The sequence below is a fragment of the Dasypus novemcinctus genome, chromosome 5 (genome assembly GCF_030445035.2).
Source record: "Dasypus novemcinctus isolate mDasNov1 chromosome 5, mDasNov1.1.hap2, whole genome shotgun sequence".
Taxonomy (NCBI): domain Eukaryota; kingdom Metazoa; phylum Chordata; class Mammalia; order Cingulata; family Dasypodidae; genus Dasypus; species Dasypus novemcinctus.
This window is the reverse complement of record NC_080677.1, coordinates 28,231,029-28,372,272: the sequence shown is the minus strand read 5'-3', so window position 1 is coordinate 28,372,272 and position 141,244 is coordinate 28,231,029. Positions and strand designations below refer to the sequence as shown.

The 141,244-nt window shown below is 52.0% G+C and overlaps 1 protein-coding gene across 6 annotated transcripts; it reads left to right on the top strand.

Annotated features, from left to right (window-relative positions):
- Positions 1–55,795: 55,795 nt before the first annotated feature.
- ADCYAP1R1 (ADCYAP receptor type I) lies at positions 55,796–116,694 on the top strand. 6 transcript variants are annotated; one of them, XM_058296818.2, is made up of 18 exons: positions 55,902–56,221; positions 65,070–65,168; positions 70,364–70,586; positions 71,987–72,092; positions 86,245–86,352; positions 88,720–88,740; positions 89,767–89,808; positions 92,036–92,145; positions 92,760–92,857; positions 93,266–93,398; positions 93,885–94,038; positions 94,399–94,459; positions 95,003–95,072; positions 98,666–98,757; positions 105,326–105,406; positions 108,460–108,589; positions 110,617–110,658; positions 112,225–116,694. In XM_058296818.2, the coding sequence occupies exons 3-18, from the start codon at positions 70,536–70,538 to the stop codon at positions 112,411–112,413; spliced, it is 1,488 nt and encodes a 495-aa protein (XP_058152801.1). In that variant the 5' UTR covers positions 55,902–56,221; positions 65,070–65,168; positions 70,364–70,535; the 3' UTR covers positions 112,414–116,694. The 6 variants fall into 6 exon arrangements, with proteins under 6 accessions (XP_004463363.1, XP_004463364.1, XP_058152800.1 ...); XM_058296816.2 differs by having other exon boundaries at positions 105,323–105,406; XM_004463306.5 differs by lacking the exon at positions 65,070–65,168 and having other exon boundaries at positions 55,796–56,221; positions 105,323–105,406.
- The last annotated feature ends 24,550 nt before the right edge of the window (positions 116,695–141,244 follow it).

The window sequence follows — 141,244 nt, the reverse complement described above, 5'->3', positions numbered from 1 at the left end:
GACGCCCATCCCAGTCCTTTGGTCCTTTGGAACCCACCTGGCTCCCACTGTCCCCGACTCTCTCCGCCCCCCCTCCACCAGTAGTGTCACCAGGACTGTGTCCAAGTCCTCATTTCCCTTGCAGCTCGGCGCTAATCCAATTGCTGGCTCTAACCTAATTCTCCATTGTTGCTAGAGTCCTTTGCCTGCTGATATTAAAACTCTTTTCATTTAATTGCACAGAAGATAGATCCTTCTCAGCCATCAGGTGGTAAATATAGAATAACTGATGTGCAGCTCTAATTTCTTCCCTGGCAGGCCTCCCGCAGCCCTGAGTAATTGGGGACCAAGAGACTCTGGAAGGAGGGAGTCAGGAAGGGAGGGAGAGGGTGGGGAGCGGTATACCGTCAAGATGTGTATGTAGGGAGCGGTATACGGGGCTGGGACCTTGCTGTTGTCAGAGGTTACAGGTGGGAGGGAGTCGGCCTGCGTGCCTGGCCTGGCCAGTGTGTCCATCTCCCCAGGGCCAGGCTTTTCTCTCCTGAAGCTCTCATGTCACCTAGTGCCTGGGGTCCCAAGGTGTTGTATGAGAATCAGGTGCTTCTGAACCAAGGGTGACCAAGGGGTCCCACTGTAAAAAGCATGAGGGGTCATGGGATCCCCAGAATTGGAGGCAGGGAGAGGTGTCTGGACAAGACCCTGACCTTGTCACAGAGGGTGGCTCGGGCCTCTGCACAGCCACAGAGGGGCCTCATAGAATCACAGCTTTCTGATACATGAAGAAGCTTTGGGCTGATTGACTCTACCTGCCTTGTTTTAGGGAAGAGAAAGCTGATCCTGGTCATACTGGGTCACCCAGGAGGACAATGAAAGAGTTGGTGACAGAGGGCAGTCTTACAGATGTCCCATCCGGGGTGGAAAATATGTGGAACATGATGGTCGCCATGTGTCCCCTTAAGAGGGGATGGGCAGGGTGTCACAGTGACACCCCAGCAGCCGCACACAGGCTTGGGGATCCTCTTCCATTCACCCAGGAAAGGCCACCTGAAGTTGCTCCTCCCTGTCCTGCCCCATGGACACACACAGGGGATGCCAAGACCGCACAGCCCAGGCTGTGATTGACCTCATGCCTGGCCACAAAGGAAGAAGGACACATCCCCGTTGGAGCCACTGGTCACTCAACACTGACCTCCTCCAATGGCTCACACCAGCTGTCACTTCCCAGGACCTCATGGTTTCTGGGGACTCCCTCGGATCCTGGAGAACCTAGGAGACTACTTGTTCTCATGGGGGTGGGATGTAGCCTGCTCTTGCTGCCCTACTCAGCTCCAGGACCCTCTGAGCTCCTAGGCCAGGCCAGTGGTGGCCCTGAGCTTTCTAGGATGGGCCTCGCTTGCCCTGGAAGAGGCTACGCTGCACTTTGGCTCCCTGAACCTCCTCCCTCCGCCCCCCACCACAGGCCGCGCTCCCCGAGGAAGCCGCTCCACCTCTCGGAACATGGGTGTCGGGCAGCCCTTGCCTGCATGCTTTCCCCTCCTCCCTCAGGGCAAGGCATGGAACTGGCGTTTCTGGGAGCTCCTGTCTCCTGAACACTTGGGGGCTCTGGGGGCTCCATGCCCCCCAGGCCTCACCACCCTGAAGCCCTTTGGTTGCGCCTACTCTTTCCCTGACCAGGTCCCAGCTCAGGTCTCCAATGACCTGCAACTCCCCCAAGCCTGGCTTCTGTCCCTGCCGCCTGCCCCTTCTCCAGCTGCAGTCAGGAGGCCCTGGGCAAGGGGAAGGGCTGGTGTAGCTGTGAACCCCTCACCAGGATTACCTTCCCACCCAGGGGTCCTCAGGGAGGAGGTGAAGTTGGGGTCCAGTCCCAGGCCCAGGACGCTGCCACTGTCCTTTCCTTCAGAATTTTGGGCCAAGCCTGCTGCCCTGCTGCCTGGGCACTCTCCCCCATGGCCCCGTGCATTTTCTGAACAATGGCAGGGTGGGCCTGCTGGGAAGGCTGTCCCACATGCTCCCAGGCATGGGAAGTTTTGGATCACAGAGTGGTTCAACAATGGCAGCGGAGGAATACTGATATGGGATGTTATTGACAGGATATATATGGTTGACAGGGAGTTATACAGGGCATATGCCCAGGGTATATGGTAATGTCTATATATACTCATAGTGGAAACAATTAAAAACAACAGCTGGGGGGGGTACTGGGCTCCTGGCCGGGGGGTCACTGTTGTGGGCCCTGGGAGAGCAGCGGCAATCCTCCAGGTGCAACGGCAAGAAACAGGAAGGAAGGAGGGCCCAACAGTGGGCTCTTGATACTAATGGCTACACTTTTGAGCCTATACACCTGCAATAAGAACAAGGCCTAAAGTAGCATTGTGCCTGGGGGTTTCCTCCTGACAGCCTTCATGTTACTCAAATGTGGCCACTCTCACAGCCAAACTCAGCGTGTAGATGCGATGCATTCCCCCCAGCATGGGACACGACACCCGGGGATGAGCCTCCCTGGCACCGAGGGATCACTACCACATACCAGCTGAAGAAGCAACTAGAAAATGACCTTGAATTAAAGATTCAATGCGGAACAGCAGAATATACCTGTCTACATATAATAACATGACTTCGGGAAGCGGTTTGACCTAATGTAAGGGGGAAATGGAAAGGAGAAATGAGATTATAAGGCTGTGAGTCTCTAAAAAAGAGTCTGGAGGTTGTCAGAAGGAATACCCCTATGTACAACTGAACAGAGTCTAAGAGACAGATAAGGTAGCTACAACCCCAGGTATTGGTTCTTTTGAGGGATAAAGAGACCCACGGGTTCTATGGTCATGGCAGAAGGGGTTCACTGCCATGACAGATGGCCCTTCTTTGGAGCTGGTGTTTCTGCGTGATGGAATTGGACTCAGAGGGGATCTCTTTTCACAAGACTTGCATGCTACTTTATTGGAATTGTAGTTGGTGCTGGGTTTAAGATATATGTAGGGGATTTGAATCTCTGGACTGATAATATGACACCCAGGCCCAGAGCCTCAACAGACTTCAGCTCCTACACTTTGATTTATTGGACTTACTCCACTCAGCTAACATGGAGTTGAAGAAGGTCAACCACCACAACATGCAGCCTAGAGTGTCTACAACTAGAAGCAGGAGGAGTGCATCCAGTACCCATGTGGAATCTTTTTTTTTTTTTTTTTAATATTTATTTATTATTATTATTTTTTAATTACATTAAAAAATATATATGAGGTCCCATTCAACCCCACCGCCCCCGCCCCCCACTCCCCCCACAGCAACACTCTCTCCCATCATCGTGATACATCCATTGCACCTGGTAAGTTCATCTCTGAGCATCACTGCACCCCATAGTCAATGGTCCACATCATAGCCCAGATTCTCTCATGTTCCATCCAGTGGGCCCTGGGGGGATCTACAGTGTCCCGTAATTGTCCGTGAAGCACTATCCAGGACAACTCCACGTCCCGAAAACGCCTCCACATCTCATCTCTTCCTCCCGTTCCCCACACCCAGCAGCCCCCAAGGCTACCGTTCCCACACCCATTTCACATTTTCTCTGTGGACGTTGGATTGGTTGTGTCCATTGCACACCTATGTCAAGTGAGGGCTTGGATTCCACATGGGTACTGGATGCACTCTTCCCGCTTCTAGTTGTAGACACTCTAGGCTCCATGTTGTGGTGGTTGACCTTCTTCAACTCCATGTTAGCTGAGTGGAGTAAGTCCAATAAGTCAAAGTGTAGGAGCTGAAGTCTGTTGAGGCTCTGGGCCTGGGTGTCATATTATCAGTCCAGAGATTCAAATCCCCTACATATATCTTAAACTCAGCACCAACTACAATTCCAATAAAGTAGCATGGAAGTCTTGTGAAAAGAGATCCCCTCTGAGTCCATTTCCATCATGCAGAAACACCAGCTCCAAAGAAGGGCCATCTGTCATGGCAGTGAACCCCTTCTGCCATGACCATAGAACCCGTGGGTCTCTTTATCCCTCAAAAGAACCAATACCTGGGGTTGTATCTACCTTATCTGTCTCTTAGACTCTGTTCAGTTGTACATAGGGGTATTCCTTCTGACAACCTCCAGACTCTTTTTTAGAGACTCACAGCCTTATAATCTCATTTCTCCTTTCCATTTCCCCCTTACATTAGGTCAAACCGCTTCCCGAAGTCATGTTATTATATGTAGACAGGTATATTCTGCTGTTCCGCATTGAATCTTTAATTCAAGGTCATTTTCTAGTTGCTTCTTCAGCTGGTATGTGGTAGTGATCCCTCGGTGCCAGGGAGGCTCATCCCCGGGAGTCGTGTCCCACGCTGGGGGGAATGCATCACATCTACACGCTGAATTTGGCTGTGAGAGTGGCCACATTTGAGTAACATGAAGGCTGTCAGGAGGAAACCCCCAGGCACAATGCTACTCTAGGCCTTGTTCTTATTGCAGGTGCATAGGCTCAAAAGTGTAGCCATTAGTATCAAGAGCCCACTGTTGGGCCCTCCTTCCTTCCTGGTTCTTGCCGTTGCACCTGAAGGATTGCCGCTGCTCTCCCAGGGCCCACAACAGTGACCCCCCAGCCAGGAGCCCAGTACCCCCCAGCTGTTGTTTTTAATTGTTTCCACTATGAGTATATATAGACATTACCATATATCCTGGGCATATGCCCTGTATAACTCCCTGTCAACCATATATATCCTGTCAATAACATCCCATATCAGTATTCCTCCGCTGCCATTGTTGAACCACTCTGTGATCCAAAACTTCCTGTAAAGTGAATCCCAACATAATGTCAGCTTCAGAAGAGTCTTCGATCACCGAAATTCATATATACAATATACAGTATTTCCCCAGATCCACCATAAAACCTTTTCCCTTCCACAGCAATAATCTTTTAACTTATTCATATCATATTTCCTGAAACTGATGTACAGATTCCGAAACTATAGTTTTCAAACAAGGTAACATTTGTGCTTACTATGTGGTCCATACTTTAGGTTGTACAGTTTTCTAAATTTTTTAGTTATCCTATGTTTTGTCTTATGGTTTTCATTATTAGTCTGTCGTCCCCTATATGTTTTTGGTGTAATATTAGCTGTTTTATATTCATCCTCGTGTACTCTCACATAACTCCTCTTTTGCCCCCTTATTTACCTTTGTTCTATCCATTGCACGTCCATTTTCCCCTCCCCTTAGGGCCCACAACGCCTGCCAATCTAATGCCCTGGGAGCCGTCCTTTCTCACGAGAGATACAGTTCTCTCTATTCGACGGCATTAGTCTTCCCCAGGATATGGGTCCACCCCGCCCAATGGTAGAACCCACCTTGGCAAAATGAGCCTTCAGCTATTCCCTCCAGAGTCCGTCCCACATCAGACCATACCCCCTGAGCGTCCTAACCAGGTGACCCTCCTACTTATACTTTGATACGTTTTACTCAACATTTAGTTCTCAACTAACTTCTGGCACTCTCCCATGTTTGTATGTTTCCCCTCCCTCCCACCTATTTCTTGGACCATATTACCCCTCTTCCCATCCCCAGCCCCCCTCAAACCCAGAAAACCCCACCCGAAGGTAACCCCTTGCCCCCATTTTGTCCCTTCTTTGTGCTCATACTTACCCCCAGCTCATCACAGATTCCACCCCTACAGACATTAACTCACATCCTTCCTCCACCCCCCGATTTCCAGTAAGCCACTTTTCCAGACTCTAGCTCTCTGAGGCAGTTAACTTATTTCATATCATTGAGGTCATGTAGTATTTGTCCTTCAATGCCTGGGTTGCTTCACTTAACATAAGATTCTCAAGGTTCATCCATGTTATCACGTGCGATTGTAGTGTATTGGTTCTTACAGCTGAGTAGTATTCCATTGTGTGTATATACCACATTTTATTGATCCACTCATCTGTTGATGGACTTTTGGATTGATTCCAACTTTTGGCGATGGTGAACAATGCTGCTATGAACATTGGTGTACATATATCGGTTTGTGTCCTTATTTTCAGATCTGATGGGTATATACCCAGCAGTGGTATTGCTGGGTCATATGGCAAATCTATGGATAATTTTTTGAGAAACTGCCAAACTGTCCTCCAGAATGGTTGGATCCTTCTGCATTCCCACCAGCAATGGATGAGTGTTCCCCTTTCTTCACATCCTCTCCAGCATTTGTATTCTACTGTTTTTTTCATGGCTGCCAATCTTATGGGAGTAAGATGGTATCTCATTGTAGTTTTGATTTGCATTTCCCTGATAGCTAGGGATTTGGAGCACTTTTTCATGTGCTTTTTAGCCATTTGTATTTCTTCTTTGGAGAAGTGTCTGTTTAAATCTTTTTCCCATTTTTTAAATGGGTTGTTTATCTTTTTGTTTTCGAGATATATGAGTTCTTTATATATGCAAGTTATAAGTCTCTTATCAGATATATGGTTGCCAAATATTTTCTCCCATTGTGTGGGTTCCCTTTTTACTTTCTTGACAAACTCCTTTGAGGTGCAGAAGGCTTTAATTCTGAGGTAGTCCCATTTATCTATTTGTTCTTTTGCTGCTCGTGCTTTTGGTGTGATATTCATGAAGCCATTTCCTATTACAAGGTCCTGTAGATGTTTCCCTACACTGCTTTCTAAGGTCTTTATGGTCTTGGCTCTTATATTTAGGTCTTTGATCCATCTTGAGTTGATCTTTGTATAAGGTGTGAGATGGTAATCCTCTTTCGTTCTTTTACATATGGCTATCCAGTTCTCCAGGCACCATTTGTTGAATAGGCCATTCTCTCCCAGTTGAGAGGGTTTGGTGGCTTTATCGAATATTATATGGCTATATACATGAGGTTCTATATCTGAACTTTCAATTCGATTCCATTGGTCTGTGTGTCTGTCCTTATGCCAGTACCATGCTGTTTTCACTACTGTAGCTTTGTAGTATGTTTTGAAGTCAGGAAGTGTGATTCCTCCTATTTCGTTTTTCTTTTTCAATATGTCTTTGGCTATTCGGGGCCTCTTTTTATTCCAAATAAATTTCATAGTTAGTTTTTCTAGTTCCTTAAAGAAGGCTGTGTTGATTTTTATTGGGATTGCATTGAATGTGTAGATCAGTTTTGGTAGGATAGACATCTTAATAATATTCAGTCTTCCTATCCATGAACAGGGAATATTCTTCCATTTATTTAGGTCTTCTTTGATTTCCTTGAACAATCTTGTATAGTTCTCGATGTATAAGTTTTTTACCTCTTTAGTTAAATTTATTCCTAAGTATTTGATTTTTTTATTTACTATTGTGAATGGTATTTGTTTCTTGATTTCCCCCTGATCTTGCTCATTATTGGTGTATAGAAATGCTACTGATTTTTGCGCATTGATCTTATAACCTGCGACTTTGCTAAACTCATTTATGAGTTCTAGGAGCTTTGTTGAAGATCTCTCAGGGTTTTCTATATATAGGATCATGTCATCTGCAAATAATGAAATTTTGACTTCTTCCCTTCCAATTTGAATGCCTTTTATATCTGGTTCTTGTCTCAGTGCTCGAGCCAGTACTTCCAAGACAATGTTAAATAGGAGCGGAGACAATGGGCATCCTTGTCTTGTTCCTGATTTTAGAGGGAAGGATTTCAGGACTTCGCCATTGTAAACAATGTTGGCTTTAGGTTTTTCATATATACTCTTTATCATGTTCAAAAAGTTTCCTTGTATTCTGATCTTTTGGAGTGTTTTTATCAGGAAGGGGTGCTGTATTTTGTCAAATGCCTTTTCTGCATCTATAGATATAATCATGTGGTTTTTTTCTCTCAATCTGTTTATATGGTGTATTACATTGATTGATTTTCTTATGTTGAACCATCCTTGCATACCTGGGATAAATCCCACTTGGTCATGGTGTATAATTCGTTTAATGTGTTGTTGAATACGATTAGCAAGTATTTTGTTAAGTATTTTTGCGTCTAGGTTCATTAGAGAAATTGGTCTGTAATTTTCCTTTCTTGTGGTGTCTTTGTTTGGCTTTGGTACTAGGGTAATGTTGGCATCATAGAAGGAATTAGGCAGTGTTCCTTCTGTTTCGATTTTTTGGAATAGTTTCAACAGGATTGGTGTTAGTTCTTTCCGGAATGTTTTGTAGAATTCACCTGTGAAGCCGTCTGGCCCTGGGCTCTTCTTAGTTGGGAGATTTTTAATGACTGATTCTATCTCTCTGCTTGTGATTGGTTTGTTAAGATCATCAATTTCTTCTTTCGTCAGTATGGGCTGCTTATGTATTTCTAGGAATTTGTCCATTTCCTCTAAATTGTCATTTTTGTTGGAATATAGTTTTTCAAAGTATCCTCTTATGATAGTCTTTATTTCTGTGGGGTCAGTGGTGATATCACCTTTCTCATTTCTTATTTTGTGTATTTGCATCTTTTCTCTTTTTTTCTTTGTTAGTCTCGCTAAAGGTTTGTCAATTTTGTTGATCTTCTCAAAAAACCAGCTCTTGGTCTTGTTTATTTTTTCAAGTGCTTTCTTATTTTCTATTTCATTTAGTTCTGCTCTTATCTTTGTTATTTCCTTCCTTCTTCTTCCTGTTGGGTTACTTTGTTGTTGTTTTTCTAATTCCTTCAAATGTGCAGTTAATTCTTCAATTTCTGCTCTTTCTTCTTTTTTGATATATGAATTTATGGCTATAAATTTCCCTCTCAGTACCGCTTTTGCTGCATCCCATAAATTTTGGTATGTTGTGTTATCATTATCATTTGTTTCAAGGTAGTCATTGATTTCTTTTGAGATTTCCTCTTTGACCCACTGTTTTTCTAAGAGTGTGCTGTTTAATTTCCAAATTGTCGTGTGAAGTCTGGGTCTCTGTCCCTTGCAAATTTCCAGCTTGACTCCACTGTGGTCAGAGATATTGTTTTGTATGATTTCGATCTTTCTGAATTTATTAAGCCTTACTTTGTGGCCTAGCATATGGTCAATCTTGGAGAATGTTCCATGTGCGCTTGAGAAAAATGTATATCCTGCTGTGTTTGGGTGTAATGATCTATATATGTCTATTAGATCCAGCTCTTCTAATATACTGTTCAAATGTTTTGTTTCTTTAGTGATTCTCTTTTGAGATGTTCTGTCCAGAGTTGATAGTGGTGTATTAAAATCCCCCACTATAATTGTAGATGCATCTATTCTTTCACTTAGTTTTTCCAGCGTTTGCCTCACATATTTAGAGGCGCCCTTGTTAGGAGCATAAATATTTATGATTGTTCTATCTTCTTGACAGATTGTCCCTTTCACTAAAATATAGTATCCTTCTTTGTCTCTCACAATTGTTTCGCATTTAAAGTCTATTTTGTCTGATAGTAATATAGCTACTCCTGCCTTTTTTTGGTTGTTGTTTGCTTGTATGATTGTTTTCCAGCCATTCACTTTCAACCTCCATGAGTCTCTGGGTCTAAGATGTGTCTCTTGTAGGCAGCATATAGATGGGTCATATTTCCTTATCCAGTGTCCCAGTCTGAATCTTTTGATAGGTGAGTTTAATCCGTTGACATTCAGTGTTATTACGTTTAGAGAGTTATTTATGGTAGCCATATTTTGGTTGGATTTGTGTTTGTTATATTTTGTTTGCATTATTTTATTTTCCCCTTCTATTTTTGTCTTTCTTGTTGCTTTTACACTCTCCTCCATCTCTGACTGTCCTGTTTTTTCCTTTCTTCCTGCAGAATTCCCTTAAGAATTTCTTGAAGGGGAGGTTTCTTGTTGATATACTCTTTCAGTTTCTGTTTATCTGTGAATATTTTGAACTCTCCATCATTTTTGAATGCTAGTTTAGCTGGATAGAGTATTCTTGGTTGGAGATTTTTTTCCTTTAGTACCTTGACTATATCATACCACTGCCTTCTTGCCTCCATCGTTTCAGATGAGAAATCAGCACTTAATCTTATGGAGTTTCCCTTGTATGTGATGGTTTTCTTTTCTCTTGCTGCTTTTAGAATTTTTTCTTTGTCTTGAGCATTGGATAATTTGACAAGTATATGTCTTGGGGTGGGCCTGTTGGGGTTTATGACCAGTGGAGTGCGCTGTGCTTCTTGGATATGTACATCTGTCTCTTTCAGTAGATTTGGGAAGTTTTCAGTCATTATTTCCTGCAACACTCCTTCTGACCCCTTTCCCTTCTCTTCTCCTTCTGGAATGCCTATGATACGTATGTTTGAGCATTTTGCGTTATCATTCAGGTCCCTAAGTCCTATCTGGATTTTTTCTACCTTTTTATTGACCACTTCTACTATCTGTTTGATTTCCAGTGCACTGTCTTCCACATCACTAATTCTCTGCTCTGCCTCTTCTAGTCTGCTGATATTTGCTGCAAGTGTATTTTTGATTTCTTGAATTGTGGTGTTCATTTCCATCATATCTGTTATTTTTTTGCGCATGTCTGCAATTTCCCCTCCAAGTGTTGTCTTCACGCTGTTAACCTCTTTCATTACTTCATCAAATTTGTCGGTGATAAATGTTCTGAGATCTTTCATTGCTTGTGCGAAGTCCTGCCCCCCTTCCTGATTTTCAGTTTGTTGATTGGATTCAGCCATGTTTTCCTGATTACTGGTTTGGTTTGTAGATTTTTGTTGCTGTCTTGTCAACATTTTTTCTTGACGGGTTTAATCAGTTCCTTAGCTTCTTTGTCTAGTCTTGGAGATTAATTAGCTGTTGTTTTTGCGTAAGTGTTATATCTTCTCTTTGTCACTTTGTTCTTCTTATTCCAATTTCTTATTGCTAGTTAAGCTCACTTTAAAGGAAAGTATTAGTGCTGGGGAAAGTCAATTGTGTAAGGAAGGAAAAAGTGTGAAGTAGTATTGGTGATATATGTTTACAAAGCAACAATATGAGTTCTGGGAGGATGGAGGTTAGATCATGTAAATTGTGTAGAGTTATAGTAGTAGGAAAGTACCTATAATGAGGTAGACGACTGAATATGGGAGGAATGTGGTACGTACTAAGAGGCTATTGTTTTCGTGAGAGAGGGAAAGAGAAAAGAAAGGTAATAGTTTCAGGGACGAATACCAGATGGAAAACTAAACAAAGGTATTAGAAATTAAGAGTTAGACACTTTGTGGATCAAAGAAAGGGAGATGGAATATAGGAGAGATAGCAGATGGTGGAGGATATCAAGTTGTAGGGGAAAGGGGATAGTGTAGATAGGCTAAATCTATTCACAGAGAAATGAGGCAGTGGAGGGTGAGGAAACCCAGCAAATGTGAGGTATTTCTTGTAGGACCTATTGTATTGTTAAGGTAAAATAGTATAAGAAGAATATTGGGGACAAGAAAGAGAGGATTGAAAAAAAAAAAAAAGAACAACAAGAACAACAACAACAACAAAAAAGAAAAAAAAAAAGAAAAAAAAAAACACCAAAGAACAGAAACCCCACCGCCAGGCTCGGCTGGGCTCAGCTGGGCTCCGGTCCCCCGCCCGCTGCCTGCCGCGGCTCGGCTGGGCTCGGCTAGGCTCGGCTGGGCTCGGGTCCCCCGCCTGCCACCCGCCGCGGCTCGGCTGGGCTCGGCTTCCCCTCCTGTCGCGGCTCGGCTGGGCTCGGCTGGGCTCGGCTTTCCCGCCCGCCGCCCGACGCGGCGCAGCGCGGCTCGGGTCTCCCGCTCGCCGCCCGGCGCGGAGCGGCTGGGCTTGGCCGAGCTCAGCTGGGCTCGGCCGGACTCGGCTTCCCCGCCCACCGCCCGCTGCCGCCGCGGCGCAGCGCAGCTCGGCTCTCCCCCCCCCGCCGCCCGCCGCGGTGCTAGCTGCCTCGGCTCCGCCTACCCAAGGAGGGAGTCCTCCACACGTAACTGGGATCTCTGTGTATATTTCACAGATGGATCCTCTCTGTTACCTTCCCTCCAAATCGAAGTCCAGACACCTCCGGACCAGGAAAAATCCCGAAACAGTCGGTCCCAAAGAGTCTCCGACGCCTCCCAGCCGATTCCCCCCAGGAGCTAGTAACCGGGAAGTTCACTCAGCCGCCATCTTGCCTCCCCCTCCTGAAAAGTCCCAAATTATATCTTATAGACCAGTCCTTTCCATTACCTTCCCACCAAATCGATGTCCAGACACTTCCTGCCCTGAAAAAATTCTGAAAAAGCCTGGTCCCGGAGAACCTCCAGCGGTGCCCAGCTGCCTCTTCCCAGGAGAGACGGCAAGGTAAGCTCACTCAGCCACCATCTTGCCGGAAGTCCCCCCATGTGGAATCTAAGCCCTCACTTGACATAGGTGTGCAATGGACACAACCAATCCAATGTCCACAGAGAATATGTGGAATGGGTGTGGGAACGGTAGCCATGGGGGCTGCTGTGTGTGGGGAACGGGAGGAAGAGATGAGATGTGGAGGCGTTTTCGGGACGTGGAGTTGTCCTGGATAGTGCTTCACGGACAATTACGGGACACTGTAGATCCCCCCAGGGCCCACTGGATGGAACGTGAGAGAGTCTGGGCTATGATGTGGACCATTGACTATGGGGTGCAGTGATGCTCAGAGATGAACTTACCAGGTGCAATGGATGTGTCATGATGATGGGAGAGAGTGTTGCTGTGGGGGGAGTGGGGGGCGGGGGCGGTGGGGTTGAATGGGACCTCATTTTTTTTTTAATGTAATAATGTAATAAATAATTTTTTAAAAAATGTGAAAAAAAAATCCATGATGAACAAAATATCAAACTTTTAAATAAAGACAGGATCTGACCCTGCATTTGCATGACCCTGAGAGCGAGTGCCTCACTCACCTCACCCAAGTCCAAGTCCTAATGCTTGGATCCCATTCCCAGACCATGGAATCAGAGTCTCTGGGAATGGGGCCCAGACAGAAGTAATATATGGAAAAAGCTCTGCAGGTAATTCTGTTATGCAAAGGATCGAGTACTCCTTATCTTAATGAAGTAAGGAATGGGTGTGGATTTGTCTGAGGGTTGAAGAAAGGGAGGGAATGGAAAATACTCTGTGATCCCTTAAGGAAGAACTGCAACTGTTTAAGAGTTATGTGCAAATAGGGAGCCCTCATCTGCCAAGAGAGCTGGAATTCTGTTCCTCTAACTCCATCTCTGTGGGGCTTTTTTGGAAGGTTGTCTTTAAAATTCAGAAGCTCCTAGAATGATTAACCGATTCAATAAATTAACCTGTTCAGTCTCGAAGGACCCTCTACCCCACTATTTCCCACTCTAGATAACCAACATCCTTCTCTGCTTACTTCTAGGTGCAGTTTATATCTTCCCCTCTTCTCAACCTTTCTAGCCCTGGGGATCTCTTCCTCCAGTCACACTACAAGCACACTATGTGTCAGGCTGTTGGCTAGACTCTGGAGATAGAGACTGAATTTTGAAAAATGGGCATGGGGAACTCTTATATCAGCACATAATTAAACTTAAATTATACTAGAAGGATTCTAACAAAAAACAGCTCTGTCTGGTCCACCCATCCCCAAATTCAACTCCACTTCTAGGTTCTAATCACCCTTAATTCTTCTGGGCCTCTCCTCCAGTATTTAGTCCCATTTTTCTGAATACATGTGTACACAGTGTTTTTCATCTTATCAACTTCCTCTCATGGTAAATAAAGATTTAAATTTTCCATTATCCTCCTGCTTCCTCTTTCTCCATCTTTTTAACATGATTTTTTCCCCAGTTTTTCACTGAACAAAAGTATTCTATCTGTTCTTTTTTTGTTTGTTTGTTCTTTTTGGAGGCAGGCCCCTTTAGAGCCCCCTTTCTACCTGGGTGGGCTTCTCTCCAGTGTCACTTCAGGACCACCCTTCCCCATTATCCTGAGGATTTCTTTCTCCTCTCTCATTTGTTGACTCTACTGTGCCTTCCTATTTTTTGGATAACTCCCTTGTTTTGACACAGCACATTTTTCATGAACTTCCTGGGGAAAGAACCTGGGAGATGGTATTAGTGAATCCTTGCACGTCTGAAAATACATTCACTTTACCCTTAATTTTACCCACTTGACTGGTAGGTTGGCTAGGTATAGAATTCTAAATTGCGAATCAATCTTTCTCAAAGATTTTGAAGGCATTTTCATTTCCAGTGTTTTTGTTGAGAAGGTTGATGCAATTCTGAATCTTGATCCATTATATGAGAATTACTGTCCCCCCACCCCACCCTATCCCCTTGAATTTATCAGTTCTTTGTTCCCCATGTTCTTAATTTTGTGACAGTGTGCCTTGGTATGGCTCTTCTATGTTTACTTGTTGCTGGACACACATGGGTTCTTTCACCTTAGGAACTCAAGTCCTCTTGTTCTAGAAAACCTTCTTGAATCATTTCTTTGAAAGATTTCTCTCTCCCATCTTCTCTGTTCTCATTTGCTGGGCCTCCTGTTAGCAAGATATTAGCCTTTATGATTTGAACCTCCAATTTCTTATCTTTTCGCTCTTATTTTCTAACTTGTCATTTTGACTTATTTTCCAAAAGATTTTTTCAATTTAATCATTCAACCTTTCAAATGAACTTTTAATCTCAGCCATAATAATTTTCTTTTTACTTGCTAAGAGTTTCTTCATATTCTGAGTGTTCCTTTAAAAACTGCCTCCTGTTCTTTATTTTTCCTGTATACAACTTCTCTTAATTCTCTGAGAATATTATCTATATTTTTAGTTTTTTCCTCCCTACTTGTGTCTGGTTTTTTTCTACATGTCTTTCTCTGTTTATATTGCCTGATATTCTATCTAATCCCTTCCTGTCTTGTGTTTTTCATTGAGGAGGTATTTCTAAACTGACTGATGACCCTTGGCAGGAATTCATATTTAAGACAGAGGCACTGGCAATCTGACGGGAAACCCTGTGAAAAGAGACAGGGCTCCTCCTCAGATGGACTTTCCTGTAGACGATCAGGTGGCAATCCCAAAGGGCACCAACTCCAAGGCTCTCCTTCTGGCCTGGCAGGAGGCGTGCTCTCATTTCCCCACGGTCTCCTTCACTACAGTCAGGTTCAGAGAGCTCTCTTCACTTCTGCCCAGGGAGAAGCAGCCAGGGGCCAGAGCCCCACTAGCAGGTACACAACCCTCTTGTTTTCAGTGTAATGTCTCACCCTCTACACCCCTCCCCATAGCCTGATTCTTTGGTTTAATTTTTCCAGAGAGAAAACTTTCCATCTCAGCTAGTGGGAAGGGATTTGGGGGGTGAGAAGTCGCATCTAACTCCTTTTCTTAAGATACTTTCACTACTCTTCCTACTTTCAGCCTCATTCTCACTTTCAAAGATATCTGACAGCAAAGGTATCCTGAGCCTTTCCTGGCAATGAGGAAGAAACCAGTTTGTTTCTTGCTGTCTTCCCCTCCACGGGCATTTAGGTTTCAGTTTTCTCAATCCTACCAACGCAGTTATGGCTCCTCCACTCACTATTCCTTATCCAACATTTCCTACTGTCTCCTCTCTGGTTGTCTGTCTTTTCCTGTCATTTTAATGGGGCTTTGCCAGGATAGGTGAAAGAAATGTAAATGAGATTGATAGATACTGAGCAAAACGTAGGTTCTTCTGCCTGATGCACTTTATTAACCAATTCCTGAGACACCAGGGTTTCAAAGAGAGGAAGAGTGTTTTTGCTTGCACTTGGCAAAGGAGGTCAGTGGCCCACAGGTCCCAAAATCAAACTCTCAGAACTGCAGTAATCCCCATAGTTTTATATCCAGGTTTAGCAGTTTATGCTAATGAGTAACGAGGATGGGGCTGGCTCAGGTTCCTTTATTTTTTTTATTTTTATTTTAAAAGATTTATTTATTTATCCCCCCCACCTCCCACTCCCCATTGTCTGCTCTCTGTATCCATTTGCTGTTTGTTCTTCTGTGTCTGCTTATATTCTCATTAGGCAGCTCCAGGAATGAATCCTGGGACTTTCTGAAGTGGGAGAGAGGTGATCATTTTCTTGTACCACCTCAGCTCCCTGATCTGCTGTGTCTCTTATTGTCTCTTCTCTGTATCTCTTCTTGTGGTGTCATCTTGCTGTGCCAGCTCTCTGCATGGGCCAGCACTCCTGTAAGGGGCAGCACTCTGCATGGGCCAGCTTACCACATGGGCCAGCTTGCCACACGGGCCAGCTTGCCTTCACCAGCAGGCCCTGGGCACTGAACCCTGGACTTCCTATATGGTAGACAAGAGCCCAATTGCTTGAGCCACATCTGCTTCCCTCAGATTCCTTTATTAATAAACATTAAGGAGCTGAACAGGATGGGATAAGGGTACAAAACAGGAGTGAGTCACAAGGTCATTACAATCACAAGACAATCATTATCAGAGATCAAGGCATCTGGGGTTAGTGGGGTACAGAATGGGAGTCAGTTACAAGGTTTTTCTTGTGGGTTTCAAACAGGAGAGGGTGGAGTGGTTACCATTTCAATAGAAATGTTCATATATAAGGGTAAATCAACCTGGAAAAATCATCATAATAGCAGGGCTTAATTAGAAATGACCATACACAAAGGTAAGATTCATCTGGAATAACCATCTCAATGGTAAACTTTTAGTTGAAAATGCCCATATACAAAGGGTGAGGTCCGTCTAGCCAGTTTCAGTAATTTCAGATATTAACCTTTGGTCATTTTATAATGCACTGGAAGTGAAAAGGCATGTACATAATGATTCCATAATCATAATAACTTGTTGACTCTTTAACCCTTGGTGACAGGTTTGGTCAGCCCACAGTGTTTACCCAGAAGCCTTCCAAAGGCCATCTTGACAGGGCTGCATATGATCTCCACTCACATCTCCAAGCTGAGGATGCCCAATTCTACTTTCTAGCCCGACTCTTTTCCTGGAGCCTGGACTCAGATGTTAAGCTTGAGTTCTGGATTCATCCCTGCAGTCACCCCTCGGGCTGAAGTGTGGTTTGCTGGCCTGGCGGGGGGCGGCGGCCGCGGTAGGCCTATTCCAAACTGCTGCCCCCATAATAGGGTGGTTGGTCGGGCCCACCGCCACCCCTGAAGGAAGCTCGGCATGGGCGCAGAGTGCCCTCGGGTCTCCCCTTCTCGGCAGCCATGCTTCCGTGGCCGCCCCTCCTCCCGGATAGCGCCACATTATGCCTTATGAGGCAACACCCTTCTTCTTCTTTCTCCCTGTGCAGGCGCAGGGCGGGAAATTCCAGGCTGCCTTTTCCCCTCCCCCCCCCCCCCCCCACAGCAGCAACAGCCAGGCGTGGGCGGGAAACTCAAGTCTGCCCTCCACCCCAGCAACAGCAGCCACTAATCCCTAAACCCTGCCCCTTCCCCCAGCAACAGCGACAGCCAATCCCTAACCACCACCCCTCCCCCGTCCAGTACCGCCCACTGACCTTTCTCCGGCAACCAATCAGAACAGGGCGTGGCTTCGACCAATCAGCCTTCCCCAGCCCCTATAAAACTGTTGCCTCTCCCTCAATAAAGTTGGACTTGCGTGTTTACCTTGTCTCCGCGGTAGTTCTTCTGCCGTGCGCCTTCCAGTCCTGAGATCCCCCGACAAGGGCCTGGCCTCCCTTGTCCCCAGTTCGTCGCCTGCTTCTCCGGGCGACCCCTTCGTCGCCGGCTTCGCCGGGCGACCCCGTCAGCCGAACCGCGCAACCCCTGTGAGACCGACCCCTCATCCCAAGCGGGACCGACCCCTCGTCCGCAGCCAGACCCCACCTCTACCGACCGAGCAAGCCGCCGCACATCCCCTTGGGTGGGCCACAGCACCTCAAACTCAACACACCTCAGGCTGAAGTCATCACAGCCCTCTCCAAACCTGCTCCTCCTCCCACATCCCTACACCAGCAAATACCCCTACCATTCACCCTGTGGTCCAGGAAACACATTCTTCACTTGCATCATGCCAAGACAATCAACCATCATGCACGATGGATTCCAATTCCCAGTCACCTCTTGAATCCACCCACTTCTCCCCATCACCACATGGACGTATCTGGTTCTTGCATCTTTTCTCATCTGGACTGCAACAGTCTCCTAACTGGCCACCTTCCTCTAGCCTGGCTCAGAGTGTCCTCTCTTACTCTAATCACGTTGCTCTCCCTAATACACTCTCAAACTCCTCGGTGCTTTTCCATTGTCCTTAAGATAAAGCCTGAACTCTGTCAATTGGCCCATCAGGTCTTACCATCTGGTCCCTGCCAGAGCCTTCTGCCTCACCCCTTGCTCTTACCCTGGTCCTCTATACTCCAGACACTGCATGCTATGCTCCTCCCCCGCTCTGGCCTTGGAATTAGTTGTCCTCTTCCCTTGCCCCTCCACTTTCTTCCCCTTTGCCTGAGGATTCTTACTTGTCAGATTTCAGCTTAAATGTCACTCCCTTCAAGAAACTTTCCATGACTCTGCACCCCACTCCACCTCACCAAGATTCATTAGGAACCCCTACTCCATGCTCCTTTCTTGCTGCAAAGTCTTGGCCTGTTAAATTGTCCTATCTTCCCAGTAGGCTGGGAGCTCCGTGAAGGCAGGACTCATGGCTGAGGCTCCAGGTCTGTGCTGTTCACCTTTCTTCAGAGTCTAGCCTGGTGCCTGGCATAAAATCAATGCTAAATGCATACTTGATAAATTAATAATGTAAGAACCAATAAATGAATGAATGACAGCTATCACATCCTGGACAGGAATTAGTCTTTTGTCTGAGAAAGGGTTTCAGGAGCCTGAGATTAGTGAGAGCCCCCTGGAGAAATCACCCTAAGGCACTCTGCCTCAGTGGAACCCAGGTCTGTCAATCACCCTGGATCCCAAGAAGGGGGCGTTTGGTGAAGAGAAAAGAGAATTGCTCAGTACCTCACCCCCTCTCCCAGCGAGAAGGGCTGGCATTTCCTCTTCTCCGGTTTAATTTGACGGCACCCTCCCTTCCGCTGCTCCTCTCTGCCTTAGCAAGTCCTCCCACCGCAGTGCTAATTGATACCCAGGAGAGCCTGGGAAGCAGATCCAGGCCTGGGGGGGGGGGGGGGACCTGTCACCGTGTGTGCCAACTGTGCCGCCTCCAGCTCCAGGAGAAGCTCAGAGAGGAGAAGCTGGGGAGAGGCGGAGCCGCTGTGCCGGGGGCCCGGGGGCCCAGAGTCCCTTGCACTACCCCGGCCCTTCCCTGTCCTCACCGCGGGTCACCCGCGCCCCTCCTGCCTCTTCCCACGCCCAGGTCTGCCTCAGGCCAAGCTCATCTCGGCCTTCGGAGCCCTGTTTTCTGTGACCCCAGTACCGGTGCTGGGCGGAAGTGAGGCAGGGAGAGGACGCCTGAGAGCAAAGACAAAGGAGCTGGCTGCCTGGGGGTAGAAGCCACCAGCCTTTCCCTCGCCCTGCCTCCGCGCTCTCATCGATAAAATGTGGATGAAAACGCCATGGCCTGGCAGGATTGTTCTAAGGGTTACATCAGCGAGGAGGAGGTGGTGGAACGTCCTCAGAGTGGTGCGGGGCGCACACGGCCTCGCGGAAGGGCCAAGGAGCGCCCCGGGGAGGTTTGCTGAGCCGAGTTGAGTCGGGATGCAGGAGGGTGAGCCGGCCTCTCATTTCCGGACAGCCCCAGCTCCTTGCTGGCCTCCCAGCCTCCGGGCTGAGCCCACCCACGGGCTCTCCCCGCTGCCCTGTCCGGATCCCTCCCGGCCAAGGTTCTAACGAGGCTTAGGAGCGCTTCCTGCTCCTGCCGCTTGCCCACCGCGCATGTGCGCTCATGCCCACGTGCGTACACCTCGCCCGTGCGCACACGCAGGCGTACGCATGCGCATGCACAGAAGCACACGTGCCCGGGTGCACACACCTCCTTTTCTGCCTCACACGGGACCCCTCTGCACCAGGCTGCCTCCGTCCTCTAGAATTTGCTCACGGGGCTCTCTCTGCCTGGAAGAGGCTGCCCCTGCCTTTCCCCGTGAAGCTCTCGTCCCGGCCTTGGCACTGTCATCACCTTCTCTGGGAAGCCTTCCTTGCTCATCTATCCCAAATTCTGAGCTAGGTGCCCCCCTTCACACTCACCTCCTCGTTACACCTCCTGGGAGCTTCCCAAGGAGACCTCCCATAAAGGACATCCCCCTGGAAGCCCTGCTGTTGACCTGTGTGTCTCTCCCTTTAGTTAGTGAGCAACGGGAGCCCGGCTCCGGCTTTGGGGATGGTGTGAACCCCTCAGGCGACAGTCGTTTCCTTCCCTCTGCTCTCTTGCCTGCGCAGGTGACTGGGGGATGCCATCTGCTGGGCTCAGGAAGGAGTGTGCCTCGCGCATCGCCTCCATCCCACCCTCCTCTCCGACTCCCCCCTTGGCCTCCTTCCTTCATTGCACACCCCTGCGTCGAGGGCCAGGGGTGAGGGGGAGATGCCCTGACCTCCTCCAGGCCCCCAACGGGTGGAGCATCCCATAGACCGTGCTTTCCACATCTCCACGACCATCAGGCCCAATCTTCCCATTTTACAGAATGAAGAGGCCGAGGCCAAGGGAGGGAAGGAATTTGCTAACAGGTGCTCTGCAGGCTGGGGGTGGACAGAGGCCTCAGCCCTGCTTCTCTTGTGCTCACAGGTACCGATGTGAGGTCTCCGAGGCTCACCTTCTGCCCTTCTCCCATCTCCCTGAATTCCCCCAACACTTCTCCCCTCCACCGTCATCCAGGGTCTTTTCTGCTGCCCAACGGCTACTTCACACAACCGAGTTCACCCCCAAAGGATGGGGATCCAAGGCAAGAAGATGGGGTGTGAGTGTCCTTCAATCCAAACGGGGACCATTCAGCAGCTGCGTGCAGGGGGAGAGCCCTGCGGGGTTAGCGTGGAGACCCCGTGGTGTTCCCCTGGAGGGCGTGGTGTGGGCGGTCTCCAGATTAGTCAGGGAGAGATCGGTGCCCCCTCCCTCATCTTGGGGGACCCCCCTAATGCCCAGCCTGGCTCTGAGGCCTGAAACGCCGCTCTCCAAGGCCTGCTCCATGGGGCAAGGCCACGTTCAAGGGCTAGTTCCACAGGAAGGCCCCTACTTGAAGCCTCGTCATCACTCACGCCTCAGTGTGGACAAGATTTCCTCCCATGAGTGCAACTTTGAATGATTGGGCATGCAGGGAATGGAGCGCGAGGGTTCTGGGCAAAGGCCTCTCTGAGGCCGCATGGCAGGGACAGGCAGAGACGCTGGCCTGGGCTCATTCTGAACCTGCTGGGGTTTGAGTCACGTCCCCCACAAAGTTCAATCTGTGTTCCTGTGGGCATGAGCCCGCTGGTAAATCAGACCTTTGAGGATGCTCTTATTAGTTCGTTTGTGGTTTGGATCTCTTGAGGTTCTATGTAGATAAGACCAAATATAACCAGGCAGGGTCTTCACAGCACACCAAGTGGTGTCCTTATAAGCAAAGCCAGAAGTCAGAAGCCAGTGGAAATCAAAGGAGCACACGCAAAGAGAGAAGAGATCGCCACGTGATGGAGGATGACTGGAATGCTACATGCTCTGGGAGAAATCAAGCCCTGCTAGGACCTTGATGTAGGACGTGGCCACCAAAGTCAGGAGACAATCAACTCCAGTTGCTTAAGCCAACCCATTGTGTGCCATTTGTCATAGCAGCGCTAGCAAACGGAGACAACCCACATCCCAGGGCTGCAGTGGGTCCTCTGGGCCCTGGCACCCCATCCCCACCCCCCTACCCCCCATCTGTCTTCTGCCGCAGCTCAGATTGGAGACAGACTTAAAAGCTATGGTGGAGAAACTGCTGGGAAAGATGTAAGCTGTGAGTGAGCATGTAAGGAAACAGGAGTGCAGCCTCAGGGAAGGAAAGGAAAAGGCCCTTTCCAATGTTGCCACTCTGCCCCCCTCTGCTTCTGTCTCACTGCGGATTCCCAAATCCCTAGCTCTGCTCTTCTTTGGGGGAGAGGTGGGAGGAAGGGGGTAGAACCTGAGGCCCACGTGCCTTCCTTGCCGTTGTGTGACGCCTGGCCATTGCCTGCCTTTCCCTCTAGCTGAGAATGGAGTTTTTGTTGTTTTGCAGTGTTTTTGGCATCAAGGGTGAACTCTGGTTGTCATGGCAACTCCAGCAGAGGGGAGGAGGGAGAGGGAGAGGGCCTGAGGGGCTGTCAGCTGGTTCGCCCTCCAAGTCGGGATCTACGGAGGAGGCAGGGAAAGGCCCTGGCCCAGGAAGGCCCCTTAGAGCCAGGGCCCCTCCGCCCAGCCTTGGCACGAGCTGGACTAGGTACTGTTCTTCCTTTTGGGGCAAGGAATGGGCCTCCCTTGCCGACACGTGTGGTTCTGGGCCTGGAGAAGGATGGCCTAGTGTGGGGTAAAGAGAGGGGTGGGAGGGCCCTCTGAGGGCAGGGAGTTGTGCTGCCCCCATTGTCCTTTTGGGACGGCTGGAGCATCAAGTGGCCTGAGGACACAGACTCACCCACTGCAGCCCTCAGGCTGGGCACCCAGGTAAGCACAGAGGACCAGGTGCTCGGGGCTTAAACAAGCTGCAACCCTTTACTTTCCAAAGACATAGTCTGCCTTTGCTATTTTTCTTAAAACGCCCACCCCTCCCATCCTCCAGTTCATCTATCCAGTCTCAATAGTGACATAGTGAGAGAAATCGTCTTCTGCTAAAACAACCTCACATGCCCAGGGATAAACGGCAACTGGCAGTAGGGCTGGGAGCAATGGGGAGCGGTGGGGACTGAGGCCAAGTGGAGAGTGTTTATCTGGCTGACCCTGCCCACTCCAGCTGACTGTCGCCATGTGGCAATGCTGGCTCAGGGCTGCCAAGTGGTCCACCTGCTCAAGAGAAGCCAGCAATCCAGATTATGTGAGTTCTCCATTCCCTGTGCCTACCTAAATCCAGGTCTCCTCCAGATCACAGACACAGGGCCCCTGTTATCACTCTGAACGGTGAGCATGGGCCCAGCCCTTAGAAATGGTCTCATTTACCTCACCCTGCTACAGATGGGAAAGCGAGGCTCAGATGGGGCATGGAGACCTGCCTGGCCAAAGGCACCGAAAGGGTTCACAGCAGGGCTGCCACTGGAGGTACCCAGGGCAGATAAACAGAAGGACTATTCAGGAATGCATATTCTTTTGAGAGCACATGACAAGCATCTTGCCCTTCCAAGGACTTGAGGATGATAATTTTAGCTCATATTTGTTGGGGGAGGCAACAGTCTTCATGTGTTACATGCACACGTTGAGCTTGGGTTTATTGAAAATATGACTATTTTTGTATCCCATGGCCCCTTTAAAATGGATTATTGAAGAATCTTTCTCCTGCCTTCTTTGATGAAAACTCACTCAGGTCTTATGTCTTTTCTGCTCACTACTTAGTCAAAGGTGTTAATTAAAACTCTGAAATGGATTTACTGGCCCAGCCCGGGCCTGGAGCCTGCAGTGGGAAAGGAGGACGTGGCTGGCCTCTTTATGTTTTGTCTTGTGCTTCTCCTCTCCTTCAGCTGTCCTGCAGCTTGCCAGCCAGATTCTGACCCCTCTGGGTGGGTGGAGGGGGCCTGAGGGGCGGCGGAGGAGGGCCGGCAGGGGACAGCCCCGCTGGACCTGGCACCGTCCTGAGCTGGCCTTGCCCTGTCTGGGCCTGGTCGACGGGGAGAGCTGGCTTCTGAGCTCAGAGTCCCTGTTGGACCTCTCCTGCTACAGTCCCCGGTTGCCCAGCCCACAGCCCACGCCACCCAGCCACTGGGACCCTGCACCCTCTGGGCCAACCTGAGACATCTGATCTGGGCCAGACACGCTGTGTCCCGACCCCTTCCCTCTTGTGTGACCTTGTGTAGGTACTTCAACTTCTCCTGGCCTTCGTTCCTTCGTCCGTGAAATAAAAAGGTTGCATACCTTCCAGAAGGTGCCTTCCTGCTGCTCAGGGCCAGCTTGATCCTCTGAGGGTAGGAAGGGAGGGAGGAGCCCTCCTTTCCCCTGGTGGCTGCCGGCCTCCCTGCCCAGCTCTTCCTGGGCCTCGAGCAGGAGGGCAAGGCCCCTTCCCAGCGGCTCCTGTCCCCCCGCCGAGCTGCAGGCCACCAGGGCCTTTGGAGCTCCTGTGCCCGCCAGAGGCCACCTCCCAGATCCTGTGCTCCCTGCCTCCAGCCCCTCTGCGCGCCAGGTCAGCGCACCCAGCTCTGCCCTTGCCCACCAACCAGGTGGGGCAAGAGGAACAGCTGGGTGCCGAGAGGGCTGGGGAAGACCTGGGGAGTGGCGAGGAAGGGGGAGGCGGGGGCCAGGTGGGTCTGGGGACTGCCTATCCTCCTCGGCCTCCATCTCTCGACCCCGACCCAGTCCCAGCAGGAGGCCTGCTGATGCGCAACTGCCCATGGGTAAGGGTGAGGACCCCGGGGGCTGAGGCAGGGCTGGGATGCGGAGTGCGGCCGAAGAGCTCAGCTGGAGCCTAGTGCGGCTCTGGGGTGGAGGAGGATTCGCTATGGTGGAGGGAGGAGAATGGCGAAGGTCTCCCCCTGGGGATAGAGAGGACCAGACTCCGGGGGCCCTCTGCCTTCCGTCCGCCCCATCAGACAACTGGGAGGTGGCCTCTGCCTGTGACCCTGAGCTCCCTTCCAGTCAGCCTGGCTGGCTGGGGACAGAAGCGTGGTGGGGGTGGCCTGTTCCAGGAATCCCTGCCGCTCCTGCAAGCCTCAGCATGCCACTGGCACCAAGGTTGGGAAGTCACAGTGGTCATGTTCAAATGAGGGGAGCCAGGTCAGGCCAACCACCAAAAGTGCAAGAAAGCCTCCCCCGACACCCCCCGGTCCCTCAGCTCCCAAGGACCCTGGGCTCAGGGCTCTGGGACAGCCTTTTTTTTTTTTTTTTTTTTAAGATTTCTTCCTTTCTTCCTTTCTTTCTTTCCTGTCTTTCTTTTCCTTTCTTTCTTTCTTTCTCTCTCTCCCCTCCCCCCGCCCCTGTTGTCTGTTCTCTGTGTCTATTTGTTGTGTCTTCTTCTTTGTCTGCTTCTGTTGCTGTCAGTGGCACGGGAATCTGTGTCTCTTTTTGTTTGCGTCATCTTCTTGTGTCATTTCTCCGTGTGTGCGGCACCATTCCTGGGCAGACTGCACTTTCTTTCTTGCTGGGCAGCTCTCCTTACGGGGCGCACTCCTGGCGTGTGGGGCTCCCCTACATGGGGGACACCCCTGCATGGTAGGGCACTCCTTGTGCACATCAGCACTGCACATGGGCCAGCTGCACACGGGTCAAGGAGGCCTGGGGTTTTAACTGCAGACCTCCCATGTGGTAGATGGACGCCCTAACCACTGGGCCAAGTCCGCTTCCCTGGGATAGCCTTTTGTAGACTGTGGGGAAGTGGTCCATGTGTCCATCCTCCTCCCTTGCAGCCCAGGTCATGGGCTGGGCATGTCCTTTTTACCTCTGGGTCCCCAGCACCCCACATCGTACCTGGCCCAGAGTTGGCATTGATGTGATGACTGATGGATGGATGAATGAATGAATGCATCGGGAAGAAGGGGAGATGGAAAGAGGGGAGGAGAGAGCTGGAAGGGATGGGGTGCTGGAGGAAAAGTCTGTGGGGGTGTCAGTTCTGGCTGCCTGAGCCCCAGGCCTGAGCTGCTCTCCACCTCTGCAGGTGACTCTGGGCAGGAGATGTCCCGTGGGCGGAGGGAGAGGGTGCCACAGAGAAAGGTCTTTTGCCCACTGGCATTGGGGGCGGGAGGTGGGGGATGCACCCCAATGGCCGGCAAACCCAGCAGTGAGGTTCAGCCGTGGGGCACTCCCACTCCTCATGCCTTGTCCTGGCCCAGGAGGAAGGGCTCTGGGGAACGGTAGGGGCAGGTGGACACACAGAGGCTTGGAGGAAACCAGGGGAGAAAGGTGGAGAGATGGAGACAGGGAGGAGGAAGAGGATGGGAGGGGGAGAGAGAGCTGAGGATGGCGAGCTGCGGTAAACAAAGAGACGGCGAGGCAGGGTGGCGCAAACCAGGAGGGGAACCCAGGAGAGCCTTCCTTTCCCCATCCCTTATCCCCCGGTCCCACAAAACAGAATCACCCCCATTGGTACAGAGTGCTGAAGCAAACCTCCTTTGGGAACTATCTCCTGCTGTACCTGAGTCGACCCACCTTGCCTAGAAATGGGGTGAGGATGACCTCTGTGAGTTCCCAGCCTTGGCCTGTGGGCTCCCGGGGGTCTCCAGCCCAAATCCCAGGACCGGGCTGACCACAGCCGTCCACTCCCTCACTCTGTCCCTGTGTCTCCAGTCCTTCGAATCAAGTGTCTGGGGGTGGACTTGGTGGTCCTGGAGGGGGCATGCGTAGTGCATTTTAGCTGGGCTCAAATCCCCACCTGCTACTCACTCAATGTCTCTATGGACAAGCTGCTTAAGTGCTTTCTGCCTCAGTTTCACCATCGGTAAATTAGGGATGATAAAATAACCTTCTCATGGGGTGGTCAGTGAGGTCTGAATGAGATAATCCACATAGAGCCCCGAGCCTGGGATATTATAAAACCTCCATAAATATGTGCTATTATCACTTGGGTCTCTCTCAGTGGATACAATCGGCAAATGTTTAACTAAAGCACACCTGTTCCCTCATCCACAGAAAGGGGAGAGTGATCCTGGCTCAGCCAACCTGCCAAGGACAGTGAGAGGACCCAAGCTGACAATGGACACTAGCAGCAGTTTCCCGTGATTGGCCTCCACTTTGACTTTTTAATCCTCTGAGGAATGTACTAATGTTCATTGTACAGGAAACTGAGGCCTGGGGAAGGTAAGTGGCTAGCCCAGAACGCAAGGAAGCTGGGACAGCTGGAACTCCCTGTGCCCTGGGGAGGGGGTGGGGGAAGGAACAGGGAGGAAGCGGCCCTGCTCAGCCCTCAGTATTTGTACCACTTACTGCTCCTTCCTGATTCTGAACAGCAGGTACCAGGTCTTAATGCCACAATCACCTGACTATTTGAGGAGAAAAATGGACTAAAATGGCCTGGAGCTCTCCGCCTCCAGTTCAGGGAAAGGGGGTAGCGGTGAGCAGAGCAAAGAGAAGGGAGGAAGAGAACAGCTTCTGAACCAAAGCATGTCAGCCCTGCGAGGGCTTCGGGTGCAGCTGTCTCAGGCCCGGATGGGTGCTGGGAAGGGGTGAGTGACTGGGGGTCGGGGGCTGCGAGCCAGGCCTCCAGCCTCCATGGCCTGGCTCTGGAATCTCTCCCCTAACAGGAAACGGTACAGACTCATCCAGGAATACTCAGGGCCACCGGGGCGCCAGAGTGTTTCCCAAAGAAAAACCCAAGTGTGTGTGCTTAGGCCAGGTAGGAGCCTAAAGGCATGAAATGGTCTTTCCAGATATTGAAGCAGGGCCCGGCCTGAACTCCCTCCCCGGCATCCTGGTCTTAACTTGCTCGACCTACTGGAGTCCAGAGTCCTGGGCCCAGCACCCTTGGCCACTCTGGAGGGCCAAGGAGAAGACCAGAGCCCTGTCTCCTGGAAGCCCCTGGGTGGTGGGAGACCAATCTCACCTCCAGATCAGTCAGGGAAGAGCCCAGGCTGGGGTGAGATGCAGGGCTTGAGAGTGGCCTCAGCTGGCCGGGGCAGGGGCATCAACAAATGGAGGTGGGTAGGGGCCGGGGCAAGCAGGGGGGCTCCTGTGGAGAGGAGGATGGGTAGAGCTGGTTCTTCAGGGCTTGGACTTTGGGACTGAGGAAGAAGAGGCCTCAGGTAGGGGTGTGGTCTTGCTGTGGCTTGGACAGAGTTAGCTATGAACCAAGACAGGATGGGAATGGGAACCCTCCGTGGTTGGATTAGGAGAAGTTTGGAGTGGAAATTAAGTCAGGAAAGAGAGAGCACAGACCTGGAAGCCAACTGCAGAGAGAGTCAGGCGGAGGGAAATGGGAAATAGGGAGCCATTAAGAATTTTAGAGCAAGAGGATGGCTTGATCAGATTAGCAGGTTGCAAAACTCCCTATCGCAGAATGAAGAAATGTACAGGAATGGGTGACAGTAGAGGACTGGCAACCAGTTGGGAAGCTACTGCAACTGCCAAAAGGTAATGGTGCCTGGCCTAGGGCAGCTTCACTGTGTCTGGAAAGGCAAGTCCAAGTACCTTTCTAAATGTAGATGAGGGACTGGCCAGGGTGGATTGGACTGGGATGGGAGATGGTCTATACAGACAAGGTTGATTCCTACCTAGTATTTTGGTTTTGGCAAGTGGGGAGATGGCAGTGCCACTTACAAAGACAGAGAACCCTGCGATGAGTTTGATTTGGGGTTGGCAAAGAATCTGTGAGGCCTCCAGGTGGAGAGGTCCTGGAGATGATTGGATAGACAGGTGTGGGGCTCAAAGGAGGAAGGTGGGCCCATCAGCTTGAAGTCACTGGAGAGAGGATACAGAATGGTACTCAGTTAGGTGGTGACGGGGGAAGGTGGGAGTGCCTGTGTCCCCTGGAGGCCACCTCTAACTCCATGGGACCCTCTCCCACAGGGACTGTTATGGCTCCAGTTGAGCGATGGCCAAGATTTACCAGTGAGAGTGAGAAGGGTCCAAGGTCAAAGCTTTGGGTGTCTCCACCATCATTTAAGGGAAGGAAGAGGAAGAGTCAGCAGGGCAGCTACAAGAGGAGTGGCCAGGGAGCCAGAGAAAGAGTGGCAGTGGGCAAGGGCGAAGGGGTCAAGGGGGAGTGGTCCCGGGTGTCCAGTAATACAGGCAGGGAGGGAGGGAGGGGAGGCGTGGGGGGTTGGGGCTGGTCCTGGGGTCTCCGAACGACCTCACTGGAGTTAGCTGATGGAAGACCCTGGTTCCAGGAGCCACTGCTGACACCTGTGGGGTCTGCTGGGGTCTCCACGCTGCTCTGGATGGAATGTAGGGTTGAGCTCGTCTGGGCCCTCAAAGCCTGGTGCTCGGGGGCTGGGGAAGCTGACCACAGAGCATATCTCAGCCCATTTGTCCTGCATCCTGGCCACCTGCCCGCTCGCCCCCTTTCCTTTCTTCCTCCCACTTTCAGAGCCAGTGGGCTAGACTACCGCCAGTCTGAGGGTGTCAACAGGTCCCTGCCCCGCTCCCGGAAGCCAGCCTTCCCTCTCCAGGCTGCAGGAGGACCACACAGACCAAACTTGAATTTTATGCTGCATTTCGGGCCCCCTGTTGCCAGAATAACCCACAGCTGGGCTTGGGGGTTAGGCTTTCGGGCGGGGGCTCAGGCTGGGACCAGACTCCGAGGTTTTAGGGTCTACCAGCTCTCTCCCATGCAAGCTGGTCATAGGGCACTGGACGGGGGAGTGCGGCTGGTTCTGAGCAGCCCGCCTTATCGCCCTGGTCAAAGATCAGAGCCCGCCACCAGCCGATGGTGGGGGAGGCCGCCAGCACCCTCTGCAGCAGGGAGCTGATAGCGCACCTCCTGAGGTCCGCAGAGGAGGCACCTGGCGGGCTGGGCAGTGGCTGAGTCATCCTCACAGCCGCAGGGGCTGGAACATCCAGTCCCTGCTGCTGGAGAGCAGAAGCTTATCTGGGCCATCCGCCTGCCTGTCTGTGCCTGATGTGATCTCCCGGAGGAGACTGTGTCCTCCGCACTTTCTTGCAGCACCAAGGCCCTGCTGGGCTGACCCGAGCAAGGGTGAAGGAGGGCCCCTGAGATCCACAGCTGCTTGGACCAACGCAGAAGGCTCCTGTCAGGGGAGGAGAGGGACCCCGAGTTCCATTTCAGCAACCCCCGCCAGGTGCGAGCCCTAGGTCTGTAGCCGCTGCGGTCAAACCCCCTTCTGGGATCAGGAACGCCAGGCTGTGCCCAGGGCCATGTCCAGGTGAGGACAGGGAGACCACCCGTCCAGAGAGAGGAAACGCCTTTCGAGAACGCCTTGTACTGTGCGGGTTTTCTAAACCTTTTTAGCAGCAGGGCTAAAATCTTGCTCAGGAGGTCAATGGATAAAACCCACCAATCGGTCTGTTCGCAGTGGGGGTGGTAGGCCCGGGGCCCTCTACTGACCCGCATCCACTCTGCCCAGCCCCGTCAGCCACCCGAGCTGGGCTCCAAGCAGCACTGGTGAAAGACGACTGATAGGCGTCAGTCTCTGCATTATATGTTTGTTGGGCCTGCTTGTATTACAGCTATGTAAACTGAGACTCAAGAAGGAGCTGATACAAGGCAGTTTGCAGCAAAGCCAGGCACATGTCCCCAGTTCCCGTGCCTCGGCTTGGAGCCTCCCAGCTGCCTGAACAGAACCCTTCGTCCCGCCTGCTGACTAAATTCCAATGATTCTGCCTGAAAGAATAATTTTGTTGTCCTAATTATACATTTCAATCTTCTAAGCCATCTTCAATCTGCTTTGGAAGCAGACTGGATAGACATCAGCAAGGCACAGATAAAGTGGTCATGCTCCCCTTTTGTCCAGCTCTGGTTTCTGCTCCTCTGTGGGGGTAAATAAACTAGGAGGAAGCTGGCCTGTTGCCCTTGAAGGTGGGGGGGTGGGGGCAGAGAGCTGCACAGATTGTGTCACTCATTGGGGGTCTGAGGGGAAAGTCTGCACCCCAGAATGGCATCAGTCTTGTTAGCTGTGGGGTTGAGGTATGACCTCCACTTCCTGTGTCTCCAGCCCTGGCTGCTATTAAAAACATGGACTTTGCCATAGGAGCTGTGAGGCAAGTTTCCTAACCTCTCTGTGCCTCAGTTTCCTCATCTGCAATCTGGAGATCACAAAGCACTAACTTCAAAGACATTTTGTGAAATTCACGCAAAACCCTTAGAAGTGCAAATGGCATGTGGCCAGTGCTCCACCACCTTTTGCTGATGGTAACAATTGGACTGCTCAGGCACCATGTCACCCTGCAGAGAGGAGCAGTGTTGTGAGGGCTTTCCTAGGTGCAGCTCTCTTTGCCTGAGGCTTGGCCCTTGGGACCCTGTTCCTCATTAACAGGGTGACTTATTGCCGAGAAAGCCCTGGTCCAGAATGCAAGAGACTTGGAATGCAGATCCTGGTTCTGCCACTGACAACCTTGGGCAAGAAACTGCCTCCTCTGATCCTCGGTTTTTGCATCCGTAAGGTGAGAGCATTGCACCAAACGCTCAGTTTTGCTGGGAGTGGTAAGTACTGTGCAAAACGTTATTGCTTTCCCTGGCCCATTGGAGGCATTCTGAGAATGTTCGTTCCTCTCCTTAAGAAGCTGGGGAATCCTGACAAGGATTGTCCTCAAAATTTGGCAAGACACCGGAAGCAGCAGCACCAGGAGCTGATGGAGATGGAGCTGTTGGAGGGGACAGAGGCAACTCTCGATTTCATTTGCTCAGCACTTTTCCTGGGCATCAACCATGTCTGGTCCCTGGGCTGGGTCCTGGGGGCAGATAGACAGCCTGGAATGGTCTCTGCTCTCCAGAGCTCCCAGGCTGGGGAGAGCAGGTGAAGACAAACTCAAATAAACCCCCTGCCAGGGGGGCGGTCCGAAGGTTCACCTGGGGGTGGGGGCCTCTTTAGCTGGGAAGGGAGGGGCTGGGATTTTGCCTGGAGTTTGCAGGACAACTGAGAAAGAACCCATTTAGGCCTGCTGACTAGGCTGAGGGGCAACCGCAGCGGAGGGAGCCCTGGGGGCAACAGTCCAGGGGCAGGAAAGCATGGGGCGGGTATTGTAGACTGAGTGAAGGGCGAGGGCTGTGATGTTTTTCTTCCCTAACTCTGCCAGGCAGTATCTGTAACCTCCTGCCCGCCCTAATACTTCTGTGGATTGATCTGGAGGAGTGAGAGCTTCAAGCCTAAATCCCTTTCCAAAATTCCTGCAAAGCGACTATTGTCCCATATTGAGACACAGGGGAATATTGACTAAACCTTCATTCCAGGCCCCGGGAGGGTTCAGCATGAAGCCTTGCAAGTGAACCTGGACAGGCCAGCCTAATCCCAGAGGGCTTCCGGGAGGAGGCGATGCTGGCGGCGGCTGTCCCTGGGGCGGGGAGAAAGCCAGGCTGAGACACTTTAGCTCACTCTCTTCCTACTGCAGATCAGAGCAGGGAGCTTCCTCAGATTACTTCTCACTAAGAAGACAGGCCTTTTCTCAGGCGCGGCTGCTGACATGTTTTGTTTTCCACAGATGGGGATAATCAGCCCGTTGGGGAGCGGGGCTGACAGTTCAGGCGGCAGGCGGGGGCCGGGGCGGGAGGCCCCCGGGCTGCAGGCAGCTCCGAGCTCTGGGAGCCTGTGCCGCCTGGTGACAGCTTCCAGCAGGTGGGGATTTCCATTCGTGCACCAGAGGAGCGGCATGTGGAGCGATTGCTGTGAACTCTGAAAGCCCGCCCGGCTCCTCTCCTCGTTGAGTCTACTCCCAGTGTCAGCGCCGAAGTGCGTCAAGCCGTCTTCTGGCTCTGCAGGAAGAGACCCCTCAAACCACAGGCTCCGAGCAGCACTGGGTGTTTCCTGACCTCCCCTGCACGTGTGCGAGTGCGTGCGTGCGCTGGCCACCCCCTCTCCGCCTCCTCTTCTGGGAAGGCTTCCAGAGCTTCTCCATCCCTTTCATCAGCTCCCACGGCCCTCGCAGTCCGAGCCTAGTCCTCCAGCTCTGACCCAGGAGTTGGGGGCAAGCAGGGGCCCCCACCAGTCTTAGGGCTCACCCGTGGGTGTCCTCGTCTTCTGTCCCGAGAGCCAGGAGCCAGGCCTGTCCTGGGCAGCATTTCCGAAGTCCTGGCGGGAAGACTTGCATTCTGAGCATGGTGGGACTGAGAGTGGCTACTTCGGAGTCCCCTCGGCAGAACCATCTCCACCTGGAGGGTAAGGGGGTCCTCCCCGCTGGTCTCTGGAGCTCTGCAGGCAGGCTGCAGGGGCTTCTTTTCTGCTCTCCTCCCCCCCTTGGAGGAGGGGAACTCAGCCAGAGACCCGGGCACCCCTTGATCCCCTAAAACACACACGGGAATGGAAGGGGTGCATTTCCCCATCTGCAAGGGCCCAGCCCCCTCAAGGCTCAGCACCCCATTTCTGGCTCCCCGGAACTTCATCTGGACTGACGGTGATGGGGCCCAAGGTGGGGCTCGTCCGCCACCCCGCAGTGTTTGCTCGTCGCTTCCCCTGCGGCCAAAGCTGGGAGTCTCCTGCAGACTCTCTACACGCTCCAGCTACTCCCGAGAGCGCAGGTTTAGCCGAGGCCTTTAAGAGAATCTGAGGTTTCTCCAGAGGGAATTTCAGTTGCCTGGAGGGGCCCAGTGGGGGCCTGAGAGACCTGGCCGCAGACACCTGTCTGTCCCCAGCAGGGAGTTCCCTGGAGTCAGCTGTGGGCAGTGACCAGAGCCAGGGCCGAGCGCCGGAGCCACGCCCTCCACCCCGCTGCACCTCAGTCTCCTGCTCTGCCTGGTGGGTGTCCGTGGGGTCCAAGCAGGGTGTGGACGAGGCTGTGGCTCCTGGGAGCGGAGCTCTGGGACCACCAGCCATCTGGCCCTCAGTGGCCGGGGGGAGCGGCCTTCCTCCTCCACGGTCTCCCAGGCAACGCCGAGCTGCCTGCCAAGCTCGCTGCTGAGACCTGGCTCCTGCACAGATCTTTAGTGCCACACAGAGATGGCTGATGGCAGGAGCCGGGGCAGGCCCGGCCCCCCCAGCTGTCACCCAGAGTAAGTCAGACAAAGGCCGAGTGGGAGCGGGAAGGCCGCTGGAGCCAGGGGGGCCTGGGAAAGTTGCTCAGAGGCCCTGGCTGCCCCCTCCCACCTCGTTCTCCTAACACTGCCCTCTCAGCGACCCCTGCATTGGAGCTTCATAGCCTTGGGCCTCAGTTTCCCCTTCTTTCAAAGGGGTGTGGGCTAGATCTCTAATCCTGAGACTCACGGTCTGACACTGGAGCCTAGCCAGGGCATCAGAGGCCTGTGGAACGGGCCTCTCTGGACGGCTGCCCAACGTGCCCCTACAAGACTTTGGTGGATGCATCTCCCAAGGGCATTTGGTTGGTAAAGGTCTCTAGATCCAGAAACCAGCCTCTGCCCCTCACTCCATGAGGATTCTTCTGTGGAAGGCTGGATTTGCTCCCAGGAGTCACAGCTTTGGTGGCCTTCTCAGTGAGGCCACGGTCACTCCTGCACAAGATCTCCTCGTTCCACCCCTGTCCTGAGGAACGCAGAAGCCGGAGCTGGCGCTGGGAGGTGGGGTGGGCCGAGAAGAGAGAGAGTCTGGGGCACTGAGGCGTCTGCATGGGAATAGCTCCCAGCACCCATAGGACGAGGACAGGGGAAGCAGGTGTCCTCCACCTCCAGAGCAAAGATTCCGGCCTCCCACAGCACCACCACGGCAGTGGGCGCTCCATGGGGCTGGGCAGCTGGCACCCTCAGGCAGCTGACAGGTGAGGATGCTCTTAGACCCCACGGCCCCTTTGTGTGAATTAGAGAAACCCGCCCTCCCTTGGCAGACACGGACCTGCAGTGCAGACCCAGTGTCATTGCACAGAGCAGAACCTGGCTGGCCATACATGGTAGTCCTGCCAAGCTGAAACATGACCAACCCACTGGCCCAGCGGCGCGGGGAAGCTCTGGTGACCTTGAGCCTGAGGTCTGCAGGCCAGAGCAGGAGGGGCGTCGTTCCCGTCAACAAATCCCAACCGACAGCTCTGACTCTGGGCCCGGCTCTTTCAGATGCTAGGAAGGCAGCAATACACTGCAGAGACCAGGTCCCTGTGGTCTAGGAGCTTATATTTTAGAGGGAAAAGTATAATTGAAAAATAACCTAGAAAAACATCAGGCGCTCTGCAGAGACTCCAGCTCTGCTGATGGAAGGCGAGGGAAGGGCGATGTGAGATTGGGGTGGGGGTGTCTGGCAAGACCTGCTGAGACCTCAGTGCAAAGGAGAATCAGCTGAGGGACTATCAAGGGGAAAAGGCTGGCACAGAGAGAGAACAGCTGGGCCACGGCCCCGCAGAGGGGATGAGCTTGGCATGTTCAGGAGGCGCAAGGAGATTGGAGGGCGGGAGCGTGGCGGGCGAGGGAGAGAGGAAGAGATGTGGCCTGGCCGGCGGGGGCTGGAAGGATGGACCCGCCAACCACAGTGAGGCGCTTGGAGCCGACCCTCAGCACAGCAAGACATCCTGGAGGGATCAGACAGAAGAGGCTGGACAGCAGTGGTTCTTGACCGGGCGATTTTGCCCTTTGGCGACACTTAGTAATAACGTCCGGAGACATTCCGGGTTATCACGAGTGGGGGGTCAGCGGGGCTACTGGCTTCCAGTGGGGAGAGGCCAGGGGTGCACACATCCTCCAAAGCACAGCTCAGTCCCCACAGCAAAGAATTCTCTGGTCCAAAATGTCACGAGAGCAGAAAGTGAGAAACTCTGCTCTAAATGTTGGTCTTCCCAGAGCTCCCTCTAGGCCCATTCTTTTTTAATAACCCAGGGTAACTGGACTCCCATCTCTAGCTCACCCCATATATACTTTGGGTTCAAATTCTACCTCCACTCATTGCCCAGAATGTCAACAGTACTGAGGTTGAGATATTCTGCCGTAGAAGAAAGCAAGCAGCGAGACTGGTGAGAACTGCATCGGCCAATTCGGTGGCCATTAGCCATGTGTGGCTTTTGAGCACTTCAAGTGTGGCTAGTCCTGATGGGGATGTGCTAAAACACACACTGGGTTTCAGACATGATACAGAAAAAAAATAAAGAACGTAAAGTAGCTCATTAATATTTTTTATGTTGATTACACATGGAAATGAAAATATTTTGGATACAGAGAATCGAAACATAATATTAATTTCCCTAGTTCCTGCTTACTTCTTTAACAGAGTTACTAGAACACATAAAATTGCCTATATGGCTCCCGTTTGCGGCTCGCATGATGTTTCTATTGATCAGGGCCACGCTAGACAGTTCAGAATACCAATTACACAGCTTCTCATGTGCTGGGCACCGTTCTGCTTTATACATATATCACTTTACTTAATTTTCACAAAGCTTCGTGAGGGAGAAATTACTGTTGTCCTCATCTTACAGATGCGGAAACTGTGGCCCAAAGAGGTGAAGCTATCTGCCAAGGCCACACAGGGAGAAAGTGTAGAGCTGACTCTAGCATCGAGGGGCTGAGCCAGCTCCTATGGGGACAGTGGCCTGGGCTGTGGCGCAAATGGTGGACGTGGAGACAAGTGATGACTTGGGATCTACTTGGGGGCCCAACGGGATCACGAATGGAATGGACCTGGGGTCGGAGCGAGGGAAGGAGAGGAATCAAGAATGCTCAGGAGGGTTTTGGTTTGAAGAGCTCAGTGGGGGATGAGGCCACACGTTGAGACGGGGAGGCTGCGCAGGAGCAGGCATGGAAGAGGAGTTCAGGAGGGCTGTGTCCATCCTGCTAAGTTTGGGATGACTGTCGACATCCATCTGGAACTGTCAGGAAGATAACTGAACTTCCAGGGAGACGTCAGGGGTGGAGAGAGACATTTGGGGGTCAGCGGCATGCGGGTGGGATTGAAAGCCGAGACGCAAGGCCATCCTCTACAGGGTGCGGGTGTTGAAGAGAAGGTGGTGAGGCTGGAGCCCTGGGGCATACCACCTAGAGGGCGAAGCCACGGAGAAGGAATGGTGCAGGGGCCCGAGAAGAAGAACCAGGGGAAAACCGTCCAGGAGAAGACGGTGTCTTAAGAGGGTGGGCGCGGTTCATTCTCTTCCCTGGATGATGTGAGCCTCTGGCGGGCTGGAGCAAGAGAGTAGGACGCCCCTCCAGGCCCATGGCAGAGGCACCTCAGGGCGGGCCCACAGCCGGGCATCCCTGGCTGCTGCCAAATGTGAGATTTGGTCCAGGGCTCAGCAGAGAAGAGAAACTTCAGCAGGGGCAGGGGCTGTGCCTAGTGGCCCCAGCTGGAGGGAGAGGCGTGGGAAGGGCAACCCAGGCAGCTCTCGTCTCTTGGCAGTGAGGAAGGCCTTCCTTACGTCTGACTGTAATCCTACCTGCTTCAAAGTGAGTCTACAGTTCTTCCTCACAGCTAAGTTAAGCAGACCCCGTCACCTAAACCCTTTCACAGTTGAAGACAGAAAGTGTTTCATCCTTTTTCTTCTTTTTCGTCACCCTCTTCTCAATCCTTGAGCCCATCATGAGGCTCGTCCTAGTTCTTCAGCCTAGGGTAGACGTTTCACCTCCACCTGTCAGCGCAGGGCTCTGATGGAGGTCAGGGTTGGACTTCATGGGGGTGGAGGGGGTGAGACTCTGATCTGAGCTTCTAGTGTCCCGCCTCTGGCTCTGGACACTCCGGCTGGCCTCCCACCCTATCTTCTGTCCCCTCGCAGCTCATCTGAAAGGCTCTGGGCTTCAGGAATCTGCTTTCAGGAGTGCTTGTCCCTGGTTCGGCTGCTTGGCCTGGCTCCTGACCACAGCCCGGGGTGGCTTCTGTTCTCAGTCTGCCCGCTCTGGCCCTCCCCTCTGGCCCCGGCCCCAGCCCCGCCCAGGCCTGTGTCGGTTCTCCCACCCTCTGACTAGAGCCCACATCCCAGCTGCCCAGCTCTGCACGTCCCGCCTGCTAATCCTCTATCAGCAGCTTCCCTTCAACCGCACTGCCCGCAGAACCAAGTGCTTTGTCGATGAAGAGGCCCTTTGGGGGCAAACACAGGAAATTAAAGACTCTGGGCACAGTGAGAAAATCCATTACTTTTCATGGATTTCTGCAGTCTGACTGCTTCGGCTTCTACAGCAGGCCTAGGATCTTCTGGTCACTGCTCACACCCGCGGGGTGGCCGGCGAAGGGCGATGCTAATCACCGAGATGCCCCTGCCCGCTCTCCGAGTTTCCTACCTCCAGGGCAGGGAGGCTGGCTGCCGGGCCCCCGGGGGGTCCCTGGCAGGAGTGAGCCTCCAGGTCCTCGTCAGAGGTTGATGCCAGGAGGGGGTCTGTGACGGCCAGGCCAGAGCGGGCACGTCCTCGTTGCTGCAGAGGAAGAGGGCAAGTCTGGCCAGGCTTTGAGGTTCTGCATGACATGTGCGAAGGGCACAGCCTCTGCAGGGACAAGAGAGAGCCAGCCATGGTGTGTTCTAGTCCCCGCAGGTCAGTATTGATGGATGGTGCTGCAAGGGCCTTACAAGGCATCATTTATTCCGTTAGCGTTAGTAGGCTCCATCTGTGTGCCAGAGCTTTTAGGAGCCTTGCGCATAGTGCCCTGAGCCCCACATCAAACAGGCAGCAGCTGCCCCCCTCCGACCTGCTCAGGCCAGCCCCACTCAGAGAGCAGGCTCAGGCTGCCGCTCGGCGACGAGCGCACTGGCCTGGCTATGTGGGAGTCCTTGCATCACCAAGGCTGCTCTGGGGAATTCGGCTCAGGTGGGTGTCTTTTCTGTTTGAGAGCCGCAAGACCCTGCCAAGGGTACTGTCAATATCAAGGCCAGGCTCCCTCTCTGGGGTGGAGACGGGGTCACCACGAAGGGGGGCAGCAGAGTGCAGAGACATGGCCTCAGGGTGGGACCCCCAGCTTAACATCTGGGGGAGCAGGAAGAGGAGGAGTAGAGAGAGGAGCCGGCAAAGAGCAGGGGCTTTGAAGCAGGGTGCTGGGCAGATTCCTTCAAGGTGCTTGGGCCTGTGGGCATGCTCCACAGGGGGCTGGGGGCTGAGATCCTGGGAAAAACCTTCCACATCAGGGTGTGGGTGGTGCTCACAGCCCAAAGATCAGGGTAGCAGCTCCCCCAGGGCAGGGCAGGCCATCCAGGGGGGCAGCGACAGGCGAGAGTGCTGCAGACACGGTAAGCAGCAGGGTGGGGGCTTGGTGTCCAATTATCCAAGCTGCCAAGCCTTCTGGTCCTAGCCAGGGACATGGCCTCCAGGATTCCATCTGTCCGACCACTCATCTACCCATCCACCCAAGAAACACGTATTCTAGTAGACTTTCCTGGGCCTTCTCACTCCTTGCCCAGTGGGCTCCATGCTCCACCATGTGCTGTGGGTGTTATTCCCCCTAGACTTTCCCTCATGCCAGGCAATTCTTCCTGGGCCGTCTCATGCGGCTGTCCCAGGCGGAGTAACGCCTGACTCCACACCCGTGTGGGATGGTCACCATGAGTTCTGGTTCCCAAAGCCCTCTCCCCGGCTGGCCTTACCATGTCAGAATCCTCAGGCACAGGGAGTCAGCTGTCCCCACCCTCTCCACCTGTACTGTACTGAAGGCTGGCAGGATTACAGTGGAAGGAAGAAAGGGAACTCATCCACCTGCTAATACACGTCCTCTAGGTCAGGTCTTGTCACGGGCCAGCTCCCCACCCTCTGGATTTGGTATAATAATAATATTTACAATCATAGAAAAGCAATTATTTCTTATTAATTACTAGTACCTTCTGGGCATTCCACTACATAATTTTTGGATGAAGAGAACAGACTCAGAAAAGACAAGCTGGTAGTAACTGGTCCAGCAGCACCTAAACAACAAGTGGCCAAATGGAAAACCAAATTCAGGCCTACCCACCTCAGACTTTCAGAACAGACTTTGGCTGCGTGCTGTGGGAACCCAGGCGAGGGAGGAAAATATTTATTTTCCAGGCAATGCTGGGATTGGGGCAGGCTTCTGGTAGGGCTTCCTGCACTCTCCTGTTCCCTCTGACTTCTTGCCCTGAAAGCTGTGGACTTCCCCTGACTCAAATGCTTATGGGCTTCTTTCCCTTCCAGGCTTCCGTTTGTGTCAGCTAAGTTCTTCGGTAAGATCCCCAAGAAAAGAAGGGACTTCAAAGATCCCCCTCACCTCCCTGCCTCCCTCCCTCTCTCTTCCTTTCACCTCAAACTGGAGGTGCTTGATAACTTCTACTGCTTCATTAATGACCATTTTGATACTCACCAAAAAGCGACCATCTCGGTTGGGTTTTTATAGTTATTCCACTTTCAACTGGAAGTCCAGGAAAGCAACGTGACTGGTAACAAAGAAAGTAAGTGGCCACTTACAGCGCAGGCTGGCCTGGCCTTTGACCGCAGTGGCAGGGACCCGTGGAGTTGCCCTGGGCTGAGGCTCCTTCCTGAAGGACCAGTGGAGCTCACTCCATCGCAGCCTCAGGCCGGGTCGGATGGGGAGGCCGGTGCACCCTCATGAGTGGCCGGCAGGCACCTGGAGGGAGGGAGGAAAACCAGCTGGTCACGCAAAGCCCTGTCTCAACTAAGTGGACCATCATGCCTCCTGTTTGGCTTTGCTTTCCATGTGATGGGGATGTCTGGGCAGTTGCCAAGCATCCTCTTTTCTTTGTCACCTCCCGGCAGGTCCCAGGAGGTGTGAGAGGAGCTGCGCTTGATGGGAACTAAAGATGGATTCTTTTCTCATTCCAGACCCTTTCCCTGGGCCATCTCATCCCACTCCCATGGTTTCAGTTACCATCCAGACCAGTGGCTCTCATCCCTGGCTACAAGTTAGAATCACTGGAGCAACTTTTAAAAAATGCCAGTGCCAGCCCCATCCCAGATCCAGCCAATCAGAATCTCTGGGGTGGGGCCCAGGAATCAGAAATTTAAAATACTCTTGTGTGGTCAGGGTTGAGAACCACTGATTCATCCTCTGATCACACTTTCTCTCCAACTCCAATCTCCCTTCTATGCTCCCCGCTTGCTCTCTTGACATTTTTTCTTGCATTCCTTAGAGGATGACTCCAACCCAACCTGCCCATGTCCAGGTCATCATCTGTACACCCTCTACCACACTTTACCTCAAAGCCTGTTTCTCCCTCCTGGGCTCCCTGCTTCTGTGAATGTTACCACCATGCACTCAGGAGCACCCAGAAACCTCAGGCTGCCCAGCCTGGCCTCTCCTTTCCATACTCTCAGTGTCTCATCCATCACTTTTGAAGACCTGATTCAGCAGCTGTTAACAAAGAGACCCAAAATAACTGAGCCTAAGCACAATGAAAGTTTCTATCTCATATAAAAGTTCAGGAAAGCAATTCAGGGCTGGGATGAGAACACCATAATCTTCAGGGACCCAGTCCCCCTGGTTGCTTTGCTCTCCTAAATAAGTGCCTTCCTTCTCTTGTCCAATATGGTTGCTCTAGTTCCCACCATCAAGGCTTTAATCCAGCCAGTGGGAAGGGGGAAGTGGAAGATACAGATTGAATGTGTTTCCCAGTTTGGACATGTTTTTGGTCTTGGCCAGCATTCTGGTGGGTGTGGACTCACTGTAAATAAGATCTCTTCAAGATGCTACTTCAGTTAAGATGCGGCTCAACCGAATTGGATTGGTTTTTAATCTGGATTACTAGAGTCCTTTATAAGTGAGTGAAAGTCAGACATACAGAGAGGCTATAGGGAGCAGCCAGAAGCTGGAATTCAGCAGAAGCTGGGGAAGAAAGAAGATGGAAGCCACGTACATTGCCATTTGATGGAAAAGCCAAGGAACGCCAAAATTGCCGGCCAGCTAGAAGATACTGACCTCGAAAGGAAGCAAGCCTTCTATTCTCTGAAACTGTGAGCCAATAAATTCCTAATGTTAAGTCAATCCTTTTTATGGTATTTGTTCTAGCAACTAGGAAACTAAAACAGTCCCCTCCCTTTGTGGATGCAGGCAGGATGATCATATACTTCTGCTCACATGCAGGTTAGCCACATGCTCCAACTGGCTGCAAGGGAAACTAAGGTGCCCCCAGTTGCTCCATTTCTCTCTGCCTCTTCCTCTTTCTACTTCTCAATACCTTCCCATCTCTCCCTCAGTCCAAATCATCACCAAACTAGCACCTAGTGCAACAGCCTCCTAACTGTTTTCCCCACATCCTCCAACCTGCTTTTAATTTTGCATCCAGAGTGATATTTTATATTTATTTATATTTTTATTTTTAAAATTACATTCTTTTTTTAAAAAAAGATTATTATTCTTTTTTATTATTTCTCTCCCCTTCCCTCCCCCCTCCCCCAGTTGTCCGTTTTCAGTGTCCATTCACTGTGTGTTCTTCTGTGTCCCCTGGTATTCTTGTCAGCAGCACTGGGAATCTGTGTTTCTTTTTGTTGTGTCATCTTGCTGCATCAGCTCTCCGTGTGTGCAGCATCACTCCTGGGCAGGCTGCACTTTCTTTCACACTGGGCAGCTCTCCTTACAGGGTGCATTCCTTTTTTTTTTTTTTATTTTTTTAAAGATTTATTTATTTAATTCCCCCCCCCCCCCTCCCCTGGTTGTCTGTTCTTGGTGTCTATTTGCTGCGTCTTGTTTCTTTGGCCGCTTCTGTTGTCCTCAGTGGCACGGGAAGTGTGGGCGGCGCCATTCCTGGGCAGGCTGCACTTTCTTTTCACGCTGGGCGGCTTTCCTCACGGGCGTACTCCTTGCGCGTGGGGCTCCCCTATGCAGGGGACACCCCTGCGTGGCACGGCACTCCTTGCACACATCAGCACTGTGCGTGGGCCAGCTCACCACATGGGCCCGGAGGCCCTGGATTTGAACCCTGGACCTCCCATGTGGTAGGCCGATGCTCTATCAGTTGAGCCAAATCAGTGTGCCCCTTGGTGATATTTTTTAAATGCAAATGTGACCCTGTAATCTGTTCATCAGCTTCCACTGTTCTTAGGAGAAAGCTCCGGAGCCTTGATCAGCCCCAAGGCCCCATGATCTGACCCATCTCTCTGGTCTCACATCACACCTTCCTCCCTCACTGTTTGCCCTCCAGGCACCCTGGTCTGATTCCAGGGGGCTGAGCTCAGGACTGCTCCCTCATGGCCTCTGCTGTTGCTGCTTACTCTGCTGCATTATCCTCCATTATGCCCCTGGATGAAACCAGGTCACTCTTTTACATAGGTATACAGCACCCTAACCTTTGATTTCAATATCACTGATTATATTGTATATTCACATGGTCATTACTTAAGTTCTGGACACCCCATCTGACCGTAACTTCCTGGAGGGCAGGGGATCGCCACCCCAGTGCCTGGCACAAGGCCTGGCCCACCATAGGTCCTCACTCCATGCTGGCTGCCCAGGTAACTTGTGAGGGGTTGAGGAGTGTGAAGAATGGCTCCCAGGTTTCTGGGAATGGCTAGGGAATGGATGGTACCATTTGCAGAGATGGGGTACTGGAAGAGGCCCAGGTTGGGGTAGGATTGTGAGTTCAGCATTGGAAATGTTGGTTTGGAGGAGTAGGTGAAGAAGCCACTGGGGAAGGGGTCAGGTAGGCTGCTGGACATATGGAGCTGGACCTCAGGGGAGACATCCTATCTGACCAACTGACACTGGATAATCAATCTGTCCCAAGGCACTTGAGGGTCAAGGCTGCCAGAAAGGCGACTGTTTGGGAGTTCCTGGCATTATGTCCAACTTTGGAGGGGAGGAAATTGGGAAGGAAGACCCAGAAAGACTTTCTATGCAGTTCTCTTTACTGAGCTCTGTCTTGAAAGAGCCAGTAGAGAGCCCTTTAGACTGTGGGAGAAGCTGGGATTCTGAGTAGCAAACAGTAAGTCTGCCTGGGAGATCGGGAACTTGGGCTCTTTCATCTGCACGACATGACGACTCCTCACCAAGCTTCAGCACCCACGACCAGCTCAGTTCAGCAGACACTCATGGAATGACTACTGAATGCCAGGCCTGGTGGGGATCAAGGACGATGGTGGTGATAGTAACAGAGTAGTAGTAGTAATAGTAACAGCTAATGCTTGTTGAGTACTCACTCATATGAGGCACTGTCCTAAGCACTATATATTTAAACACATTTAGTCTTCAAAGCAATCCTAGGTGCCATTATTCTTCACATTTTACCACTGAGGAAACAGAGGCAACAAAAAATTAAAAACACGATTACAGCTGGTGAGTAGCAAACAAAAGAAAGAATCTAGCCTCTTTGCTTAAAAAAGCTTGGCAATGTGGATCATCTCCTTGGATCTTCTGTCAATAGCGGGGATGGCTGTTGTCACTCCCATTGCCCCACTGGAAAACCTGAGGTCCAGAAGGGGTTTCTGGTGAATATAACACTTTTGAGCTGCACTAATTCTCCCTGCCTTTATCTTGCTCTTTCCTTCTAGTACCCATTATGTCTAATCACAGTTTCCTTATGAGAATGAACTAATTTTAAGACTATAGGCAGGTGAAGGGCTAGCACCATTTCAGCAAACGGTGAAGAGTAAGCCATTTCTAGGCTTTACTGGGCTCGGCAGTTTCAAAGGTCCTTTCCAGAACTTCACCTTCTCAGATAGACAGTATCATCTCTGAGTTACAAATGTGGAAATGGAGACTCTGGGAAATGAAGTGACTGGCTTAGGATGCTAGGGCTGGTAGGTTGCAGAACAGAGACTTAAATTCATATCTTCAGATTTCTAATCCAGAGAAATCTGTTTAACATCTCTTCTTTTTAATTTTTTTTTCTAAAGTAGTTGGACATAAGTTTTTTTAAAAAAAGATTTATTTATTTAGTTAGTTCTCTCCCCTTCTCCCCCACCCCAGTTGGCTATTTGCTGCGTCATCTTCTTTGTCTGCTTCTGTTGTTGTCAGCGGCACAGGAATCTGTGTTTCTTTTTTTGTTGTTGCGTCATCTTGTTGTGTCAGCTCTCTGTGTGGGCAGCACCATTCTTAGGTAGGCTGCTCTTTCTTTCATGCTGGGCGCCTCTCCTTACAGGGCGCACTCCTTGTGCGCGGGGCTCATGCGCAGGGTTCCCTTACGCGGGGACACCCCTGTGTGGCAGGGCCCTCCTTGTGCATCAGCACTGTTCATGGGCCAGCTCCTCATGGGTCAAGGAGGCCCGGGGTTTGAACCGCGAACCTCCCATGTGGTAGACAGAGGTCCTAACCACTGGGCCAAGTCTGCTTCCCAACATCTCTTCTTTTCTCTGCTGTCTGCATCTCTTCCTCCCTGTAGGTATCCACATTAGTTCCCACCTAGGCCTTTCATTTTCCTTTCCTTTTCCTTTTCCTTTTCCTCTTCCCACTCAGTTCAATTATTTTGAGACCTGCTTCTGCTTAGTCTCAAATGCTTCGTGGTTGCTTCAGTTAATTCACACAAAAGTGCAGATGACTAATAATGGCTCAGTAACGGCTCAGTGTGTTCCCCCTTCAGAGAGTTTTACATTTTTAAGAATTGAAGAATAATAACAAAAATCTGGAGCTTTCAGGAACAGTTCTCTTTCACTATCTTAATTTCTTCTCAGATCCAACCCCGTTCTTCTGCATCTATCGTCACTACTTTTGTTGTGTTCAGCCCTTCATCGTCTGTCCTCTGGATGGTTGCAGCTGTCCCCAACTGGTCTCCCTGACTCTAATACATCCTCCATTCTGCAGCCCAAATGATCCTGTTTAACATTCCCTGCTTCTAAACTCTCCTCTGAGTCTGCATTCTTCACAAATACATCCAATTGCCTTGGCCTGACATCTGTGATAGTTAAATTTATGTGTCGGTTTGGCTAGGTATGGGGTCCAGTTGTTTGGTCAAACACTGGCCTTGATGTTGCCATGGAGGTATTTTGTAGATATGACTAGCATCTATAGTCATTCATCGGCTTAAGTAAGGTGATCGCCCTCCGCAGTGTCGGTGGGCCTCATCAACCAGCTGAAGGCCTTAAGAACAAGAACTGTGGTTTCTAGAAGGAGAAGAAACTCTGCCCCAAGACTACACCCTCTAGTCTTCTCTGAGTTTCCAAACTGTTGAAATTCACATAGTCAAGGGAGCAATGCCTTAAAACACCGACAAATATCCATTTGGCTCTGTTTTTCTGAAGAACCTGATGGACACAGCATCCATGCCTTCTATAACCTGGCACTGCCATCTGTTCAGCTCTGCTTCACACCACTCTTCTTGCACACGGCCCATCAAACTGTGAGTAGTTCTGCCTACTCTTCATGCTGTGTCATGTCCCCATGCAGTCAACTACCCAGCTCTGTGACACTGGTTTCAGGGGACCCTTGCCAAACGGTCCAAGTGTGCCTTCAAGCCCCTCTCACTTGGTGGAGGTGAGAGGAAGCAGCCCTTCGTCTCTATCACCCCCACACCTTTGGTTCTCCCAACAAATGTATACTCCTGTTTTCACTTTCTAAAGACCTCACCTTCCCTTATATGGAAGTAGGTGGTAGGATAATGTTTTCAAAACAGATTTGAGGCCACCCACTTTCAAGTCCTACCTAGACAGTCTCTAAAATAGTTCTCAGTGGGGAAGAGGGTGAGCAACGTTGGAAACACACAGGAGTGCTTTCAGTGTCACAACAACAGGGCAATGCCACCAGCATCTAGAACTGAGGACTGGACTAAGGATACCAAGTAGTTGGCATTGCAAAGGAAATCTGGCAATAAAGAAGAATTGTCCTAGCCAAAGTGCCTGGGCTTCTCTCCTTGAGAAATAAATGTGGGATTGTATGGCTGAAGTATCAGTCAGAACCTAGATTAAAATGCAGGACTCCTCACCACCAGACAAGAGCTCTCTTCACTGCATATTCCCATTTCTCGCCAAAAGGAAATTAGCCACAGTAGAGAGATTTGGGGGAGGCACTGAACAAGGAAGATTGCTGTAGGGGGAGAGACCTGAGGCCCTTGCATCCTATCGATGTATTGGTCAAGTGGAATGTGGTCTAGTTTCTCACTTCTCCAATCATCTGAGAGTTCTTTGGATGGCCCTTTCCATAAGGGTGTCTCTTGAACTTATTGAGAGTGAGCAGTCATTTTAAGTGCCAAAGGAGGGAAATCTCCACTTCTGCTGTGAAGCCATATTAAGCTGTCCCTCCACCTTGAAGATGTTAAAAGGAGAAGGAGCAGGGAATGCACAAAGATGCAGGTTTATTTGCTAGTTCAAAAAGCTCCAGGCTCATGAAGAAAAAAGTAGACAGTAAAACCAGCCAAACCGAAGACAAAATAGCAGATGGCAGAATGTAGGAAAGGAGTTCAGTTGTAGAACGGGAAGAAAAGTTGAGAGGCCCACAGGGGGTAAGTGGCTACTGTTAGGTTTAGGGCTATGCATCTTTATCACCAAAATTACCAAGATGTGCTCTACCCCCTTTCTAGCTCCTGCTCCAACAGGGACACCTCCATAAACACTCACCTAACACTGTCACCAAAGTCAGCATCTCACCCTTCGACATTGTCAATTGCTACCCCTATCATTGGTGTCTTTTTCTCTATCTCTATTGTCACCAAGGCCACCATCACCATCAGGTGCAGGTAATGTCTGGAGCAAGGGTGGGAGGCCTGCTAGGGACTCAGGGTCAGCTCAACCTCCTGGTCCCCTGACCTCTCCAGAGTTTCTTTACAATGTTGGAAAGAACTCAGCAGAGACCTCTGGAGCAGAGCTACTTCTGGGACAGGCCACCAGCGAGAGTAGAGTCAGCTTACACTGGACTTCGAGAGAGAGGCCAGCCCAGTTCCTTGTAGCTGTGGGAAAAGTCTCAGGGGACTCTATTTTACAATTTCTAGACTCCTCCTAGTCTTTTGGATTCTTTGAGATGAGTCTTGTTTGCAGAGATTTATGGGTTCATTTCAGGATCATTCGAAGGAAATTGTAGCTGGGATCAGGGTTCGGTCTTGGGTTAGGCTTAGAGGGTGGTGTATGGTCAAGTGAGAGGCTTGTTCTGAGGCCAGGATTAGAGGTCAGTTTGTGCTGGCTCAGGCTTCATCATCCACCCTGGGTCAAAGCTCTGGCTGTTGTTGAGGCTAGTCTGTTCTGGGGGTGGAACTCAGGTCGGCGCCCCATTAGTTGTATCTCTGTTACATCCAAAATCTCTCACAGAGTCCCACCATTTTACTCAAAGCTCCACAATGCCCATTCCTTGAGGAACTCCCCCACCCTTAAAAACCTTGCCACCACCCTCCATTTTAGTGCCTTGGGACTCAAGACATAGCTGTCCTGTGCTCCACGGTAGGGACTTTGGAACAAGCCCTCTGCAGCCTGAGCTTGCAATTGGAGGAGGTGAGGGCACAGCCAGGGCCTGGTGCCCAGCCAGCCCTGGCAGCTGGACAACCAGCTGTAATGGGATTAGGGCCGGCCAGGCCCGCCTCCTGCATGCCGCCCCAGCCCCCTCCCTCCCTTCTACCCGGCTTCCTGATTAGGATGCAGCCCTCGGAGCGCTGCACCCCGGGGCCAGCCCCATTGTCCTCTCCTCCCCTGTCTTGCCAGCACCAGTGCCTAGCAACCCTCACTGGGGAGCCTTTTCCCACCAGTGTGTTGGCCCCTCAACCTGCCCTGCAGTTCTGCACTCATACAGCGACACTGAGCCAGCTGGTATCACCAGATTCTGCTGATGATCCTATTCTGAGATGCTCTTCTGAAACCCTGGGTTTCCCTGCCAAGATTCCAAGGTTCTATCAGTCATTCTCAGATGACATTCTAAGATTCCAGAGTCTCAGTCTGTGGAATTCTCCAGATCTTGGAGGCCGTTCTAAGAAGTCATGAATTCTAGAATTCCAGGATTTTATGCCATGGGTCCAAAATCACTTTATTGTATTCTAGGACTTGGTTGTTTTCTTCCAAAAGAATCTGTGATTCCAGGAAAGGAGTCTGGGGCCATGAATGAAGTAGATGGCAGTTAAGAAATTATGGGGGCCATAGGAACTGCATTTTTATTCTCTTTAAAATTGTAACTTTGGAAGAGAACAAAAAGGAATAAAACTTTTGTCTGGGGAGAGGGAAGGTGCGATTCATTCAATGATTCCACAGAAATTATTGGACTCTTCTAGGTGCTGGAAATTGGGCAATGAGCAAATGAAAGAGCCTGCTCCCTACATACTCTTAGCGGAGACCGAAATTAAACAAACAGTATGTACTATGCTGGATGGTGAGAGTGCTATAAAGAAAAAGAGCAATCAAGGAGATAATTATTACTCACGTCATACTTACGACATACTTGGCACTGTTCTTAGTTCTGTACATAAATTAACTTTTTAGAATTTGATACTAACGCTAAAAAGCAGATGTACTTGATCGGCTGGGGCCCAGAAGATTAAAGAGCTTACCCAAGCGGCAGAGCCAGGACTTGAAGGACCCAAGCAGGCTGGCTCTGGTTCTTTGCCTCAGCTGTGTTACAGCTCAGGGTACAGGGTGCAGGGTGCAGGGTGACGGGGTGGGGGCGCCTTCTCCCATAGGGAGAGCAGGACATTGTAACAGAGACTCCACGCCAGTGAGCGGATGGTGGGTGTGGACATCTTGAGGAGTATGGGTTAGTGAGCCACCTGCTTCCTCTAACAATGAGGACAAGTCTCTGTGTTCTGGGGCTGGAAGAAGATTTTCCGTGGGGATCGGGTGGGCTCCGAGAGACGCTTGGCTCTGCGTCATAAACAGGCCTCTGCCTGCCTTGCTCACATCCCCATCTCCTCTCCTCCCTGGCCACTGCGGATGGGCCCCTTCTGTTCAGAAGAAGTGTCCTCAGAGCATAAAGGAACTTGCTAAAAGACACAATCCCTGGTGACAGGACTAATCAGGCTGCCTAATTATGAATAATTAGAAACATCTCTTCCCCCTTGTCAGTCGCTGGGGAGACCAGTGTGAAGCAAGAGTGATGACTTAATTCCCCCGGGAAGGAAGGTGGGGTGGTGAGCCAAGCACCCCGATCGTCCCTGCATGCCCGGCCGCCTGACGCTGCCCCCAGCCTGCCTTCTCTGCCAACACAGGCAATGGAGCGTGGAACAGGGAGTACCCCAGACTTTGGGAGCAAGCAGACTGAGCCTGAGCCCTAATTTTGATATTTTCCTAGCAGCACCTCTGGACAGGTTCCTTAACCTTTCTGAGGCTTCATCTGTAAACCCTAGACAACTGAATCACACAGCTGTACGACGATTCAAAGACAGAGAAAAGAACTGAATCTGGTGCCTGGCATATAGTAAGCATTCAATAATGGTAGCTCTTAGCAATGTTTCGACTTTGTCATCTGTTGCCTTGGTAACTTGAAAACAGTCTTTTTTCCAGGCCTTAGTTTTCCCACCTGTACAATGGAAGTAGGGGTTTGTGGCTCATTTATTTGATCAACAAATAATTCCTGGGCACTGACTTTATGCCAAGCAATGGCTGTCGAACAAGCCTAACTCAGGCTACGGCCTCAGGAAGCTTCAGTCGGTGGGTTGCCTCCAGCATAGCCCTCACATGCCAGACTCCAGAAGACGCAGATGGTGTTAAGCAGGAAGCTAAGATGGTCCCCAGCATCCCCGCCCCTGGGGTACAAGCCCCTTCCCTTGAATGTAGCCGGAACCTGTGCCTATGATGGCAAAGAGAAGGGGCGTCTGCAGATGTCATCAAGTTTCCTAATGATCTGCTGTCAAGTTGATCAAAAGGTAGATTATCCTGAGAGGGCCCAAGCTAATCAGACGAACCCTTTAAAAGGGGGTCTAGAGGTCACAGCTGGAAGAGGTGGCCGAGGCTCTCTCCTGTTGGCCTTGAAGAAGCAAAGTGCCATATTGTAGAGACAGATAGGTGGCAGGGAGCAGTGGACTCTGTCTAGGAGCCGGTGACCTCAGTCCTACAACCACAAGGAACTAAATCCTGACAACAAGCTAGGAAGAGGATCTCGAGCCTCAGATGAGTTCTCACGAGACCGTGCTGGGAGGACACTGCCTGGTCTCCTGGCCCACGGGAATAGTGGGGTAATCAAGGTTTGTTGTTTTAAACTGCTAAGTCTGTGTCTATTTGCTACACAGAAATAAAAAGATAACTTATAGGATCTGTCCTCTGAGCACGTGTCAGGCTCAAATCATCTTCTCAGCCCCAGCTCAGGGCCTAAGGCCTGGGTGCCCCAGAGACTTCCTTGTGGACAGTTCTCTCATCAGTCATGGCAAGCGACGCCTTCATCAGCTGCCAGCTTGATCCCAAGTTGGTCGTTAAAGAATATTCTTTTTGTCCAACTTTTAATATAACTCTCCGCACTCCACTCGGTCAGGGCTCAGCCTGCCGTGGGCCCCCCTCTTATCCTAAGCTGGTTTTCTGGGAATGGCTGCATCCAGCTTCAAGCAGCCTGCCTCCTCCCACACGGATTATCTGTCAGGCCCACACCCCCATGCTTGCCGAGGCTGCGTGTTAAAGCCAGGGCTTGGGTTGGGTTAGGGCTTTCTGTTGTTTTCAAAACAGCCAAGCCAGGCTGTGAGGAAGCCGGAGGAACAGCAAGTGGGACCTGGCCTCGGAGGGGGGCAGTGCAGATGTCCAGCACCCACCCCAACAAGCACTGCCACCAGACCCCCCCATGTGCAATGGGAGGGCACAAGCCCCCTGGCCCATTTGCAGGACACCTGGGAAGGGATCTTTCTGCAGCAAAAAAATACCCTGCAGAAACTGCAGGCAGGCATGGAGATAGGGGTAAGAAAAGAAAGTCCTGTGGATACAGAAGAGTTGGGGGTGAGAACAGACATATTTCCTTCCTCAACCAGGGGCCCCTGCATGTTCGGAGCCCGGGGGTAAATGGCTGCATCCCCAGCGAGGGGCCTGTGGAAGGTGAACGGGAAACGTCAGTGCCTGAGAGGGACTGCCGGGCAGTGGTGAGGCTATGCCTCTGCAGAGAAGCCTGCCACCTGCCAGGAGAGAAACCATCTCTATCTTGGTTGAGAAGGTGGATCTTCCTGCCACAGTTCTCTGGGTGGTGCACAAGTGTGCGTGTGTGTGTGGGCAGGTGTGTACCTGTGTGTGCATGCAGGGACACTCTGAAATGTGCCGATGGGCATGTGTATTGGATGGAATGTTCAAGTGCACGTGTGCAGGGATGCTCACGAGCGCCAGTGAGTGTGTATATGTGGTGTGTGCTTCTCTGGGCATGAGGGTGCACTGAGACGGGAGTCATGGGTGTTTAGTGCCTGGAGGAGGGCGATGTTGGGTCTCTCCCTTTTACTCTACCCCACTCTCAACATGCCCACACTTTCCAACTTCCAAGAGGTAGGTCTCCTTTCTAGGAGGTATCATGGTTTAGGAAAGAGGGCTCAGAATTAAAAACCCAGAGACCTGGTATGTGGCCTCTGCTCTGCCACGATTTAGTCTTGTAATGTTGGGCAGATCATGTCCATTCTCTGAAGTCTCAGTGTCTTCACTGTGAAATGGGAGGCTAAATGCACAAAGAATGCCCTTAAAATTGAGGGTTCAAGTCCCTCTGCCCCTGGCCCCACTGCCTCGTGCTCCCGGCAGTCCTCCTCTCTTTGCTCTTCCTCCTCCACTGCCACACTTTGTGTGGGGACAGAGGGGACCCAGGCCTAGGCTTTGAGGAGCTCGCAGGCAGCTCTGAAGATGGGGCTTCCTTCCTCCTCTCCTCCAGGCCTCCTGTGAGGCAGTTTTAAAGATTTCTTGGGTTCTAGGACACACAGTTTGAAAACCACGCTCTCGGCAACCTAACTTTCACTCCCTTGGTTTCTCCGAGGATCCCAAGGGCCCTGAGGATGGCGTCGGTTTAACTAAGAGGATGTTGCCTCCTGGTTCCTGACCGGGAGGGAAGGGGATTGAGAGGGTCTGTCTGACCTGCAGGGGCCTAGTTCAGGGGTAGGTGGTCTCCCAGGGAAGCCAGGCCCTGCCACCGGGACTGCCCCCGTGGCCTGTGTGTCTGGTAAGAGGGGGAGCCTTTCCAGGCAGTGGGTGTGGCTACATCTCTTTGGGGACCTGGACACTCCAAGCCTCCCTGCTGCCTGCCCTGCCTGGGTTTTGGTTGCCTCCAGACCTTTCAGGAGTACTGTGAATGCACTAATTGGCATTTTGCTCCTCCACAGAAAGAAACCCATACTTCACAGCCTGGCATGCAAGGCCCACAACATCCCCCAAATAGGAATTAAATGAGCTAATACATGTAAAGCAGTTACTTCTTACCCTTTTCACACCTTAGACCATGTAGAAAAGGAAAACATTTCTACAGCTCCTGGGAAAAATGGAAAAGGCTGCTTATGGCTGCCTGGTGGGGGGCTGAGGGACCTCCAACCCTTCTGGACCCAAGAGTGTGGCACATAGGGAAGCTCACAGAGGAGCGTTACTCAGCAGAGGTCCCACAACGGAGTCTCAACCCCTGTGGATTCTCAACATTTGACTCTTGGAGGAGTTTTAAAAAACACTTTTGTCCAGGCCTCAGCACAGGCCAATTGTCTAATTATCCCTGGTGGTGAGGCCTGGGTATGGGCATTCTTAAAGAGCTCTCCAGGGGATTCTGTGGCCTCAGGTGGGTTGAGGACCACTGGCCTGAGACGTGGTGGCTCAGTAAGTGTCAGCTCTCTGTGGTCAGCATGCCTCTTGGCCTTGCGTGCAGCACTGTCCGTCTTGCCTGAGCAGCGCATAGAGGGTGGGGGGCTGGACATCCACGGAGAGAACTGTTGCTCAGGAGAGATGAATGCCGGGTAGGGAGGCCTGGCATCCATCTCCCTCAGCCACGTCTCAGAAAATTGAATTAAAGCCCATTTTTTTCAGCTGCTGCCTGGCTGGCTGGCTGGCTTGTGGAGGGAGTTGAGGAGGTGAGCACTGCAGGGAAAGCAGGTGGGCGGACCCCCAGCCTCCCTCCCTCGGGGAGAGAAGCCAGTTCAAGGGGGTCTCTGGGGGTCTCCCTGCAGCGGTCTCTAGGCCTCCAGTTTTCTGGGAGTCAGGCAGGTAGGGTGGGCATGGGTGGACTGGCTAGCTTGGAAGGTCAAGGGTCCCTCGCCAGGGACCTTGAGAGGCAGTGGGCTCTTAGGCATCATTACTTCATTAGGTGGGGAGGGCTGAGAAGAGAGCGACCCTAGCCCTGACCCCAGGGAAGCCCAGTCTGGGGGGTCAGAGTCGGTGCGGCTCCTGCTCCAGGAGAACTGAGGTTGTTTGGACAGACCAGAGTCACACTCTTGGGACAGGCAGAGAACAGTCCAAGGCACCGGAGCCCAGAGTAGGTCTCTAGAATTATGGGACCAGCCCACGAGGAAGAGCAACCCCAAGCTGCACACTAACCAAGGACAGCGAGTCCTGTCCCTGGGCTGATAGAAAAGCTACCTGCGTGTCCTTGGGCTGTTCTTGTTGCGCCTCGGCTCAGGCACCCCATCCAGAAGACAAGGGGGCTGGACGAGTGCCCTCAAGCCCAGCTCTGAGGACTGTTTCTGTGTCTTTCCCCGGCCCACACTAGCAGGTAGGGCTGGGATTAGAATCCAAGTCTCCAAGGGCTGTGTCCATAGCACCTGGAAGAATTATAAAGAGACCCCCCTCCGGATGCACCTGGGGCCCGAATGACCCCTAGGTGTGGTCAGCTAGGACTCGCCCTCTGGCCATGGGCTCTGAGCCAGTGGGAGAAGAGGTGAAGGGAACGAGCATGAGTTGAGGACGGCTGGGGTCCTCCCCTGCCTGACTGGCCCCCCAGGCAGAGAGGAAGGGTGCCCAAGGGCACGAGCCCCACCCTCCGGCACCATGCCAGCTTTCCCCCAGCTCACACCAAGGCAGGCATCTGGGGGCACAGAATAGAGAACAGGGAGCCGGAGAGCAGCCTGGAGCCCGCAGAACCGACAGTGTGGGAAAGAGCTCACTTGAACGCAGAGCCGCAGCACCAAAGGGACCTTGACTGGGGACTCGGCCGTCGACATCTCCAGGGTGAACTGGCCTGCAGTGGGTGGCCTGATCTCCACCCTTCCCCGCACTCTGACCCCCCACGTCCTGAATGCCACATTTCCCTCCAAACTCGGTTCCGGGCAGCCTTTCTTTCCCTCTCACCCTGTCTCACGGTTTACAGAGCACTTTCACACCCAGCATCTTACATGAGCTGCACAACACCCAGGTTGGAGGCAGATGAAGGCAGTGAGCTCCCATGAGCGAGGGGACCAAGCTGAGAAGGGGTGTAGCCAGCTTCAGAGGGAAACTCCCGAACAGCCCCAGCCTCTCCTCTCCATCAGCCTGCAACGCGCCTCTCATGGGAGCTCCTTCTTCATTGATACAGAGAAGGATGGAAACTCTCCTCCTCCAGGAAGCTTTCCTGAAGAGGAAGGAAGGTAAGCCGTGCCCATGACAGTGCCAGTGAGGGCCAGTGTGCACTGTGCAGAGAGGAGAAACCACCGACGTGCTGGGTGGACCTAGGAGACTCCTGCAGCTCTCTTCCAAGGAAGCCTCCCGTGCTCCACCTGCAGGCATTCCCTTATCCTCCAGGGGCCTGCCCAGGTCTCCTTCTCGGTCTTCCCACTCCTCCTTGAGGCTGCCTCAACAAGGTGGCCACACCAGGACTTGGGCCCCCGGGGAGGCTGGCCAAGAACTTACTAGAATGGGGAGGGCACAGCCTGTTTGTAGAAGTCAGGGGTGGGGTATGGTGTGAGCTCTGGAGAGGCTGAGACCTCGGGTAGTGACAGCTGATCAAAGGCAGGTGGGGGCGGCTGTGGGAAGTGGAGGGGGGAGGACTTCATCTGGGAGTGGGTGCTGCCCTGCCAGCAACAGCCTACACAGCCTTAGCGGGTTTAGCTACCCTCTTAAGCCTCAGTGTCCCCATCTGAACTATGAAGGAATGGAGTGGGACACTAATAACAGTAGTAATAGTAATTAGCAACAGTAATTAATTCAGCATCAGTGCTGGCCAACCCCTACTGTGGAATGAAGGACCAAAGTGTGGGAGGCAAGGACCATTCTGCTGTCACGGAGCCCGGGAGGAAGGTTCTGAGGCCACGCAGGTGAAGAAGTGCAGCTTCGGAACTCCCGCCCCTCGCCCAAGCTCACAGGGTTAGCCCTGGCACAGGGCTGGAGCCCCGGCGATCTGACCCCCGGAGCTGTTTTATTTAAGCTGTCTCTGTCCTGTCAGCACCCCTCATCCCTCTTTCTGGCCAGAAGATCCCAGAAGATCCAGGGATCCCAGGCATCTCAAAGCTAGCGGACCCTCCCAGGGCCGGGTTGTGGGGCAAGGTAGAGCGTGAGGAGGGTCTGGGACTTGCCCAGTAAGAAAGGGTTCCCGGAGCAGGAGGAGAAACTGGTTCCGACAGAAACGTGACGACGAGGCAGGGAGAACGAAGCCAGCTTTCTTGCCACGGTATATTGGGGAGGGTGGGAAGGAGGGCGACGAGCCCCGGAAGTCCGGCGACAAAGGGGGGATGACTGTCGCCTCCGCCTCCTCGCCCCCAGGGTCTCCGCACCGCAGCTCCCGCTTGCGTCTGCCGCGAGGCCGGGACAAGCGCGGCGGGCGGGGTGCCTGCCGCCAGCCCCCCGCTCTCCATCCCGGTCCCCTCGGCCTAAGCCCGCCCCCCGGCGCTCATTGGCCCGCACCGCCGCCCCCAGTCTGAGAAGTGCGCGGGGGGAGACGGCGGTGGGTCGCCTCCCTTCTGCCCCAGGCCTGGCTTCGCGGCGGAGGCGGGGCCTTCTCCCGCAGGACAGACCCGGGCTGGGGGGCCGCGCGGCGCGGGGCGGGCGAGCGCAGGCTGGGGCGCCGCACTCGGGCCCCGGGCGGTGACTGACGGCGGCGGCTGCTCCCGGCGACTGCGGTCTCCGCGTGCGCACACGCACACGCCACCGCTCCCGGGCACACGGACCCCGGCCGCCACCCGACACGCCGACGCGGAAAGTCGGTCTCGGCGCGCGCGCTCCGGGGCGCACAGGCTCCCCATCCCCGGGCGGCGAAGGGCGCGGACTCGCCCGCCGCGCGCACTCCCCGCGGAATCTGCCGGCGCGCTGGACCGGCGGGCGACGGCGACCGGGGCTCCAGGCCGCCCCGCAGCCCCGCAGCGCGGTGCCGAGGCCCCGCTGTGACCAGGTAAGGGCCGCCCCCGCCGTCCCTTCCCCTTCACGGGCCGCCTTTCCACGCCCCGTCCGCCCTCTCCCAGCTCCAGAACCTTCGCCCCTCGGGGGCTTCTGCCCCCCTCCTCCCGCTGGGCTCTCTTCGGAAGTCGCGTCCTCGACCGACCGACGGAGAACAGGGGCGAGGGCCGGTGCGGGGCAAACCTCTCGAATCCGAAATGAAGCCCTCTCCCGCCGCGGCTTCCTTCCTGCGCTTCAGCCCGATTCGCGCCCCCTACCTCTTTCCCCAAATGTCTAGGGCCCGTGTTTGCCAGGGCGACCGACCCTTGCAGCCCCCGGGGGTGGGGTCGGCCTAGCTGCCTCACGCCTCTCCTGGGGCCAAGAAGAGAAAACTATGGGCACGGGGGCCACTGTGGCCGCAGGGACCTGTCTCCTTCCCCCAGGGTGAACGGACGCGCTGACGCGGATCGGGCAGGCGACGCTGGAGGGTCCCGGGGGGCTGGATACCGCAGTCCTCTCAGGGTTTGGTAGGTGGGCAGGAGATGAGATGGGGAGGCGGTGGAGTAGCAGCGCGCGTAAGATGCCCCCTATGGCGCTACGTTCGGGGTGGTTCAAAGGAATGGCATCGCTCGGTTTCCCATGGCTCGGAGGTGCTAGGGTCGGCGACGCCCGGGCTTTGGCAGTCCCTAGAGGAAACGCCCTACGGGGGCCTGCGGGGAAAACGCCCGGCCTTCCCGGGCTGAAGTGGGTCCGCCTGAGACCCCTGCCGGCCACCTTAAAGGCACAGACTCCTGCAGCAGCTGCGAGGGGCGGGGGCCAGATCCTCGGCGCAACTTGGCAGGTTGGGGGTTCAAAAGGGACAAGGGCGCCACTGGATGGAGCTCCGCTCTCAGGAGAGAGCCCATCCCGGAAGCTGGTTTCATTTCAGGCGGAGCTGGGGAGTGGTAGCGCACCCTGGAAGGGGCTCAGCCCTCCTTGGGAAGATCCTGGGGTGGGCCGTGGACTGAGAATTCTCAGGAGCATTCCTGTGCCTTTAGTGGCTGCGTGCCTGGCTCCCCTCCTTTGCTTGCCTGCATCCTTCAGTGTTCCACAAGGCCATCTCCCCCAAATCAAGCGCACAGGCGTTTGGCTTTTTCTTAGAGCAGTCCTGTGTATTGGGGGGGGGGGCGGGCAGACAGGAGGGGGATGGGAGGGGGCTACATCCAGTCTGTGGAGGACACGTTGCCCTTGGACTGCTGTTTGGGCAGAGGCAGGTAAGCATCCTGAAGGTCAGGCTAGAGGCCTTTGGGTGGCTGTGGGCTTCTGGAAAGGGCTTGGTGCTATTTTTCTGCCTTTGTCAGGGGTAGCAGGCAGCACCCAGGATTTCTCAGGAGGCCCCAGCCTGAGTTTGCTATTGCAAACACCTGGTGCAGGTGGGGCTGCTCCAGGCCCACCAAAAAACCGCTTCTGGGCTTCCCGCTTCCCTTTGACCTTGGGGCAGGCGGGCAGAAGTGCTAGTTTGGCCACAGGCTGAAATGTGAACTTACAAATTGGAGACAGATCACCCTGGGATGGATCTTGAGGCAGATCATGCAACCAATCTGTCAACAAGTGTCGGGGAGGGTGGGGAGTTGGAGGACCGGGATCTGGAGAGCTGGAAGGAGCCTTGGTCCCTTCTCTCCTTCCCCGTGGATGATTTTGTGTCTGGGGCAACACCTTGCCTAAGCCTGCTGGCCCATGGGCTCAGTGGGAGAGCTGTCTGCCGAGAGCCTCTTGTAGGACCTTCTGTACTCTAAGGGATCCAGTCTAAAGGGATGCAGTAAGTCTTGTTCTGTGTGAGGTGCAGCTCAGCAGGGGGTTGATTGATTGGCGAAACACCTGGGGAGCCGTCCTTTTTCTTGCAGATCCCTCTCTACAATGCTGCTAATTTGGGCTACTCCCTCAATGTGCGTTGGATAAATAGGCAAAATGGGTGTTTAGAGATCAATATATGACTGGAAAGCCTTGAGTTAAGGCCACAGGGTGCCCTTGCTCCTGGGACATGGACCTCCCCAAGATAAGGAGGTCAGTGGTCGAGGGTTGGCTCTGAAAAATAGGAGAACACTTCATGCCATCCATCTGTCTGCTGGAGGGCAGAACCGATGGGTCAAGAGCAGAAGCATGCACTCAGCTCAGAGCCGAGGAGAAGGCCTTGCTTACCTCAGAGCCACCGCCAAGCAGCTGAACCTGGGGTGGCAGTGAGATTCCTGCCCTGGTATGTGAGCAGAGGCCCGGGGCCGCAGATGGCGGCTGCCTGGAGGCTCTTAGAGCGTGGAAGGGCTAGAAGCCTGGGCACCCCAGGCCTCCTCTGAAGAGAGGAGTCACAGATTCCAGGGTCTGAACGGGTTGTGCCTGGCACTCCAGCTGCCTGGCAACATGGAGGCTGGAGACTCCGAGGCTGTGATGTGTTTGTACTGAGCTGTGGGTGCCATCAGAGTTATATGGTGACAGCCACGTCTACAGTGACAACAGAGAGGGGATGGCACTCAGCCGGGGAGGCAGGTAGGTTTCCCACGACACCTGCCAGAGAGCCAGAATCAAGACGTACAACATCAGGAAGACAAACAAAGAGATATACCTTCTCACACACATCGGGATTCAGACGTTTGCCCAAGGAAGGCTGCAGAAGTCTTCCTTAATGCAAGTCCACATGCATGTTGAAGAGAGGATGTGTGTGTGTGTATGTGTTGCAGGAGACAAGAATGGGATGGCAAACTTTTTCTGTAAAGGGTCAGATAGTAAATATTTTATGCTTTGCTGGACATATGCTCTGTTGTAACTGCTCATCTCTGTCGTTGTAACGTGAAGCAGCCATAGATGATGAGTAAACAAATGAGCATGGCTCTATCCCAATAAAACTTTGCGTGTGGACACTGAACTTTCACTTTCATGCAGTTATCACGTGTCATGAAATAAAATTCTTCTTTTGATTTTTTTCCTGACCATTTAAAAATGTAAAAACCTTTCTTGGTTATCTGGCTGTACACAAAGGGAATGTGGCTGGCCCACAGGAAGGGTTTGCCAACTTCTGGGTTATCAGGTTAGCAAAGGGAAGCTTAAGGAGGTTGAAGAATGGAGGGGCTTAGAGCAGAGAGTTTAAGATACCTGTAGTACCTTGGATACTTCATTCCATTTTATCGCGACTCAGAGTGCCCATCTGTTTGATAGATAGATCAGTCCAAGGAGAGGTTCCCAGCCTGGCCTCGGCACTGCACTCCACAGCTTCAGGCAGGCCTCCACTCATCCGTGTGATAAATATCCAACATAAAGACACCTGGGAAAAACATTCCGAGTGAACAACGAGCTGTCACTTGAGCTCCCCAGTTTCCGGGCCCCTCTCGCATTCGGCTTTGGTGCCCAGGTGTCCGCCTACTTCCCCTGGAGGGAGACCACAGGGAAAGCCTGGTGGGCCCCAGAGAACGCTTGAAACTCACAATGGACAGGACAAGACTTGAAACAGCCTAGATGGTAGTAAGGAGCTCATCGTATCAGCTGCAAGGTGGCCAGTGTGGGCGGTACAGCCCGGGAGGGCTTCCTAGAAGGGGCTTTGGCCTTGACGGATGGCTGGATTCTCTCAGCCCAGCTCTCCACAGACTCCACGGATTGCCTTAGCTGTCTTCACATTCCCCCTGACAAATGGGAACCACAGAGGGATGGCTGAAAAAAACTATATGGTTGCTTTGCAGAAACCTCCGAATTACCCAGTTTCTAATTTAAGGCTCGGGGTGAACCAGGTCCTCCCTTCTGTTTCTTCCCCTCCCTGATATGTCCTTCCTTCCACCTCCACAGATACGGTCCAGGGAGATTTCCTCTCTCCCATTTTCCCAAGTCTCTGGATTCCATCCCCTTCTTTCTATTCCAGCACCCCTTGCCCTGGCCTTTCTGCCTGCTCTTTCCCCTCCATTCTGCTCGTCTGCCTTCGGAGGGATAAGCCCTAGACGAGGAGTTTATTAATCCACTCTTCAGTGCTCTCACCCCTCTCCCTGTAGAACGAGGTTCTTAACCAGGGGTCCATGGACCCCCAAGGGGTTGGGGGAAAGATTTCAGAGGGTCTGTGAGCTTGAATTGAAAAAAAAATCAACGTACTATCTTTATTTTCTCTGACCTCTAACTGAAATCTAGCATTTCCTACACTTACAAATGTATGCTATAAATTACAGTCATCATTTCACATTACATCATTCACATTACAGTTGCATATCTTGAAAAATTGCTTATCCTCATCCATACTTCGAAATTACAGTAGTCGTTAGAACTGACGCTAGTTGAGTGTCATGAAACTATTGGGTCCGTGGTTTTCACCTGCCTGGCAAAGGGGTCCGTAGAACTAAAAAGTGAAGAACCCCTGCTGTAGAACAACCCTCTCATTTCCCTGGCTCCACGGACTGATGCTAGCCTTTCACCTTCTCTCCAACTCCATCTTCCACTTCCCACTTCCAGAGATTTTATTGTGTCCCTCAACACCCCAAATCACCTCCCCAACCCATCCACTAGGCTCTGATCCAAGTTTTCCTGCACCCAGCACGTACCTGGCATTGTGCCAGGTGTCAGAGGCCTGGACACCCCTCCCCACTTCCAGGAGCTCACCCCACTCAGCAGAGGCTGCTGCTTCACAGGCGATCTCAGTGTGGAAGGAGAGGTGCTGTCATGTCAGTCCAGCCTTCCTGCCCTCCTGGAGCCACGGCCCCTGCTGGTCGCTTCTCAGAAAACATCTCGTGTGGTCTCTGTAGTCCTCAGGAGTTCTGTGGTCATGGTAGATGACTTTGGAGTTCAGTGCCATGTCGCTTGGCCCTACTTTGGAGTTTGTGTTCCTGAGTGTGATGGAGTTGGACTCAGATATGACCTTTCTACACATGCCTCTTCTGTTACTTTTACTGGACCTGTGGTTGGTGTTGGCGTTGGTGTATACTCAGGAGACCTGAATCTCTGTACTGTACATGTGACAGCCAGGCCCTGAGCCTCAGCAGACTTGCAACTCCTACCCTCTGGTTTATTGGTCTTACCCCAGCTAGCTGACAGGGAGGTGAAGAGGGTCAACCGCCACACCAGGGAGCCAAGAGTGCCTACAACTGCAAGCAGGAGACTTGCATCCAGCATCCATGTGGAATCTAAGCCTCCTCTTGATGTGGAGGAGGACTGGACATAACCATCCCAGGGTCCGCAGGATGGAGGAATAGAGTATGGATTAGAGCGGACTTACTGGTGTTCTGCTGTGGAACTATTGTGGTTAGTAATGGAAGAAATTGTAGCATTGATGTGGAGAAAGTGGCCACAGTAACTGCTGATGGTAGGGAGAGGGAAGAAGAGATATGATGTGGGGCATTTTCAGGATTTGGAGTTGTCCTGGGTGGTGGTGCAGGGACAGATGCTGGACAGGTGTCTCCTGCCATGGCCCACTGGAGAGTGTAGACTACAATGTAGACCACTGTCCGTGTGGTGCAGTGGTGCTCCAAAATGTATTCACCGGGTGCAGTGAATGTGCCACGATGATGGAAGAGGTTGTTGATGTGGGAGGAGTGGGGTGAGGGGGTTGGGGGGCATATGGGGGCCTCATATTTTTTAATGTAACATTTAAAAGTAAATAAAGAAGAAAAACAACAAAACAACAAAAACAAACAAAAACAAAAACAAAAAACAAAAAAGAAAACATCTCGTAAATCATCACAAATCATGCCCCCTCCCACCTCCAGTTTCCTGTTCCCCTTCCTCTCCCCTCCATAGCTGCCCACCCTCGTCCACCTGTCCTTCCCTTTCCCACCGTCCTCATTTCCATCTTTTATCTTTGCTTCCTCCTTCCCCTCTTTTCCCCCACCCCCTTCCTCTTGTCTGGTCCAGGCAGGGGAACTCACAGGAATCCTCCAGGACAGATGTCCAGCCTGGAAGGGGCCCCCCTGTAAGTCACGTTCTCAGGGAGGCTCTCTCAGAGTGACCTTCGGAAAGTCTTCCAGTCCCCGGGCCTCCAGCCCTCGCCGGTGGGGTGGATGACCCCTCCAGTGCGCCCGCGTGCTCGGGCCGCTGCCCTGAGCCTGGCTCCCCAAGCGTAAAGGGCAGGGTGAGATCGTGCCCTGGCTCCTGTTCCCGGCTCTCAGGATCCTGAAGGAGGAAGGTTTGTGCACCTAGAAGGAGTATCAGCATTAATGAGGGTTTTTTTTAGCAGTTGTGATCCATCCTGGGAGCCAGGATGCCCCTCACCCGGGCGTGTGGCTCTGCCCTTCATCAGCTCTGATGTCTTTGAGGAGGAAAGGGGTTCTAGAGGCTCCTCCTTCCTACCCAGTGACGTCAGTTCCCTCCTTTGAGGGGTGAGTTGGTGGGCTTGGGACGTGGGCAGTGCTTCCTTCTTTCAGCCTTTGCTCCCTGGTTCCCTGCTCCAGGAGGGAGAGGGGGAAGTGGGAGGGGGCATGGTAAGGTTTCATTGCTACAGAAAGCATGTTGGGAACAAAGGAGGTGGATAACCTGTTTTCCCTGGATCATTTGCCCGGTGTCGGGTCTTGTCATGGTCCGCTAAGGGGAAGAGGCTGAGCAGCCGGAGGATTCCAATGGGAAGCGGCTCAGATGACTGCAACCCTCTACAGGGCAGAGGAGGGACCTGGGACGGTGTGACTCAAAGAAGAGGGAGGGTCAGATCTGGCCTCGGGTGTCTGAGGGGCTTCCAGAGGAAAAGGAACATGCTGCTCAGGGCTGGCCCGGAAGGACGTGGAAAGACATCAGAGCTTTTCACGGAAGGCCTCAGGACCAGCTGCCGGAGAGGGGCGAGCCTCTCGCACCAGGAGCCAGCCTCCTTCAGCTGCAGGTGCAGAAGGATTCCTGCCTGGCATGGGGCAGTGAGGGAATGGCTAGAGAGTCTCCAAATCCCCTCCCACACTGAGATACGAAAGCCGGCGAACGCAGTGAGTCACTGCTTCGGTGTGCTGAGTGATGACTCCGTCTTCCTGTGTGCACGAGAATGACTGCCTGGGTGCAGTGGGTGACAGAGGACACAGGCTGCTATTGTCAGCGCCCGCCCTGGGGTTGGGCGCTGGGATTATACTCAGGAAGAAGGCAGATCTTCCTGAATCTGGAAGGGGAGCGGTGTACCTTTGGGGTCCCTGAACTGCCCTCCTGTCTCCAGTTCAGGTCTCTGCCACACATCCTGACAGGCGGGGCTCCGGGGCTTTGCACTGTGTAGCCTTGGGAAGGGTCTCTCTGTCTCTGGCCCATTTATGCCAAGAGGTGGTCCCTAAAGTTCATTTCAGGTCAAAAGTGCAGTGTCTATAACTGAGTCTTCTTAAACGGGGTGCTTCAGATATAAGAATGTGGGCAGAGGATAGCAGAGGGCCTGACCAGCCCCCGAGAACAAGGTGGGTTGCTAAATGGAGGACCAGTGGGCGCTGTGCTGACCCTCCTTGTTGGTTACAGAGCGCGGCAGACACGTAGGGATGGCATGCACAAGCGTAGGAGCCTGTGGTGGTTTGAAATTCTTTTATGAATCCCAAAAAGAAAAAGATTATGTTTTTAAACTAATCCATTCCTGGGGGTATGGGGCCCTTTTGATTAGACTGTGTCACTGGGGCATGACTCAGTTTGAGGTCTTCTACCCTCTTACTGGAGCTTTATGTAAACAGAGGACCTCAGGAAGTTTTTACCCTAAATAAAATCCCCATAATAAAAGCCAGCCCCTTTCTGGTACTTTGCATTCATAGCTCTGTGGCAAATTAAGACAGAAATTGGTACCAAGAGTGGGGTTCGTGCTGATTGCAATTACCAGAATTGTTGGAATGGATGTATAAACGGTTAAGGAGGATTTTTTTTTGGAGGGTTTGTGAGATGCTTGATAGAAAAGGCCTAGATCACTTTGAAGAGACTGTTGGTAAAAATATGGATCCTAAAGAGAGTTTTGATAAGGCCTTAGGTGGAAATGATGAGTGTATTATTAAAAACTGGAGGAAAGCTGATCTTTATTTTAAAGTGGCAGGGAATTGGCAAAATCGAGTTTTGATGTTGGAAGAAAGGTGGAACTTGAGAGTAATCAACTTCAGTATTTAGCTGAGGAGAATTTCAAAGCTAAATGTGGAAGGTGTGGCCTGGCTTCTCCTTGCAGCTTATAACAAAATGCAAGAGAAAAGAGATAAGCTGAGAACTGTACTCTGAGCACAAAGAAATCAGAAATTGATGGTTTGGGAAATCCAGAGCTTCTGGAAAACAAGCCCCCAGCGGATAGTGCCCCACGTGAGAACTTTTAACTCGGAATTGGCCAGCCGTATCCTTATAAGTCAGGATTGGAAATGCAGTGATCCAGGAAGGGCTAGTGGAAAGGCTTACTGTCTGACAGCTTGCATGCCTGTGCACTGCATGCAAAATCGATGGGCTATTTGTGAGACCTGTGTGAACAAAATCACTGTCAGCCTGGACTAAAAGGGAAAGAGAGGGGAGAGCTCGAAGGAAAAATGGCTTCAAGAGGAAAACTATGCCAGCGGAGGTCTGGCCTTACGACATCTTTCCCAGGCAGGAAAGGGACCCCCGCGTGTGTGCGGAAAGGGGGAGTTTGCCCTGGCATTTGAAGAGGGCGGATCTTCTAGCCTGTTGTTCAGAGAGAGTTTGGCTGCCCCAGACTACAGAGAGTGTGTAGCGTGTTCCCTGAAGATTAGAGAGCGATAGGTCGCCACCGCCCTGTACTAAGGGGTTGAGACTGTGACCCAGTGATTGGGGACAGTGTGGCCATCACCCCAGTGCTCTTGGAGGGTGAAGTCTAGAGCTCGGCTTCACTCAGATGCTTGATGAGGGTGGAACTGAGACGATGGCTGCTGGCCAAGCCCTGGGAAAGGGTGGGTCCCTACGAGGCCCCAGGAGAAGAGACCATCTTTCTACAGGTGACTCTCCGACTGTGGAATCGAAAGGAGTCAGCTCTACAGGGTTTTGGAACTAATTGGGACCCATGATGCCTGTTTTCCTTCCAGCTTCTCCCTATGGTAAGCAAATATTAATCCTCTAACTGTTCCTCCTTGGTATATTGGAAACAGATAATTTGTTTTTTTAAATTTCACAGGCCTACAGCTGGAGAGGAATGTTGCCCCAAGATAAGCTATGCCTATAACTGATTTTTATGAGATTTTGCACTTAGTGCTGCTACTGAAACGATTTAAGGTTTTTGAAATATTGTGATGTAAAGAACTTATTTTGCATATGGAAAGAACATGTCTTTTAGGAATTCAAAGGGTGGAGTGTAACAGTTTGAAGTTCTTTTATGAATCCCCCAAAGAAAAAGATTATGTTTTTGAACTAATCCATTCGTATAGGCGTGCGGCCCTTTTGTGTGGACTGCAGTGGGGCGTGACTTGGGCGCTACCGCCCTCTTGCTGGGCCTTATATAAACCGAGACACAGAGGAAGAGAACACAGGAAGAGGGAGCTCTGCCGTTTTGACCTGGCCAGGTGAGAGAGAGGAGTCCAGTTTGCCTCCTATGGCTGCAGGAAGGTAGAGAAGCCCAGAGAGGCTGAGAGAGGTCCTGGCGTCTGGATTCAGCAAAGCACAGAGCCCCGGGGGACTGGACCCAAGGGGCAGCTCAGGGCTGAGGAGACGCGCCCTGCCGTGTGCCTGACTGCCATGTGGCAGGACGCCAGGATCACCTGTAGCTGGCTTTATTGAGAAAGCATCTCTGATGGTTTCTTGATTTGGTCATTTCATGACCTTGGGAATATAAGCTTTTACCCCAAGTAAAATTCCCCTTATAAAAGCCGATCCATTTCTGGGACTTTGCATTGGCAGCCCTTTGGCAAACTATGACAGAACCAGACTGCTGAGGTTCACTTCCCAATTTACCCAGGTACTTGCTGTGTGACCTTGGGCAAATTGCTTAGCCTCAGTTGCCTCAGCAATAAAATGAGCATGAAGAGAGTACGTGCTGCAAAGGTTTGGGGCAGGTTAAATTAGCTAACACGTATTTATTCTTTAGAAGAGTGCCTGGCATATACTGAGTATTTAATAAATGTCAGCTATTAGCAAATAAAGGCCCAGCAGGCAGACTGTCCCCATTTTTAGTGTGACACGGAGCTATGGGGGTAGAGGTGACAGCAAGAGACAGCCAAAAGGCTGAACCCAAAATAGTCAGATAATAATGAGTTAACACATCAGCAGGTGCTAAAGCTGTGCTATATGCCTTATAGTCTCCTTACGTAAACTTGTGATGCCTCATGGTAATATCTATGAGATAGGTGTTGTTATTACTGTATTCCCATTTCACCGGTGATAAAATTGAGGCATAGTTAATGTCCTGTTCAGGGTCATAAGGTTAAAAACTTGGGCAAATTGATCCTGAGCCCACTGCACCGAATGCCTGGAGTTAGAGTTGAATAGTCCATGGATCTGTAGCAAAAGCCATGAGAGAGCCTGGGGCTACCGGGGACCACGTCACCCTAAGCCACTCATGCGACTGAGCCGAAAGAGCCCAGGGTGTGTCCTCGGGGAGAGGAGGGTCCACCCGCGGCTGAGTGGGTGGGCCCGGCCCTGTCCTGTGAAGGCGGCCCTCATGGCTTGGGGAAACCCAGAGGAGGGAGGCGGGGGCGCGGCCGCCAGGGCTGGGCTGGCAGGCCCCAGGGACACGTCCGGAAGGCAGCCCTGCGGCAGAGACCTGCGTGTGTGGCCCAGAGGAGCGCCCACGTGGGGCAGGTGGCCCAAGGCGCGTGTCGACGCCCAGTGTGGTCCAGTAGGGGCAGTGCGGGGCGGCCCGGGCTGGCTGGGTGTGATCTGGCTGAGGTGGTCCTTGCGGTCCCCAGCTGAGGTGGGGCAGCAGGCAGGCAAAGGCCCAGGAGCTCCCAGGTTCTATCTCTTGACCCCACATCTGGGGGCAACTGTGTCAGTTGGGCAGGGGGTGGGGTGTACCCGGGGGGGGGTTGGTTGATCACAGAGTGGGCCCCCGTGGGAACCCCGGGCCTAGTTCCAGACGCGGCACCAGGCTGCGAGCACCCCCACGCCCCGTCCTCTGTCCCCGGCCTGAGCAGGGCCCAGGCACCCTCTCCTGGTCTGTGCCATTGCCAGGGCAGCCCGGTGGCAAAGCAGCAAGGTGGGGCAGGCGGGCTGCAGCGTGCTTTGAGTTCCCTGCAGCTGGATGGGAGCTGCCAAGCCTGGGGTGGGGAGCAGCGTCCTGCCAGCCCGGGCGTCCCCCAGTGCGCCCGTGTCGGAATCCGAGGCCTCTGTGAGCCTCTGTGAACCTGAATGCTTCCGCGGGAGGAATCTGAGAGTGCAGGTGCTATCGTGATTGTGTGTGTAAATAGTCTGACGGCTACGTCTGGACCCTAAATTGCCGTGTGAGGGACCTGCACCTTCCCTGGCTTGCTGAGTGTCCGTGTTTCTAGGAAATGCTGTGTGCGTGTGTGCGTGTGTCCCTGAAGGAGTCTCCACCTGGTGTATTCCGTCATGGGCACCCGTATGGACGCCCTCACGAGGCTGCCTTGGGGAGAAATGCCTCTTTGTCTTTGTGGGGTTGATGTGCCTTTATGCTCATCTCTGTGGACCTGTTTGTGTGTATTTGTGGGGGATGCAGGAGGAGAAAATCAGAAATTAGCCAGCCCTCAAAACACGAACTCATTCTCTGTCTCCCCCCGCTTCCCTCCTGGGATAACCAGACCCGTTCAAGCTGCAGCACCTCCGTGCCCGTCCCTCAGTCCTCGGCGAGGCTAAAGCCGAGTGGATAACCCCGTTTCTACAGGGGACCTCCTGGAAGCCAGAAGCCTTCAGGGCCCAGGTCCCCACCTGAGAGACTCTGCTCCGCTGGGCCCCGGCTTTTTCCAAAGCCCCTCGGGATTTGAAGGCGCGGCTGCGGTGGAGCACGTGGGGCTAAGAGGTCATCTTATCTCATCCTGTGACCAGGGTCAGGTCCGGGAGGAGGCCGTGAGGGTCCAGTTGGAGAGAGCGCCGTCCTGAGGGGGTCGTGCCGCTGACACCCCAGGGGTCTTTGAGAGCAGGGAGCTCTGGTTCTCGGCCTTTCTACCTCCGGCAGCCATCCCTCCCCGAGCAGTCGGCTGGCTGTAGCTGGGGCCAACTTGACCGGGCCTCAGGGCGGGAGTGCGGCAGCCGTTGGTGTCGTTTCTCTCCTTTTGCGCAGCAGACCAGTAAGGGAACCGAGATGAAGAGAGGCCATCTTCCTGTCCGCTAAGGAAACCCGGAGCCAAAGAAGCAAAGGGTCATGATGTGGCCAAGGGGGACAGGCCCCCGGCCCAGCCTCCGGGCAGAGGCTGTTGGCGCCTCCTCCCCCCAGAAGAGCTGGAGAGGGGCTCTGGGAGTCACCGGGGGGTGGGGCACTGCCCTGGCTGGAGGCTTCCAGGCATGAGACCTCACCAGTCTTTGGCCTGAGCATGTGAAGGTGCAGGAGAGTCATTTCCAGATCTCAGAGACCTTCTGCCTCGTGCTGGCCTCTGATGGGATGGCCTCTAGCCCTTGCTGGGGATCCACGGGGCCAGGCTTTCCTCTGTTCCTGCCAGGCAGGTCAGAGCCCTCTGGGGCTCGCCAGGGCCAGATCCTGTGGGCCATGCCAGAGGCGGTACCTGCCAGAGGTGAGGTACAGGGGCCGAGGCCTGAGCATCTGGTGTAGGCTGCACCTCGGGTGCCTAGGAGTGCTGGGGCCAGTGCCTCTCCAGCCTGCCCAGGCCTCCCTGACTGCAGGGAGCCATCTGGGCCGTCACCTACATGCCGCTGGGCCTCTCTGAGCATCTGCTGAAATACCCAAGGCTTCCTGTGGCATCTCTGAATGCCCCTGACACCAGGCAGAGGAAGAGATGCACAAGAAAAGGGCACCCAGGAAGCAGACTCGGTCCAATGGATAGGGCATCCGCCTACCACATGGGAGGTCCATGGTTCAAACCCATGGCCTCCTGACCCGTGTGCAGCTGGCCCATGTGCAGTGCCGATGCGCACAAGGAGTGCCGTGCCACGCAGGGGTGTCCCCTGCATAGGGGAGCCCCACGTGCAGGGAGTGCACCCCATAAGGAGAACTGTCCAGCGCAAAATAAAGTGCAGCCTGCCCAGGAGTGGTACCGCACACACGGAGAGCTGACACAGCAGCCTGTTCATCAGTGGCTGCTTTGCAGCCCTGTTTTCTGTTGTCATCGGCGCTATTTTAAATAGTGCATATGAATATCCTTGCATGTGCCTCTTTTTTTGTCCAAGTACAATGATTTCTCTAGGATACCCAGATGAGGGATTGCTGGGTTGAAGGCTGTATGCATTAATGACTGACTTGAGGAGCTGACCAGACTGTCCCCCGGGAACGTGCCTGGCCTCCCACAGCCTGCGCCCGGGATGCTCCCCATGGGCGAGTCCACTCTTCATGGGATCTACCCCTCGGAGCACCTGCAGCTCTGAGGCCCAAGCCCCCTCTTCCACAGTTACCTTGTGTTTTTTTTTCTTATTTTTAATTTTTAAATTTATTTTTTATTTTATTTTTTTCTATCTTTAAGCATTAAAGACTTTATCCTGATGCAGAAGTGAGTCTAGGTAGGGTTAATGGAGTGTGTATTTGTTAGGCTAGGTAGCTGTAACAAAGAGGCCCTCTAACAGCGGGCTCAATTAGAGAGAAGGTATTTCTCTCTCCTCTCTCACAGTCTAGAGACAGGTCATCCCTCCAGGCTGGCAGGGCTGCTCGGCTCTTTTTGAAGGGTTTCCCCCACCCCCTCAGGTATTGTCCTAGTCTACATGGTCAAAGTGGGGTCCAGCATTTGGGAAGGGGGAAGAAAAGAAGTGGAGAGCACGCAGCCCTTGTGGCACCTGCCGTTTCCACCCCCACTGCACTGGGGAGAACTCCGTGGTGGCCACACCTGAGCTTGAGGGAGACGGGGAAGTGTCATCTCTAGGCGGGTGTGCACAAGCCCAGCTGAAGCGGCCACAGAGGAGGAGGGGCAGACTGAAAAGTTTGTCTGCCTCAGAGGAGAAGGCTGCCCAGTAGACCACTGGAGGCCTGTCCCACCTCGTATCCCCCGAGTGCAGTCAGTGCTCAGCAAGTGTTTCTTGCACAGAAGGATGAAAACAGCATGGACAAAAGCGTTGGGGGGGGGGTGCACTTGGCTGGCTGCAGGTAGGGGAGGTAATAAGGGAAGGAGGTGGTGGGGTCCTGGCTCTCTGTCTGTCCATCTCCCCCTGGGCCCACAGACTCATGCCTTTCCTTTCTCTTTAGCTCACGGACACCTCGGGGCTGACCAGCAGCTGCTCAAGCGGGAGGCGGGCTGCGCGGCCTGAGCCTGCCTCTGCCTGGGACGTGCCTCTGCCTGGGACGTGGCCTCTGTCTGGGACGTGCCTCTGCCTGGGACGCCCCTCTGCCTGGGACGCGCCTCTGCCTGGGACGCGGCATGGCTGGCCTGGCACAAGCCTGCCTGGCTGCTCTTCTCCTGCTGCCGATGGTAAGGGTCCAGGACCCTCCCCTCCAGGACCACCTGAGCCCACTTCAGAGCTGCTAAGTGCCCTCAGCCGAGCTCAGTCAGCTGGCCAGTATCTCTAGGACCCGGGGTAACTGGGGACAGTATCGCGGCCGGACCATACAGCACCTTCGTGTGAATTAGAAAATGCACTCCATCCTCAAGACTCTGTCCTGAGTCCACCAAGCATTGTCCTAAGATTTAGAAACCTCTTATCGTGGTGACAATGGGCAACGTTTAGAGTTGGGCAGGCCGAGGTTCAGGTCAGGGCTGCAGAGGGCCCCTGGATTGCTCAGTCCCCAGCCAGGAGGCCTCCCCAGGTTAGAGCTCAGAGGCCTGCCCTCTGCGCAGGTGACTCCTTTAGCTCAGGCAGGATCAGGGGTCAGCCTCCCAGACATGGCTTCATCTCTCAAGCCAGGGAAGGCTGTCCTCAGCGCCTGCTTCTGCCCGGCTCTCTGGGTGACCGGACAGGGCGCTCCCTCCATCTGGAAGCTGCCTCCGCCTCTGCGAATGGTCAGGGCTGGACCAGATCCCTAAACACGGGCCCTGGTGGCTCAGATGCTGGTGACTGCCTTTGACTCGCCTCCCCTGCGGAACCATCCTTGCCCTGGAGTTTTGAGTTAAGCGGCAGCACTGGGAAGAAGCGGTTGTGACAGCAGTGCCTGGGTTTTGAAGTCATTCGGCTCAGTGTTTGGGCAGGAGTTTCCTAACCTCTCTGAGCCTCTTTAGTAAAACAGGGCAAGAGTCAACAAGAGAGGCGAGGAGGCCCTTCACCGAATGCTGCTACTGACTTCCCCAACTCCTGGGGTGCCCCCCTTTCGGGCCCCCAGAGAAGAAAGAGGATGAGCGCTCTCAGCCTTTCCTCTCCCCCACGCCTTGCTTGCTCCCCTAAAGTCCAAGAGTGGCCTAGTAGTTCCTGGAGCCAGCCTGCCTGAGTTTGAATACCAGCCCTACAGTCTGCTTTGGGAAAGTTACTTAACCTCTCTGTGCATAAGTTTCCACTTGTGTAAAATGGGAATGGACAAAAGAAAATAGTTCTTACCTCATAGAACTCTTAACATATAGATATGCAACACTTAGAATAGCGCTCACACCTAGTAAAGTGCTATGTGTGTGACTAATAATATTATTACTATTATAAGACGTGGAAAATGAGGCCCGGGAAGTGGGGCACCCCCTCCACCCGCCCCCGCCCAAGGCCGCACGTTGAGGTGGTGACTGAGAAGGCCCCTCAGGGTGCGTGTGACGTAGTGGACGCTGGCCCTTAAATCGCTGTCGCCCTTCCCTTCCTGCTTTGCCGCCTCCCCTGGCTTAGATAGCAGGGCTTGTGGGTGGACCTCGGCCGCTCCCCTCTCCCACCTGCCTGTCGTGTGTGTCTCCCTCAGGCCACCGCTATGCACTCCGACTGCATCTTCAAGAAGGAGCAAGCCATGTGCCTGGAGAAGATCCAGAGGGCGAATGACCTGATGGGCTTGAACGACTCGTCCCCCGGTGAGAGGGCGGTGGGGAGAGCGGGGCCACCTCTCTTATTTGAGAGCAATGGAGGTTACAGGTCCCGGGGTCCTTCAGACTTTCTGTGACAGCAGGGTCCTGGATCTGCTCCGGGCAGTGATGCAGGGGTTGGCCCCCTTGGCAGGGGCCGTTCTGGGTGGCTGGCTGGAGACACCTTCCCTCCCTGGGGGCTGGGATCAAGCTGTGCCCGGGCTCAGCAGCAGCTGTCGGGGAGCTCGTTAGCAGCCTGGTGGCAGCAGGGACCCAGCTGTTGCCGGTGGCCAAGCTCGAGAGCACCTGGTCAACCCAGGGCAGGAGAGGGGTCACTTCCCCCTCCTTGGCTCTGTCCCTCGGCAGCTAGGGAACGGAGCAGCAGCAGGAACCCCTGTTGCCGTCTGGGGGAGGATCGTGCTTCTTTGGGCTCATCAGCGAAACACCTTAGCCCTTCCTCCATCAAATGCCAGGAGCGCCCCCTGATCCCTGTGACGAGCAGAAAGTGCCTCCCAACCTCTCCACTTGTCCCGAGGGAGTGGCCCAGTCCCTGGCTGAGAACCACTGGTCGTTCTTCTTTTCCCACTTTTCCCGTTGTGCGGTCGGGCACCAAGGCCTGCCAAGGCAGGGGCACCCTCAGCTTCCTGACTCCCAGCTGGGGCCTGGGAAGGGATCTGGGTATGGGGCTTGGGGATGGGGGTATCCCTGGAGGCCTCCCCAGCCTTACTTACGTCTTAAGCCCCTGGAGCGCTGGCTCCATGTCCTGCTGAAGTTCTCCGCTCACGCCAGAGGGATCCACTTTTTGGTTTACTGGGGAGCTCTTCTGAGCACCATCTGTTTGAATAATTGATTAATCTGCAGGCCAGTTAAATGTAATGGTCCCACCGGGCACAGCTCCTGGCCATTTGCTTCTCAGGGAACGTCACTTGGTGATGGAGCCTCTCTTGGCCTTGCTGGCTTTTCCCGCCAGCCATGCTCCGGCTCTGCCAGCCCTAAAACCTGAGGTCCAAGCCTCTTGTTTGGTGGTGGGAAAGTGGGACCCTGAGGGCCAGGGAACCCAGGCATCCTTCCTCCCAGCCCAGAGCACCTTTTTCTGCATCTTATGGGGTTGAGCAATAAAAGCATCCAAGAAGGAAGCATAGAGGTAGGAGATGGAGTGGGCACAGGGAGAGCTGCCTGGGCTGGGGGGAGGACAAGACGTGGGACTCCTCACAGGGACACCTGGGGAAGGATGAGAGAGATGCAGGGATGGACAAGCACCCCATGGCAGGGAAGGCTGGAGGGTGAAGGCAGGGCATCCTGCAACCTGGTGTGCCCAGGAGAGAGAACGATGAGGCTGTCTTGGGGAGGATGGGGAAGGATTCCTGGAGAAGGAGGCATTTGGCCTGGATCCTTGGTTCTTAAACCTGGTCGCACGTTAGAATCACCAGGGGAACTTTATTTATTTATTTATTTTTGGATAGAATAGAAGTGAGGTGCTGATTTATTGTGCTGATTCAGAGAACAAAGGGAACTTCCAGAGGTGGTACAAAGGAAAGGCAACATCAGCTTCTAGCTCCTCTGAGTTCCTAAATCTAAGACAACTTGACGTCCCAAATGCTCACCTTTGGTTCCTGTATTGACAGTTTTTTTTTTTTTTAATTATTTATTTATTTTTAAAAATTACATTCAAAACAAATATGAGGTCCCATTTAACCCCGCCGCCCCCACCCCCCACTCCCCCCACAGCAACGCTTGCTTCCATTATCGTGACACATCCATTGCACCTGGTAAGAACATCTCTGAGCATCACTGCACCCCATAGTCAATGATCCACATCATAGCCCAGACTCTCCCACATTCCATCCAGTGGGCCCTGGGGGATCTACAATGACCCGTAATTGTCCGTGAAGCACCACCCAGGACAACTCGACGTCCCGAAACCAGCTCCACCTCTCATCTCTTCCTCCCATTCCCCAAGCCCAGCAGACCAGGGGAACTTTAAAAACGGACCAAGCCACAGACCACATCAGTTACATCAGAATCTCTGGGGTGGGGCTGGTCGTGGGTGATTTTTTTTTTTTTTGAGTTAAGTTTTTATTTTTAAAGAAGCTTTCGGTTACATAAATGTTACATCAGAAACATAGGGGATTCTGTGTACCCCATCCCCATCCCCTTGCAGACTTTCCCACCTTAACAACATCTTTCATTAGTGTGGTACATTTGTTACAATTGATGAACACATATTGAAGTGTTGCTATGAGCCATGGACCGTAGTTTACATTCTTATTTATACTTTGCACCAGACAGTTTTATAGGCTATGACAAAATGTATAATGGTCTGTATCTGTCATTGCACTGTCATGCAGGACAATTCCAGTGTCCCTAAAGTACCCCATGTTACACCTCTCCCTCCCTCTCCCTCCCCTCAGAACCTCTGGTGGCCACTGCCTTTATATCAGTGATACAAGTTCCTCCATTGCTAGAATCATCCTAAGTCTACTTAAGTCCATAGTTGCACTCCTCCCTTGTGTTTGTTCATTCCTTAGTCTCGAGGATTTGGGGGTGGCGATGCCTACCCTGTTTCCTACTGAGGGGGCGCTTAGATCATGGGCGATTTTTACAAGCTCCCCAGTTGGCTCTCCTGAGGAGCTGGGCCTGAGGGCTGGGCAGGCATTTGATGGGCAGGTGAGAATTGAGGATGGATGGATAGGGGAGGACCTTCTAAGCAGAGGGACTCACAGGAGCGCGAGGCCGGGAGGCCTGAGCCTGACCTTTTTGGGGGGCAGTGAGTAGCCCTTGCCTCTGGGATCTTGAGTGTGTGGGGTGGGGCTGGAGAGGGGCGTGGCTCGGGGCTCAGCATGCACACTGCCTCTCCAGCTCCTCTGGAGGTGGCATTTGATGGGCAGGTGAGAATTGAGGATGGATGGATAGGGGAGGACCTTCTAAGCAGAGGGACTCACAGGAGCGCGAGGCCGGGAGGCCTGAGCCTGACCTTTTTGGGGGGCAGTGAGTAGCCCTTGCCTCTGGGATCTTGAGTGTGTGGGGTGGGGCTGGAGAGGGGCGTGGCTCGGGGCTCAGCATGCACACTGCCTCTCCAGCTCCTCTGGAGGTGGCGGTGGAGGACCAGCAGCGGCCTGCCCGCCTGTGGACGCCTCCCAGTGGGCTGGCATCCCCGCGTCATTTCCTTGGGGTCCCACCGGGTACTCTTTTAGCCCTACCCCCGAGGTCCTAGGCCACTCCAAAACCTGGGCTTGGGTAGGGGACCCTGGTCCTGAGGAAGAAACTCACTCCCCCCCCCATACATTCATTTCTTCCCTCACTCATCCTCTCACCCTCTGATTCATTCATTCATCTCATGTGAGGAGCTGGACTCTAAGGTGTCTGGGCTGGGGAGTGGGTGCAAAGCTAGGGGTAGGGAATGGCAGAGGGAGCTCTGAGTTGCAGCCCAGAGAGCTCCGAGCCAGTGGAGAGAAGAGGAGAGAGCGCTGTGGGAATCCAGTGGAGAGATAAAGCACTTCCTGCTGGGTCAGGGTGAGTGTAGGTGGTGAGAATGGGAGGGCTTCCTGGAGGAAGCGGATTCAGGCTAGGCCTGGAGGAGGGCACTATGTAAAGGATTGTCCTGGAGGTGAGGGAAGAGGTCCCCTCACCCCCTTATCCCCTCATTGAGTCAGAGGATTGAGCTTCATAGCAGAGCTGACACCTAATTAAGCAGAGTCAAAGGGCACCCACCAGAGGAAAAGAGGAAGAGAATAGGGGTCCAACTAGGCCACCAACTCCATGGTCTTCCCTCCGCTGGACCTCAGGACTTCCTCTATTAAAGTGAGGAGGTAGGATGGACCAGGGTGGTAGCCAGTACTTATAGAGGCTTCCTATGTGCCTGGCACTGCTCTAGTGCTTTTTTCTACCTGGGGGAGTGTTTATTATTGTGCTTATTTTATAGATGAGGAAACTGAGGCACAAGGAGCTGATGCATGTTGCTTACCTTAATGACACACTCCATTAAGAGGCAGAGGTGGGACTTAAACCTAGGCAGTCTGTGCCTTTGACACCTAGGCCACATGGCCTCTGAAGGATGACAGTTTCTGAGTCCCAGCCCCCCTGACCACTAGCCACGGGCCTTAGGAGAGACACACAGCACCTTACTTTCCTTGTCTGTAAAATGGAGGAACAAAGTAATTCCTACCGTGTAGGATTATTGCATGAAATGACAACATCCAGGGGAAGTTCTAGGGACAGTGTGTGGCATTCGCTGAGTCCTCAACAAATACATTGTCCTCTGTAATGTCAGATGCCTTCGGTGCCTCCCGTCCTGGGCTGGATCCCAGATCTCCCGGGAAAGGATAGAGGCATCGCCAGGAAACAGGCTGGTGCGGTTTGGAAGACTCTGGGAAAGGCTTCTGGAAAACGGGAGGCGTGGAGGGCCAGGGGGTTTTAGTGGGCAGATGGGGGAGCCTGGGAAGGTGGGAGAGAAGCTCCGTGGGGGAGGCGGGAGTAAAGGTGGAGAGGGAGCAGTGGGTCAGGGGTCTGGCGGGTAGGAAATGTGGTAGCTAGCTCTTGCCTACCCGGTAGCAGGTTCTCAATCCACACAACACACCCCGTAAGCGTTCTTCTAATTCACCGGCTCTGGGCTGGGTAGAGTCCTTACTCCAGTTACTGATGAGGCCCCTCGGACCTCGAGAGGTCACTGGCCCTTCCAGCAGCCGGGCACGGGGTTCGCCTCTGATGTGTGCTCTCAACCACCGCCCGGGTGGCTGCTCACCCCCTGCCTAGAGAGGAAGGCCGTACAGCAGAGGACGCAGGAATGCAGCTGGACAGAGCAGGGCCTTGAATGCACCCCAGAGGCCTGCACTTTACTCAGCTGCGAAACGGCCAAAGGGTGTTTGCTTTGCTGAGGGCCAGGAGCGCAGGAGGCCTCTGCCTCCACGGACCTGCCTGGCCAGCGCGGCTGCGGTGGAAGGGAAGGCCAGCCCGAGAAAGAGCCGTCCAGCCCACCCCGCTCACCCCACGCTGTGGTCCTCAGGGACTTTTCCCTGCAAGCGGGCGCTGCAGGAGCTGCTCCTGGAAGGGAGTCGGGGAGCAAGGGCCTCTGGGCGCCTTTCCAGGGCCGGAGTTCTGGGAGCAAGTTGGCCTCGCCGCCGGCCTCCAGGGGAGGGCTTGCCTGGGTCCGCGCTTTCCCCGGGCTGCTCCTGGGGGCATCCTGGGCCACCTTTCTAGCTGAGCCAGCCTTCTTGGCCTCAGTGAAGCATGCTTGTGACCGGCAGCTGCCGGTTCATCTCATCACGCCGTTCAGCATGGTACAACCCAGGGGAGAGTGTAACTGGTGTCCAGGCCCCGACCCCCGTGGTCAGCCTTTGGTGGGCCAGGGGCCCGTGTGGCTGAAAAGCTTCCAGACGGTCTCAAGTGCACCCTGGGCTGAGAACCACAGGTCTGGAGAGAGCGGCAGCATATGATCACAGGCTCCTGTGATCTCAGGCCAGGGAGGGCGGCGATGGCAGGCTCACCCCTGGCCGGGAGTCGGATTTGGGTGTGACAGAGGATGGACATTCGTGCGTTGTGCTATTATTCTGTGCTTGGGGTGCACTGAGAGAGGTCCTCCCGCAGCACCCTTCCCTGCACCTTCCACCCCCTCCAAGACCTCAGCGCAGAGCACTGGCCACAGGTCAGCGGGTGTCCCTGAAACACACTCGAAAACGAAAACAAGAACCCATAGCTTGTTCCAGTGCTTTGCGTGTGAACTCAAAACATGGCTTTCACATGCTTTTCTACTTTTATATATTTGTATTTATTTTGCGGGTCTCCCCATAATTTTCAAAATCCAGTTAAGGGAGTCAGTTGAAATGGGGATGCTGATTTGGGGGGGGGGGGCGGCGAATGGGAATCCCAGGAGGCACCCGCGTCCCCTCAAGTCCTTTCTCCTCACTGGCCCCACAGAATCCTCCCCAAGGAGAAGGTAAGAGGGTACCACAGAGAGGGGCCTTCAGAGCAGGCTCCAGGGCCAGATGCCTGCCGAGGGGAAGGCCCAGAGCTCAGGAGGCAGTGGAAGGGGTAAAAAAGAAGTCAGGCAGGTGGCCGTGGGAATGCAAGCAAGTGTTCTGCCTGGGTGGTTTTGCCTGCAACATGCTTGGCATGTTTTACAGATGTTTGTTGGGACCTGTGGTTTAGTCCCTCATTCCAAACCCGAGAGCCAAATGGGACTTGAGACAACACCGAGTCCAGCTCGGTCACGTGGCCCACGGAGAGGCTGAAGGCCAGGGGATTGGTAACTGGCCCGAGTCACACCAAGGGCCAGCGCCAGCCCTGGGACAGGGCCCAGGGGCCCGTCCCAGCCAGGGTGCCCTTTTTGCTGCAGTATGCTTGTGCCCGGAGGAGGAGGAGAAGGGCTCCCTGCGCGTGGGAACGGGCCTCTGTGCCTGCCGGGCAGCGGGGGAGCCAGCCAGCCCCTTCTTGCCGCGTCAGCCTGGGAGCCTTCCCTGCATTTAAGCAGGGCTGGGCAGGCGTGGCCTACCTCGGGGGTCCCCCACGTTCAGGAGAAGACGGAGCAGGGAGGCCTGAGGCAGCCCTGGCAGGAGGAAGGAGACTTAGAGGCCGGAGCGGCTGCTCCTGGCCATTGTAACCTGGTGTCCGAGGCCTGTCCGGTGCAGAGGGCCTTGTCCAGCGAGGCCCACCCCACGCCCTTCTGGGGGGAAGAGGGGCCTGCAGGAGGGGGCATCCCCCTGCCCTGCAAGCAAGCTCAGCTTCTTAGATGGGCCTCCCAGCTGCTCTGGGACCTGGGCACCGAGCTGGGGAAGGTGTGGAGGCTGCAGGGACCCTCTCTATGAGTGGATACCCGGCAGGGCTTGGTGCCACATCAGGCAGAGGGTTCCGTTGCTGCCCATACCGTGTTTTCCTTTAGTCCAGCGGTCCTCAAGCTTCAGTGCACATCAGAGTTCCCTGGAGGGCTTGTTAAAACACCCATGGTGCTGCCCCACCCACGTGTGTCTGATTCGTAGGTCTCGGGTAGGACCTGAGCATCTGCATTTCTGGGTGGGGAGGCGCTGCTGGTGAGGGGACCACACTTTGAGAGCCACTGCTCTAGCCTTTTCAGACTTCCAGAGGGGACGGCTGCATTGCATCCGTGATGCTTCCCCCTCCCTCGCCAGCACGGAGCTCACCGGTGGTTCTCATTTGGTGGAACCGAAACGTTGCCTGTCAATTCCAGCAAATTGAGTGGTATTTTTATCCTTGTTAAAATGGGCGACTTGTTCTAACAATACCCTAGCATCCTCGGGTGGCTTCTCAAAGGAAGGACCACGGCTTTGTCTGAGTCCCTTTGGTACCACTGGTCTCGCGAGTCCTGGACACTGTGGGGAACCTGACAAAATCATCGCCATGACAACCCGAGATGAGTCCTCTTCTGTTCCGGGCGCAGGGCTAATAGCTTTTGCATTCTCTCTGAGTGCATCCTTCCTAAATGGACTTCTTCTCTCCCTGCTGGCACAAAGTGCTGCCACTCCTTGGCTGTTTTTGGGATAATGTCTCAGGTGGGAGCCAGCCCCAGAGATTGTCCCCAGCCATCTCCCACCTGGCGAGAAGCCCCCCAGTGCCTGGATTCCTGTGACAGAGTTCCACAGAGGAAGCGTGTGGAGTGGGAGACTGAGGTCTCAGGCTCGGGGCTAGGGTGGATGCAGAAACCCAGGCGGGGATGCAGGGGGGCTTTGTGGGCGGAGGTGCCCAGCTCGCAGGGGGCTCCCGGGGAACAGGGCCTAGGTCCGGTTTGTGACGTCCCCTGCGGGAGGAAGAGGAAGAGGGAACTTTCTCAACTTCTCAGTAGCATCTGATGCCCTCGAACACGTTGCCCTTGAAACGTGCCCTCCCGACTGCCGTCCCCAGCCTCTCCTGCTTGTCCTTGCGGCCCTGACTGCCCCTTCTCAGCCTTCTCTGTCAGCTCCTCTGCTCAGTGTTGGCATTTCTCAGAACTTGGGGCCGGGCCCTGTCCTCTTCTGGTCCTTCTACTCTAATCCGCGCTCTCCCTAGGCCACCTCTCCATTCCCCTGGCTTGACCAGTGCCCCGTGCTCAGCCTGCCCTGCCATCTTCCCCAGCTCTGACTGCTCCCCTGGCCTCCAGGCTGTCATCTGCCTGTTTGACGACTGGCGCCACTTGGCTCTTATCATCATCTCTAACTAAGCATATCCCAAATTGAGCTCTTGATTTCCAACTTGCCTAATTCTCTCCCTGCCCCTCCCTGCCATCTGCTCTTCAGCCAGTCTTCCCCACTCTGGTAAAGGGCACGTGCCTCCATCCACCCTGACATCAGGCCAGAAACCTGGGTGGCACCCTTGGTATCCCTCTCTCCTTCATTCTGTTAGTCAGGATAGTAGCCTATAGATGATGCTGAAATAACAAATAAGCCCTACAATCTCAGAGACTCAGCCCAGTAATGTTTATTGCTTGCAGTGGGGTCTGCAGAGGAGGGAGGTGGAGTCCACTTCACGGGGTCACTCAGGGATCCGGGCTCCTTCCACCCTGGAACGCTGCCACCCTGCCCATGTGGGCTGCATGGATGATGCAGCAGGGGAGGAGGAGGAAGGGCGTTTAAGAGGCCGAGTCATCCTTCTAACCCACTTACACTGGACAGAACGCAGTCGCATGGCATGGGTGAGCCCTCACCATCTCTGGCACACTCGCTGCGCCCAGCCAGCCTGTCTCCAAGCCCTGCCAGTCCTGTCTACGGTCTCTCTCCTACGCAAGACTCCTCCACCCCTGCAACCGACACTCCCGATCCAGCCCCGTCTTCTCCCCCCTGGACCACCGCCATAGACTCACAGGTCTCCCCATGCCTGCTTTCCTGCCCTTTAAATAGCTTATCTTCTGCACACAACCAAATCGGGTCACATTGACTCTTTGCCTTAAAACCCGTCTGTGGTCGGCAGAGTAATAGCACCCCGAAGGTGGCCACATCCCAACCCCCCAGCTCCGTGCATGTGACCTTACACAGAAAAGGGAGTTTTGGAGATGTGATTCAGTTAAGGGTCTCGAAGTGAGAAAGTGGGGAGAATATCCTGGATCACCCAGATAGGTTCCATGTCATCCCAAAGGTCCCTGAAAGAGGGGAGCGGGGGAGAAAGGTTTGAGGATGAAGTGCTGCTGGCTTTGAAGATGGGGGAAGGGGCTGTGAGCTGAGGAATGTGGGTGGCCTCTAAAACTGGGAAAGACCAGGAAACTCACTCTCCCCTAGAGCCTCTAGAAGGGACCAGCCCTGTCGACACTGACACCTTGATTTTAGCCTAGAGAGACCTGTGTGACTTCTGACCACCAGGACTGTGCAAATAAATTTGTGTACTTTTAAGTCGCTAAGTTTGCTTTGTTACAGCAGCAATAGAAAACACATACACCATCCTATGGCTTTTCTTAGCATTTAGCATAAAATCCAAAATTGTTTCACACTACCTGCCTCTGCAGCCATCTAGCTGACCTGCTGTCAGCTCCATCTGTGCCACTGTCTCTCTGGTTCACTCAGTTTAGGTTGCATTTTTCTCCTTAGAGTGTTTCTGGTGCAACAAGTATCACTCTGCCTCAGGGCCTTTGTATATACCATTTCCTCTGTCTCGAATTCCCTTCACTTGGCCAAGCCCTGCTCTCAGGTTCTGGCTAATTAAACATCCCTTTCTCACTGAGGCCTCCCCCGACTCACCACCCCCATCTGGCCCCCCAATCTAAATAAGATATGCCCATAATTCTCTCTCATACTCTCTGCTCTTCTTCACAGGGTTCATCACCCCTTTAATTTCTGTCTGAGTGTTTATTTGCTTAACTCTTGGTCTTCCCCTGTCTGTGCAGGCAAGGATGGCACATCCCACCTGGATTGCCCCGAAGTGTTGGACTCATGGTGGTGCTTAATATTTCTTGAATAATTGAGTAAATAAGGGCGCCAGGGGGAGGAAAATGGGAAGAAAAAATGGTAGAAGACAGAGGGGAAGGGAAGAAAGAGCAGGAGGAGGAGGAGGAGGAAAAAAGGCATCTTAAACTCTTCCAGCTCCAACAAGTCGAAGCTTTGTTGGCACTGGAGTGTGGGACAGATGGGGATATAGAAGCCAGACTTATTCTGGGTGAGTAGAAGGGAAGAGCCATGCCCTTTGGCTTAGAAACCCACGGCTGACTCAGGAGTCCAACTCCCCTTCTCCTAAGCACCAGGGACAGAGCCCCTGGGGGATTCAGCTCCAAGGCCCCCGAGGCCAGAGCTGGTCCCAATAAGAAGGGGGATGGGCAAGAAATGAGAGTCCTCATCTCCTCCCGTCTGGTCAGGCTAGGAGGTGATAACCGCAGGGGAAATGTCTGGGCAGGGCATTCTGGGAAGCCCGAGGAGGTGGCCGCGAGCCTTCTGTGACCCAGTGATGCAGGCTAGAAGGGTAGGTGGAGGGCTGCGAGCTCCTCAGAGGCTTGGGGACAGTGTCCCCTAAACCCAGACCCTACTGGGATTTGGGCCCCTGGATGATGGGGTCTGCCTCGGGGCTTCCCACCCACCCTGGTGCTGCAGGAGATGTCCCAAGGGGTCTTAGTCTCCTTGTGGAGCCCGCTGGGGACACAAGCAGGCACCAGCTGGGCTTGGAGAGGTGTGGCAGACAGGGCCTGACGGTCCCCAGGCTGGGGTGGGCTGGGGAGCTTTGGCGGATGTTCTGTCATGGCCGTGCAGTGAGGGAAGCGGCTTTAGCCTCCCCCAAGCCTTCCTTCCAGCAGAGGGAATCTCTGCTCCGAAATTCAGGTCTGCAAGGTGGGAGTACCCTCCGAGACACCCAGGCCTTGCTGTGCAGACAGGGAAACTGAGTCATGGTTGGGGTTTGTGGAGACTTGCCCAAGTTCATGCAGAAATAGACAAGGACTCAGGTCTGGTGGCTTCCGGTCAGGTGCTGAAGGAGGCCATGTCCTTTGGACTCTCCCAGCTTTCAGATGTGAACTTGCCGGCCTTGCTTGTTTTTCCCCGCCATGGCCATGGTGCATGAACGACGCCCAGCAGATGGTAGGTACTCAGGAAATAGTTGAAGAAGCCGTGGCTCCCCGCCCTGCCTATGCATCAGTGACCTCTGTCCTGGGAGCACCTGCTCCCCTTGACCCATCCCCCCTCACCCCTGCATCCCTCCTTACCCCTTAGCCTTTGGGACTCTGCCTGCTCCATCTCAAGTGCTCCCTGACCTCCAGATGTGTCAGCCGGCAGGAGCAGCTGGCCACGCAGGGGCTCCAAATTATGGGAACAGCTGTTGCCCGAGGCTCCCGGGGCCCAGTCTTTTTTTTTTTAAGATTTATTGTTTATTTATTTCTCTCCCCTTCCCCTCTCCCCCCACCCCAGTTGTTTGCTCTCTGTGTCCATGCACTGTGTGTTCTTCTGTGACCGCTTCTATCCTTATCAGTGGCACCAGGAATCTGTGTTTCTTTTTGTTGCGTTATCTTGCTGGGCCAGCTCTCCATGTGTGCGGCCCCACTCCAGGGCAGGCTGCACTTTTTTTCACGTGGGGTGGCTCTCCTTATGGGGTGCACTCCTTGTGCGTGGAGCTCCCCTAAGTGGGGGACACCCCTGTGTGGCAGGGCACTCCTTGCCCACATCAGCACTGCACATGGGCCAGCTCCACATGGGTCAGGAGGCCTGGGGTTTGAACCACGGCCCTCCCATGTGGTAGGTGGACATGCTATCAGTTGAGCCAAATCTGCTTCCCGTGGGCCAGTCTTGACCAGGCTCCATGCGTGCCACAGCCAGCTCCGGTCAAGCAGCTGAAGGACAGGCCGACACAGCCGTCCACATGCTGGCTCCAGGGCCAGCCATAATGGGTGGCCAGGAAGGAAGGATGACCGGCCTGGTGCTGAGACCCGGCCGGGCTTGCTCTGTCTCGCCCGCAGTTTCTTCACGCTCTTGCTCGGCTTCGGCGGTGCTTTGGCTCCTACAATCTGCCATTCTGTGAGCGGGATTCCATGAGCCAGCCTGGGTGGATGTGACGTCCCAAATTGCAATGGCTGAGTTCTGAGGGACAGGGCTTTCTGCACACGAAGCTGGGGGGCAGGCCCCCTTCCTGCCTAGCCCCTGCCCAGGCCTCCCCCATGATCCATTGCGGCCTCCCACTGAGGCCTCCTCACCTCCCAGGGCCTGGGCCTCTGGGATGATTCCCAGGGACACCTAATTGAGACGACTTTGATAATAACAACAATGGGTAGCACGCCTGGAGGGCTGACAGCCCGGGTAGACTTGAATCCTCCCAGCAGCCTGGTGAGGTGGGCGTCTCCACCATCCTGTGCCCCTAACCTCAGAAGTCCTCTCCGTAGCCCATCTCCCTCCACCCTTCCTTGGAACTCTGCACTTTCTGCTACCAGGATTGTCACACTTCCACTTCCCCTCCTCTACCTGGGGCCACCGGCTCTTGATTTTGTCACTCCGAGGGCTTCCTCTGTCCGCCGTGTAAATATGGGTGTTCCCCGAGGTTCCCTCCTCGGTGCTCTTTTCACCTCACACCCTTTCCCTGGGTGAACTCTGCCATCCCACAGCCTCAGCCACCACGTGTGCTAGAGGAAAAAGGGCGAGGTGGGAGGGCTGAGCCGTGAGGCAGGGCGGAGGGGGCAGGGCCACCCTGAGGTCTATGGAACTGCTAAGAAGCACCTGGGAGATGGCAGCTGACGGTGTGGGCTGGGTGACTGGGCCAAGGTTCAATTTGAAAAAGTGGTCACAGCTGGGGCGGTGGGTGTTGAGCAGGCCCTCGGGAGTCCCTAGCAGTGGTCCAGATGGAATTAGAGGGGTGGGGAGTGGGAGGAGTAGGGAGTGGAGTCCACCAGTGTTTGGAGGGGAGACCAGCAGGGCCTGGTGACCGGCCGAGGAGGGCTTCCTGGGCTGGGGTCTGAAGCGGGAAGGCAGGTTTAAGAAGGGGGAGGCTGCGGGGAGCCTTGGTCCCTCCAGAGGGGCTGCCCAGCAGGCAGCAGGCCGCGCCGCAGCCCTCAGGGAGCAGGTGCACACAGGCTGGGAGTCGTCCGCCTGTAATGCAGTTGTTAAGACCACCAACTCTGCGATCCCATTCCAGGCGAGCGGGGCCTGCGGGCCCAGGGCAGGGCGGGGCCGGCACCTTTGTCCAGGCGCTGGCTGAGAAGGAGGGCCCGGGGCATGGCAGTCACACCGGACAGGTGGGTGTGGTGTGGCCCAGGCGAGGAGGGGCCGGAAGTGCTGGCTGGATTCAGAGGCCACTGGTGACCTCGGCCAGAGCCACTGTAGTGGAGAAGAGGAAGGCGGACTGGACTGAGCGAAGGAGGGCAGGAAGGGCGGGGAGCCCCACCCGCAGGCCTGCAGGGCCAGGGCCAGAGGGTTTGGGGGATCCACTGGGTCCCCCAAGCCGCACAGTGTGGTGGTCAAGCCTGACTCTCCCTCACCCTCACAGCACATGTCCAGCAGGTCGCCGCGGCTCACTGATTCCTAAGTCGCTCTGGAATCTGTCCTTTCCTTCCTCACCCTCTGTCTGCCGTTCGCCTGATCCGGGCCTCTAGTGTCTTTCTGTGACTTTGCCGTGGCCTCCACGGCGGTCTTGCCTCCTGCCTTTTCCCACTGCAGGTCCTTCCTGGCTGCCCCTGGCACGCACAGGCCTCTGCCTGGATGACTTTCCCTCTTGTCCATCTGACAAGCCTGTGCTCTTCCTTCCATCCCCAGGTCCAGGCCAGCTTTCCTGGAAAAAGCACCCCTGCTCCAGGGCTGCCCCAGAGGGTAGATGGGAGCCGGGAGCAGCGTCCTGCCTGCTGCCCCTTGGGGCCCACCGGGTCCTGCGCCGCCCCTGGAGGGGAAGCGGGGCCCACAGGGGAAGCCGGTCTGCAGCTGGACCCCACGGTCCAGGGTGATGTGGGAAGAGGGGCCCACGGAGCCCCGCATCCTAATTCTTAGGGATCCCGTCTGGCCTGGTGCTGGGCCTGCTTCTCTCTCACCCAAATCCTGCTGGGACGTAGGGCTGTGGGATGTGTAAAATCAGATGGGGGCTCTGTGGGGCACAGGGTTGGTCTCTCCCCACCCCAGGACGCCTGAAATGGGCATGTTGTTGCAACTCCTGTTAGCGGGACCACCCGGGGACAGGCGGAGCCCCCCCCTTAAACCACTCCCCTCCCCTTGCAAGAGCCGGCCCTGTGGGGAGTGTGTGCGCGTGCGCGTGCGCACGGCTGGGCCTACACCTGCGGCTGTCTTCCCCACAGGTTGCCCGGGCATGTGGGACAACATCACGTGCTGGAAACCCGCCCGCGTGGGCGAGATGGTCCTTGTCAGCTGCCCAGAACTCTTCCGAATCTTCAACCCAGACCAAGGTACGTTCAGCCCGGGGATCTTCAGGGCATGGGTGCTCTAGCCTGCTCCCCGAACTTGGGCTCCTGGCGTGCCTTGGAGGCAGGGCACAAGGACCCTGGGCGATGATCCTAGTTCCTGGGCGCACCCGCTGGTGGGGACGATGGAAGCACAGGCTCCCACGCACACCCAAGGACACAGAAGCAGTCCCCATACGTGGCCCCTGGGATGCCATCGTGGTGCTGAAGAGCAAGGCTGTGCTCCCAGATGTGGGATGCTCGGGGTCCTCTCTCCCTGCTAGGGACCCGGAGCTCAGTAATTGCCTTCTCCTCACCCCACTTCCCCCCTTTGTAAAACAGGAAGACTAGTATGGCACACCCCACCGGGTGGCTTTGTGAGGAGTAAAGAGGGTAATGCATGTGCAAACCGCGGAGCACGCGGCCTCCTACCTTTAACAGGTTCACTGTTGAATCTTAGCTGATATTACACTTATCGCTCATACTGCCATAGAGATGCCCACAGAGATCCGGAGAGACACACAGCCACGGCCACACAATTGTCCCCCTTGGGAGAATGTGATGTGGGAAGAAGGCAGCTGGTCCCAAAGTCTCTGCCCCACGTGCACACTTGGGCCCAGGAAGGTCCCTCCCAGGGGTCGCTGCGCACTCACGCTTCTCAACTGAGTCTTCTCGGAGCTGGCTGCCCTTGACCTTGGTGCCTGTGCGTGGGGGCTGGGAGGGGGGAGAGCGTCACGGAGAGGTCTGTGAAGTCTCTGGGTGCTGCTCAAGAGGCTGGAGATAGTCAGAGGTCCTGTGGGCTTGGGGTGGCCTTGGGGTCCTGGCAGTGGCAGGGTGGCTGAGCGTTGCTGTCTCTGGACATTGGGGTGCAGGGCGGGGGAGAGGGGGCAGCCCTGTGGCCGGAGGCACGAAGCCCTCGTGACCAGATTGCGCAGGAGGGATCGGGGGCAAGGGCTGACTGTGCAGCAACCCTTTGGGCGGAGTCCAGTGGGTCCCCGGCCAGTTGCAGCCATTGGCTGAGGCCTTGTGGACACTCAAGGGGGATGTGATGCCAAGAGCCAGACCCTGGCCCTCTGCGTCGCCTCTCATGGTGTCAGGGGAGGCCGGCAGGAGGCTGGGGGCGCCATCTGGGGGCTGGGCAGGGAGGTGGGTGGACCTGGGTTCTGCCCTTGATCCCTGGGTGGGGTCATTGGCTCAAGGCGCCTGGAGGGCGGGGCCTCCTGAGGGGCTCTGAGGGGCTCAGGGCCACTCCCCACCTGGGCTTCAGCTTCCTCCTTCACCTGCCGAGGTGTCCTGGAAGTGGAGAGCATCAGAAGCCTGGCCCCGCAGGGAGCCCCGGCTGGTCACCCGGCAGGCAGGCGGTCTGTGAGAGGCAAAGGTGGATTTTTTTTCTAACTGAAACTGACCAGCCTGGATAGTGCCCTGGCGGGGAAGGCCCCCGTGCGAGGTTGCAGCCAGGAGAGGGAGGGCGGCAGCTCCTTCTCCACCTCCCACCCCAGGCCGGGTCCCCACACGCCCACACCTGCCACCTCCAGACCTCCTGCCAGCCCAGAAGGTGGGTGACGGTGAAGCTCTGCCATCCCGAGGGCCTGGAGAGTGGTGTGACCCGGCGCAGGCATAGTCGTGCGTTTTGGCAGGGGGTCCTGGGCAGTGCTGAGCAGGCTGGGCAGCCTGTGACTCAGCCCCGTTTCTAACTCACTCCCACAGAAACCGACGTCATTACTTCCTTCCCTGTGTATTCCTTTCATTCAGCTGCCTATTTAAAGTTTATTGGACATCTACTGTGTGTCAGGTTCTGTGCCAAGACTGCTTCCTTTCGACAACAACAAAAATGCAAAATGAATCAACAGTCAAACAAGAATTGCTTGAGATAAACCCCCCTCCCAACTGCAGCTTGCACCCCTCCCCTCTGGTAGACACACTGGGAACCTGTGGTTTGCACCTGATGCTTAATGGTTCATTAAGGCAGGCCTTTTAACACCTCTGTTCACAAAGCTGTATCGGTGAGACTTGCCCCTACAGGGAGGAAATGGAAAATTTCTCCTCTTCTTTCTTGGTTCCCTGGTAGCTCTGGGCTGGATTTCGGGCTCTTTGCAGGACTGTCTCTCTGCAGGTGGCTGGAGTGCTGACCTCTCCCCTCCTCCCAAATGCCTCTACTCCTTTCTCTTTAACTGTTTTTCCTGCTCTGTGGGGAGCAGTAGAGGCTTCCAGCTTGTAGCCTCATCCTCTGGGCCCCCCCCCCCCCCCGCAAGTCGTCTCCCCCAAGTCTGGGGGTGGGGAAGGGAGCACGTGGCCAGCGGGGCCTGGGAGCAGTCCGACTCCAGCCCCCTTGCTCAGCTCTGCATTCTCTCTCTCCCTCTCTCTCTTTTTCAGTCTGGGAGACCGAAACCATCGGTAAGAAGAAGCTTGGTGGGGACACTGCTGTCCATCTGTCCATCCAGTGGGAACCCAGCATCGGGAGATCCCAGCCTCTGGCCGCTGGGTCCGGTGCGGGTGGATTGGGAGGCTCACCAGGATCTGGTTCTTGCTCCCTGTCCCCTCCCCCAGGCTCGCCCACTCGGAGCCTTACTGGGCGGGGGGAGAAGGGCAGAGAAAGGCAAAGGACACAACCTTTGGCTTTTGGGCACTCCTGGGCTCATTTGGGAGGACGAACTTCACAAATGGAGGGGTTAGAAAACAAACCCGCACACTTGTGTGTTCCCGTGCACACATACAACCTTGAACGTGTGCGTGAGTCCAGATACTGACAGCACCAGGGGCTGAGAAATTGGAATATACAGCAAGTGAGTAAACAGAAGACTTAACCCTGCAGTTTGTTGACAGAATAACCGAAAGGTCAGGGAAGGCTTCCTGGAAGAGGGACATGTCAGCTGGGCCTTGGAAACAGGATTTTGAGAAGTGAAGGGGAAATGGGAGTTCATTGCGAACAGGGGATTTGGCATGAGGAAAGGGTCAGGGTGAGAGTAAAGAATAGGAAGAGATGGAGAAAAAAATGTCTGAGGATAAAGTCTGGACTTCTTGGTTCCCTTCTAATGAGAAAGGTCTGGAGTCTGAGAGGAAGGTTTGAGCCCCAAAGATGACACCACAAGCCCTGTACCCACGTTTTCTTCCTTACCCATTTCTCAAAAAGAGAAACTCATCCTTATCCAATTCTTCCCTTCCAACATCCTGTTCCCCTGAAATGCCCCATTTCCTGTAGTCCCGGGGGGAGGACTTAGTCACGGGCCATTCTTCACAAGAGAAACGCAAACCAAATGGGGCTGGCTGTGTGGGAAAGTGTGTGCAGCCACGGGGCGTGAGGGCCACGACCCCAACCCCCAGGCCCTCCAGACCACGGCAGCCTTGACCTTCCCGGGTGGAGAGTCAGCAGGGGACCACCCTGGCGAGCTGACAAATGACGCCCGCGTCTGTGTTTTGCAGGAGAGCTTGGTTTTGCGGACAGTAGCAGCCTGGGTCTCTCAGGTAACCGGACGAGCTGGGGGCAACTAGGCTGGCTGGAGGGAGGGCATCTGCTGACCTGGGAGCTTCGAGCTCCAACTTCCCAGGCTGGTTCTGCCCTCTGGGGCTGTGTGACTTTTGGACAAATTGCTTCCTTTTCCAAAAAAGCTATTGATGTCCTCTCCCCCAAATAAAAAAGCTCACTTAAGCCCACAGAGCGCATTTTGCATACAGCTTCAGGGCAGGAGCAGATCTGTTGAAGCCTCCTGGAGCACTCTAAGAACTCCTGAATTAGATGCTCCCTGATAGGTTTTGAACTCTGACATCTAGTGGGTCTCAAACTTTGCTCAGGACCTCACAGGTGGGCTTGTTAAAACTGCCCCAGGGTTCCTGATTTAGTAGGCATGGCGCGGGGCCTGAACATTTGCTTTTCTAACCAGTCTCCAGGTGAGGCTGACTATGGCTGGTCTGGGGTCCGCACTTTGGGAACCACTGCCCTAAAATTCTGAGCTCCTCTGCGGTTGCAGTGGCAAATGGCCTAGGTGGTTCTCACAAAGTGGGCGCGGTGGCTGCAGGTTTTCAATCCGGGAAGCTCTCCATTTCCCACAGATTTGCCTCAGAGCAATAGAGCAGCAAATACGTAGAACAGTCCTGAGCAAACTCTTACCCTTTTCTGAGCCCACACTGTAGGTGTTAGAAAAAGAAGGGAAAAAAAGGACAGGGTGGGGGGAAGGAAACAACCTTTATCTCTAGGACATTTTTCTTACTGCTTTTCAAAGCAGCTTCCCATTCCTCTCTCCACCATCCTCTGGGGGGCCAGGCAGAGAGCAGGGCAGACCCAGGGCAGGGATTCCCCTGGGAATCCAGACTTTGTCAAAGAAGAGCTCAGCGGGGCTTGGGAGGAGGTTGCCAGTTACAGCCTCAGACGGATTTGCTGAAAGAAGGAACGTTTGGCATCACACTGTGGGATGGCAGTGAGCTCCTTTTCTTTTCCTGGGCCTGCCAGACGTTCTCCTCAACCTGAGTCAGAGCTCGGCAGTGGAGAAGGGGTAGAGGCTAGACTCCCTGCTCTGGGCTAAACGCTTCTTTCCGCTGCTTGTCAAAGACCCAGCAAGGGCGGCTCTGACTCTTGGCTAGAAAGAATTTGGCTAAAGAGATCTCCCACCTCAGTGTGGAGCAGACACCAGAGGCAGAGGGGCCTCTTCTCTTGGCTTCTGCCTATTGCCCGGGGAACTCCCTTGTTCCCCCAACTTCCACGCCTCCCCCCTGAGCTCCCCGAGGTGGCCGCAGGGGGAGGATTCTGTCCAGGGGTGTGGGTGCTGGAGCCACTTTTTCGCAGGTGTCTGATGTTGTTTAGCATTTTCCTGGTTCCTGAATCCTGTGAAAGAGAGATCCTTTCCCAGATAACTGCTTATGAAGGGAGCTGTCCCCCCATCCTGATAGACCAGGCCAATCCCCGGAAGCCAGCATGGAAACAGACCCCCGTCTGTGCCCACCACCCTCAGGTGCTGGGCCAGTGGAAAAGGGATACTTGCCTTCTGTCCTTCCAGGCTGCTGGGATAATGAGAGAAGCCTCATTAAAGCTGAAACCGCCCCAGGCAAGGGAAAGGACAGCCCGGCAAACTGGTGCCTCCTCCTGTGCCTTAATAAGATGTGGCGCTAGGTGGATGGCATCCCGTCCTTGCTTATGAAGCAAGCTCTCTGTCTTCTGGGCACAGCGGCCAAAGGCCCAGGGCTCCCAGCGAAAGCATCACCTAGAGCTGTGCGGGCCACGGTGTGCCGAGGACCCCACTTTATGTGCCCTGACTCACTCCAGAGCTCCTGAGCCAGACTCCCTGGGAATGCTGGGCCTGGAATCTGCATTTGTTTGGCCTCCCGGGTGGTTTCTCTGTACCCTGAAGTTGGGCAAGTGCTGGCCCAGGCCCAGGGGAGGGGCTCACTCTTCCCCTGGCAAGCACTCATGGTTCCAGGCGGGAGGGTGCAGGGAGTGTGGCCTCAGCCAGGCTCAGTGCCCTCACCCCTTGTTAAGAGATCAGCGTGTCCCTCGTGGCCCTAGAAAGGGCTGAGCGCGAGCCCCTCAGAAATCTCTTCCCCTGACGGTGGAGGATTTCTTGAACCTTCTGTTCTTACGTTTCTCCGGTGGGCCATAGGGGTTTCTAGGAATTCCCACTTAAGAAATAAATCTCCGATAAGAATTTCAGGGCCCTCTGGAGTCATTCCCTCGCCCTGCTGACTTCTCTTCTCACCGCAGACATGGGGGTGGTGAGCCGCAACTGCACGGAGGATGGCTGGTCCGAGCCCTTCCCTCACTATTTTGATGCTTGTGGCTTTGATGACAATGTATCTGAGAGCGGGGACCAGGTGAGCTTCTACCTGCTACAGGGCCCTGGGATGGGATGAGGAGGTGGGGTGCACGGGCACTCACCTGGGGGATTGCAGGACACTCAGTTCTCTAGGCAGCGTGTGCGATTTTGCCTGCATGCATGAGCGCCTACTGCGTACCCAAGCCAGATGCAGGGCAAGTCTGTCAGTCATTCAGCCTGGGCTGAAAATCAGCTGGTGCCTCCCCGTGTCCCCCTGCACCCTGGCTACTTATCCAGGACTTCAGGCAGCTGAAGGTTAAAGCTGGGCCTGGCGGCGGAGGGTCCTCCTTGCACCCTTCTCCAGGCTGGCGCCTATTCTGATGGGTTAGTACTCTCTTGCATTCGACATGCATTGATTAAACACCAGCGGAATACCCAGCCTTGCACAGAGGGGAGCAGGAAGCTCAGCCCGGGGTTGGGTGGTGGTGAGGCTCTGATGGGGGATGGAGGAGGCGAGAGCTGCAGGGGAAGAGAGGTTAGGGGGTACAGGGTGGGGGGGCAAGGCGTTGGAGGCCCAGAGTGGGGCAGGTGCTGCACCGGCACCGGGAGACTGGGTGTGCTCAGAGGGGACTGGGGGGCTGGGGCCCACACCACGTGCTGTGTCTGCTCCAGGACTACTACTACCTGTCAGTGAAGGCCCTGTACACCGTTGGCTACAGCACGTCCCTTGTCACCCTCACCACTGCCATGGTCATCCTGTGTCGCTTCCGGTGAGACCCCCAGCAGCCCTGAAGCGGTCAACCCTGCAAGGTTCTTTGGAAGGCATTTCATCCCATCCCTGGGATAACTGATGGGAAACTTGGCCCCAGAGAGGGCCCTGACTTGTCCAGGGCTGCACAGCAAGGCAGATCCTGGGCGTGGAAGCCTACACCCGCCTTTCACGCGCCTGGTCGTGATAGAGAGAGGCCACAGGTGGAGAAAGCCTAGCTACCTGGAGAGCAGGGCCTGATCACTGAGGCCCGGAAGTAAGGACTTAGAGAGGCGGGATGAGGAGGGCGCGCCAGGTGGGGACCCCTTGGAGACAGCCCTGGAGCTGGCGGCGAGCACAGCCCAGTGGATTCTGAAGTGCCCTGGGGCTATCGCCTCATCGCTGCCTCTTCCTCGGCCCATTCCTGCAGGAAGCTGCACTGCACACGCAACTTCATCCACATGAACCTGTTTGTGTCCTTCATGCTGAGGGCCATCTCCGTCTTCATCAAAGACTGGATCCTGTACGCAGAGCAGGACAACAACCACTGCTTCACCTCCACCGTGAGTGAGCCGAGGCCAGGCGCCAGCTCCAGGGCCAGGCCCCTGGCCGGCCGCGGGGACCCCTTCCAGGAAGGTCCTAGCCCCGCCTGCACTGCCCATTCCAGAACGCCTCCCTGCCTGCCACCGCTCCGTCCCGGGGCTTTCCTGCAGGGTTAAGGCATTGCCCTCAAGTTAATACGGAAGTCCAGGAATAATCCACGAAGCTTTTAATAGGCCACATTACCTCTGTAGGATGTTATCTCTAGTCACAACGTGAGTTCTGGCCGTTTCTTCCTGCTCGTGGTACTTGAGAGCGACTGAGGGAGGGTACGTGGAAACGCCAATCCCACTTGACACACGAGGAAACTTAGACTCAGAGGGATGACTCGGCCTGTCCGTGGTCTCATGGCAGCCCGTGGTGGTGCTGAGGCCCCAGGGTTCTTTCCAGACTAGTTTCCTGGCCCTGGGCTTGCCTCGGGCGTCCCTGGACCCTGGCTTTCCCTGCAGGTGGAGTGCAAGGCCATCATGGTTTTCTTCCACTATTGCGTGGTGTCCAACTACTTCTGGCTGTTCATCGAGGGCCTGTACCTCTTCACGCTGCTGGTGGAGACCTTCTTTCCCGAGAGGAGATACTTCTACTGGTACATCATTATTGGCTGGGGTAGGTGACTGGCTGGCTCGTGGCGTGGACAGGCTGAGGCCTCGTGGCCAGCTTTGCCCTTGACTTTGCCTTTGGAGAGGGAAGGCTGAGGAAAGGGCCCTTCCCTGCCCCGAGGCCATATGGCCATCGGCTGTTTCCTGGACCCTCTGGCTCTCCTGCACTCAGGAAGGCCACCGTCAGGGCTGGGGAGGGATGTCCCCTGGCTCTAAGGGGGCTGTGGGCCTCCAGGAGCCCCGGGTCCCCGGGTCTCAGGGGTGCACATGCTTGTCTGTCAGGGCCCCAAATCTGAGGGGGATGGTGGCCGCTCAGGGGCCCTGAGTCTGAGGGGGGCACTCGGGCATGCTGGTTTTCCTATCCCAGGTACCCCGACTGTGTGTGTGACCGTGTGGGCTGTGCTAAGGCTCTACTTCGATGATACAGGGTGAGTGTGCCCCTGTGTCTTACTGTTCTTAGAAGGCTTGCCCGGTGGCCCACCCGACTTCAGACCGCCCACCCCAAACGGCCCTCCAAATCTGCGCCAAGCCCGAATCCCGACCCGGGTGCCAATGGAGATGCGCTCCCCGCCCCGCCCCGGGTCTCGGTCGGGAGCACAGTGAGGCGGGTGGGAGGTTTTGGAGCCCTGCTCTGAGCCCAGCTCGGAGTGCCATCGCTTCAGGTGACATTGCAACCTCGGTCTGGAGAGAAGCAAGGCCCCGGGGCTCCAGTCCCTGCTCTTTGGCTCAGAGCACAAGTCTTACAGTGGCCCTCAGCCTGTGGCTGCGTGGGCAGCGGCCAGTCAGGGGTGCCTTGGAGGGGAGCAGTGGGCAGGACCGAGGTTCAGCTCGAGCGCCCCTGAAGAGCCAGGGTTCACAGTCCACCCCAGAGCGCCCCTTCCAGCCAGCCCCTCCTCCCGCCAGCAGGCGTCCCTGCCCCGGCACGGGCTCTTTCCCCCGTGTCTTTATCTCCTCTCTCTGTCGCCTTCCAGCTGCTGGGATATGAATGACAACACGGCTCTGTGGTGGGTGATCAAAGGTCCTGTGGTTGGCTCGATAATGGTGAGTGTCCTTGGATCGGGTCAGAGGGGAAGACACGGGCTGGGTAGACAGGCCTGGAGGAGGGGAAGGGAAAGCTCATCCCGCAAACCAACGGCCTGCTTTCTCACGGCTGTTCTGTAGGACGCAGGCGTCAGTTATTTAACTGTTCCCCTAGTGTTTGGCATATATGGTATTTCATTTTTCCCCATTACAAAAGAAATTACTATGAACACTTATATTACACATGATTTTGAGCACAAGTGAATAATTTTTTAAAAGAAATTTCTAGATTCAAGAAAGGTATGCATTTCAAAGTTCAGATAGCCAGTTGTCTTCCAGAATATCTTTAACAGTTTAACCACTTCAAAAAAGTATAGTGCTTATGTCTGTATATCATTTTCTGCACTTTTAATATCAAACATGTAAATTTTTCACAGTCTTATGGGAGGTAACGGTAGCTCATTGTTTTAACGTGCATTTCTCCCTATTGCTAGTAACACGTAACAGTTTTTCCAAACACTTATGGACGGCTTGGTTTTACTCTGGACATTACCTGTTTATCTTTTTTTGCTCATTTTCCCCCCTAGAGAATTGTTGTCTGTCTGTTTGAAGGATAGTAACCCTTCATCCATTAGACATGTTGTAAGTGGTTTTCCAAGACTACAAAGCTTTTAAACAGTCAAACCTGTGAGTCTTTCCCTTTATGAATTCTGACCTTTACTTTTTTATTTATGGAGGACGTTGCCAACCTAAAACAGAAAAATATTCTCTTTAATTGTGATAACATGTTTGTGGATTGAATTGTTTCAGGGACTTCTTTAATCCAGTTGAAATTTAATTTTTTGTCTTGTCTGAAGAGATACCTAATTTTATTTTATTTTATTTTATAAATAGTCTACTCTCTTCTCAATTCTTTTTATTGAATAGCCCATCCTTTCCCCATTATGTTGAAATGTCACTTTATCATAAAGTGTCCTGTGTTTAGTTCCAGACTTTCTAGTCTATGTTACTAATCTATTTGCCTGTTCCCATGACGAATACCCCATTATGTTAGTTGTTAAAACCTTGTAGCATTTTTTATATCGGGTATGCTAATTTTCTCTTTGTTGTTCTTTTTTCTTTTTCCAAAATTTTCTTGTGCGTTTTCTCTTTCGTATGAATTTTTGAATATCCTTGTTTAGTTTCAGATAAATCTCACTGAGATTTCTTTTTAAAATAGGAATTGCCTTTAATTTATAGAGTAATGTGTAGGAGAATTGATTTTCTTCAAGTATTGAGTATTCCCGTTCAAGAAGATGGCATGATTCTCCATTTAATAGATCTTCCGTCACAGAGTTGTTTTAGTAAAGAATGGTAAATTTTTTGTTTTTTTAAATTTTCTCCCTTGTTCTTATTAAGTTTGCCTCTGAGATATTTTATGGTTTGTGCTTTTATCAGGTCTAAGTATCCAAAAGAAATTCATCATGTTTTCTAAGGGGTACTGCTGATGTATAGAGACACTGTTGGTTTTTCTGTGGTTTATCTTTTCCTGGTTATCTTTCTGAACTCTCTTACTAATGATCATCACTTTCCTGTTGGTTCTCACAGATTTCCTTGGTAGAAAATGAAAAAATCAGCAAATGAAAATAGTTTATGCTCTGCCATTCGAATATTTATTTTTTATTCACTTTGATTCCTTGTTCTTATGGAGAATGATACTTGCTGTAGTTTGGGGGTGGTTGTTATTCTTCATAGAGTTAGGAGAGTTTCCATTCCTAGCTTGTTTTCAGTATGTTTTTTTTTCTTTTTAAAATCAGGAATGCATGTTGAATTTTATCAAATGTGTTTTGGAGACGTTTATTGAAATCATCATTCCTCTAGTAGCGAACATGTATAGATTTCCAGTTTTCCCTCATTTTGAACAATGCTACAATGAATATACTTGTGCATATCTTGGAGAAGGTATGAATATTTCTTTAGAGTAAATCTCCAGTAATGGAATTGCTGGGAAAAAGGGTATGTACATTTAATATTTTCATGGATATCAAATTAACTTCCATGAGCAAGTACGTGAGTGCTTATTCCCTGTGTCTTTTTCTGCATTACGGACCGTTTTATTTTTGCACTCTTAGGGGGAATAATGGTAATTTATTATTTTAACCATGGAACAAATATAACCGAGTGCAGGTTTTTTTGCATTTCTGGAGTAAAACTTTTTAAATATTTTGTTTAGAGTTTTTGCATTGCTCCTCATAATTCTGTGATTGTATTTGTGTGCCTGTGTATATAGGGGGGAGTGTTTTCTGTCCCTGTTAGGTTTATGTCACAGGATTTTGTTACCTCATAGGTAATTTGAGAGATTTTCTTTTTATTTGTATTGCAATAGTTAAATAGCATGTCAAATATATCTTTCTGGAAGCATATAAAACTGGTCTTTAAGATGGTTTGTGCCTGGTGCCTTTTAATGCACAAAGCTTTGACTACTTTTCAGTTTCTTTTGAGGTTATTGATCTACTCATATTGTACACATCTTGAGTTGATTTTGTTTATTTGTATTGTCCCATTTTGTTTTTGTATTCTTTCATGACTTAAAATTATTCTCTATGTTGGTTGTTCCTGCCCTAAATTTGTTTAACTGCACTTCCTCCTTTTTGATTGACATATGCCTGTAGCAGCAATCCCTGAGCTGTATTCCAGGTACTGATTTTTCATTGGGAATGTAAAGAAAAATACACCTGAACAGAATCCTGCCCTCCTGGAGAGTGTGTTTTCTTTCTAACTGATCTGGAAAACAAATGAGAAAACAAAATAAAAACAAAATTTATTGATCAAGTCTATTATTTTTCCTCTTTATTAGAGGTTTTATCTCTATTAATTCTTTCCTTCTTCTCTGTAAGTTAAATAGTAGTAATTTTCCCTAACTGTATTTCGAATGCTTCATTATGTATTTTTGGTCATCTTTATTTTTTATTAAGTTCGTTTTTAGTCTCTCTGTTTTTTTTCTCCCTGAGTAATTCTTGACCACATCCCAAAGATGTTGATATGCAAGCCTCTCACTGCTCCTCATTTCTATTAACTTATTCCCCTTCCTCTTCCTTTCTTGCCATACACACAGCTGCCCACTTTGTTTAGAGCACTTTTGTTCCTGATCTTTATCTGAAGGCAAATGCTGCAATCACTATTCTCCAGGAGGTCCTTTAATTAATAATTCTTATGGTTGTCCATTCCACTTCTCCATATTCAGTGACTCTGAACTTGGAGTTTCTCCAAAGCACAGTTCTCCCCTCTGCAGTAGCCTCTTCTCTGTCTGTTTTGGTTGTACTTTTTCCATCACCCTGCTCCTATTTGCTCTTTCTCTTCCAAAAAATTGCTCCACTTTCTGGCTCATTCATGAAATGCTATTCTATTTCCCAGGGCTACTGTGGAATTATTTTTTCTTCTTTACTGTCATTTCAATGATATTGTGGGAAGCTGGAGAGAAGCACAAGTATTCTCAGGCTACCTTCTTGACTCTGAATAGGATCTTGACAGGTTTGGGGGATGCTGCACTGTTGGGGGAGCAACAGCTTATTCAGAGGCAGGGGTTAGAAACTCTTTCCCAGAATCATTTCCTTTGCTCTTTCTTTGCTCCTCAGATTAACTTTGTGCTCTTCATTGGCATCATCGTCATCCTTGTGCAGAAACTTCAATCTCCAGACATGGGAGGCAATGAGTCCAGCATCTACTTGTAAGTACCATTGTGCAGATGCCACAGCCACTTCCAGAAGCCTTGGGAGTCCTGCACTCAGGTTGCAGGTGGAGGAAGGCCTTGGCTTTGCCAATAGGGTGACCTAGCATGGGCGTTTGCAAGATTTCTCTTCTGATTAAAGTGCCTTCAAAATATAGATGCACTCCCAGCTTCAGCCAACCCAGGAGCTCCTAATCTGCATGGTCATTCTATGGAAAGGATGAGAGAGAGAGAGTAAGAAACCAACAGATTCTGCATGGCACTGGGAAATCAAGATGGAAAACACCAGATTCCCTAGGGTAGTTAAGGTCTTGATTGTTCAGAGGTTGGTTTTCCTTTGGGGATCCTGGATCTGTGAGAAGCTGATGGATAGCACTGAACACACTGTTGTCTGATCTCCCTACCCTGAGCTCAGCCTGTGCGAGTTGCTCAATCCCTGCTAGAGAGCCAGGTGGATATTCTCACTGGTCTGGGTGTGGGAAAGAGCTGATTCTTCCTCTTCTCCACCTTCACTCAGGATGGCCCTGTCTCTGTATCTGGTCCTACTTCCACAACTCCCTCTTCCATGAGCAGGGGAAAATGCTATTTGTTTGGGATTGATGGGGCTTGTAGGTAACCTTTTGACATTGAGCACTTCACTGCCATTTGAATCCTCAGATGTATTTTCCAGTCATGTCCCTAATAGTTTATCCTGGGGAAGTTCTTGCTCTGCCATCCTCTCCTTCTAGCCCTGGTCCCATTCTGACGTCAGACAGGGCCCCTTCTACCTCACCTTTCTTGCCTTATGAGCAGGATGGTGACTAGGTGGGAGTTTGGGCCTGGGGGGTATTTCTGATGCTGAGGACAGTTCCTGGGGATCTGACTATGAGCGAAGCTTCCTCAGTTCCTTCAAAAGACGGCTGGCTGGTGGGAACCAAGGTATTGTCATGGCGTACAGGGGGTGCTCGGTCCTGCCTGCATCAGAGACCCCAACCTGAGGCTCAGAATCTCGATGGCTGTCCAGTGGGGTAAGAAGTGGGGCAGGAGAGAGTCCCGGCAGAGGTCTCTCACTACCCTGCCATGCTCCTCGGGGGAGGGAGAGGCAGGGACTGCTCAGACACCAAACCCTAGATCCTTCCCTCAAGCTCCTCGGGGCTGTCCTGGGAAAGCCCAGCTTCCTGTTCTGTCTTTAGCCCCAGGTACCTCCCTTGTGGGCAGGGGATGGGCCCAGTGCCTGGACTGTACAGTGATATTTTCTTGCATGTACCATGATTCCATTACATGGAAAAAGAAACTTTTTTTTTTTTTGCTATCCTTTACTGTTTTTTTTTTTCCATGTTTTTTCAAGTTTTACCAACCTCTGCTTAATATATGCATGTTATCTAGGAGAAAACTGTTCATCCAGTTAGTCAAAAGGTCCCAGAAGCCCTGCTCTGGGAGGCCAGTGGGGCCAGCCCTTTGCCACTAACCAACCTGCCCAGAAGTCATTCCTGACTTCTCAAGGATTTAAAAAACAGGGCTGCCCTGCTTGCCCCTTACCTTGCTGTCCAGCCTTGGCTCCCTGTAAGAGTCCTTGTGTGGCTTCAGCTTCTCTGCTTGATTGTAAACTGGACATTCAGATTTGGGTTTCATCCCTCACTGACAGTTGCCTCTTACCCTTGAAGAGGGCAGGGAGCTCAGCTGGCCTCATCTCACCCTGGAGCTCTGGCAGCCTCCATCCCCTCCCCTGTCCTGGTAGGGTCTGCTTCTCTGGGGGCCCTCCAAGCTTCCCCTCCCTCTACCAGTTGAGGAACATACACAGGGCCTCAGCCCCAACCTAACTAAAGAGATTCTGCTGTAGCCCCAACCACTCCACCAGTGCAGACAACCTGCCCCAGATAGCAAGAGCCCCCAGGGGACTGCTGGGAGAAAAATAAGGACCATGACTTTCAAATTATCCACAGATTGGGAGCTATCCCATCCAGTCAGGCCTTCCTAGTGCATAGATAAGAACTGTGTGTAATTAGCACATGGTTTATATAGGGAGAGTGGTGTACATCCCAGGATATTTGAAAAACCAACTGGTTGGCTTGATCCTGTAGTCTAAAAATCTTGCTGTCTCAGCAAATATTTTCTTTACAGACAGCCAAGCCTCTGCTGGGGTCAAGCCCCAAAGATTAAAAACTCAGGTGGATGTAGTCTGCAAGCCAAGTGGTAGGGCTGATGCAGACAAGGGATCGGCTGGATCTCATTACATTATGGCAGCATGTGTGAGTGTTTTCAGGGTCAAGGAGACCTTTTGGCCAATTCAGGGAATGATAGAAGTAACAGTGCTGCAAGAACTGGGCCACACGTGAAAACACTTGCACCTCAGTTCATGCACATTTAATGCTCTCATTAAATGAGAGGTAACAAGGTGTTAACATCATCCACATTTTACAGCTGAGGGACTGTTTATCCATGTCGTGAAATGAAGCCAGTAGGAAGGAGGGAAGCCGGAGGTGACGTGTAGACGAGCTTGTCTACACGGCCATTCCTGCCCTCAAGGAGTTGCCAGATGAGAAGATGGTGTAAAATAAGTGTACAGATAAGGTTCCTGGAAGAAGAGGGCCCTGGGGGGTTCCAGCCTTGTGTGAAGCAGACTTCCCCACCCCAAGTGTGGGGAAGAGTTGGTTTTGAGCTGGGAGGTGCCTACATTGGTGGCAGTGTAGGGGCTGGAAGACGGCAGGGCCGGGACCAGAGGGAGCTTCCAGGGCTGGGCCCACGTCCCCTTGGACACCAGAGTTACGTGTTGGGCTGAGAAGCCCCTCCAGGTGTGCCCACAACAGCTCTCGGGTTTCTTCCTGTTTCCAGAACACATTTAAGCCCAGCAGTCCCCAAGAAAGCCCGAGAGGATCCCCTGCCTCTGCCCTCAGGCCAGCGTTCACTCCCTTTCCTGTGGGTTGGTTCCAGCTGCTCAGATGATAAAGGGCTTGTCCTCCGTGTTTGAGACGGGCCAGACCCAGCCTCAGAAGGACCTCTCCCGGGCTGGGACCAGGACTTAGGCAGTGGCCAGGGACCAAGCCAGGGGCTGGGCCAGGGCTCGGAATGTCCTCGGGGGCTTAGTGGTCTAAGGGCGATGGTCAGGGCTCAGCTTGAGGCTGGAGCTTGTTTAGCTTGGGGCCGGGAGCAGGGATAGCCTGCCTTTTCCCCGGGGACCAGAGTTTTCCTCTGTACTCCGTGAGACACCAACTGGCTTAGGACACGGATGGTGCAGACTCCAGTGGCTAGGCAAGAGGCGTGCAGCCAGGGAACTTTCAGTCCACGGACTCAGTCCACAGCCACGGCATCCCGTTCACATGGAGCCCCAGCCCCTTCTCCCCCAGGCCAGTAGCATCCCATCCTCACAATTTTTGTTAGAGGTCAGCAGCAGAGAATTGTTACCTACATTTTGCAGACAGAGAAACTGAGGCCCAGAGAAGGATAGTAGCACCATCTAAGGTCATCCAGCAAGTCAACAGTCAAACAAGGCCTTGAGCTCAGGAGTCCCAGCTCCCCGGCCAGAACTGTTCCAGGCTGGGCAGGGAGCTCAGAGGATGTTGTGGTCTTCAAGAACTTGGGAGGAGGAGGAGGTGGCAGGCAGGGAAGCTCCCAGCATCTGCTGGGCTGTGCTTCGGGCTGTGGAATGGGAAGTGCTTTCCTGGGCCTGGGCTGGGGGCCTGGGGATGCACAGCATCTTAGCAACAGGAAGGATTCCCTGGAGTGTGCTCAGCTCATTCCGTGGAGCTGCTGGGCGTCCAGCACTGCCCTGATGGCAGGGATGGTGCCCTCAAAAGGCTGCCCGGCAGTATCACTGTCTACTGTTGGGTGTTTCCTGCAGCTGCAGTCCTGTCCATCCTTCACACTGAAGCACTCATGGGGTTTGGCCTTAGATGTAGACGAGCAGGGGCCCATAGGAACAGCCACTGGATCCCAGGCTAATGGAAGGGAACGCTGAGGAAATGGCTTTGAACCTTTTTGCAGACACACAGCAAAGCTGTGAGAGAGCCAGGCCTGGAAGCCAGGGGTCCCTGACATCCAGATGTGGGTGTGGGCCCCAGACCTGCTGTGGGGTCTCCAGCCTCTGATTCAGCTGACACTGCTCACCGGGCAGTCCCCACCCCAACACCCTCATCTGAGTTTCTTACCTTCCTTCCTTGGATCCCAACTCAGAATTTGTCTCATCAGCCAGCCTAGGTTTGTCTCTGTTCCTTTTGATTCAACCCCTTTCCCCTTTTCACTTACAGTCCTGACTTCACAGATTCTGGCGACTCTCTCACTCCCTGTCCCTGGCTTTTCTGCTACCATCTAGTTTTGTTTCATTTCAGTAGCTCATGTGGCTTTTGCACAGAGTTTGGTGAAGAGGGGCTTCTTTTCCTTTCTCCCTGGCTCCATCTGCCTGAGAGCTCTCCCAGCTTCAGTCGCTTCCTGCTTCGTTTTCTGCCCTCTCCTCCCCATTAGAGCCATTCCTTACCAAGGGGCAGGATTTCCCAGCAAACTTACCACCAAATAATTGCTCCAGAAATCAGAGGAGTCTATGTTTCTTGTAGAAGTATACAGTGTCCAGGAGGGATCGGGGTAATTTTGGAGCTCAAGGAAGAGACATCCCAGAGGAGAACAGCAGAGGCTTTCAAATGTGATCTTGGGATTAAGCCTGGCATGTAGAAGGCTGAGGTTTGGGTCTCGGGCTCCTGGTCCCTGATTTCTGTGGGCATCAGGCCACTTGCTTTAAGAGAGGCTATGCGACCTTCACATTTCTGGGCAAGATAGATGATAAATCTGAAGCCTAGAATAGCTGCCATTGCAGAACACCCAACTAGTTATTGAGAACGACATACTTACATGTGTCTGTGTGTCTCTTTGTATGTATATAAAACAGACCTTTGGCATTCATTGAGGGCACATGAGGAAACTTCTCAAGTACATGCAGACCTTACAACAGTGCTTCTCAAGCTTTCGTGTGCATAGGGATCTCCTGGGGACTCTCACTGCCGTGCAGCTTCCCAGCCAGCAGGTCTCAGATTCTGCCTTTCCGAAAGCTCTGGGGCTGTTGCTGCTGATGCATGCCTACTCTCTGGGTAGCAGAGCACGATAGCACAGCTACTCTCCTCTTCTGTAAAACGGGATGTAGTGCCCATCTCGCAGTGTGGTGTGAACTGGAAGATGCCGTGTAACAGTGAGGACCACAAACCTCACTGGACTCAGGTCGTGGGCAGACCCCTGGCTTGCTCCTTGTTCAGGGGACCGGCAGCCACACCCCATCTCTGAAGCGTGCGATTCAAATTCTTGCCTCCGCAGAATGACACGACGCCACATGTCAACTTTCAGACTTGCTCTCTGTGAGCTGCAACCACAAATGCCAAATCCATGATAGCCAAGGGTCTGCTCTCGTTTGCGTCAGGTCCACACCAGCAAGTTCCAGGAGCTTCGGCACCCCATGATACCTGAGGAGGGTTTGTGAAGCAGGCATCCTGTTTTTGCCATTTGAGGAGTGCCACAGCTCTTAAGCCCTCTCTTACGTGTTTGTTAGAAAAGGGAAAGAAGGTCCACAGCTTGTGTCAACATAAGTGGGACTGCGAAGGGCTGGAAGGGGTGGAAATTTAGAGTGAAAGTTTCTGGAGAAATGGAAGCTCTGTGCCTCACCCAGTAGAGTGTGGAGTGAGACTGGCGCTCCTCAAGAAAAGTTGTTTCTACAGGAAATGGGGCAGTGCCCAAAAGATGCTCCTCGCAGCCTTCATTCCTGCCCATTGGACTTTTATCAGGAAGTCCAGCCCAGTGCTGGTGGGAATGGTCAGTGTCTGTGTCCTCCAACATGGAATCAGCTACGTGTGCCTATGTGTGTCTGTTGAGCCGTTGACATGTGGCTCGTGCAGTGGAGTAACTGGATTTTTTTATCTTATTTAATTTTAGTGAATTTAAACTCAAAGCGCCACAGACGGTTAGTGCTTACCATATGGGATAGCGCAGGACTGGGCTAATGAGCTATCAGTTCTAGGTCTGGACTTAACTCTCTAACCCCCGTGCATTCATGCCAAGTTGCCTGGGGGCTCCAAGGGAGGATGGCATGGGCAGAAGAGTGAGACCATGGTGTAGAGGGGAGACCAGAGGCACCCAGTCAGCCTTCACAACCGAGCCCCAGACTGGCCTGACCCAAGGTTGCGTGTGCCCGTGCTGGGTGGCTCCTGAGGCCCCAGCTGCCCATCCCGCTGAGCCAGCTCCAGGGAGGCTGTGCGGGGCTTGGAGCTGACTCTGGAGATAGTCTCTGGCTCCCTCCATAGACCAGCCCAGGTTCCACCTTCTGAGCACGCGCCTTTGCTCTGGGCCCGCCCCTATCAGCAGCCACGGGGACAGGTGCTCGGGCGCGTGCGTTTGTCTGTGCGCACACATGTATACGGATGGATGTGCATTTCTGTGCTCAGAACCGGCCATATCTTGGCAGCAGCTTCCTCCTTCTCCCCCACGTGACTGCCCCGGCCCGTTCCCACCTGCTCCCCCACTCCTCTGCCCTGCCTGTGAACTGTGTAGACCTCGGTTTCTTCACCGCCGGAATGCCCCCAGCTGACAGAAGTGCTGATCTTGTCACACCCAGCAGCTGCGTGCAGAAATGCTACTGCAAGCCACAGCGGGCTCAGCAGCACTCTTGCAAGATGTCAGAACTGTCCACCATTACTCTGTAAGTGTGTGTGGCCGTGGCTGTGGCCGGGGCCTCCGGGAGGGGTGGGGGACGCATGCCGCTGCTGCTGCCGTGAGCTTGCGTCCTGCTGGGCTGTAGGCGAGCAGAGAGCAAGCCTGAGCCTCCCAGCCCCGGCGCGCCCCGGCTGCTGCATGCTGCTGTCCTTTGTGTCTTGTGAGTTCTCTCTGACCTGCAGCCCCGGTGGGAGGCGAGGGTGCGGGGCTGGAGCGGTGGCCATCGTGGGAGCCTCCCAGGCTTGGCCGGTGCAGAGGAGGGAGTAGCTCCCCAGTCCCTGCTGCTGCTGTGGCCTTCCGCAAAGCCTGGCACTCCTCTGTGCTTCAGCCTTTCAACTGCACTTATTCTCAGAGTCTTAGAGCTGGAGTTCATCTAGTCCATCCCTCTGGACGGGACAGGGGCCCCATTCCAGCGAAGAGAGATGTTTTATGTGCCAAGTCGGACTTAGCTCGTTTCCTGTGGGGTGGGCACTTGTGTTAGTCCCATTTTGCAGCTGAGAAAACTGAAGCACAGGGAGGCTAAGCGACTCCCTCAAAGGCATGTACTTGGCAGAGCGAGGGTTTGAGCCCAGAGAGTCCCAACCACTTGGCCACACTGCGCCTCTGAGCACCGGCCTCTACGTGGGTGGCTTAGTGCCTCCCTGGACAGCCCTCTGTAATTTGGAAGCTCTTCTTGGTGTTTTGGGGCACTGAGAATCCCTTGGGTCAGGAGCCAAGCCTCTGTGTTGCTGTCTTCCTCGGCTACTCAGGTTGCAGGTGGCTCTGTGACTGGCGCAAGGAGCACACACACTGTAGGAGCTCCCCTCCAATGCCCCCAGGTCCTAGAGACCTCCTTGTCTGCCCCCTGCCCATCTGCCAAAGGGGCTTCGGGGACGGAAAGTCGTTGCTCTTGAGCTGCGACCCCGCACCTGAGCCCCGGCCTGCAGGTCGCTGTTCCTCACACACTGACCCTACCCTTTCTAAAGCCTCCGTGGAAGTATGGGGGCTTTCCTCTTGTGGGTTCCAGAGCCCTTTTTCCAAACTGCAGGGACAAGCACCTGGGAACAGGCCCGTTTGTGGGGTGGGGGCAGGGGGAGGCAGGCAGGGGCTGCTGCTGCAGGGACGTGCAGAGGCCGGCTTGGCTCCTTGAGCTCCTTAAATTGAGCTTTTCTCTTAAAGTTCCCCCTTTTGGCAGCATCCCAGAGGCACCCCACGAAGTCTTTCTGGAGTTTCATTCCTTCCTCCAACATTCCCCGCTGCCTTCCTGGTGCCAGGCACCAGCCACGGGTGGGATCCAAGCGGTGGGATCCAAGCGGCCTTGAGCACCCAGGCCTGGCTCAGGTTCATGGACTCCAAGGCTTTCCTCCAAGGCCCCTTGGTCCATGGAGTCCTTCCTTCATGGAACAGTCATTTCCCAAGTGTCTCCTCCGTGCCAGGCGTGTGCTTGTCAGCCAGGACCACAGGGGTCTGCGAGGCACCTCCCTGCCTTCCAGGAACCACGATCTGAGAGACAGACAGAAGCAGGGAGGACGGAAGGGTAGAGCACTTGAGGGTTGCTGCTGGGCTCAGAGCAGCCTGGGCAGATGGAGTTGGCCCCTGCTCTGGTCCAAGGACCCAGGTCCTCGGAATGTGCCGCCTTGAGCAGGGAGAGCCCGGGACTCAAGACCTCTTCCCTTCCAGGCTGACCTTGGCCCCCTTGGAGGCTTCTTCCTCCCCCCCTTCCCTTCTTTTTCTTCCCTCCTCTTCTTGTTCCCCCTTCCCGTCCCTGCTCTCTTCTCCTTTCTCCATTAGACGTAGGAAGCCCAAGGCCTCACCCAGGCCCCATGCATTTGGCTTCTCTAGAAATCCAGAGTCATGCCCGCATTCCACAGAGCTGATCTGTAGGAACATCTTTCTCCCTGCCCCCCAAAAGGCTGGGATGGGGGGAAAGATGGGGAGCCATGGTGCTACTGCCCCAGATCCCCAGCTGTGCATCCGTGGAGCCAGCTCTGCTGGGAGAGGATGGGGCTGAGCCGCGGCTCCCAGCTCACCGCTCAAGAGGACCTGGGCTGGGGGTGGCTTTGCGGGGAGGTGGGGATGGGGAGACCCAGAGGAGCCGGATGCTGCTGGGTGGTGGAGACGGGCTCCCGCCTTAGAGCAGGACGCACATGTGCGTGGCCACACGCACTCCTGCACTCCTAACCGTGGACTTCTCTGCCTGGAACCCCGAAGGCACAGCCCCACCCCCTTTCGGCCTAGGAGCCGTTCACCGATGGGAACCCTGGGGAAGCGGGCCTCAGGAGGCTGGGGGTCCCTCTGGACCTCCCTGCCCCGTCTGTCCCACCTTGGACAGATATTCTTCTCTGGCACTGCCTCAGTTGCCTGGGCAGCAGATTCCTTCTGCTTGCTTGGCTGTTCTTTTGGCCCAGAAGTGTAAGCCCTTCCCAGGGTCTGTCCCAAGCCTTCTTTCTGGTCCACCTCCTGAGCCCTCTCTCTCACCCTGCCTTCAGCATCCCTTCTCTCTTCATCATTTCCGGCACAGGTCCCTGTCCAGCCCCAGACTCGGAAAAGCCGACTGTCCCCGTGGCCCCTGGGGACTGCTCTCTTGAGGCCTACGAAGTTTCTTTCCATAACAAGAAAACGTTTGCTTGGTTGAGACTCCATCGCCTCCCCTTGAGCCTTCCAAGTTCTGGCCCTGTGCTTTGCCCTGACTTCCCTTTGCCCTCAGCTCTGCACACTGCGCAGGGGTTTCTGTAAATCGCATACTCGTGTGTGCACTTCTAGTGACCATAGAGGACACTGACACAGCCTAGAAGACAGGGCACCCTGCAGACAGAGGGTGGACCCCCCAAACATCCCCGGGTATCCTGGAAGCCCAGCTCTTGTCGGCCACCCTCTCTCCCAGCAGCCTGAGCTGGGCTGGGTGAGAATAACCTCGGGCCTCCTTTCTCGAGGATGGTGCACAGGGGCCCCAGATCTTGGGGAGGCAGTGCACTGGGGCCGGGTTCTCCGCCCTCCATGGTGGCTCTGGTCCCAAGGCATGGCAGCCCCCAGAGCACAGGTCTCGCTCTCTCCCAACAGACGCCTCGCCCGCTCCACCCTGCTGCTCATCCCACTCTTTGGCATCCACTACACGGTGTTCGCCTTTTCCCCGGAGAATGTCAGCAAGAGGGAAAGACTCGTGTTCGAGCTGGGCCTGGGCTCCTTCCAGGTAGGCGTGGTGTGACCGGAGGGCAGAACGCCCAGGGAGCCGGGAGCCTGGCCTCTGACTTGCTGGTGGTTCTAGAGACTTCTTTAATCTAAGACTCTGGGTCTCAGTGTTGACACCTCTGAAATAAGAGGACAAGAATGGAAACGAGCTGTGGTTATGGCGGCATCCTGTGCCCTGAGCCAGGCCACCCTTGGGCAGCCCGGGGTGCAGGTGGAGTGCCCCAAGAGACCCGAACTGGCTCACTTGCATCCCAGGAGGGCTGGAGCTCCGTCTTATCCCATTGGGAGTTCCCAGCACAGGACCTGGCCACAGGGACCTGGACGGGATGAACAGGTGGACGAGCAAATGAGTGAGTGAATGAAACAACGACTCAGCGAGCGGAGGAGTGAGCGGATTAGGGAGAGAACGGGTCAGTGAGTAAATGGATAGGGGCGTGAGTGGGTCCTTGCAGGCAGGGGTCGTGCTGCAATGGGCCTAGGATAGAGCATTTCTTCCGAACCCAACTATGTATATTCGCCTGATTGTTCATTCATCCATTCACTCATTCATTCACTGATTTTTTTTGTTTATTTAAATTGTTTTCAAGCCCCACCCCTTATGTGTTTTTCCTGTTATCCTTCCCCAGTCTCCTCATTCCATGGACTCTTCTTTTTTTAAAAAAATATTTGTCTAAACACTCCCCTACTCCCCATCCCCTGGTAACTGCTAATCTACTTTTTGTCTCAATGGATTTGCTATTTCTAGTCATCTCTTGTAAAGGCTATCATACAGTATTTGTGCTTATGTGCCTTGCTTACGTCACTGAGCATCATGTTTTCAAGGTTCTTGCGTGTTGCAGCATGTCTCAGAACTTCATTCTTTCTTGTGGCTGAATAATTACCCGTGGTGTGTATGTAGTGCATTTTGTTTAACCATTCATTTGTTGTTGGACACTTGGGTTGTTTCCCCCTTTTGGCTATTGTGAATAAAGCTGCTCTGAATGTCGGTGTACAAGTATCTGTTTGAGATCTTGTTTTCACTGCTGGGGGGTATATACCTAGAAGGGGAATTGCCAGGTCATATGGTGGTTCTATATTTAAATTTTTGAGAAACTGCCCTATTGCTTTCCACAGTGACTGCGCCATTTTATATTCCCAGCAACAGTGCACTGGAGTTCCAATTTCTCTGCATCCTTTCCAACACTCGTTATTTTCTAGGTTGTTTTTTTAAATAGTAACCATCCTTTTGGTATAAAGTATTATCTTACTGTGTTTTTATTTGCCTTTCCCTGATGGCTGATGATGTACCTTACTTTGATCTCTGCCATTTTAAATAGGTCATCTTACCTGTCCAGAGTTCTCAGCCCTGGGAGTTTTATAGACAAAGACTGGTCTGGGGTGGCTCTCGGCTCTCCCTGAGGTCTGAGGCCTTCTGTCATTCCTCTCACACCTCCAAGTGGCAGCTCGAGGGACAGGGATGGAAGGGAGCGCGTTTGCAGCATTCAGGAAACTTCCATCACTTGGTCAATGGGGAAAGAATTCTATTTGTAAAAACTATACGTAGGGCAGCTAAATACCCACTGTGTGCCAGCCCTGCGTGTGTGTGCTGCGCACGGGAACGCCGGGGAGGTGGCGGTGGGCTTCGTCCTGAAGGTTCTGCTCCAGAGGGACAGAGGAGGAGGAGACAGGGTGGTGCCTCAGGGACCCCGCGGGCCCAGCACGTCATCTGGAGTGGGCGCCCAGCCTCTCGGGGCTGGGGCGGACAGGGGAGGCTTCCTGCAGGAAATGGGACAGAGCCGGCCTTGTGGGATGGGAAGGATTTGAGCCCCAAGGCCAGGCGGTGTCAGTGCAGGGGGGCGTCTCTAACCAGCCAGTGGGCCTCAGGAGCGCCCACCTGGGTGGAGCAGAACTTGGCCCATCTCCACCTGGACCCCAGGACAGGTGCCCCCTCCAGGTCATCCAGGTGACTGCTTTGCTGCTTCCCCCCCCCCCCTGGCGTTTGGAAGGTCCTTTGCCTGGATCCTCAGGTTTACTTTTGCTCCTCCCCAGGGCTTCGTGGTGGCCGTTCTCTACTGTTTTCTGAATGGAGAGGTAAGACCTCGGTCTTTGGCTTCCTGGCTGTGGGTGGTGGGCTGGCCGGGGCATGGACAGGGGAGTGGTCTGCAGGCCTCTCTGGGCTGGTTCCCCAGGCCAGGGCTCTGCCAGGCTCCCAGCACCTAGAGGACGTGGGGATCAATGGGCAGGAGAGGAGCATCACGTGGACGCCCTCCACCTTGGGCCTGCACCTCTCCTGCTTTGTCTGCTTGGGTGGCCGAGGCTGGGCCTCTAGAGCAGAGCTCCACCTAGGAAAGGCATCCCTTTTGCTGAGAGCAGATCTCCCTCGGCCAGCTTGCAGGAAAGTGCTTATCGGACACACTTCAGTGAGGAGGAGTTGACAGCAGAGAAGAGCAAGGCTCTGAAGATGATCCCAGTGGTTCATGAGGCTTGATGGGCAGAGATGCTCAGTGGGCAGCTGCCCAAGGTTCAGTGCTGCCCCAGCAGGCCAGTCAGCCTTGCTTAGACCCCCAGATCAGGGCCCTGACAGAGTGAGCATGGGGGGAAGTTGGAAGAGGCCCTGGGGAGAGGTCTGGAACCATCTAGTAAGGTTATGGTTTCAGGGCTCCCTCTCTTCTGAGAGTAGCTCAGTACAGGGGTGCTGGAAGGGCTGGGGGCTTGCAGGATGGATTTGGAGAGCAGCAGGAGTCATCCTACCAGTGCTTGGATTTTAGTTGTGTGACTGGGACCTCAGCAAGCCCCTCCCCTTGTTTGCATCTGAGAAACAAGACGATCAACTCCAGATCTCCAAGACAACCTGCAGAAGAGCCAGCTTAGGATAGGATGGGGGCAAGCAGGACAGGCCTTCCAGAGAGTGGTTGGTGAGAGCCAAAACAGATGTGGAAACATATGTCAAGGGCCTGCAGTGGAAGTGGTGGGTAAAACTGGAGAGAGGGTGCATGGGGTGCCACCTACAGTTAGGTGGTTTGTGCACTGCACAGAGGTGCTTGACTGGGGGGGCAGGTGGGCCAACATTCAGCATGCATTCAACTCACAGCGCTGAGTTACATGGGGGAGCGTTGTTTCGTGGTTCTTCACCATGACCGCACATTCAAGTGTTTGACTTCTTGGGTCTTGCCCAGAGATACTGATGTAATTTCCTCAGGTGTGGTCTGGGCACCTGGATGTTTTTAGCTCCTGGGGGATTCTGTGTGTGTCCCCTGGCTCATGTTCAGCTGGGAGTGGGGATCCTTTCCTGGATCCATCTGCCCTAGGGGCTGCTTTTTAAGGATCCCTGAAAGGCCCTGTGGGCTCATCTCTGACGGTAGAGAGTTAAATGCCAGGAGCTGAGGTCTGCAGGCAACAGGGAGCCACGAGGGCCCTTGTTCAGACAAAGACTTGGGGAAAGAGGCTCTTCAAGCTCGCTGCACAGTGCTTTTCCTTTCTAAAGCAGGTAGAGGCTCCAACTGGCGACCTCGAGGGCTGCAGCCTGCATTTTGGGAGTCAGCAGGGAGTGGGAGGGGTGCTGGGCGTGGCAGTGCCTGCCTGGGAGGGTCCCGGGCCAGGGTCTGGCTGGCGGAGAGGTCTCCCACCAGAAGTAACCACCCAGGCTTCCTCCTGCAGGTGCAGGCGGAGATCAAGAGGAAGTGGCGGAGCTGGAAGGTGAACCGCTACTTTGCTGTGGACTTCAAGCACCGGCACCCATCCCTGGCCAGCAGCGGGGTGAACGGGGGCACCCAGCTCTCCATCCTGAGCAAGAGCAGCTCCCAGCTCCGCATGTCGGGGCTCCCGGCCGACAACCTGGCCACCTGAGCCCTGCCTCGCCCTCTCTCCTTGCCTCGTGGCACAGGCTGGGGCTGCGGGCAGGCGGCGGCCCCCCGCACATTGGCGCCTCTTTTCTCCCTTCGGGCAGACCCTGGGCTGGAAGCCGGGCTCCCCTGGGGGGGGAAGGAGGACATGGGGTGCAGACTGGTCTCTCCCTCCCCATTCTTGGTCCCCTGGGCCCTGAGTCAGACATGTAAATACTCCTCCAATTTGGAAATGTTTCCACGTTCCCTCCCGCTCAAGCCGCGTCTCCAGCTCCACTCCACCACGTCTCCATCAGCCTCGGTGACGGCCTGACTCAAGGGGAGGCCTTGTGAGCTCAGGCTGAAGAGTCCTTGCTTTTGGGGGGCTAAGAGGGTGCCCGTCCCTGCAACCTCCGACCGTGCTGACTCTGGACGTGGACTCCCCGCGAGTCGGCTCGCCACCCTTCCAAGCCCGGGGAGCTGCCAGGGATACAGCCGGGGGCCCGGGGCCCCCTTCGGTGCAGGCCAGCCCAGGGCTCCCTCGTGCTCACCCCACTCTTGGCGCCCGCGGGGCCCCACTCCTGGACCGCAGGGCGATGGGACAGCCCAAGGGGCTTTTCCATTCAGAGACTTCCGCTTGGGCGGGGGCCTTTGGGTCAGGGAAAGTGCTGGTGCTTTTCATTTGGCCCCAGAAGAGGAGCTGAGAGCCAGAAATGTGGATCTGATTGGAAGGGAGATGGAAAGTCTTTGGGGGAAGCCATGGAAGACTTTCACCATCGCCACCTTTTCAGTCACCCCAAGATGGGCAGAAATTCACCTGCCAGTCGCCCTTCTGCCCCTTCCATAGGAGCTGTCGGAGGTGAGAGGTGGATGCCTCCCAAACACGCCCACCACAGGACCCCTACACCTTTCCATCTCCCCTAAGTCAAAGCCATGACTCGGGTGAACCAGCCGCCGTCTGTGATGTCAGCGCTTCCCGAAGCACCTCACCCCTCCACGTGCCCACGTCCGGGGCCCAGGGCTCCCCCTCGCCCCGTGGATGGCAAGGAGCTCAGCCACCAGCTCCCTGGACCTGGGCTCAGTGACTGAAGTGTTTCTGAGACCTCTGCAAAGACTTCCCGCATGGGTGCCCTGGGCACTGAGTTGTCGGGGGTGGGGGCCAGGGGCAGAAGCCGTGCCCACCGTGCCCATGGAGCAGCTGCTGGTGAGAGAGGAGCTGCCCCTCCTCCACACCTGTCCTGGCTCCCCAGCCGCAGCCTAAGAATTTGAAAGGAGACCCTGTGGGGCGGGAAAGGTGGAGGCAAGTGTTTGAGGAGTTTGGACAGAGGGGGTTGTTGTTCGGCCTGGGGAATCTGAAAATGTTCCTGGAGAGATCTTCAGGGTGACTGGAGAAGCGCTCTACTTTCTGTGACAGGCCCCCTGTCCTTGCCCAGCGAAGGTCTGTTGGATCCCTGGGTCTCTGGAGGAACCAGAGGGAGAAAGGGAGCTCCCTGCCCTTTCCTGGGCACACATGGTGGCTCAGGCTGGCCCTGGGGTGTGCATCAGCCCACCCATCCTGCACCTGACCCCACCCCCTCACTCCCTTCCCCCTCTCGGAGAGCCATGTCTGTTACCAACTGCCTTGTACATTTCTTGCACACTGTTAGGGAGCCTGGGATTCAGAGATACAGGATCTGCCCCAGTCTGGTTCAAACTGATGTGACCGTGGACACTACACTGTTTGCTTGGGGCCTCAGTTTCCCCACTTGTGAAATAAGACACTGACCTCTAGTGCTTCTCCAGGTTCCGGGACTTTCCAGTTCACAGCTAAGGCAGGTGAAAGGGCATGCGTCACTGCTGTGTGTATTGTCTGAGGTTTCCATGTGGCTATGTTTTTGTGGGGTGGGGTGGGGTGCTGTTTATCTTCCATTTCTTGGCAACGCAATTTCTGTCTCTTGCATTTGGACACCACGAGGGAAGCTGGTAGACCAAGCTGTATTTGAGAGGGAAACGTCACGCTGTGGACAGGGGCTGTGGGCACCATGGAGAGACTCAGCATCTGCCTGGCCGGGGCAGGGTGCCACGACAGTGGCCACCTCCAGATCGAAGGAGCAGCCCCCCAAGTACGGACCCCACTCCTTCATCATCTCCCCCACCAGCAACTCTGCTTCACTGTGGAAGAAGAGACTTTGACTTTATAGATTCATCGTCAAAAAAGGCAAAAACAAAATGAACCCCATGTACTGTGCTGCCACGCGAGCCCCGGGCCGGCGTCCTCATAGAGGTCTGGGTTCCTGTGGTTCGTTTTTCTGTCTGTATGAGTTATTGCCAGTCTTGTGAGCGAACGTATCTAATGCATTCGGAATGTTCCAGGAGTCCAGGCCTTCAGGGTCGCAGGCAGCGGGGCTAAAGCATGAGGTCTGGGGAAGATCCTTCCCTCTTTGACCCTCCAGTCAAATTTGCTAAACAGGAAATAAGACTAGATTATTTGCATCTCTGAAATTGTTTGACCAAACACCAGCCATCTACTCAGAATAGGCCCCAAGTAGGATGCAGGTATTGGCCTGCAATGGGAAAGGGAGAGGAATCCTGCCACACAAAGGGAGTCTGAGGGACGTGGGAATGGTCAGACCTAGAATCACCAGACTCCATGGTTCTAGAGGATCATTGCTTGTTCTGTGCAAGCCTGGAGGACAAAACTCAGGTCCATGTGGGAGTCTGAGTTCTACTTGGGGTGAAGAACTCATCCCATCCTGACTGTCCAGCCATGGGGCAGGTGATGTCAAGAGAGTGGCTCCAGCCCAGGTAGAAATGAGATTCCAAGCCAGGGATTCCTGGGAGGGGGATGGAGTATGGCGTCTGCGCGATTCAGGGGCTTTCTGGTGATACCCAGCACTGGTGGCTTCATGACTCCCTGTCGTGCCTGAGGGTGACCACATTCTCTGTCTAAATGGGCAGCTCCACAATCCTGGAGACTCATCTGGTGGCCTCAAGTGATCCCTTCTCTAAACACCCCCAAACTGACTGGGGGAATAAGGCCAGGGACCTAGAGCTAGGCCCAAGACTTGAAACACCCCGTAGTGCATCGTCATTGTCATAATCCCCTGTGCCCCGAGGCCACTGGCAAAGGAAAGCTGGGAGAGTTTCTCTGGAAGTCTCTGAGTACCCTTGCCCCACTCAGGGCCACTCCAAAGAGGAAGCAGTGAGTACTTTGTCATCATAAATTCCGATATGAACTTAGGATCATAAAAGCTAGCGGGAAGAGCCCTGATTAGGGCACCTCGCATTGCCACTGACCCACTGTTTGGCCTTGTCTCATTCCCCATATATTTTTGGGGAGACCCGCAGGATACTAGAACTGGGAAGAAGCTTGGGAGAGATTGAGGTCATTAGGCTGATGAGGAAACACAGCAGGGCCCATGGGTATGTACGTGGCCCTGTACATGAGCCAGAATGAGGCACCCAGCAAAGCACCCACACCGTTGACATTTAGCCTTCACGGAGAAAGGCTTTAGCCGAAGAAAGCATTTAGGACTCCAGGCTGCCAGAGAAGAAATGGAGTCCGATGTGCACGGGGAGACCTGTTTTCTAAGTTGGGTTTCACCACCTGCCTGTGTTCAAGACTTAACCTCTCTGGGCTTCTGCTTCCTAATTGGAGAAATGAGCGGGTGATGATTAGCATGGTCCCATGGGCCAGGAATGAGGTTGAAGTGAGATGCCTGTGAGTGTGAAGGTGCTTTGGATGCTGTACACAGGTGCAGCTGGCTCCTAAGGTGGAGCCCCCATAGAAGGGACCCATTGTCTACTGTTCTGAGCCCTCTTGGGTTAACTTTTGCCCCATTTGTAAAACCACCAGCATCGGGGTTAAGAGGGAGTCCAAGGGCTCTGGTGAACACAAAATTCCTTTTTCTTTGTCAGTTGATCGTTTGCTTTTAGGGTTCGGATGGGGTGGGGGGTGACTTCCTGCCACTCCATGGGAATCCTTCAAGAATCCCTCAATCTGTGAGCCCCTTCCTTCTCCTTTCCCTGAACTTGAGGTCCTGGGTTTTGTCTGTGCGTGGCCATGTGTTTCTTGTCTGATGTCTGTCTTCCGTAGTTTTGCTTCTGTGCGGGTGTGAGTAGCGCAGCTCCTGCCATCCCGGGCATGGCTCTAAGCTCACTTGTGGGAGCTAGACAACTGGATTTCATCTCCCACAATAAAGATCAGCCCCACAGACCTCACCGCTCCCGCTGCCGTCGTTAACGCTGTGCTCACGAGCTGCTAGTCTAGGATTTTAAGGATGTCAGACTGCTGTAGATGACTCAATAAATGTCTTCTCATTTTTCACGGTGGCTGTAATTTGAGAGGAGAGGAGAGTGTGGGGGAGAGGGGTTGGACAGGGAAGGGACTCATCCAATGTCTGATCACCCCAGAATCCAGTCTACAAGGTCCTGTGTCCTTTCTTTTCCCCAAGCAAGCGGTATGAGAATGAGCTTAGAATGACTTGGAAAAGTAAAGAAGTATTGACCTGGGAGGACCATGGAACTTGAAAGGAATCAAGGTCACCTGGAAGTCTTCATTCCCTAGAAATGGAAGCAGCTTACCCTACAGTCTCCGGTGCCTCGTGGCCTTCTTATTGCTCTGTGGGAGTGGCCATCAGGTCTCCCAAAGTGTTTTCTGCATAGGGTACATCATTCCAGGTAACCACAGGTGTGTCTTAGGCTGCCAGTCCCATCTTCAATTGCTGCTTGATGTTCAGAGCCTCAGACCCTGCCAGACCAGATAACCATTCCAGGTAAACCCCATTTCCTTGAGGTTCTGTTGATTGTCATAAACTCCAGTACTCATTTTTGTATTAGCTGGACTTTTTATTTACTAGCAACAGAAGATAATTCTGTCTGATGAATCAGAAAAGGAGTTTATAAAAAGGATGTTGGGTAGCTCGCAGAATTCTAATAAGCCTGGAAAAACCTGAAAGTGACTCCTAAACCGTATCATGCTGCAGCACTGAAGGGAAGACTGCTGCTATCCTCACTCTGCTGCTGTTGCTGGTGGAGTGATGTCTCCACTGTGCCAAGGACCCAACCCCGCAGAGAGCTTTGCTGCCACTCATTTTTTTGTCACCAGAGAGATGTCGGATCAACTTTATTTTTGTATCTGTATTTTTTAAAATATACTTATTTTTAAAAGATACATAGATCACACTAAATGATACATTAAAAAATATAGGAGGTTCCCATATGCCCCACTCCCCACACACCGCACTTTTCCCACATCAACAACTTCTTTCATTAGTGTGGTACATTCATTGCATTTGATGAATACATTTTGGAACATTGCTACACAACATGAATTTTAGTTTATATTATAGTTTACACTCTCTCCCAGTCCATTCAGTGGATTATGGCAGGATATATAATGTCCTGCATCTATCCCTGCAATATCATTCAGGACAACTCCCAGTCCCGAAAATGCCCCCATATCACACTTTCTTTTCCCTTTCCCTGCCTTAAGCAACTACAGTGGCCACTATCTCCATCTCAGTGATATAATTTCTTCCATTATTGCTGCCATTCTTACCAACAAATTAGTTTCCATATGCAGCCTCCTTCCTATGGCTGCTCACTTCTCAAAGACTCAATGAGTCCATTGAATTGCCTTTATACTAGCTGCAAGGGAGGCTGGAAGTTGAACTTTTCTGGATTCTTTCTTGGGGAGGTGGGACTCACAAGTCTGGATACTTTCTAAACATAGCAATAGTATTCAAAAGTCTGACAATAACAAATGCTCATCACAGCACACCTGAGGTCTAGAGCAATTGCAGGGCAATCAGGTAGTTACTCTGAAGAAGTCATGTCAATGAAAAAAAGAATCTTAACCCAATAAGACGTGAGCCCTATAACCAGACAGACTGCTTACCAAATGCACCCGTGTCTAGTGGGATGTTCCCAAGGTGAGCGCCTGGTTGGTTCTGCCTCCTGAGTCGGTCTCTACTCTTTCCTCTCTTGGTCCAGTTCTTCTTTCAGTCCCAAAGTAGATTACCAGACTATTCCATAGGCCCCATTTAGCAAGTGTCTTGGGTTGCTTCCAAAGTGGAATCTACCCTCAAGGGGTGAAAATTAATCTCCCTGTGTGTCATACTCAGCTAGTCACTCCCACAGAGCAGTGTTCTAGTGTTTAGAACAATATTATTATGTCTGGTGTGATCATGACAAACTTGAGGTTCCACCTGCTTTATTTGTAGCAAGAGATGACACTCAGGAAGCAAAGGTCAATAGCCAAAAGTAAATTAAAAGATATTTATTCCATGTTAGGCTTGAATTTCTTGGCAACTGTGAAGATCATCAAACTACTTAGTCTCTATGAGCACTTATTAAATCATTACATCCTGTTTTTGCTGTCCACTCCCAACATCCATTTACTGCTCCAGATCTTTCTCCCAAGTCCCTTAAAAGAATGCCTTCAACCCTGCTTATTCCTGATGTTTCTCTGTTCTACTTGTAGTGTGAATAATTCCTCTTGGATCCCCAAACTCTATAGAGCATGGGAATCACCTGGAGGACCTGTTAAAACACAGATTGCTGAGTTCACTCTGGGTATTTCTAACCCAGTAGGTCTGGAGTGGGGCCAGAGCATTTGCCTTTCTAACAAGTTCCCAGTGATGCTGATTCTACTGGTGACAATACTTTAAGAATCACTTTTCTAGGGCAGGGCTTCTTAACAAGGGGTCCTTGAACTTGAGTTGAAATTAAAAAAAAACATTCTTATGGGGACGTGTTGGTGTGGGTGTGATATGCTTATTAAATAATACACAGTATAGTGTGGGCTTAGTAATGGATCCATGGTTTTCACCTGACTGGTGAAAGGGTACATGGAACAAAAAAGGTAAAAAAAACCCTGTTCTAGAGATCTTACCTGAGGACACCGGCTGTGCATCACAGTCCATTGTTGCCAACCCTGGGAGTGAGTAATGAGTAACTTCCCAAGAGACAGAAGTCACACCTGGAAACAGGAACAGCATGAGGTTTAATTTACTTTTTTTCTCCCAGGCCAGTATCTTAGGGATAGAAAAGAGAATGGTCCAAGAGACAATAAGTCCACAGATGTCTATTTAGCCTTAATCAAAGTAAGCATAAGACCATCTCTGAAATAACTAGGATTAAATCTAGCTGACCACAACAGAACCCGCCCCCCCCCCCCAATAGAAAGTGGCTTGAGGAGCAGATGTCGCTCAGTGTTTGAGTGCCTGCTCCCATGTACAAGGCCCTGGGTTTGTTCCCTGGTACCTCCTAAAAACAAACAATAACAAAGTGGTTCCTTAAAGAAAAACGTTTATTTCTTCCATATTAGAGACGTCCAGAAGTACACAATCAGGCGTGGTGTGTGACTACTTTGGCTCTCTAGGGACTCCAGCTTCTATCTTTTTACTCATCCATCCTCAAGGGCACCTCATGTCCATGATGGCTTCTGGAGCTCTGGGCATCACCAGATTCAGGGTGGAAATGGGAGGATACACATGGGCCCTCCTCCTAGTTAAGTCATGTTCTTTTTAAAAGCCTTACATCTGCTTGCATCTCATTGGCCAACAGTCACATGGCCATACCTAGCTGCAAGACCGAATGGGCAATGAGATGCACCCTTATTAAAATTGAAAGAGACAGGAGCAGATGTGGCTCAAGCAGTTGAGTACCTGCCTCTCACACGGGAGGTCCTAGGCTTGGTTCCTGGTGCCTTCTAAAGAAGAAACAGCAAGCAGACAATGAGAAAAACAGTGAAAAAGCAACAAGTAAGACAACCAGCAAACAACAAACAGACATGAGCAAACAAAGTGAGCAGGGAGCGGATGTGGCTCAAGCAGTTGAGTACCTGCCTCACACCTAGGAGGTCCTAGGTTCAGTTCCCAGTGCCTCCTAAGGAAGAAACAACAAGCAGACAATGAGCAAAAACAGTGAGCGGACAAGCAAGAACAATAAGCAGACAATGAGTAAAAACAACGAGCAAACAGATGAGGGAGACACGGGGGCGGGGGTAGGAATTGAAGGACAGGTGGAGGATATTGACTGGCAACCAGCAGTTGGTGCCACCATCTCAAATCCCCAAATCTCTGTGACGTCGTGGTCACTGGGCTTATTCTAAACCTCTGAAAATCCAGACTGTGAGTGGCTTATGACCATGGTGATCCAATTTATGTCCCACTTTACTGCTCTGGAAGCGAACTAGGGGGTGCAGACTGGAACATGAACCGTGGATGACCGTGGAGGGTCCCGTGATCAGAACTGGGGAAAGTGCCTATTTCCACCTGTTGGAACCTAGCCTGATTTCGAGGTATGGGGTAGGGGATATGTCTGCATTACTTCCGGCTTCCTCCATCCTCTGTGCCCTCTCATGACTGCATTTCATGGGAGGATTCTGCTCCCTGGTGGATTCTACCTTAATTCATCTCATTTTAATTTGGGGACTTATGTTTGTGATGAAGTTCCCTTTTTTTTTTTTTTTTGGTCTTTGAATTCTTGATTGTGAGTTGGCCTTGAGTGAACTCAGCGCGGGAGCGTCAGAGTCTCCAGCTTTGTTAGACTGCCCCCTTGTGGAAAGTTCGTTGCATCTGTTCTTCAGGCTTGAGCATAGAGATGGTTTTTCTCTCCCTTTCCAAGATGCGAAATTATGAATTCAGTGTGTGAAACTCAGTCACCAAGAGCTCTTCCCTATACCTATTCTAGGTCACAGAGTCAGGCCATAGCAAGTGATTGGTTTTGGCTTTGAGTCCTGAAACAACCACTGAAGTGAGGTCTCGTAGATGCGTAAACTATTTCTTGGCCTCTGAAATAGTTCTTCCCCGAATTTCCAGAAAGGGGAGACTTGGGGCGTCAATCTTATTAGAAGGAGGATGTTGGCAAAGGTGTGTGGCTTTCCTTTATTTATTCAACAAATATTTATTGAGCATATACTCATTTAAAAATATTTCTTGAGTGCCTACTATGTGTTCAGACATTGGTGAATATCACAGTTAATGTCCCAGCTTTCATGGGCCTATATTTTACTGGGGAGAGTCAGACAATAAGTAAGAAAATAAATAATACAATTTCAGACAGAGATAAGTGCCATGAAGACAATAAAGCAATTAATAAGTAGAGAGTACTGGGGATGGGCTGGGCTGTTTTAAACGCCTAAGCTTTCTGAGTTTTCTAATCTTGACAGACCCCTTCCTGGTGGATTCCTGCAAATATCTAGGGGAAGAGTATTCCAGGTAGAGGGACTAGCAAGGGCAAATGCATTGAGTTTTGAAGTGAACTAGCATGCTTGAGGAAGGGCAAAAAAGCTTGAAACTGCACTGGCTGAGCTGGCACAGTGCTTTACTTGGGTTGCTTATTTGGAAGGGGTTTGGGGTTGATGATGGGTGGAGGGGGTTAAAGCCTCCTCTCACTCCCAGCCATCCCTTGCCACCACCAATATAACAAATAAACAAATGAGTAAATGAATGAATGAATAAATAAATAAAACCTGTGTCAACCCTGATCCCAACCCCCCTCAACCCTGACCATAGTCTGGTCCTTTCTGAGCATTTCTCAGGTTTTGGGTGGAAACCGTCTAGCTCCCAAGATCGCATTGCCTTCAGAGCACAGCTCCCACATCAGCATCCCAATCCTTAAGAAACCCAGTCCCACTTGGTGAAGCTGGAGGAAAATATTAAGCTCATCCAAGCAGCCTGGGCGCTGACTTCCTCTCACTGTCCAAACCGACCCCAATTTTCAATGAAACTGAGTGCCTGTTTCAAAACAAAACAAAACAAATCCTGATAGTCCGTCATGTACATGTGAATGCCAGAAGATTCGTACAAAACCATCCTTTATAACTACTCTGACTTAGACTCTCAAATGAATAGAGATTTGGGAGTGACATCTCAGCCTCAGTCAGCTTATCTTCCAGCAATCCATGGGAGGGGCTTTATTTTAGCCCTCAGGGATTTCTCTCAGGGTCACCCCTCTCTGTCACTCTCTTCCCCAGTCCTCTCCAGAAAGCCCCTCCCCAGCCACTTCCACTCTCACCCCCCCACCCCCCCCCCAGCCCAGACCCTTCCTTCTCTTTCCCCTGATCTAGACTCAGTAAAGGACTGGCAGCCAAGGTTTGCCTCGAGTTGACACTCTCGACGTCCCTGTCTTTGGGTTCCTCCCACCTTTGGGAATCACCTGTGGTTTTCCCCTCAACCCTTTTTATCTTTAGACACTCTCTCCAAGAGCAAAAGCAATTATTCCCGTGACACTGATATGACCTCAGCTGATAAACCACGACTCTTCACCTCTGTGCACAATCTACTGGCGCAAGCAGTGCTGAGTCTAGGTTAGGACCATGGAGAGAGGCAAGTGGACTTTGGTCCAGCACCACAGACAGTTCCAAGACACCGCGGATTGAGCATCTAATCTTCCTGTGGTCTACTCATCTGATGTGAACAATGGCAGATCTAGGTTTCATGAGGCCTGAAGCTCATATGATTTGGGGCTTTCTTTAAGAAAAAATATTTTAATTTTAAATGAAAAATTAGGCACAAAAAATGGTCATTTATTGTTAGAATGAGAAAAGAAAAACTATTATTGTAAACATGGCAAAATCCAGAAAAAGGAAAAAATATTTACATTAATTACAGTTATGATACATTTTGCTTACAGTTTTGACAGAGTACTCTGATTGCCTCTTCCTTGGGCAATTTTTGGTATCATTTTCTTTTCAGATAATTGAAAGATTATTTAGTTACATGCTTAGTCAAATATATGTATTTTGTTATTGATTGTTTGGACTCAGCACAATGAGAACAGAGTGCTACACTTGTAATTTTACAGAGCAGATGTCTGGAGAGTTTGCCACAGACTAGACACTGTCCCTGCAGATTTCTAACTTTGCCTCTCCACCACTACTCACAGTGCCAGGCATATGGGTGTGATCTCCAGCCATGAACCTTTGTGTATAGTGGTGAATGGACAATGGGAATGTTCCCGGATGGGCAGTAATAACCTAAGTATGCAATGAAGCAACTGCACGCCACCTACATGTAGCCCACTACACCCAAACTGAATATATCTGTAACTTAACCTTCTCTTAGATGGGTCCTCAAAAGGCTCATGGCCCTTTCAACACTCCCAACATGGGAGGAATCGTGATGGAGGAGAAATTAGGGTGGAGAGCAACAGCATTCTTAACCAGTTGGGGATAAATGCTTTACTTTTGAAAGTGATAAAAATGTAATACTTGGTGAACACATTTCTGGGGCCCATGCAAGTGGGGGGCCCTGAAACTAAGCCCTGAGTGTGAACCAGCCTTACCTGTTTGTCAGCGAAGAAAGACCTTTCTCAGTTTCCAAGGATGAAAACCTGTAATGCAGAGAACCAGAAACGTCTGCAGTTCCTATCTTCCAATAATGTCATGTACACGCCGGGGCTTCCAGGCCCCCGTCAGGCTGGAGGTGGTTACCCCTCCTGGTGAGGGAGTCTCAGACCCTCACTCAGCACCCATCTCCCAGCCCTCGCCCTCTCCTCTCACCCCTCAGCATGGAGTACAGATGTTTCGGACTGTTTCCATTCCACAGCCTGGGGAAGATGTTAGGTCTAGTGAAAAGGCCTGACCCTAACTTAACCCCCAAAACCAGGAGCTAGCAGCCCCAGATGCTCTCAGGGTCGAACTCTCAGTGGCAGGGTCCCTCCCGCAGAGTATAAGTACATAACACGCCGCACAGGCTCTCTCCTCTCTAATGCAAAGTGGGCTCGCAGCGCTGCCATCCGCCCACACTGACCTGAGCAGTTCGGCCTCTCCAGGAGACTGTTCACAATGGGAATCTCTTCCCCTGCTCTTTTGGACACCGTGTGCTGTGTAAGTAATAAAGCAGTTATTTGCCAAAAGTCTCTGTTGTGGCTGAGCCTGTGTTCCTGTGACTCATTGTGCAGGTAGCCACTCGCTCCACAGCTCCCCATTCAACAACTTCTTATTAAGCTCTGACTAGGTATTAGTTGCTCAGAGGAGGCACTCTGGTGTTAAGGAGGAATGAGAAACATTTTGCCTTCACAGTCAGGTGAGAAAATGGAAAAGAAAATCAGCCAGGAATTTCCTGTGATAATGCTATAATTAAGGTACTAAGGGATCCCAGGAACGGGTCAATAAAGCGAGTATTTGTAAGTTCCACCCCAGCCTCCATCACCTACTGCTCCCACCAAGAGCTTGCTAATTTTGCTTTATTAGAATCACAGCTGCCTGGTTCTCAGACACCAAGTTTGGGAGGACGTGACCTCTCCCTCAGTGCCAGTCAGGCCCCATGGTCCAAGGACCCACTCCCTGGCTGTAGACCCTGGGTTGGAGATGAACACATAGCTCATGTGAGGAGTCAGTTTCTAGAGGTTCTGGAAAAGAGTTTCCTCTTTTGAGAGGAAGCCAATGGAAAAAATCGCCTCTCTTCTCCTTGCATTAGTGTGGCAGGAGAATGTGAGGCTTGCTGGCTGCCACAGTCACTTGCAATCCGGAGGGAGCAACAGGAGTTGCTGGAGAATTTGGTGGGGATCCTGCAGAGAAAACAAGGAAGGCACAGTGGGATAACAAAGAGAAGCAGGTTTCTTGGCCTGTCGTTTGATCCTTTGGATCAGAGCTGACCTGAAAGCTAACGTACTTACAGAGTTTGCTAGTGGTTAATGGAGAGAGACATGTATGGCCTGGATACAAAGAAAGAATTCTTTACTATATTTAAACAAGTGCACTAAAGCACAGAGACCAAAACAAGTATTTCTCATGGGTCATCCCAGGAACTAATAAATATCAAAATTCTATCATGATTGAGTGAGATTTTTTTTTCCTTCTCAAAGAAAACGAAACGTTACAGATAGAGTTTGAAGTCCCTTTTGTATTATTTCTTGGTTTTATTTCCCTCTAGAGGCACCCACTAACATAAACTTAGTTTGTTTCCCTCCCATTTATGTTTTTTTTATTTGTACTAAATATCCATCAACACTATTTAGTTATATAGCTGTGGCTTTTAACATTACACAAATGGTAGACTATGTACATCATTTTGTGTTTCTTTACCCAAAATTATGCATTTGATGTCATTCATGTTTGTACATATAGAACTAGAATATTTCTTTTTAACTGTTGTATCATATTACATTGTAGGTACATGCCAGACATATTGATTTCCCCACTTATGGACCTGTAGGTCGTTTCTATTTCTTTAAAACATGCTATAAGTAGTGCTGTAATGAACAGCCTTTGAAGTCTTCTCATCTACATGTGCAAAAGTTTATCTAGATCTAGAAATGGAAGAGCTGGATGAAAGGGTATGGATTTTTCAACATTCACAGGGGAGGAGGGGAGGCAGACAGGTCTTTTTTTATAATTAAGAGTTGTCTCACGGGAAGCAGATGTGGCTCAACTGATAGAGCATCCACATACCATATGGGAGGTCCAGGGTTCAAACCCAGGGCCTCCTGACCCATGTGGCGAGCTGGCCCACATGCAATGCTGATGCGCACAAGGAGTGCCGGGCCATGCAGGGGTGTCCCCCACGTAGGGGAGCCCTACGTGCAAGGAACACACCCCTTAAGGAGAGCTGCCCCATGTGGCCCACCCAGGAGTGGCGCCACACACACAGAAAGCTGATGCAGCAAGATGATGCAACAGAAAAGAGACGTCGTTTTCTGGTGTCACCTGATAATACTAGCAGATGCAGAAGAACACACAGCTAATGGACACAGAGAGCAGACAACGGAGGGGGAAGGGAAGAGAAAGAAATAAAATTAAATCTTAAAAAAAAAAGAGTTGTCTCACTGTGTTCTTGTTAGTGCTTGTCTTTTCTGCCTTAAATTACATTTTGTTGATAGTAGTATAGTTGTATCAGCTTTCTTTTGGTTAGTATATGCCTGGTCTATCTATTGCCACCCATTTATCTTCAAATTTTCTGCATCTTTGTTTTTTAGTTGTATCTTTTATAAACAACATATGGCTGAAAATTTCCCCTTTTAATCCAAACAGAAAGCATGTCTGCAAATAGGCATAGACAGTCCTGTTTCTATTTATTGTGACTACCAACATATTGGGATTATTTTGTCCATCTTACTTTCTCTGTATTATACCTTTTCTTCAATTTACATCTCCTCCTTTCCTACTTTCCACTGGCCAGAATGATCTTATTTCCCTTTCTTTCCTTCTACTGCTATGGCCATTATATATTCTATTCTTTATTTTAAGGACTGTCAAGTTTTCTTAATATACATACTTTTTATTTTTCTAAAATAATTTAATCATTCCTCTTTCCTCCCCTGAACACAATAAGTACTTAAGAATGTTTAAGTTTTCTCCAAGAGTCCTCTTCCTAAGATATGTTATTGCTGTCTATTATTTTACTGTGCCTTATTTAAAATCCCAAATTTAGTTACTACATTTTTTTTGCAGTCGAATATTATTGAGTCATACTAACACAATTCTGTGCTTACAATATTCGATCCCCAGTATTTCCTTCTGGGCCCAATTTCCTTCTTGTTGATACTAATATTTTAAAGTAGTTCTTTCAGTGGGGGATGAGAAATCTTAGGCTATAGGATGATGTTCAGAAAGTGGAGATATAATTCTAGTTTGGCAGTTGTTTTTCTTTAGCACCATCACACTGTTATTGCTATTGAAATTTATTATTCTGATGAGAAAAATAATGTGAGATTTACTTTTTATTCTTTGGTTGCTTTTAAGATTTTGCCTTTATTGTTCATATTATTCAGTTTTATTCTGACCCTATTTGGGACAATCTGACATTTAAGGCTTGAATTCTAGAAAACTCTTTACCAAGATAATTTTGATTGTTGCTCTGCCTCATTTTCTATATAATCTTCTCCTGAACTATCTGTTATATGTGTACTAGACTTCCTGATTCACTTTGTCACATCACTTTAACTATTTTATCTTATTTTTATCCTCGCTCCACCTTCTTTTGTGCATCTTAGGTGATTTCCCCAATTCTGTCTTCCAATACACTAATTCTTTCACTAACTTTGTTTAGTCTACTATTCAACTCCAATAGTGAGTACTTTATTTGAAGACTATATATTTCATTTTAAAGTTATCTATATATTTTTTGAATCCAACTATTTAGAACAATAGATTTCTGTCTTAGTTTGCCAAATTCTTCCAATAGATTTCTTTCAATAGATTTCTGTCTTAGTTTGCCAAAGTACCAGAAATCAATTGACTTTATAATGGGGATTTATTTGGGGTAAAAACCTACAGTTCCAAGGCTGTGAAAAATCCAACTCAAGGCACTATAAGGGGGCTTTCTCATCAAAGTTTCAGCTGCTACATGTTGAAGCAAGATGGCAGGCAATCTCTGCCTGGTTTCTCCTTCCCCTCTGGGCTTCCTTTCTGTGGCTCAGCTGCTCTGCTTTTTTCCCAATTTCAGCTACAAGTTGGCATAAGGCTTGACTCTTAGGGCTTCCTATATCATTCTTGCCTGTTTCACCCTCTTCCCAGTTTCAGCTGTAAGCTAACAGGCAAACGGCTGATCTCTCCCTGGGTCTCAGCTGTTTGAGCCTTCTCCTTTTGGCCACATGGCAGGATAAAAAAATGACAGAGCTTGCTCTCTTCATGTGTCTGTTTGTGTGTGTGAGTTCCATTTCTATCAGTCCTAGCAAGGGGGCAAAGACTCAACCTGAGTTACGCCTTACTGATAAAGTCAAATCAAAAGCCCTAAAGCAATCTCAACAGGTAATCTGGGAAGCAGATTTGGCTCAATTGACAGAGCATTCACCTACCACATGGGAGGTCCAGGGTTCAAACCCAGGACCTCCTGACCCATGCGGTGAGCTGGCCCATGTGCAGTGCTGATGCGCACAAGGAGTGCCATGCCACGCAGGGGTGTCCCCCATGTAGGGGAGCCCCACACACAAGGAGTGTGCCCCGTAAGGAGAGCCACCCTGTGCGAAAAAAGCAAAGCCTGCCCAGGAGTGGCACCGCACACACGGAGAGCTGATGCAACAAGATGATGCAACAAAAAGAGACACAGATTCCTGGTGCCACTGATAAGAATCCAAGCAGACACAGAAGAACACACAGCAAATGGACACAGAGAGCAGACAACAGAGGGGGGGGATGGATAAATTTAAAAAAAAACAGGTAACCTAATCAAGTCCCCTCAACTAAATTTAATAAAATCAAAAGGTATCACACCCAGGGGAATAAGTTAGTTTGCAAACTAAGTCTTTCTTTTTTGGGGGGATTCATAAAATAATCTCAAACCACCACAAGATTTTATTCCTTTTTATTTTTAAAAATATAAAACATACTTACTTCAAAGTACTTTAGAGCTAGTTCTACTATCTCTATTCTTTGAATAGGAAGTCTCCAAATGTTGCATCTGTTAACTCTCTAATTGGGGTGGATTTCCATCCAGGCTTTGTCTGAACTGTGACTATCTTTAGCAGATACTGAATTTCATGGGATTCTCTCAAGATTGCCCTGAACTGTAGAGGTGTTCATATTTTGTAACTTAAAACTGTCTTCTACTTGGCAACTGTAGTGTCAGACTAAGTCTTTGGCAACTTTATTGGCTTAGATTCTTGCAACATGAAGGTAGAACCTCATGTCAAGTAAGGGTAAAAGACTGGGATTCTAGTTTCTGGAGGCTGACTCTTTGATATCCACTATGCAGGGTGATAGAGTGACATCCTTGCTGCAACTGCAGGCTGGTGGTTGGAGGTTTCCAGTCTCACCTTCACTGATGAGACTCTAGCTCCCCAGCATGTTTGGGGATTGTGACCTCCACTCCATTCTCACACTGTTTTTAAAACTCAAGTCTTTAAGCCATATTGGATCCCATTATACTGTAGATTATTGAGTCTTCATTTAGGTTCATTTCTTTATCTTTGAGATCTCTTCTAACTCCCACAATCTAAAAAGTTTTTTTTTTTGCTTTAATTCAGTTATGTTTATAAAATATATATATATACATATATATTTGTTATAATTTTTCCAGCCTTCCTATGTGTTTGAAGTTGAAGGTTTCTTACCAACCATGTTGACAAGAAGTCCTCATATATTTACGTAGAATTGATGTCGAATTAGGTTTTCAGTCTCTTAACAAATGAAGACACCTGCTCTAGCCGGGGAAGGGGTTTATTAAAGAAACATTTGCAAAACAATTTGCTCTTGAACCTACAAGCTGATGAGCAAAAAGGATAGGAAGAGAGGAAAGTAGCAACATTTCAAGCTGAGAAAGTAAAATGGCAAAGCCCTGGGAGCTCTGAAAGGACTCTGGTGACCTCAGAAAAGCACAGGACAGATCTATACGATTGGAACTGGGTATTGTTGCTTAATATTCTTTGACATTTAGTGCACTTGTAACCAGCCTTATGACTAAACCCTCAGTTTCATGAGATAAGTCATCATAGTTAGCACTCATTTGACACTTAGCGTGTACCACGCAATGGAACTATGCTTTGCGTGAGTGTTCTCAGCTATTCCTCGCAAGAGTACCATTATTCTCTTAGTAAAATGGGATTGATGGAGAAATTGAGGTTTAGCAAGGCTACGTAACTTTCAGAGGTCACAACCTAACAAAAGCTGAGTCATGGCTCAAGTTGACACAGTGCCTCTGCAGAGCATGTATGTTTAACTGCACTCTCCTAACCTGAAAATCACCAGGACCTCTACATGTTGTTTCTCTGTGCAACAGAATGGTCCTGGGGGTATGTACTACGGATTCTTTCATGTTTGGTAGAGTTATTACATAAGCATGCACCACTTTAAAGCATCACTTTAAATGCTCACTTTGGTGAACAACTTCCAGCATTTTTTTTTTCTTTTTGTCTTTCGATGCTAAACATGTTAGGTGGAATTGATGTGGATTCTTCCCTGTTCAGTGGCATTAGAACACATATATTCATGAATTGGAAGCTCTGATTCCATATATTCTATTGAAGGATGTTTTGTCTTCTTGAGATGAGTGATGCTTTTGGGTGGTGTGAATTCCCTATTGTTTAAAAGAATGTTTCATATACACACCAGTAAACAAGCAGGTTTCCAAAATCTTAGTTACACAAAACTCCACATTTAAAAGAATGCTTTCTTCTTTCCTTGTGCACTTTCTCCTGAAAAGCTTTCCATGAGCCCACATCTGGTCAGATGCCTCTGATACTGTCTCATGAGATCCCATAATGCAGCTATGTTGAGTTTTCTATATAAAAGATCATGTCATTGCAAATAAGGATAGTTACATTTCTTTCTTTCCAATTTGGATGCCTTTTATTTCTTTTTCTTGCCTAATTTCTCTGGCTGGAACATCCAGTTCAGGATTGAACAGCAGTGGTGACAGCAGGCAGACTGATCTAGCTCTCCAAGCTAGGCAAGCTCTTAGATTAGAGCTGTAGATGGAGCAGTGGATACTGAGAAATGGCTGGACTTAGCTATTTGGAGTTAGAGCCATCAGGAGTCGCTCTGTGCTTGGATGTGGTACAGGAAAGAAGATGATAATCAGGTTCTCAGCTTGAGCAGAGGGGTGGGTGGTGGCACCACTAACAGAGAACAGAGGTGCAGAGGCCAGGTGAGGCGAAGGTTTGGGGGGCGGCAGGGAGAGTTCTGTTACAGATAGGTCAACTTTTAATGTTATAGACTTTATCCATCAGGGGTCAGTCAGAAAAAAAGTCATTATTCCAAGTCTGAAGGGATTTGGTAGAGGGATTTAGAGGCTTCTAGAAACATAGGAGAGGCTCAAGGAACATTCCTGGCACCCCAGCCCTGAGCACCAGAGTGGGTGGTTCCCAAGAGATCACCTGGAAGCTAATTAAAATTTCAAGAGACTCAAGCAAGTGGCATGGACCAGCTCAGTCTGCAGCTGCAAGGGGCGGGGTTACCACAAGTGGCCTCTGGCCGCTTGCTGTGGTGGATTGCACAGGAGCAGGTTTTTCCTGGGAGCTGTCCAGGAGCCTGCCGTGTCTCATCTACTCTCCTGGAATCCCCACCTCCACTCCATCTACTGCGAAGGTCTCTGGAGAACAAGGGAATAATGGCCCCTCCTCTTCTCCCCCTTCCAGATCTCACACAAGCACCTCTTGCCTGTGTACTCTCAGCCAGAGCCTAATGGGGAATGGATTCTGGGTGTACCGTTCAACGGCTTCTCTGCGGTGTGGATGAGACCACCAAAGAGGTGGCAAGGACGCCGGAAACCCAGGCGAGTGTAGGAAGGAAGCCAAAGCTGCGTTCCTAGGACGCAGGAATGGGCATCTGAGTCAAATGCTACGAAAGGCTTACAAAGATTAGGACAGACACCAGCAGCTGGCACAGAGCGGCTGGGTCAGTTAGGAGACCTCTCCTGGTCCCAGGCTCCACAGGGGCGGGGTTCAGAGCTGGCAGAAACCACAGCGGGTTTCCCCACAACAGCCCGCACCTTGTGCCGGCCTCCCCCTACTTTCCAGGCCTGGCAACACGTGTTGGCTGCAGGACAGGCAGCTGGCTGGGAAGAAGCTGGCCATTTTGCAGTCCCCATTTGCCCCGGCTCGTCGTGGCAGGCCCTGGTGCCTTTAGGAATCTTGGAGGCTCTCACGCCAAAGCCGAGGCCTCTTCCAAGCCTGCTGCGTGGGTCCCGGGCTGGCAACCAGGCAGAGCACTGGGGGATAAGAACTGGCAGCAGGCTTGGAGGGTGAGCCAGTTAGGTGTTGTCTCCTGCCCACAGGACCGGCTGTGGCGGGCCCCAGTTTTGGTGTAATCCGTGGGGCGTTCTCCCCTGAGACCTCGGCCTCCTCCTTACCTCCTGGCGGGAAGGAGGGGTCAGATTCCAGGGGTGGGTGGTCGAACAGAGCCCTGCCTGGTGAAGGGGCCAACATTTTTCTGTCCTTATTTGCCCCCAGGAAAGGATTTCAGAGGAGTGAGAGGCAGGGCAGGAAGGCATCAGGAGGAGGAGGGAACGACCAATACAATATCATTGGGCAAGTTGAAGGAAATGCTACCCTAAGTGTCCTTAGGCCCACTCGGGCCATCCAAGTGTCAGTGCCAGCCCAGCCCTCAGGGTGCCCGCCTCCTCAGGGCTCACTGGCCGGGGCCCCTTCCCTCATCGGGGCTGCACACTCAGTACGTAGCATGCCTCCTGGGCCTGCGGGAGAACCCGGGCTGCACCGAGCCTCCCGGGGACAGCAAGCCTGACACTGGGTCCTGGCCCACAGAGCAGAAACATGCCAGCGAAGACATGCCTGAGGCACTCTGCCGTGGCCTCCTGAGTGATCCCAGCCTTGTCACTAGTGTGCTTCACAAGCAGAGAAGTACTTAAAGCAGGTCTTGACGCACTCACAGGCATGTAACCTAAACAGCGATCAAGTCAAGTTGCAGCCAATATAATATGCCCAGGAACAGAGAGTCACATCCTCCCCCGGCCAAAAAGACTACCCGCCAAGTTCTGGGATTGGGAGTTCTTTGGGAGGAAAATCAGTGCGTGGGTCTGCACTGCCCTCTGCTGGTGATTTAGTTGTTGACACGAGAAGCCCAGTTCTACCTTCTTGAAATCGCAGCTTTACCCAGCACCGATTTCTCTGCCACTGGGCTTGTTTCCACACAGTGACTCATAAATGAGATAATGAGGGGCAACAGCAAGCTAAAATATTTATTATAATTAACATGCGGAGGAAAAACTTATATCTTCAATTGCTTGTAAAAGGAACATGGCCTAGAGAGGATTGTGCCATAGCTTAACCCTTTGTATTTCCTGCTGATGAAACACATTTAAAGCGTTTTCTTAACCATACAGAAAAAAATGGTCCCAAAGCCCACATAAATAATAAGAAACACGTTTTTATTTTTTATTTTTTATTGATTTTGTAAAAATATTACATTAAAAAAATATGAGGTCCCATTCAACCCCACTACCCCCACCGCACTCCTCCCCCCCCCAGCAACACTCACTCCCATCATCATGACACATCCATTGCATTTGGTAAGTACATCTCTGGGTACACGTTTTTAGTGTCACCTAGGAAGTCTAAGCATTGCCCCATTGGCTTGTAAGTGCGAACGACTCATCTAGCCATTCAGTCACTGAGCTATTTACAGTGTCCTTGTTACCATGCTGCAGGGGAAACAAAGGTGAAAGAATGGGGATCCTGATCTTAAGGAGGTTCTTGTTTATCAAGAAGTTAAATACTCCAAAAGGAGGCGAACTCTGAAAAGTGCTGCAGCAGATGCTGCTGGTCTGGTCCCACTCCCCCGGCTCCTTTAGTAGCCAGCTGCTGCAGGTGAGGCCGCTCACAGCTTACACCTGCACCCTTCTCCAGACCCCTGCCCCCCGCGTCCAGCTGCCCCACACTTCCCATCCTGCACGGCTCCCCGTGACTAGCTACTGAGCAGGACACAACTGCCCTGGCCCTGGCCTCTGGGTGGCCCCAGCTCCCCGTGCGAAGCGTGTCCCGTGCTCCAGTGGGATGACGTGAGCCTTGCCTGCCTCTGCTCCTGCCTGTCCCTGTTCTCCTCTCTCCCCTACAGCCTTCTCCCTGGACAAGTTACTTGCTCAAAAATCTCCATTTCAGGCTCTGCTTCTAGGGAATCCAGACAAAAGAAAAAACCAAGTGCTATAGAAGAGGCCCAGGAAAGAGAAGGTCCTGTTTCAGGTCAGGGAAAAGTTGCCTTGAGGGGTAGGCTAGATTTGGGCATGTAAGGGACACTTCTTCATTCATTCCACAAACACATGGTCACTGAATGCCTCCTATGAACCAGGTGCTCTTCCAGGCCTTGGGGACACATCAGCAAATACGACAACATCTTGTCATCACTGGCACTTACATTCTAGGAGGAGGTGGGGCAATACATAAGAAAACAAATAGATGAATTTAGAAGAGTGAAAATAAAACACGGCAATGAGTTAATGTCACCAGCTTCCCAAGAATTCTCCAGAAGCCCACCCAGGCAGAAGCATGTCAACCTCTCTTCCCCAAGTGTTGTAATTCTTTTCATCCAATAGTTACGATGTCAGTCAACATCAACTCCCATCGCGTTCCATCTTTAAACCACAGCGTGGGCCACCAAACATTTTACAAACACTTCTGAAGTCTGAATTTGGGATCTTGGAACATTCTCCAGGCTTTCTAAATACCACAGCCTGCTTCTTTTCATTAGGCTCTGGGCTCAGAACAGAGAGGGCTTCTAGGAGGCCAGGATGCTGAAAACATGCAGGGGGCAAGACCCCACCACCGCCGGCAGCAGACAGCTGTTGTGGCCTGATGGAGCCGGGACGTGGGTCTTTCCAGGAGCCCAGTCCCCTTCTCCATGCCAGAGTCCTGGAATCACACTGTCTTCTCATCCAATATTCTCTCCCAAGCTCTGGAGACTTAGGAGGTGAAGTCTCCTCTTTCTGGCCCACGGGTTCTCAGAAGCAGGGCTGTGTTTTATCCATCGTCTTATGCTCCACAGGGACAGAAACAAAAACATACAAACAACTCTATCACACCCAGGGGTGACCAGTGAGGTCTATGGAAATACGGGAATTCTGGAGCCATCTGCAATCCCTCCTTGCCCACCTTGCTCCTCTTGATCCTCGGCAGCCACGCCAGAGTTCTCTCTCCGTGGGTGAACCTCGCATCCCTTCCGGCCACGGTGCCTTTAGCAGCTTGGAGGCTGCCTGGCCTGCATTTAAAAGCCAGAGTGTGTGCCCCTGGGCAGATGGCGCCCGCAGGGAAGAGATCTTGCATAGCCGCGCAGCTCCTGTCTGCACATAGGCATAGCTGCGCAGCTCCTGTCTGCATGTAGTTGAGGCTCGAGATATCTCGCCCTCACTTTCTCTCCATCTTCCACCTGCTCCGCTTTTGAAACATCCCCCTCTGTTCCCACAAACAGCACCCAACCTTCAAATTTCACCTCCTCCTCAAAGGCTTCTAGGAGCACTCTGGCACAGATGGACCTTAGAGTCCAAATTATTTTTCTCTGGCTTGCGTGTGCTGGGATATTCCCAAGGCAGGGGTCAACCATCCTACGAAAGGCAGCCTTCGTATTCTCCCCCATGACACTCTGGGTTACTGTTAGGGCTTTTTCTTTCTGGAAACAGAGCAGGATGACCTTCACCCACGGCCCTAGACGTGAGGAGTGACCACGCACATGTGTTGGCCATTGAACGGTTGAGCAGGAGTGAGATTTGCCAAGTTCTTGCTCCCTCTGCCTTAGCAAAAAACAATGTGGATATGGTATTTGAGCCAGTACTAAGCCTTTGTTGTTTTACATCAGAGATTAACACAGAATTGTTAATTTCTGCCACGTAATCTTATCTTATTGTGACCAATCGACACATTTTAGTAAAATATTTGCCTTGCAGGATCTGGGGGCCTTACAAATGAATCACAATTAGAATCTAAAGTGGTAATCCCAGTTCTTGTTATTGGCTTCCCACATGGATGAGAAACAACTGCATTATTAAGTGCTATACTTTGCTACAAATATTAACCAACCACAATTGACCCTCTCTGGGATTTCCCATTTAGTTATTTACTGGATCGGTTCCCATACTTTTCAACAATGCTGTTATCTATGAGGCTATTTTTCTTTGAGCTGTGTTGGGTTTTCAGATGCATTAATATAGCTTAATATCTTTCCCCGTTGCGTCTCTAATTAAAAGCTTGCTGCATTTCCAAATAAGAAGTACTGTATCTAAACCCTGGTAATAAAGACTGTTAATAATTGGGGAAAAGCTTCAGGAAAGGGCACCATCAACCATATAAAAGGGATCTTCTGATCCGGCAAAGAAAACGTCCTTGGGTGTCAGGGACCAGGGGCTGGGGTGGGGGCTGCAGGGCAGTGGTCTGGCTCTGAGAAGCCGGCCTCTTAGGGGAGGGGCTGCTGCAGACGGAGGACTCCAACTTGGATATAGTCATCTCTCCTGTTCCAAGAAGGATGTATGAATCCTGGGTGCCAGAAGAACAGCCCATGTGTGCCCCTCCAGTCACTTCCTGCTTCCTTTTTTTCTCCCCTTCCTGGCCCTTAGCCTCTTGGTCAGCACAGCGGAGGCTGTTCCGCGGTTGTGAGCATCAGCCGCTAGGTGGCGCCAGCTGCTCGGATGAAAGCGCTTCGCCGAGCTCAGTGGGCCCCGGGCGAGTGCAGGCAGGGCCTGAAGACGCCACTATCATTGTCATTCTTCTTTATTCTCTCCCACTTCTCCCCACCCCGCATTCCCTACCCCCTTTAAAAATTAGATCTTTTTCCAGGAGCAGTTTTAGCCTGACCTCAAGGGGAGAGGAAATAAGGGTGTGTGTGTTTGTGCGGGGGTGTGCTGGGTATGGGGCCGCGGGCACTGGAGGGAGGGTCTGTTACCCCAAGAATTGTGCGTGGCTCCTCTAAGGGCGCGGCTGGAAGTCTGGGCAGGGAATAATGGACAGCAACTGCGTTCTCCTCTCACACCTGGAGCCCCAGGCCCTCCTGAGTGGCCCCGCTGGGCTGTTTCACAGGAACCTTAAGCCGCCTTTTCCATTGCTTCCCTCTCTCCACCCTCTCCCACCCCAATCTAATCTCCTAGTACAGTCCCTATCCTTGTTTCTAGCCCCCTTAGCTACCTGTTCAACTCAGGAATGTGGGCCGTCCTATATGCTCACGCCCTTATCCAGTCTGCTACCAGTTACCACTGCTCCCCCTGGTTTTCGCTCTTCCGTCCATCATTCCTCTCCACTTGCTCGGGACGATGCTCTGGACGGTCACCGACGTGTCTGATTACACGGGCACAGGTCTTGACACTGGGATGCAGCAGTGGCATCTGAGCGGAAACGCTAAATCTCAGGCTGAAACATGACGTCTGAGCTGGCCAATGGGGATAAAGCTTTCCTTAGAATGCTAGAGCAATGGATTCTCAATGGGACGGATTTCAACCCCCCACGCCAGGCCAGGGAACATATCTGCAGTCATTCTGATTGCCACCGTTGTGTGTGTGTGTGTGTGTGTGTGTGTGTGTGTGTGTGGCTTTGTTTATTATTGGCTTCTAGTGGATAGAGGTGTGAATGCTGCTTAACATCCCACAATGCAAAGAATTATCCTGCCTCAAATGTCTATAGAGATGAAGTCGAGAGACCCTGTGATAGAGGGAGCAGCAGAGAGGTGAGAAACATGACTTTTTGAGGAAATGGAGTAATTTTATTATGCTGGGAAGGAGTTGAGGGAGATGCGGCCAGAGCACGCGGAGTTGCACTCAGGAGTTCAGGCTGACAGAGAGCCAGTGAAGCCCCTGGGGCCACCAGAGGCTCTACCTGTCGTTGGGAGCCACTGCTGGGGGATTGTGGCGCCTCAGTATTTATTGAATGAATGAGGCGCCATTTCAGTCATTGATTTTAATAAGACCTTTTTGTTCAGACCTCTGTAGTAAAAATATTGGTGTGCTATGCTCATTCTGAAAGAGGCTAGAAGTAATCATATTTCCTTAAATATATGGCGAGAATAGAACTTGGGGCCAAGCATTGTCCTAAATTTTTATAAAGATTTTCACCTTTATTCTTCCCAACAACCTTCTATTATCATAGAGACGTTGTTTTGATGTTTTAAAATCCCTGCTGTTTTTATTTTCAGATAAGGAAACAGAAGTTCAGAGAGCCTTAGTAATGACCCAAAAAGGCAAGTAAGTAGTAAAGACAAGAGTTTAACCCAGAGCTGCCTGGCAGCAGAGCCCAAGTTCTTAAACATACGCTATACCATCATTATGCTATTCTGCCATGTTTCTAAAGAGTTGTGAAATGCCAGTGATCATTTACATTTTATAATGGCCAGTAATCTTGAAAATGGATCATGGATTTCATGTACTTTATTGGGAAACTTTTCTCTGTGTGTTTATTTTTAAATAGTATAATCTAATAATATTCTGAAAGAATTTGAAGAAATCACACCCTTGAATGCTTATGATCATAAAACAAATAATGAAAACAAACAACTTAAGCATCAAACACAAAAGTGAGAAGAATAGCAATAAAATAAACCCACAAAAAGAAGAGTAAAAGAATTAAAGGCAGAAATTAATTAGAAAAATGAAAAAAAAAACTTATAGAAACTCTATATAAATATGTTTGTTGTTCGAAAAATTAGAGAAATGGATAAACTATCATGTAAACTAATTGGAAGAAAAAGGGAAGAGCACAAAATCACATATTAGAAAAATTAATGGGGAACTAATTGCAAGACAAGAAATTGAAAGAATCAGAAAAACACTATTTTTCTTCAACAATATGCAAATACATTTGCATATCTATATGAAATTGATTGGTGTTCTACAAAAACATGAAGTACCAAAACTGATCCTAGAAGTTAGAAAATATACAGAACAAATACTATAGAATAGGGGAATATGCCAAAGTGCTACCACCCCTCTCCACAAAAGGCACCAGGCACAGATAGTTTCATTTTATAGCTTTGAGGAACATGTAACTCCAATGCTGTTTAAACTTTCGGAGCATAGAAAGGGAAATAAAAGGAAACATATAAATATATATATCTCCCACTATATGACTTATCTTACAACTATCAATATTTCGCGGGCTGCATCTCCCTTGGGCTAAGCCTCTTGCCTCCACGCTGACCTCTGGCTTAGGCAGTGAACAGCCTTCCAGCCCTGAGGCATAAACTCCCCCAGAGCCCAAATCTGCACCTGCAGTTTCCCCCTCCCCTGGCCCCATCTCACCCAGAACCCACAGCTGGTCCCAAATGATAAGTTAACCCTCCCCATCACCCTCAGACCCGAAGTCCCTTTTCCTTTTTGTGTGTGTTTCTTTTAAACTAACCAACCCTTGTCTCCTGTGGGGAATCCTCCACCCCGGACTGCAGCTGGGGCACCAGCTCCCTCTCGCTCTCCTGTGTGCGCCCACCTGCTGGTGGAGCCAGTGAGTGGATCCCACTTCCTGTCGACCTCTTGTGGTGCCCTTCTCCCCCTGCTGTGAGCAGCAGACGACCTTTTCTCATGCACGATGGCCTCGGTTTCTCGTTGTGTCACACCCGACCTCCACCTGGACCCAAATGTAAAATCCAACTTAATCAATTTGGAACAACCTCCCTTTTCAGTCTTCAAAGTTATCTTTTGATGAATAGAAGTTCTTTGTGTTAATGTAGTACAACTTATCGAAATTTGCCTTCATCGTTAGTATTTAAAAGGGATTCTACGTCAGAAATCTTTTTCTACCCCAAATTCGGGAGTATATTAAACTATGCTATCTTTCTGATGTTCATTGTTAAATCATTTACATTTAGGTTTTTATCCATCTTGAATTAACACTGGTGTGTGATATGAAGGAGAGGCCGATGCTTTTTGCTTTCCGTAGGGAGATCAAGGCGACCCAGCACTGTTTATTGACAAGACCATCCTTCCCCCAGTTTTCCACAGTGCCTCTGTATTAGTTTCTTCTGTTACAAATGGCCACAAACTTGGTGTTTGAAAACAACAGAAATTTACTCTCTCAGAGCTCTGAAGGCCAGAAGTCCAAAATTGGTGTGACTTGGTTGAAATCCAGGGGTCAGCAGGGTTGCATGTCCTCCGGAGACTCTGGAGAGAGTGGGTCCTTTGCCACCTCCAGCGTCTGGTGGCTGCCAGCCTCCCCTGTCCTCCTACAGCCTTCTCTTCTATGTCTGATCCCCTCTGCCTCTCCCTTGTAAAGACACTTATGATGACCTTTCGGGAGCACCCAGATAACCTGGCATCATCCCCTTATCTCAAAATCCTTAAACCTAATCACACCTGCAAAACTTCACCTAGACGGAAATGTTCAGAGTTCTAGGGATTAGGACCTGGCGATATCTTTAGGGATCCATGTTTTCAGCCTACCATAGCCACGTCTTCGTAAATCAAGTGTCCACGTATGTTTTGCTAATATTGAGGGTTATTTGAAAAGGTTGAATGAAAATAAAGCAAGCATTATGTGGAGTTGAAAAATGATCAGAAATAATTGCAGATGATCTGGTGGTATACCCATGCCAGCCATGGTGATTTCCATTCCTTCTAACATTTGTCTATACAGGTAAAACTAACAGAGTTGTTGCTCTTTAAATATATGTACAGGGAAAATTGGACTCATAGGCAATAGTGCACTTAAAAAATCATTAATTATTACCTCATTACTTGCATCACTGTGGCATGGACAGAAAAGAGCTTTCAGATGATGAAGTTGTCAATTACAGTTTATAATTAAGGGGCCAGGTGCATGTTTAACTTAACAAGATAAATATCTGCCCAGATGTTGTTTGTCTGCCGCTTCATTACCAGGTAGGTTAGAAGATTTTTATAAACTAGGAAGACTATTAAATGCATAACCTTGCAACATCAAGAAGCCTATAACAAATCTCTGACTATAGCCAAAATTCATTTAGGATGGCTGTTCATTAGACTTTCTAGAGAGAGGAAGAATGAAACACAAGCTGGCAATACCTTACTTGCAGATCCTCAGTGAAATGGCTATTCAGACGTAAAAGAGGGGAAAAATACAACAGTCCTGGAAACGAGGTAAGGTGCCTAAACATGCTAGAAGCATAAAGGTTTAAAATGCAGGATTTAAAGGCGGCAACAAAGAATCAATCCATGGCTAGAGCATTCTCAGGAATCCAAAGCCCTTGGTAGAGGAGATGAAGATTACGGGAGAATTATCTGAAAAGACTCTGAATGTTGCTATGGGGGGAGGAGTGGGGTGAGGGGGGTGGAGGGTATATAGGGACCTCATATTTTTTTAATGTAGTACTAAAAAAACGAATAAAGACCAAAAAAAAAAAAAAAGACTCTGAATTGAAGGGGAGAGGCCTGGAAGGAAGCAATGGCTAGAGGAAGGACGGAAGTCACACGAGGTCATTCCCTTCTGAAACCTCCCCAGGTTCTCAGCACGGCCCCAGGGCCCACAAGGAGGCAGTCACTGCCGTCCCCTTGTCCTTGGCACTGGGTACATCCACTCTGGCCACATTGGCACTGGGC

Excerpts from the sequence above, each read along its gene's own strand:
- ADCYAP1R1 (XM_004463306.5), top strand. The coding sequence starts at position 70,536 with ATGGCTGGCCTGGCACAAGCCTGCCTGGCTGCTCTTCTCCTGCTGCCG. Across the intron at positions 89,809-92,035 it reads TAGCAGCCTGGGTCTCTCAG|ACATGGGGGTGGTGAGCCGC; the intron begins GTAACCGGACGA and ends TTCTCACCGCAG. Across the intron at positions 94,460-95,002 it reads CTCTACTTCGATGATACAGG|CTGCTGGGATATGAATGACA; the intron begins GTGAGTGTGCCC and ends GTCGCCTTCCAG.